General features: G+C 52.1%; 15 protein-coding genes across 17 annotated transcripts; 6 read left to right on the top strand and 9 right to left on the bottom strand.

Annotated features, from left to right (window-relative positions):
• Positions 1 to 8937: 8937 nt before the first annotated feature.
• On the bottom strand, positions 8938 to 36323 carry LOC131216571 (LIM/homeobox protein Lhx1). The gene is made up of 6 exons (XM_058211098.1): positions 35801 to 36323; positions 33685 to 33880; positions 30101 to 30315; positions 20276 to 20688; positions 9479 to 9746; positions 8938 to 9382 (listed from the first exon to the last, which is right to left on the bottom strand). The coding sequence occupies exons 1-6, from the start codon at positions 35841 to 35843 to the stop codon at positions 9006 to 9008; spliced, it is 1512 nt and encodes a 503-aa protein (XP_058067081.1). The 5' UTR covers positions 35844 to 36323; the 3' UTR covers positions 8938 to 9005.
• A 5002-nt stretch (positions 36324 to 41325) lies between these two features.
• On the bottom strand, positions 41326 to 44617 carry LOC131206447 (synaptosomal-associated protein 29). The gene is made up of 2 exons (XM_058199003.1): positions 44323 to 44617; positions 41326 to 44160 (listed from the first exon to the last, which is right to left on the bottom strand). Exons 1-2 carry the CDS (start codon positions 44428 to 44430, stop codon positions 43090 to 43092), a joined length of 1179 nt encoding a protein of 392 aa, XP_058054986.1. The 5' UTR covers positions 44431 to 44617; the 3' UTR covers positions 41326 to 43089.
• Positions 44618 to 44994: 377 nt separating this feature from the next.
• On the top strand, positions 44995 to 47412 carry LOC131206060 (testin). Its single transcript, XM_058198437.1, has 3 exons — positions 44995 to 45094; positions 45221 to 45489; positions 45553 to 47412. Exons 2-3 carry the CDS (start codon positions 45231 to 45233, stop codon positions 46968 to 46970), a joined length of 1677 nt encoding a protein of 558 aa, XP_058054420.1. The 5' UTR covers positions 44995 to 45094; positions 45221 to 45230; the 3' UTR covers positions 46971 to 47412.
• LOC131206061 (ketimine reductase mu-crystallin) lies at positions 47196 to 48726 on the bottom strand. The gene is made up of 3 exons (XM_058198438.1): positions 48516 to 48726; positions 47869 to 48450; positions 47196 to 47786 (listed from the first exon to the last, which is right to left on the bottom strand). Exons 1-3 carry the CDS (start codon positions 48724 to 48726, stop codon positions 47500 to 47502), a joined length of 1080 nt encoding a protein of 359 aa, XP_058054421.1. The 3' UTR covers positions 47196 to 47499.
• A 3043-nt stretch (positions 48727 to 51769) lies between these two features.
• On the bottom strand, positions 51770 to 71142 carry LOC131215802 (unconventional myosin-XVIIIa). Its single transcript, XM_058210202.1, has 7 exons — positions 70831 to 71142; positions 66722 to 70189; positions 66390 to 66650; positions 61843 to 62205; positions 52910 to 54948; positions 52650 to 52844; positions 51770 to 52394 (listed from the first exon to the last, which is right to left on the bottom strand). The coding sequence occupies exons 1-7, from the start codon at positions 71140 to 71142 to the stop codon at positions 51770 to 51772; spliced, it is 7263 nt and encodes a 2420-aa protein (XP_058066185.1).
• A 2513-nt stretch (positions 71143 to 73655) lies between these two features.
• Positions 73656 to 82040, bottom strand: LOC131215695 (plexin-B). Its single transcript, XM_058210090.1, has 10 exons — positions 81099 to 82040; positions 80783 to 81014; positions 80314 to 80708; positions 79424 to 80230; positions 77582 to 79334; positions 76983 to 77508; positions 75441 to 76899; positions 75190 to 75369; positions 75045 to 75129; positions 73656 to 74966 (listed from the first exon to the last, which is right to left on the bottom strand). The coding sequence occupies exons 1-10, from the start codon at positions 82038 to 82040 to the stop codon at positions 74932 to 74934; spliced, it is 6414 nt and encodes a 2137-aa protein (XP_058066073.1). The 3' UTR covers positions 73656 to 74931.
• Positions 82041 to 83952: 1912 nt separating this feature from the next.
• On the bottom strand, positions 83953 to 85061 carry LOC131216080 (protein canopy 4). Its single transcript, XM_058210482.1, has 2 exons — positions 84742 to 85061; positions 83953 to 84672 (listed from the first exon to the last, which is right to left on the bottom strand). The coding sequence occupies exons 1-2, from the start codon at positions 84921 to 84923 to the stop codon at positions 84219 to 84221; spliced, it is 636 nt and encodes a 211-aa protein (XP_058066465.1). The 5' UTR covers positions 84924 to 85061; the 3' UTR covers positions 83953 to 84218.
• Positions 85062 to 85888: 827 nt separating this feature from the next.
• On the top strand, positions 85889 to 91872 carry LOC131206058 (tubulin-specific chaperone cofactor E-like protein). 2 transcript variants are annotated; one of them, XM_058198436.1, is made up of 8 exons: positions 85901 to 85945; positions 86242 to 86541; positions 88203 to 88433; positions 88862 to 89482; positions 90446 to 90508; positions 90576 to 90675; positions 90747 to 91066; positions 91135 to 91872. In XM_058198436.1, exons 3-8 carry the CDS (start codon positions 88312 to 88314, stop codon positions 91328 to 91330), a joined length of 1422 nt encoding a protein of 473 aa, XP_058054419.1. In that variant the 5' UTR covers positions 85901 to 85945; positions 86242 to 86541; positions 88203 to 88311; the 3' UTR covers positions 91331 to 91872. The 2 variants fall into 2 exon arrangements, with proteins under 2 accessions (XP_058054418.1, XP_058054419.1); XM_058198435.1 differs by having other exon boundaries at positions 85889 to 86541.
• Positions 91873 to 92190: 318 nt separating this feature from the next.
• On the bottom strand, positions 92191 to 92679 carry LOC131216081 (histone H2A). The gene has a single exon (XM_058210483.1). The coding sequence runs from the start codon at positions 92677 to 92679 to the stop codon at positions 92305 to 92307; it is 375 nt and encodes a 124-aa protein (XP_058066466.1). The 3' UTR covers positions 92191 to 92304.
• A 229-nt stretch (positions 92680 to 92908) lies between these two features.
• LOC131205978 (histone H2B) lies at positions 92909 to 93841 on the top strand. The gene has a single exon (XM_058198310.1). It carries the CDS (start codon positions 93021 to 93023, stop codon positions 93393 to 93395), a length of 375 nt encoding a protein of 124 aa, XP_058054293.1. The 5' UTR covers positions 92909 to 93020; the 3' UTR covers positions 93396 to 93841.
• A 217-nt stretch (positions 93842 to 94058) lies between these two features.
• LOC131215673 (membrane-bound transcription factor site-1 protease) lies at positions 94059 to 99331 on the bottom strand. The gene is made up of 5 exons (XM_058210068.1): positions 99325 to 99331; positions 98358 to 98701; positions 95346 to 98292; positions 94963 to 95283; positions 94059 to 94874 (listed from the first exon to the last, which is right to left on the bottom strand). Exons 1-5 carry the CDS (start codon positions 99329 to 99331, stop codon positions 94459 to 94461), a joined length of 4035 nt encoding a protein of 1344 aa, XP_058066051.1. The 3' UTR covers positions 94059 to 94458.
• A 620-nt stretch (positions 99332 to 99951) lies between these two features.
• LOC131206712 (H/ACA ribonucleoprotein complex subunit 2-like protein) lies at positions 99952 to 101389 on the top strand. Its single transcript, XM_058199382.1, has 3 exons — positions 99952 to 100197; positions 100263 to 100335; positions 100399 to 101389. The coding sequence occupies exons 1-3, from the start codon at positions 100035 to 100037 to the stop codon at positions 100628 to 100630; spliced, it is 468 nt and encodes a 155-aa protein (XP_058055365.1). The 5' UTR covers positions 99952 to 100034; the 3' UTR covers positions 100631 to 101389.
• LOC131206711 (uncharacterized) lies at positions 101185 to 103845 on the bottom strand. The gene is made up of 2 exons (XM_058199380.1): positions 102158 to 103845; positions 101185 to 102082 (listed from the first exon to the last, which is right to left on the bottom strand). The coding sequence occupies exons 1-2, from the start codon at positions 103592 to 103594 to the stop codon at positions 101891 to 101893; spliced, it is 1629 nt and encodes a 542-aa protein (XP_058055363.1). The 5' UTR covers positions 103595 to 103845; the 3' UTR covers positions 101185 to 101890.
• A 371-nt stretch (positions 103846 to 104216) lies between these two features.
• On the top strand, positions 104217 to 105135 carry LOC131216618 (uncharacterized protein C16orf52 homolog A). The gene is made up of 3 exons (XM_058211154.1): positions 104217 to 104402; positions 104462 to 104674; positions 104762 to 105135. The coding sequence occupies exons 1-3, from the start codon at positions 104300 to 104302 to the stop codon at positions 104947 to 104949; spliced, it is 504 nt and encodes a 167-aa protein (XP_058067137.1). The 5' UTR covers positions 104217 to 104299; the 3' UTR covers positions 104950 to 105135.
• Positions 105136 to 105581: 446 nt separating this feature from the next.
• Positions 105582 to 107989, top strand: LOC131215250 (glycosyltransferase 25 family member). Of its 2 annotated transcripts, XM_058209638.1 has the most exons (6): positions 105582 to 105920; positions 105981 to 106209; positions 106273 to 106805; positions 106875 to 107078; positions 107140 to 107660; positions 107736 to 107989. In XM_058209638.1, exons 1-6 carry the CDS (start codon positions 105700 to 105702, stop codon positions 107843 to 107845), a joined length of 1818 nt encoding a protein of 605 aa, XP_058065621.1. In that variant the 5' UTR covers positions 105582 to 105699; the 3' UTR covers positions 107846 to 107989. The 2 variants fall into 2 exon arrangements, with proteins under 2 accessions (XP_058065621.1, XP_058065620.1); XM_058209637.1 differs by having other exon boundaries at positions 107140 to 107989.
• The last annotated feature ends 21602 nt before the right edge of the window (positions 107990 to 129591 follow it).

Raw genomic sequence — 129591 nt, 5'->3', positions numbered from 1 at the left:
CGGCTGACCCCGTGTCAGCCTACTTCCTTCTCATCCGAACCCCACCACCAGGCTCGACCGGGACAGAATCCTTCGACCGCTCGGACATTACACGCATCCGGAAACGCATCCTTTCCCCCTTAAAGGGCGATAAGGGGTCTCGGGAATTTTCACGCCCTCGGTCGGTCGGAAATTGATTCGCGGCGGCATCTGCTACTTTCGATCCGGTTTCGGTACGGTCCGGAATTCGGTGCAACTAGTCGTCGTCGTCGAGCTCGAACGCAATTCACGGGCCAATGGGCGGACGGTTTCCAGCGGAACGCCTCGGCATTCCACGGCCACGGTCGATCGGTTCTCGGCGTGTGTCCGCTGAAACTGCAACTTTAGAGAGGGCCGGCCAGCAAACCGAAAAAAACAAACCGAAAGGAAAATGCTCGAGATGATCCGGAACCGGAGAAAATGGGGGAAATCCACACCTGAGGCCACCGAACGGAGTGTGGGGGATTTTTAAATCGTCGTAGAAGTCAGTGGACTTTTTTATAAAATAAACAATCCGCGGTTCCCAAAGAGGTCCTGTGTCCCTGTGTTATGGAAATTAATTAAAAAATCCTGCACAATGAGCCAACGTTTCAAATGCAGGCCTCAACACTCCGAATGCAATCCGAAAGCCCCCCGGTGTGCAGTGAGAAAACAAAACTCCTGTCCGGTCCCTCCAGTCGGGAGTCGGGAAAGCGTGAAATCCTGCACCGAGTAATGCACATGGGCACCTCCACCTATCAATCAACCGTAATTACTTATCAATCATGCTCGGAACCGTGCGCCGAGTCCTGCCACTGATCGCTGTCGATGGACCAACGGTTCCGCTCGCGTCCGTGCTCCTGGCGATTGAGTTTGTTGTTTTACGCCGTCTAACCACAAGAGCTGCGTTTGTAGAAAACCCTTTGCCGACGATTCCTTGCGACTTCTCGGGGCTAGTTTTGCCCAAGTCGGAGCAAACAAGAGCGAACTAATTGCACGCCATTAACTTGTCGTCGGTGTCATTTCGACCACCGGGGCAGCGTGGTTCCGGGAACGCAGGGCCTCTGATCGCTGCTCGGGACAGACAGTAAAAAAACAGGGCCATTTCGATCTATAAAACAGAGGCATAAAAGTGAAAAACCCAGAATTACGTTGCTTTGACATGCAGGTGAGCATACGCCGTGGCGGTGCACCGCTTCTTGGAGGGTTCGGTGGGTTCTTCGGGACCACCCCACCCGGGTACATGCGGGTTTATCGCAAGAACCATAAAGTACCGTAAAGGGACACAGAGCACCGCACGCACGGACTGGATGATGGACGACGCTGGATAACGATAGCGGCGACGACAACGGGGCTGACTGATGGCCGGGGTCGGCTCGATTGAATGGTTGGTCCGCCTTGCTTCGTGGAGGTCGGTCGCTGGCCGTGCGTTTTGCTACCGTGCGCTCGCCGGTTTTCCGGCCGGAGTTTTCACCGCAAAACCGCCCGGATGCTCGATATCTCGCTCGAGGTTCGCTACCGGTTTGCCAGTTTGCACAACGGTCGATCGGTGACATCCCGAATGTGAGCAGCCATCAGACAGTGAAGGCCGCACCATCCGCAGTTCAATGAGATGCTAACATGAAACACAAACGTAAAGCGGTGTAATATTTAGTAACAAACTCTAAGAAGGTATAAAAATGATCTAAAAAAGGATTAAATTAGAGAAAGAGAAAGAGAAAGAGGAGAATAAGAGAAAGAGAAAGAGAAAGAGAAAGAGAAAGAGAAAGAGAAAGAGAAAGAGAAAGAGAAAGAGAAAGAAAGAGAAAATGGAAAAAAAGGAAAAAAGGAAAAGAAAAAGAAAATGAAAAAAAGAAAAAGAAAAAGAAAAAGATAGGAAGAGCAGAAGAAAGAGAAAGAACGAGAAAACGAGTAAAACAAAGCTCGGGGAGCAGTTTAGCGAATTGATTGACTATCGAAGTCGGTCATCGGAGCGCTGTTTGTCATTTGTCACCCATTGAAAGAGAAAAATGATCCACCATTCGACAGGAATCGGCTACCGTGTGCGCCACGGTGCCACGCTGATTGTGTGACGGACTGTTTTCAGGCCTCTCGGCGGAAGGGCTCACGCGTACGGACGGCCATTCTGGCCATCAGTCATCCTGCTGCCCCCTGGCCCCCTCTCTCGGAGTCCGCCTCCGGTCGACAGGTGCCGTTCGTTGCTGCTGCGTTTGCTGCTGCGTTCGTCATCATCGTCGTCCCGATGAGAAATGGCCGCTGGAACTGCACTTGCAGGCAAGGCGAGCGAGCGAACGATCCCGGCTTCTGGTGTTCCGGCTCCGACCACCAAGGATGTGTGGTCCACGCTTGGATGGTTTATTGCAATCGTGGCAACCACAGCCACCGCCGATAACCACGCGTGCGGCAAATCGCCATCTGTCTTTCACATAACGTCGCCATCGACAATGGCAGCTGGACACACCGTGGAGAGGACGGAGGGAACCCGGCCAGGACATGGGCGACGACGAACGACGGGCATATGTTTTTATTTTTCCATCGTGGAGAAAATGATTGATTTTCTTCTGCGTGGGTTTCATGTGGCCCCCTGAAGGACCGGGGCCCGGAACTGAGCCACTGAGTCCCGTCCCAGGATTGTGGAAGCAGGAACTCCACCGTGGAGACGTGGACACCCAGGGCCCCAGGGCAAGTGGTGCATGAATGATGGACCCGTGTCACGCCATGCTGCCGAAGATTGGAACGCGGCCAACGCAAGTGTGAAAAGTAAACCTCAAAAGAATGCCCATCATTAACTCATCTTCTGCGCTACAAAGTAGAGTGGTGCAGGGGACCGAGCAACAATAAAACAAATACACTCCACTCTGTGAAGGGGCCGCGTGACACGAACACGTGGGGCCAGCGAAGACACGGCACGCAATCAACACCTCCGAGGGACACCCAACGGAAGGCCCGCTGAATGGGGGTTTGTTGTGATTGTCATCAAAATGTTTGGACAGGACACGATGGTAGGTCATCGTTCGGCAAAGGGAATTAATGTTTCCTTTTTAAACGATTTAACAAAACAAAAGGAAATCCACTTCCGCTCGCGGCGCGAACGATGAGCTGCCGCGACGCATCCTTCGCATGTTTCAGCTGCAGACAGGTGGCCATTCTGCGATGGATGGTTGCTGATAAGGTGTTCCACCGAAAAAAGTAATGAAAAATGCTCATATAAATAGTGTAACATACGAAATAAGTTCCTTAAAATCCGACACCAGCGACTTAATTTTAAGTTTCATTTGACGATGTTTTGCCCACTTTCAATCGATGTTTTTATTTCAATCCCATCTAAGGGTCTACGGGTTGTCTGGGGTCCCTACAACGTTATTCTATCGCTTTTGCTACGATTTTACGTGCTTTGAACTCACGGCAATATCGTGTTAGTCGAACGTAAAGTATCGGCTATCGGATTGGAAGCGTGCGACATAAAATCCTGTCCCTTAATTGCCCATCGCCGAGCCTTCGGTTCAAATCGATCGAAAGTTCGCTGAATCCCCAGGCCAAGATCACGTTCCGAGAGAAACGAATTAAAGTTGTAACAAACTTACAACTTTGCGTCGTCCGTCGTCCATCCGGCCACATCCACGCCAAAAGGTCACTCGCAGCTGTAGAGGGCAGCGGGGGCCTTATGCAACACGCTTATGCGATTTACGATTCGCCGGTCCGAGGCTCAACAGGTCATCTCGGGGGCCGTTAGAGGGTGACCTTTTCAACAACCTGGGAAAACCTGGGTATGTTTTGCATGCATGCCTAAATGGCCGCTGACAGTCGGCAGGAGGTTGATTTGATGGTTAGTAAGTTGTGGGTGACATAATATTTATCTCTATTTATGGCGGTGGCCACTCGCAAGAAATCGGAGCACTGGAGCACTGGTTCCTCCCACACGAGCCACCGGCGACCGTAATTAATGTGTGGGAGGCTATAACATACTCCGTAATCGAAGGCCGGCCCCGGGAGCCTAATCAATTGCCCTACACGGCCGCTGGAGCCGCTTATTCTTGATCAACATAACTAATCCTTTAACTGTCACAACACAGACCGATGGCCGATCGGGTCGTAAATTAATGGCCAAAACACTCGAATCAACATGTTGCACTCTGATTGGAGTGCCTGAAGGTCTTACCACGGAGTGAAATAATTTGCTTGATGAAATAATTTTATCATGATTAGCTTTTTCTTAAACAATAACTCAATTACCCGGTACCCCGGAAGAATTCATCAATCCATCCGGATGGACCCAGGCGGTACCTTCTTTAATGTGGAGCTTTCATGCCACGGTGCCGTATCCATCGTTGCACCACATCCGCATGCAATTTGAGCGAATAATTCAAGACGTTTACTGATTGCATTAATTATTTAACCAAACAGCCTCGCCAAATATTACAGACAGCACCGGGACCCGGGGCGGATCGGTTGCGGGGCACCTCTAATGAACCGATGCGCCCATTCCGGCGTGTTCAACATAAATGCGCATAGTTTTGCAGGCTAATTAAGCGTGTTATGATGCGTATCAGGCAAAAATCGCACGGACCAGTTCCTGGGAGTCCCGTATCAGGGTGCCGGCCGGGCTACGCTGCCACACGTCACGTCCCTGTGACTAAATTATGTGGCACGAGACACGAGGCCTCGGGAACCGACCATTCGAGCGTAAAAGAATTCCGTCCAGCACCGAGCACCGATTCACCAAGAATGCCCATAAAAACCGGGGAAGCCTGGCGAATCGGGTTCGCTTCCCGGGGGAATCGCATCCTGCACCGGAACGGAACCCGCCCGCCACCAGCCACCTGCCCCCCCAAGGGGCTTTGCTTCTCCCCCGGGAGGGTTATTTCTTTGGAGTTTCGAAAAGGATTTGGCGGCGTCGCCGGATGGCGGACCAGATAGCATTCAAATACGGCGCATCTGTCATCATTTAAACGACACTAAACAAACACCGACGACCGAAGTTCTGCGCGAGGGCAACCATCTCCGGTGTCCTATGTGGTGTCCCTCGGCCACCTCGCCAATGATTGATACGCCAACACGGCGGCTTCGGGGCTTGCTGCTTGGCTGATAAGTTTCTTATCGGACTCTGACGTGCCGCACGGTCTCCGGTTCCGGTTCGCAGCAGGCAGGACCGGTCTTCGTCAAGTGCGCCACCAGCGTCCCGACTGCAACTTTAATCGTTTTTGCACCCAACCCAACACGGGTTCGGGAAGGAGTTCCTCAAAACTCAAGTCCCCTCGCACGCTCGCACGGGTCACGAGTCCTGCGTCCTTCACCGGCAGCTCCGACCGGCAGTAACCGATGCGTGGATAACTTTTTACCGACGTCAACAACAGCAATCGACAGCACGGCCACGCTCTAGGGCTTACGCTCGAAGGGTCGCACACACGAGGGATCAGGATGCTGGCTGGCCCAGGATGCTCAGGTTGAGCCTGGTACAGTGCTGGGCACGAGATGAAGTGTGCGTGGTCGGAATTGAGTCTCATTTATAAGACATTCAGATCAATGCACAAACGATCAAAAACCAAAAGTTAAAGGATAGACTGATTGATGAAAATAAAGAAAACCTTGGAAAATAAAGTGAAAGTTTGATTTCTATTACAAAAAAAAGCAAAAAATAACGAGTCAGAAAAAAACTAGAAACAACATTAAAATATGATCGATATTAATGAAATTTTGAACGAAAGAATACTCAAGAAAAGGATTCAGCTAAAATTACCACAAAAGAAGAACAGTTAACCAAAATAGTATAAAAAACGTGTCAAGTTGAACCGTTCCCTATACGCCACTCCACTGTGCCGGGTCCTCACCCCACCATCGCCGGGGGAAAACAACGATTTTGACGTGGAAAAACATACACAATCGGCCTGACCGCCTTATCGGTACAACTGCAGCCCTGCGGAGGGGCCACTCGCCCGGAAGCGATAAAAATGGCACACGGGCGAGAAAGGCCCCTCTCGCACGCCCGTCCCTAGCCACCGCGGAAAAATGGTAAATCTGTTTTCGTCCCCTCGAGTTTTCTCCCCTCCACAGTTTCCAGTAAACGGTATCCAGGCACGGACGGACACAGGCAGGCGAGGGTCCGGCCCGCTTCACAGCGGGGAAACCCAGAAACGGTCTCCCTGCTCCGGAAGGGAACGAAGAAAACCCGCCCGGACCGACCGCCCGACACAGCCCCTTTTCCTGATTCGATTATCCCACCAGAAATTGCGGAAAAATTAGCGGCTGATTTAGTTTTAGTTTCTGCCCGGCCGAGGGCCCGTACTCTGCAGGAAGCGAAAGAGGAGCGCGACACCAGGCCACCCGGGCACCCGGCCACATCCCGGGTTGATGATTTTCCAATTTTTATTATTAACATTATTAGCTCCGTCTCTCTCGCCGCGAGTCGGAATGCCTGTGAACCTGTAAAACATCTCCTAATTGATCATGTAATGTGCGTGTCGCGCCTATGTTTTGAGTCCCAATTTGAATAATAAAACTCCGGGTGGGCAACGGCAAGGACCCTACCGATCGCGGCGGAAGGAGCAAGGAAACGCGGAGAAACCATGAAATAACGACAAACGGTGCTGCTAATTACCTTGCGGCATGCAAAGTGGAATTCTTAGAGGCTCCTTACTGGCGTCCGATCCGATCCTGACATATGAAGACATAACCCACCGCGGAACCCTTCCGTTCCGCTCCGCTCCGCATCATGTTCACAGGTGATCACGGCTAAATTCCGAAACACGCTCCCAGTTTTTGCATATGTTTTCGCTCTCTCTCTCTCTCTCGTCTGATCTGGTTGCTGCTGTTTCTTTCCCTTTGATCGCCCTCTGGTAATGGATGTCATCAAATTCAGGCCTTAATGAGCCTCGAAGGAAGGGGAGCCCCGGGCGTTGGAGCATTCCCACGGGCGGGGATGCTAATTGAGCCCAAAACGGCGCAAAAAGGGAATGGCTTCATCTGGCTGCCGTTGGTTGGGTTTCTTTCGTTTTGTTTTCAACTTTCGGTTCGTTTTTTGTTTTCCTTGGGCTGGGTCATTGTTGATTGTGCGACACAATGGATCAAACCTGCGTCCAAGCGAGGTCCGCGAGGCTTAGGACATAATTTGTCCGGAATTATTAGAAGCGCTTTACCAACTTGTCGTGTTTTTTTTTTGTTTGTTCGGTTCCAAATCTTACCCCGACAATAAAAGCATTGTGTGAGACTGTTTGTTTGTTTGTTTTTTGTTTCACCTTTCACAAGTATTTATTGTTTGTGTTTGTTCGTTTTTTTGTTTGTTTTGTTTTATTTTGCCATTTGTTGAATGTTGCCCTTTCCTGTTGCCGCTTGTTGTTTGATTTCTTCCATTAACTTTACGACGTCCTTAAACAAATAATAACACAATCGAGTTTCGCCTCCCCCCACTCACACTGTTGGGGAGATGGGAGTTTACTCTTTTCTACTTTCTACCTTTTCCTTTTGCTCGCTCTACCCACTCCTTCTATTGTTTTGCCACACCGTTCCATTTTCTCTTTCGCTTTTCTCTTCTGCTGCGCTTTTGCCTCAGGAAAATGGAATTAATTCTGCTCACTGTAGCTTTCTGTTTTGTTGCTCTTGTTCTGCCGTGTGCGTCTATTGTGTGGCCACATCATCCTGTTTTTGTTTCTAAATTTCACCGCCCATCACCGGCGCTCTCTAAAAATGTTAATTTTACAACTGGCTAAGCACATAAAGGGGATTTCGTCACTCGATCCAATCGATCTCCGGCGTGTTATGGGTTCAGCGTGTTTTAATGTAGTTTTTTTAGGCTCTGTTTTCCAATTTTCGTGCCCCATTCCCGGTTAAATCTGGTTTATATTTACACGCACCACCAAGCCAGCCACCGGTTCATGATTTTTCGTCTTCCTCTTAGCGGCCAGCTTCCAGTTTGCTCTATATACACTCATTCACACTGATTTTATCCACATACAAGTTCCTCTCGTGCGATCGCATTTTTTTGTTTTCTGTCTCTCTCTCTCTGATAGTGTTCGTTTATTTGCCCGTTGGCGGGCGCTGCTAGTAGGTAGTAGTTTGCCGGAACTTACGTTTTGGTGGGGTTTCCTATTTTGGGAGGTTAAATTAAATTAAACCGCACGCACGGATCGCAGTTGTTGCTGGTTCCTAATAACATCCGCCACCAACGAACCCCCTCGCGGGTCTGTTAATTGATTCACTATGCGTTTAGTACACTTTTTGCCGAAAAAACCAACCTCGAATCCCAGTTCCCGCCAGGTAATAGTAACGTAAAGCCGCCGGCCTAACGCGAACAATAATTTAACACGTTTCACTTGCGGCTTACGCAGAAACAAACGCGCAATAATTAATAGTAAAATAAAACAACAAACTTCACTGCGGCCGTCTGTGCCGCCGCCCGGTGGTTACTACAAATAAATACACCCCCGGCCGGGTTTGTATGTGTGATTCCTGTCCGTGTGTCTTCAGGGGGATGAAAAGAGCTGTGATTGCCGCGCTTTAATACTGATCAGTTGTTAGTCTGTTGCTGCCTGTAGTTTTGTGGGGACGAATAACGAACAGAACACTGGCCTGAACTCTATTGTTTTTTTTGTTTTTTATGAACCAAAACCCTCACCCAGCGCCACTGTTTACTGTCACGATCACGCACGATCGATCGATCGATTTATTGCCGCGCGCAGCGAGCCTTACGTCATCTCGAGACCCAGGTCCTTTGGCCAAACCCGAACGGAATGGAGCAAGCGTGACCAAAACAGTAGCCGGACCGTAGAGTAGATGTTTGTCACCCGTCGGCGTGCGTGCCCCTTCCGGCGCCAACGGGCAATTAAAATCAATGTCCGCCACTCCGCCTCGGCAGAGGGCGCCACAGGGCGCCGTGCGTGCCTTTTGCGCTCGTTTAACAAACATTCCGGTCCCTCAGCCGTGTTCCGGGGTAACCGTTCTGACAGTTTGTGATAGTTTCTTGCCGAGGAAATAAATGTAAACTCACCAACGCACCGCGCAACCCCGGCGCACGCTTACCACACCAGGCCCTCGTTCTGCATGTTTTGCGATTCGGCAAAGTTCGACGACAGGAACTCGACCGGACTGCCGCTGCCGGGACCACCGTTGCCACCGCCACCACCACCACCGCCGGGACCACCGCCGCCAGCGCCTCCTCCGGGTCGGTTCACTCCCCCGGTCAGCATGCCACCGTCCGGTCCGTGCGGTCCGGCATTCGGTTGGCCCATGAAGCCGCCCGGTCCCATCAGGCCGCCGGGTCCTCCGGGGCCCCCGGGGCCACCAGGGCCACCGCCAGGGCCGCCGCCACCGCCATCCGGTCCAGCCATCCCACCGACGGCGCCGACAAAGTCCCCTACCATTGGGATCGGTCCCGGGTGGTCCATGGGTCCTCCTGCATCGGTGAAAAGCCTGACATTAACACCGCACTGTTAAATTCGCTAAACGGTCTGCCGCGGTTCCGGGACGGGGAGGGGGTGGGTCCACTTACCAGGGCCACCGAAGGGCATGCCGGGCCCCGCGCCCGGATGCCCACCGAAGAACGGGCCGTCGTGCGGGTGAAACGGGGGGCCACCGTAGCCGAAGTCGAACTTGCCGTCGGTCGCGAAGTACGGGAAGCCGGGTTCGTCGAGCCCGCCGGGCGACAGGTTCATCGGGAAGCCGCGCATCTTCCGGGCCCCGCCGAAGAACGGCCCCCGGCCCATGCTCGTCAGCTGCTTCAGTCGCCGTTCCTTCGAGCGCTTGTTCTGAAACCAAACCTGCGGAGAAAGGAATGGAACGTTGGTTAGAGGCGAAAGTGTACCGCAATCGAACCCTTCACCCGATAGAGTAATTCGAGCCTCCTCGGAGAGAGCACGTCCAATTGATCAATAGTAAAACACGGAGCCACAATTGCCATTGTGGTCCCGTCCATCCCGGCATGGGATCCCGTGTCGGTGCGCTGCGCTATTAATATTTGCAACGGTGTGGTGACCATTAGCACATCATGTGGAACGGCGGCCCCCAAAGGCGGGTCTTCCAGCAGCAGCCAGCTCTCCAGATTAGCCGCCAGAGTCTTCGCCGGGCGCGCAGCAGTTGTCATCGCAGAGAATAAAATTTACATAACAACACAGTGTAACCCCCGGACGGACCCGGGGTCCTTCTCCTCGGACGTTGGTGGACGCTGGAACTAATTTTTACGACTCTCTCTCGCGCGCGCGCGCGCACTCCCATCTGAGACCTGCTACGGATCTTCGGAGCCGACTTTGTGCCGGTGCCGCACCGAATGTCCCTAACCTGGGCGATCAATAAAAATCTTCAAAGAGTCAATAAAAATATGGAAAATGTCTCCGGTCGACCGGCGAGACGAAACCCGGCCGGTTGTTGCCGGGTTGACCGGTGTCATAATGAGCCCGCCGGCCCTGATGACGGTGCTGACGCTCGCGATGATCGTCGCGGGGAATAAAATCAGTGAATGGATGAGCCGGCCAGCCACTCTCCACTCACGCGCGACGCAAACGATCGATCGGCGATCGGTCGGCGCGTTTCATTTGCCGGCCAAAGGCCGACCCAGGCCACCAGGCTGCCGTCGGGCGGTTATTATTGAGCATCATCGGAACCATAACCGCACCGCAAAACGGAACATAAACGACGGGCGAGCCGCGGAACTGGCGCGTTTTGTGACAGAGAGATTTCTTCCCTTCGTTTTATTATCCGTCCGGCTGCGGCTGTGTCTGTAGATCGATAAATTTTAACTCCAAAACTGGGGTTCCACCGGTTCCACCGTGGGGTCCGTGGGTTCTACGTCGAACATTATTTACGACCCTCGGAGTCGCCGCCGGAGTCGTCTAGCCGGCAAGACGATGTTGCAAAAACACCCGACCCGCGCGAGAATTGGGGAACGGACGAGGATCGACACAGACGTTGCACGGTTTTTGGGACCCTTGTCGAGGACCCATAGACCACATATTGATCACTTGCGCCATAAAGCCGAGCTGGCGAGCTAAGGACGCGCTCAGAAGGCTCAGGCATCGAGCGCAAGACAAATTATGACTAATTGGCCTAACGGTTCCCGCGGTGAGGGCCGTGGCCAAAAAGTTTCTGGAAGGTCCGGCCATCATCAAAGCGCCCGGCGCCCGGCTTAAGGAGCTGGAGAGCTTCTTTCGGGGTAGATTTATTGCCCCGTCTGTCCGGGGAGTGTTTTATCTTTTATCGGCCCCGGACAACACATTGTGACATTGTGTGGCCAACAGTCCAGGGACTTCCGGACACCGTCGGGAACGGTGACCATTTCGTCACGGACATCCCGCGAGCGATGTCTTTTCGCGGTGATCGTTCGTGGATCACCCCGCGAACTCACGCTGTCAGGGCCGGACTCTGGCCGGGAGGTGCGAACGCTAGCGAGCTGAGCCACCGCAGGGAGCTACAACAACAACTGGTGGCCAAAACACGGGACATGCTGAGCCGCAAGAAGCGCGACCAGAAACGCAAAACACCGCCCGGCCGTGGCCACAAATCGCCCGTCATCATCGGCCGGGCATTTTATAGCCCTCACAGTCTCCGGGCGTGGAGGTGCCGATTCCATCACACATCATCAGCCTGGAGCCGCGGACCGCGATCGACGAAGAGCCCTCGCCGGAGGTGGTCCGCGCGCGTTTGAATGAAGGATTGGTTCCGCCGCAAGCCGTCTTGCTACGGTGCCCCTCTCTCGCTCCCTCTCTCGTGGGTTCTTCAGGCCCCCAGGTGATCCTCTGGAAGTTCCTGGCCAATGTTACAGTTTTCCCGCCGGCGAGCGCTGAGAAGTCGGGACTTTCGATGCGCTTCAGCCTTCGCTCGGTGGCCACCGTTTTCGGAGCGTGAGGTTGCAGAACGACCCGACTCTGCTGCTGTGACTGTGACTTGCGCACTTCAGAACCGACCTTATCCGAGAGGAGCGATCCGTTCCGCTAGCCGCCGGGGCCGCCGGGGCCGCCAGGGCTTCTATCTGGTGCGCGTGATCTTCGGACGGTCTCGGACCTAGTCGACACCTTTCAATCGGCTGATTGTGACAGGGCTCCTTCAAAACAAACCCCGACCCCCGGCAATGACCCCGGCGGGCGATCGGTCCACCACGATAATACGCCTTATAGCCATTCGTGGGAGCCCCGAAGAAGAAGCGTCTCGGCCGCGTTTAATGCTCAATTAGTTGGCAGACCGCGCGGCCAAAGTGCGCACACAGTTATGGTTAACTAATTATACGTCCGAAGGACCGAAGTGTTGGGCTCCCACCAGCCCGCCGTGTTCTATCGTCCGTGGCCGCGTGGAAATTAGTATCGCCGCCAGCGCGAATGGATGGTTGTTTGTATGGTAATTCGATCGTTTATCGCATTAGCTATCGCACGGCACGACGTATATGATTTACATTTAATTCGCCTCTTTTTATTGTGGCGCCAGTGGGTCTCGAGTAGCGTCACTACTAGTTGGTCCGAAAAGCGGTCCGAAAGGTGGGTAATTTGATTGATTCGGGCGCGGTGCAGTTAATGCCGGTGCTTAAACCGATTTATTGGCCCATTTAGTGATAGCGCGTCAGTCACCTATCGCTCGTATCGCTCGTGGTCTCGTAAATATTTCATAAAACCGATTTAAATTCAAGCGAATGATAAAGCCATCATTGGGTGCTGTGTAAAAAAAATACAAAAATGGGCTGTAAAATATTGATACATCGATCAATTAAAGCTCCCGTTGCAATCAAATGTCGTCCAAGTTTTTTTTAAGTCCAATCACGACGTATGGCTTTTCGGAGCCGACAATACGACAATTCTGCTTTGAATTGAAAACTCTCGCCTGAGGAAATAATTTTCTAACATTTCCCAACTATCTGCAATCGCATAGCGTCCTATTTCTTTAATGTAAGAGTTTTTACTAAAAGTCCAAACACTTGATCCAAACACTTTAAAATCCAAATCCACTTGATCCAAACACTTGTTCGATCATCGTCGGCAAACAGCAATCCTGTCCTTAAATGACATGAAAAGCTTCAAGTGAAGTATTGAAGTATCTTGCAGATTTAAGACCCACAAACAATACGCTGCCCGATCGATCTTCAGAAACAAACGGAGCAGAGCAAAACTGGAGCATAAAGCGAGGGAAAGCATTACGCTTTCCAACTTTGACCCCCCAGACTCCGTTGGGGCAATCCGGAGCCGCATAAGTGGTACAGAGTTGTGCTGAACTTGCTAACCTTCAACGCCGAGTCCCATGTTCACACTTTTATGCGTTCCTTCGGGCCACGGCATGATGGTTCCATTTTTATTAACGAACCCCCATAAAACGAGGTGACCATCAAACGAGATTTACCAATGTCTTGGCCGACGGCTCCGGGAGTCTGGGTCTGAGCGGCCGGTACGTGTTTTTCGCGTTGGACATTTATTGCCCAGGATCGGCGGGCGCGCCCCACCGACGAGAGCGAGCGAGAGTTATTGGCACCGCCACCGCCACAGAAATCCTTGACATATTTTAGGACCCCGGTCCGGAAACCGGGACGCGGCTTCGGTACACACATTTTTGCATGTCTAATGATGATTTAAAGCTCAACCGCGTGCGTTCTTCCCGGAACGTCAGCCCGGGAACGGAGGACCTCTCTCTCTCTCTCGGATGCGGTTCCAATTTTGATGGCTTTCCCCCTCAGCTTCCCCCCCTTTCGTACGCAAGTGTAAAACTCACATTATTTTGACAGCCTATAATAACGATCAATAAATTATGTGTCGTTCTGCGTTCCATTCCCCCGTTCGCCCGCTCGCCCCGGGGTTATGTCGTCCGGCCACAAGGATGGCCACTTATTGGACGGCATGTTTTTTTTTCGTCCCTTTGTCGTCAGCCTTGTTTGTCGTTTTTTTTACGTAGAACGCTCTCGCGCTCCTGGAATCTCGTGGTCTGGCAATCGCTGGGACGAATCCCTGGTCGGGAAGGCTCACTTTCAATTTCACAGTCCACTTACCCCCTTCGGGAAGAGCCGTAGCCAACGCAGAATAGTGACATGTGTCGGGCACGCCCTTTGTGACCTCCCCCGGCCCGGCCCGGGCCAGCCAGCCAGCAGGATATCGATGGTCGGATGGCGCATTAGGTGCGCAAGCATAAGGTACGCGCCGGGAGAGAGCGCGCGCACCGGGCCCGACTCCTCTATTTGTCTACCAGGGCCCCGCTGCCCCCCGTTAGCCTGTCACCGCCGCGCGGCCACCCGTCCCGTCCCGAACGGCCGTCTGTCCGCGGGCGACGGGAGATCGTTTGTAACACCTGTCAGAAATGTTAACTACGAAACTGACACGAGCGCGTTCGCGACCTCCCGACTCGCGTCCGTCCACAGAGCCAGATGGATGAGGTGATGAGGCGCAGAGATTCGGCCGCCGCGGTCGTGACTGACCACACCGCGGACCCCTGGTCCGTGGTCCCTGGTCCCGGGTTTCCTAACCTCACGCTCTTTCTCTCTGCGGTGCGGTCACCGGGCGGAGGGCGGGGTGGCAGCCAACCAAATTCCGAATTCCGAAAAACCCTTCCTCAACGGGCCAAAGTGTCCGGAATGTCAAAATTTATGACAACAAATCTGCAGCCAACGAGCATCAAACGGACCGCACTGGGCCGTTATGGGGGAATCTTTATTGCGGACGGATTTGTTGGGCGTTTTTTTCCCTGCTGGATTCCTGCTGGGGTTGCCGTGGTTAAAACCGTTGGCCATCGGAAGCCATGGGCTACATAGTTACCGCAGATTAACAATATTGTTACATTGTCGAGCAACTCGTAAAGTGTTCGACTATCTCAGTAGCCTTTGAGTCACTCTAATTTTGTGGAGCTGTTTAGCATTTGAAATTGAATTCTGGAAAGGACAAAGAAGGCTCTGACTCGGATTTGAGGAAAACTTAAACTCGAAAACCTTCTCAGAGGCATCCCTTTCTGCGCCCTTTGGATACGCCACTTTTGGGCAGAAACAATCATTGGCCGTTCGGCAAGTCCCGAAAAGGAATGAAAAATGGCTCTCGGAGTTCCCGGCTTCTTTCGTCAGCTTTTCGCGATTATGATGTAAGGCATTGGCCAGCATTGGCCAGCACTGTGCAGCATGTGAACCGGTAGAAGCCCTGCCCGCCATTGCAGCGCAACTTCTATATAATTATTGCCTTCCGTGCAAATCGGACGGCCTGGCTGCTGCTGCTGCTGCTGCTGCCAACTTTCGGTCGGAAAAGGAAGGCGTACACACCGCGGGCAACATAATTTCACCAACCCCACGGCCCGCCACCCAACTGGGCAATGGAACCGCAACCCGAAAGCGAATCGGTTATGTTCTGTTCCTCGCTTATGCACTCGGCCACCTTTGTGCCACCTTTTTTTGGATGTTGGAGCCCCTCGTGAGCTGCACGGCAGGACATCAGCGTCTTCGCGCCGGAACAACCCTCGGTTCGTACAACGCAGCGGTTCACTCAAGCGTGAAATTATACGGCAAAACGGATTCCACAAGACTGGCCGAAGGTTGCGGCCGAAGAAGAAGACCCGGTGGCGGCGGCCGTCGGGCCGGTGCATCGAAAGCAAATTTGGTGGAAAGCATAAAATGGAAGTACCTTTTAATGTTTTGCCAAAAAAGGGCCCTGCACACGACGAGGGCTGAATGGAGCCCCTGCTCGGAACACAAAATGGACGCGCAACTCTAACGGAAAAGGCAGGGCCAGGGTGTATGTCGGAGGCCAGTCGGTCCCGGGAACCACTTGACTCGCGGAAAGATGAATGAAAAACCGGTCCCGCAGCCAATCTGGAGGCTCCTTCCACCGGCGTTCGCTTCACCTCCTTCATTGAGGCCATTCCCGGCCCGGCATCGGGAACATGTGGCCGGCCGGCGACGGTGGTCGGACCGGCCACGGTTTTGGGTAATAAATAACCAATTACGGCCAAACACTGTGTAGAACCGTGTAGAACCCTAACTACGCTCCATTCGCGGAAGCGATCGGCGGTGACAGTTCTGTGGCGAACCGGCCCAAAAAGAGGGTCTCTGGTGACATACACAGTGGTGACCGCAGCTATACGAGACCGTCTCGGGCGCTACTTCAAACAACTTGCCCGACCGAAAGTGAGACTTCTCGGGCGGGGACAGAAAATGACACTCGAAATTGACCGGGCTACCGTGGCCCTTTTCGGTCGGTCGGGTGTCATGTAGTCGGGATCGCCGGTGACAAGTCAAGATCCGCAGTTCAAGTCCACTGGCTCATGCCTCACGATCCGAGTCGGGCGGTCGGACGATCATATTTCAATCCAACACTTCCCCCGACTCGGCGGGAACTCGGCCACGTGATCATCATTCTTGCGCTCGGTCCCAGTGCCGATCTGGTGACTGTGACTTTATAGAGACATTAGGCGCGGGGTTCTATCGAGGAAGGACGGTCCAAAACAAAGGACACAATAAAGCGGGTCTTTGGGATCACCGTCGGAATGGGATTACAATTTGAATTGTGTTGTCGGATCGGAGTGTGAAAAATGTGAGTTGTGAGCGATCGCTCTCGTGCGTCCTCCAGGATGCTGTTCTTCCAACCACCAGAGTAGTCGCCGAATCGACAGCAGGAAGTACCGAAAAACCCGCGACACAACGCCACGCCATTCAGTTCAGTTCCATTCCGGACCCCAGAGATCGAGATTCCTGACAACCGATAAACGGACAGGTTATTGTCCGCCCGGCGCTGCTACTGTGGCCCCGCTGAGCCCATCCTGAGACTCCGGAGTCCGGATCCGTCACGTTGTCTGCTAGCCGGGAACACTGGACTTTCGGGGTGAACCGGGAAAAACCGGGACGAGACGGGAAGATAATCGACGCCGCGTGATGGACGATTTAGTTCTCCCGGGCCGTGGGTTTCCCACAGACAAATCCGACAAGCCCTCCGGATGGTGGCGACGAAATCACGTTCCGTTCGGGGCCATGAATGACTTTACGTCAAAATCGGCGCGCGCCCAGCATTTTTTTTTTTTGGGGGCTGCAATTTATCAAATAAATGATGATGAAAGCAACCAAGCGAGCTAGCCGAGTCTGCCCAGAGTGGCCGCCGCTGGGCTGCCGCCAGCATCCCTGACCCCCAGGCCCCGTAACCGCCGTCAGTCGGTAATGGTCCGCGGTTCGGGTTCGTTATGAGTTATGATTTCGGGTGCCCCCCGGCCGAATGAATGCGTGCCCATTCTGGGGCCTTTGCGCGCCATTAGTTGCTGTGCTGCGTGTGTTGGGTACCACGATGATGAGGTTTTCGGTTGTGGTTTTATGCTTTTTTCACCCGGCACCCGGTGTGCTTCTTCCATGCGCCATGCCATTGTTTTTGGCGGTTTCGCGTCTCGTGGTTTTGTTCACCAACCTGGTGGCGTTTTTCCATGACCACAAGGGATTTTTTCGTTAGGGTGGTGTTTGTGGACACTGTACGCGGAATCAGTGTTCCTAGACGCTCTTGTCAGTGGGCTAGGGATTTGGGCTATTTGTACAGGGTTTTTTTTTGAAGCCCATTCGTAGCCGATCGACCCAAATGATCACTGCAGGGTTATGCCACTTTAACAGCAGTTTCAAACACTTGGTTCACCCAAAGTCGTTGAGACCATGAGGGGCCACATGAAGCATAAAAACTCGATTTTACATTAATTATGTCCTCGATATTTTGGAATGTGCGTGGCGCGTAATATTCATCGATTATGTTGAGAAAGGAATTACCATCAACAGCGAATATTGTATTTCGCTCGAATGAAGAGAATGTTGCTAAAATCGGTTTCGGTTTTCCATCGGGGCTTTTTCGAAGCAAAAGATAAGTCGTTCCACAAAAAAACGTATTGGAAGGCGATTACGTTGATGAATGAGTCCAACTTTGACCATAAAACGATACCTTAGGCCCGGCACTTTTCAGCCCATGTGTACGAAAAACGTATCGCCAAGAGCCGGTTTTGTCAACGATTACTGTGACACAGCGAGCGATTCGAATTTACAACAAACGAGTACCAGTTGAACTATAACATATTAATTTATACCTGGAATTGGAGTGAACAGTGAGGAGAATTCTCCCATGGTCTCATTTAACTAAATTAGAAGAACCATCAGTGGATGAGCGACATAAAAGCAGCAGAAAATAACGACGTAAATGCTATCAACTGCAACATTCTGCAAAGAACACCCGGACGAGGTATGACTTTCGATCGATGCTGCGGTAAATCCGGATCGAGCTGTAAATTATCCGACATATTGCAGTAACTCGCTTGATTCAAGCGGGACTTTACATATTTTGAAGTTGAAGGTCGGGGTTATGATTATTGTTTTGAGAAATACTACGCCGCCGAAAGTTTTTTTATGGAGAAAATTCATTGAATCGATTTTGCGATCAATTTCATTCCCTCTTCTGGAGGAGTTGTCAATTCAATCGTGTTGTGGTCTGGGTCTATATGAAGCATTTGTTGACGGACACATTTTGTTTACGCGCCACAAGTTTTTTTCGAAGAAACACCTCTTTGCGGCGTCTTCACCTCGACGGTATTTACCTATCTAAACCGTTAGTTCAAGACATTACGAAACACACTGAAAAGTTGACGTATTTAGAAATCATAGGCCTTGATAATGATTACGACTCTAACGGTGAGCTAGGATCGTTGGAATCTCTGGGGCAACTGACTGAACTAAAGGTAAGCATGTAATGTATGACTGTTCCAACGTAATAATATTCAATATGGATTTTTCTTGCAGCATCTTAGATTGGAACGTCTGAACACATACATTTTACACGGATGTGAAGCGTTTACATCGCTGTAATCTTTGTGTATTAACCGTAGCGGATTTCACGAAGGACGGCTCGGTTTCCTCAAGGATCTTTTCGAGATTGCCCCACAATGGAGATGTTTGGAAATAAGGAGCTTCCGCTTGAGAGAGATGGACGTTCAGTTCATCACAGCTCACAGCTCAGAAAAGCGACAACATATTCTCAGAAAACCTGCATGGGAAAAAAGGTTCACATAGTATCCACGTCTAAAACTGTAAACTGTAACAGAAATGCAGAAACTTGGAAAAAAATGATGCGACTTTCAAATGTTCACGCCAAACCTGCAAAGTACCGGTTCTAACCTATAAATGGCGCTAGTCTTATTGCGTTTATCGCTTTTGCAGTTAGTGCTAACCTTCAAAAGAAAGCTGTTCAAATTTCATCAATCGTGAATCTGAATCTAAAACGCCTATGGCTGCGGTATTTTGGGATGTGCGTAGTGTAATATTCATCGACTATCTTTAAAAAAGGATATACCATCGTCAGCGAATATTACGTAGCCTTGTTGGAGCGTTTGCAGCCCGAAATTGCAAAGAATTGGCCGCAAATGGCAATGGAACACCAACCAACCAACCTTTGTCACCAAGACAACGCAACGACAAAGGCAATTTCAAACAAACAAAACGCGATTTCTGTTTTAGGCTCAGGACTTTTCAGTCCATGTGTTTGCTGGTGTTGGCCTACTGGGACGATTGCTATCAGAGTGTCATGGCTACTTGAACATCGATAATCTGCATTGATCTAGCAGCCAACTTAAGAATTGAAACGTTCGGTGTTCCTTAAAGGCATGAGGCCACATCTGGAGTAAAGGAACGGAAACTCCATAATTTATTCCTTCCACGTGTACTTCCCCACCTTTTAAATTCAAATCCACGGATGTTGTAGAGGCTTTACCAGCAGAAACTTCCGCCGATTGGAAGCCTATGAACCTAGGTCCAGGAGTGGGCTTTCTAAAGGATTTTCATGCGAATTACCTCCCAAATGCACGGGGCCTCAGCATTGAGTCACTAGCATTCTACTCCAGATCTGTGGCCAATCGAACCGTACTCTCTACCTATCACATCCGCCAGCCATCCATTGCCCAAAACCGCTTTTCAGCCCCGGACCCATATGGCCCAGATCTGTTCTCCAACTGCTCCGTTGGTCACTGTAGGTCAACATCAAACGGAGAGAGAGAAGGAGCGAAAACGGGCACCGAGAAACCCGTCCCGCGCTAATCCACTGCGTCATCTTCATCATAATTATCATTATTCAAAGCCGGGCTCGACGGCACGAGGTTTTGATGGGTTTCGAAAGCACCACCACAACAGACCACCGCCAAACGCCATGCCACACTCTATGATTTATTGCTATTTTGTTCCGCGCCGCGCCTTATGACCCCAGGTTCCAGTTCGGACCTCCGACCAGCAAGCAACGGGCGGGTCAAAGCTAGGCGATGAGAAGCCACAAAAAATGCACGCCGGCAAAGGATTCAGAACCCCGAACCCCCGGAGGTGTCCTTCGACCACGGTTGTCCTTACCTGTATCACCCGCATCGGCAATCCCGTCTCCTTGGCCAGCTGTTCCCTTATGTGTCTAGTGGGTTTTGGTGTTTGACTAAATGCGTTCTTCAGCACCTCGAGCTGCTTGGCCTTGATCGTCGTCCGGGGGCCCCTCCGCTTCGAGCCGGCCCCATCGTCCGGGCTCTTGTTCTCCGCCTGCGAGTCCCCCCGGCAGTCCGGGTCACCGTCGAGCGAACCCTGATCGGAGTCGTCGTGTCCGGTCTTGCTGTCGGTGCTCATGCTCTGGACGGACAGGTCCGACGCACCGAGTGGCCCATCGCCATGGTGCAGCCCGGCAGCGCCGGCCCCGGTCCCGACCAGCCCCGCCAGCACGCCGGGCCTCATCTGGTCCTCCTCGTCCTCGTCTTCCGACGCCGAGCCCATCAGGGAGTCTGCAAGAAAGAAAGAACACAAACGCTTAGAAACGCACCACTCCTATAGTCTGCACCTGAATTGCCACAAGGACAACAGCACCCTTCCGGAAACCCCCGGGAAATCGATTTACCCCCGCGGCCTCAGGAGCCCTTCTCGGGCGAGTGGAGGAAATATCAAACAGACTGACTGCTTTTGTCAGCGATATCCTGGCGCCCCCGGACAACACGCACTCCGTATTTATTTGTGTACTTTGGCCGCCCCTCCTGGGAGTTGTTGAGCTCGAAATTTCGATTTGTTTCGAGCACCCTCTCCCCCGAGTGGCCGTGGAAACAGCGGGAGGGTGCGTGAGGAGCGGGAACAGCAGGTCCAAGCATCGGAGGGGTTGGGAGTGGAATCCGTTTAAAATCTCTTTATCAACAGCAGCGACGGAGAGTTCCACGAGGCACTTGATCGGAACCCGCGAGGGAAGTTTTCTTTGGGCCGCGGGCCGCGGGGCAAAAGGAAATCCCACGGCACACACCCTCGCCGGGTGCGGGGAGGTATGTATTGTTACAGTAAATTGAGTGGGGCCGGGTCGGTGCCGCGGGGCTGTAGCCGATTCACCGAGCGCCCCTCGGAGGCGCGCGCGTATCCTTGTTTATCGTGTTGTTGCTGTTTGTTGTTGTGTTTTCCTGTTCCTTTCCGTTCCACACCTTCCGCTACTTCGTCGGGCCACCGCCGACCAACTGGCAGACGGACGGGGACAATACCGCACGCTTGAACACCTCTCCCGAGCTGGAAGGCCGCCGGTCCGCCGATGTTGTAAGGATCGCCCCGTCGAGTTCCGCACGAACTGAGCTGGGAGAACGTCAGGAGGAGGAGGCAGGTTAAACCCCTCCACATGAGCGGCCCCAGCGACTGTCTGTCATTCGACACTAGACAACGGCCCCCCTCCGACCGACCGCCCGAAGACCGGACAGGATTGACAATTGGCGCGCCACCCAGTGGGAACCGACCGGGATCGGGTTCGCGTGTGCAGAACTCCGGTCCTCCGGAGCTCCGAGCCACGGCGTCGCGTCCTGCAATTGACAGCAGCAGGCAACCAAGTAAGCCCGGTTTGACAGCTGCCTCGGAGGCCGGACGGAACACCAGACCTGGGCCCTATCGAGACCCGGGCCCATATCAAAGACCTCGGTAGGTCGCGGGCCTACCGATAACTGACAGGTTGGCTCTCGCTGGGGTTGGCAGCCTGTCTGTCAGGCCGGGTTCGGGTTCGCTTCCTGTTTGAAGGTGTTCCCCCCCCAGGAAGCCCCGGAGAGAGCGCCTGCACGTGATCGTGAGCCATCAAAAACCGGCGTGCGTGCGTATCAAGTTTTATTCCTTTTCTGCTCAACCCTCGCACATCAGGACAGAGGGTGGCCCCGCGGATAGAGTACGAAGCAGGAGGACACCTACTGTTCGGTGACCTTGGAACACAGCCTAGAACGCGCCCTCCCCCCCCAGTCTGCACTTGCTTAGGCACCGATTCTGCGAGTTTTTATTGTTTAATGTCTTAAGCTGGAAGCGCACATCGCACCCTCGCTGGCCAACTGGCCACCGAGGTTGACGTGCTGCTTCCGCAATGTACCTTCATTTATTGCCAACACACGATCGTTACTCTGCAGACGGATCGAATCGTAGAAATGGCCATCCCAAGGTCAGCCACAGCAGCAGTGGGCTCGCGATCCACGAATTCGACCCGGATCATGCCGTGGCCAGCCAGCCAAGTCGATGTTTGCGATGATTGATGAAGTGGAATGGTAAAATCTTCATTTCAACCCCATCAAGCGAGCGAGAGAGAGAGAGAGAGTGAGATCGGTGGGTCAGTTGTCTTGTCTGACGTTAAAAGTGAGGTTGTTCGCCGATCGCCGAGGTTAACGCAGCGATCGAGGAATCTGTTCCAGTGCCCCTGGTGTGGCGTGCTGTTGAAATCGATGCCAACAGGTGGCGAAAGCTAATCCAAACAGGCTCTGGGCCTAGGGGCCGGAGCACCCGGAAGATTAATTACTTAACTGCATCTTCGCACAGCGGATCACCGATGGGCACACCGATGGGCTGGAGTTTGGAGTTTGATCTTGCAAATCGAAAGGTTTTGTACATTCGTTTCCATTTGCCACTGTTCTGGTTACGAGCGTTTACTTTAAGTGATTAAATCAAAATTTCATTCACTGGAAATGTCGTTGGGTTTTCATGTTTTTCACAAAACATACTCTTTGAGTCTTTTCTCACTATTTGACTTTTACTTCTGCTGTCGTCATGCACCTCTCATTTCTGGTTGGTGTTTGGTCTTTTCTACATTTGTTTCAACGTTTCAATCTCAACATTGACTATTGCGCTACATTTATCATTTATTTTAAATACATACACCCATTTACTGTTTATTTTACATCTTCGGTAGGCATTTCATATGCAATCTACTGTCCTCCACGGCAGACCAATCGAACCGTCGATAATCCAATTCGACGGAGTCGTTTCCCCCGATGGCCCCGATGGACACCTTGGGAGCTCCCTCTCGCTTTGTTGTCAATCAAAAACATATAATCCCAACATTTCATGCATGGCCGATAGGGCCCCGGTTGCAACGACCATGAAATGAGGACGATTGCAGTAATGCGCTTAGAAGAGGCCACAGCATTAGCACCACTGCTGCTGCTGCTGGCCTCGGTAGCATTTTTCAGTACCTTCCCTTCGAGTGGCCCTTTCCCGGAAATCCCCGAAGTCAAAGCCGTCGCCCCAAACACCCTTCTGCCTGGGTTCTGGTCATTGGCGATAAAGCAAATTCGATTCCAACCCTCCACCCATGTTTCGCATGACCGACTCCCGGCTCTGTGGAACTCCTTCTGGACGTGGTAGCGAAACCAGATAAGAGATCGCCCGCCACGCATTAGGATTTCGTGTGTTCCCGAGCCCTGGAGCCCGATGGGATATGAAGATCGCTTATCGCCCGGTGCGGACCAACTTATGCGGAGTTCGTACTCCGAGAACCGGTTGTTGCCGGTGGAGGAGGCCGTTTTATGACCAATCTTCGCACCCGCACGGGGCTGTCTCCAGCAGAAGCCCTGGGGACCGAGCATCACCCCCCCAGGCCGTAAACGTGACTCGGGTGGACTCTGGCGGGCGGGCGGAGAGTGAAGTTCTTGGGTGGCTACTTTTATCTTTCCCGCCTGGCCGAACCCGCCGCAGTCGCGCGATAAAATGGCGTGGAAAATTGTTGCTGCATGAGAAATGTGCCGGGCCGGAAAAGTGGCCACGGGAGGAGACGGTGCGCCCGTGAAATTTGTGTTAGCGGGGCACTCCGGCCGTAGCCGGGCATTCGGAATACGGATCGAATGGTGTTTAAAGCGTTTTTCCGTTTCGTTTCGATTTTTTCGTTTCGGTAACGGTACCGGAATGCTGCTGCACCGTGGTGCATGCCGTCCGATTCCATCGCTTTCGGAATGGCCTTCTTGGGCTGGGGTGCCGGGCAACACAAATCATGTTTGACGTTTGACGACCCAACGAACCGATAACACCGGGCGGAACCGCTCTCTGGAACTGCTCAGACCGGAACACGATTTTAAGAAAATTTAACGTAAAGCGTGTCGCGCGTCGAAGCATTGCGAATTGTACAAGAAACACAACAAACAGATCTTTATCGAGTTCTCTCGAGGTGGCGCAATGTTTATAGTTTTAATTAAAACATTGATAACAACAGCCGTTTAATCTGGGTCTTGGAAACATTGTAAATGTTGAGTTGTTCCTTGACTTGCTTTACTGCGCGACACATGTTGTAACATTAATGGCCCAGAACCTTCATGGTTAGAAATCGATTGCAGCAAATCGAATCGGTTTAAACCGTTTCATAGAAGTTTGAACCGCTACACTGGTAAACATTATTACTTTTCGTAGTAGTCTTTGCAAGTAAGAGGCTTTGACGCTACAAGGGAGGCTTTGTATGGAAAAGTTTGAGGTTATGTTAATATCCAAGATGGGCCCCTTTACTCAAGGCTTAGCAAACCTTTACGTACATTGAATTTTAAACCCTTTACTAGGCAATAGCTTTCCGAACGCTTTGGATAGATAAGACTTTAGGCTTCTAAACATTATTTTAAAGACAATCTTGAGCTGGCACTTAGTTTTTAAAAAGGAGGCTTTTGAATCAAGCTAATATTAAACTCATGGTTTCGGTTTTAGCACCTTCTTGGGATAAATATACTGCACGAACCATTGCAAACAGTTTGCTTCAATCGATCACCTTTTGAGACCATGAATTTTCCTTGAATGCTTGCATTAAACTTTAAACGCGAATACTTGCCCTAAATAATGATGAAATTAACATTAACAACCATAACGAATCGTGAGCGGGCGCGTTTGGCGAATGAAATCATTTGCCCAAAATATCACCCAAACCGCGTCAGCACAGGAGCAAGCGGGAGATTTCGTGAGGCAAGGACAAGGCAGGGACAGCACAGTTTATGCTTAAACGGTGGGCTTAAAATTTCACGCCAATCAGCCTGCCGCAGGCGCAGGTGACCCCCGGAAGGCGGAGAGTCGCAGGAATTTCATTGAGTCTCGCGCGCTCGCTCGTAGGTGGGAAACGTGGGATCGGTTGACAACCGCGCACCGCGCCCCGCAGTAATCGGATCACTAAAAGGATCGCGACAGCTAAAAGCCACCGCCCGGACTATTCGGCTTATCGACTTTCCCGGTGGTTGCTGCGTCGTGCGTGCGTCGTGCGTACCTGACGCGTGCGGCTCACCGGGAGACCACCGGGATATCCATGGCCCGGAATGGGATGATCCTTTTTGCGAAATGCCAAATCTCGGGGGCAGCCTTTTCACTCGAACAGGATTCGGCTTCGACGGAACAAATGAATGGGCCCCGAAAGAGAAGCGGACAAAAGGCGCGCCAACGAACTGCTAATGCTAATGCGTTTAAAGGTGCCGAGCCGAGGTAGTGGGATCGCGACCAGCGGTGGCCAACGGAAAAGCGCAGCGAGAGGATCGGATTACGGAGCGGATCGTCGCATTTTCGGTGGGCGAAAGGACCCGTCCTAAACAAGGATCCTTCGGGGGCTTCGATCGTTGGTCGGACAGCAAGGGGATTAGGCGGTAGAGTGAGGGATGGCGTGAAGTTCGGGTTGTCACCCGAACACGTACGTGCACCGATTCCTTGCCAAATGGGTTTCGTCCCTTTTCGTCGGGCTTACGCCATGTAAATCTGGTTAGTCAAACCGACGAAACCGGTGATCAAAAGAAGGACACCGATCGGTAGATGTTTACTTTTCATCTCGAAAGGACCAGAGCTAGGTAGAGTACAAAGCAGACTGGTCAGCTGATTGCAGCCCGGCAAATCCGACAACTGGTCGAAAGCGCATTACCGGACTACAAAGCAATGGGATTGGCGGGCAGTTGTAACCGCCTCTGGATGCTGCCGGTGGCCTGTGTCCATTGCACAGGGCCGGTAGGGCCTAAAACAACAGTCCGGCCCGGCCGGTTCGAAACAGTTTGTTTGATCAGCAAGATTTCTGCAGCCAAGCGGAAGTAACGACGGCGAAAGCGCGCGCCACGGATGAAGGATGATCGCATTCAGCCGGCATTAGCCGCCGCATATCCAATATGCAAATTGGTGCTCCGTAGCCTAAGCTAATAAATCGATGATACCTTTCCTTTGGTTTCGGCACATGAGATCCGCCGGACCGTATGGTGCCTTCCATAATCCCGTGACACCTGTCCTCAATTGGAAAATTTAATTTAGAAAAGGAAACCCGAACACGAAACCAGTACCGAATGTTTGTCCACGGTAATTACATTTCCCGCGTACGGTGCTACAAAAATCGTTCCGCTTCCCAAAAAAGGACGTCGCAAACATATGCACACGAGCGCAAGTGACGCGCGGTTCCGGCTGCGGTTCATTATCACCGGGCCAAACTCGCGTCTCGGTTTAGGTTTAGTTTTAGGGCCACTAAAATCTTCAATCCTCCCGGAGCCGTGGACAAGACCAAAAAAACAAAAATGGCGCTGCCTTTCGCCAGCCCCAAAGGAAGGCCGTTAAAATGCCATAAATTCCTCGAATGCATTCGTAACACTCTTTCGGGTTTGGGCTCCTCGGTAATGATTTCCGCGATGGACGTGGACGAGCCGCGGCTGATGATTTTCGGCTCCGATCGGGTCCCGGCAAGCGCAGTTACGATCATTAACAATGTATAAACAAAACTAATCACCAAATCCACGACGCCGCGCGATCCACGATGCGCGCGCCTCCTGCTGTGCGGCTTCGGTTTGCGATCCTTCGGACGCTTCCCTGTTCCGAACCGCCGTAAGGATGCGCGCGCCGTGCGCTTAAAATAAATGTTTGTGCCACGCCGAATCCCGGCCGCATTCGTTAATTTCACAAAACTGGCCTTCAGAAAAGAGGTTCGCAGAGGAGAGGACAGCGAGAAAAAAAAAACGACCGTAAAAAAGTAAGACGGAACATATTCATTAATGCAAAAATGAGAACTGCTTTCCCAGAAACAGGGGAGCCCAACAAACCGGGCGTCACGCGCGTTTAGGAAACCCACGGACTGACGAACCCGACCCAAAACCCGCCGCGAACTGCACCTTTTCGGACGCCACAAAACCTATCAACCCGTCGGAGCACACACGGGGAACCAGTAATAAAAATATGAAACCAATGCCAAGGCAAAGTGCAGTTTTTAGAATCCGAAACGAATCCGCCGAAGCAGGTCAACATTAAAACACACTCTCCACAGTGTACGATGGGCGATGTTTTATGTTCCAACAATAAATCCCCACCGTTTTCGGCTGAATTCGGTTGCTACAATCAGGGCTGGATTTACGAGGCCCCACCAAGAAGAGTGTACCGCAAACGGCCATCACACATCAGCTCATTTGTCGCAGCTCGTGAATGGCCTGAATTGAATCGGCTCTCGGATCGGAATAAAAGAAAATGGCCCCAGACAAACAGCGGCCCGGACAGGACAGACCAGGCCAAAAGGGCCCCTCCGGTGCACCGAGCGGACACGGGAAAAAAATAAAACATGAGGCCGGCCGTAAGCCTTCACGGCGACAACAACAGACGCGGGAAAATGACAAGCGCGACAACAACAAGCCTCGGCTGGCCCCCCTTCTTCGGCGGCCACAGTGATTCGGATGACCACTCCGTTGAAAACGGAGCATAAATTATGCTTTAAATATGCTAATCCCCGTGCTCGGCGCACCCGGCACTTGGGGTTCCCGACGCATCGTTAGTTCGCTCTCTCTCTCACTGACGCTTTCCACAGTGACCACCTTTGGCCGCGGCATTTTCCACACGTTTGCCACGAGCCTGTCGACCGGTGAAACAGAAACTGCCGACGACAGTGCAGATTGGCTCCATCTTTTTAGGACAGCGAAAGTGGCAAAAGCACAAGAACAATAGTTACGGATGGCCAACTAGGCACAACCCAGGAGCAGCAACAGCAGTGGACAAGAGACCTCGTGCCTCGGGCTCGACATCAACATATGCACATTTTAAAGCGCAAAACCCGTATAAAAATCGAACCCCCATCTGGGGGGCTGGGGAAAAGCCAGCAGGACATACGCCCCGTACGGAGATGGTGCCGCGGCCGGACGGCGCGGACTATGAAGTCTGGAAAAGGAAGAAAAACGACGGGCGAAAAGCATGACATAAAACATTGGAGCTAAAATATGGGCAATTTCAGCGAGCATAACCTCACACGCCCGGTTTATGCTCCGCTCGGCTTGGCTCGTGAAAAATTCATGAACCCGCGCCCGCGGAAGGATACCCCGGCCACGGAGACTGGCGAAGGACTCGCGGGCCTCGCGGTGATGTCGGTGGCAGTCTCGGTCTCCGGCCCCGGGATGATGTTGTACATCGATTTATTGCAAACGAAGCATCGGCAGAATCTGCGCCGCGCAGACCCCCGGTCCCCGCGTGTTTTGGCAGAACCATTCGCACATTTGCGTACCTTCGCTCCTCCGGGCACCGAGTGGCCATCGGTTCCATAATTTATCGCACAAAAACCTGGCCGGCCCGGCTCACCCGGGGTTCTCGGCTCGCCAGTCGGCCAGTTTTTGCGTCTGCCGGGCTTATGCTTATGTTGCTGCCGTAACGATGGGCCGCGAAGCCGGAGCGTTGTTTATTGGACGAATTTCCATTACGGCACCCACCGGGGTCGGTGCTGTAAAATGCCTGCAACACCCGTTTGACGATGCAACCGACGGACGGCCTGGATTTTCCATTTCCCAGCCCGAGCCCGAGCCCGGAGAAGCCTCACCGAGGGCTCTCACGTAAACAGGTATTCGACTGCGAATGTGTACGATAACTCAAAAGTAATACCGCAATGAAACTGTAATAATATTGGCAATGGGACGGCGAACGAATGGACGACCACGGTACTGCGGTGAAGTGTGTCCTTCACACGAAACTTATCGGTTGTAGAAATTATAGTTTACCACTTCGGGTAATGTGTGAACGTCACAAGAGCGCGGTACATGATGTCTATCAAATTAGCAAAATGGCCAGTGATGGTTCAGCTTAATAAGCCTTTCCAATTATCCTTTGCGACATTAGTTCTTTCAGCTGTACCCTTTACAAAATAATCGTGCTTTGTTTCAATATTTTGCCAAACATGTCCTTCAGTAAGTTAAAATGTAGCATAATTCGTACACTGACCCTGATCTTTTCTGATAAGCAGAACCGCCAAAAGAGAATGCAATTTTAAAAGGCTGCAATGAAACTAACATCAAACGGACGGATGAAAGTGGTTCCAGTGGCTCATCGTTTCCCAGTGCCATTGCGCCACAACCCGAAAGGAGTGTTCGATCCATCCCTCCCCGGCGCAGACAGGAAAAAGAAAAACGGCCCGAAAATGTCTCCGAAGCACGAAAAAACCCCCCCAAAAACCGTATTATGTATGTATTCGTCGACCCTCCGTGGATTTGGCACGGTCCAAAAAGATGCCACAAAAATGTGGCAAAACTGGGAAATTCGGGTCCGTAAAAATTGGGGAGGAAAATGAGTGGCACACACAGGCACAGGCACAGGGACAGGCTTCCGAGGAATGGAATTCCGTTTCTCTCGCTCGCTCGACACCAACCAGGAGTGAAGCAATTCGGTCGATGATTCCAATACACCGTGACTGTTGGCCTAGTGCGCATGTGTGCGCCCCGCCGGAGAGGGAAAGAGAGCTTGGCTATGTGTTTTGTGTGTTCCAAGTGGAAAATCGGAAAACCCGCCCGGCCGCGGCGCAACGGCGCGCGCGTTCGCAAGATGGAGTCGCCATCGCACCGCCGCCGCCGCCAGCGGCGACAACGAAATGGAGTTCACGAGTTTTCCCTTTTTGCCAGGGGGCGGGAAAATCGATTTTTCCCTCCCAACTTTCCGGCTGCTGTTTTCCGGCGCGAGACCACGAGGCGAATGGCGTACCTGTCATCGGGTGGGGTCCTTTGCCGAGGATGTAGTCGTCCTTGCAGATGAACTTATTGTCGTCCAGCACGTACAGCTGCTCCCCGGTGCTGATCTGCTTCCGGCAGATGCAGCACGTGAAGCAGTTGAGGTGGAACACCTTGTCGCGCGGTTTCCGCACCAGGTCCGACGGCGCAATGCCCTGTCCGCAGCCGCTGCACTTGGTACCGTAGCGCCTGTCGGAAGAGAAAGGATTCAGGGGGGGTTGCGTGAGAAATGTGGCTGTCCTGGAGATGCGCGTGACAAGAATTTTAAGATATGTTTGCGGTTACTAAAGCAGCTTTATCGGAATAGTGGAATTCTTTGTTCAACATAATAAAGGTCCCCTCTTGAACCGTCGCTAGCGGAGAGTGCATGGAACGTATCGTTGTACCGACCGGAATGGACAGTGGACTTCTAACTCTATTTCTTGAATTTCTTGGAGGTGGTTGCTCTATAAATGTTGCGAAAGCGTAATTTTATCATTCTAATAAACAACAAAGTAAGTAGAGAGTCATATCATTCGTTAACTACAAAACCCATAATGACATTCAATATTCCAAATAGATTTTCCCATCCATCAAAGTATTTTTTTAATATTTTATATTACTAGGTTTCTTATGAGTCTATTTTAACAGATTACACGCTAAACATCCGGTGAAATTTGGAAAGGAAAATTGGGGACCAGAATCACGTCCTCCTAAGACTTTAAATGCTCAACTGAATCATTATAATCCTCCTTTAACTTGATAAAATACAGAGCTAGCCATTTTGTAGTTTCAACATTACACGGCAGCAAGCCATTTTGACCAACGAATCGCTTAGCAACAGGACAACATGTTACAATTATTAAAACTTACCACAAAAGTGGGGATTCAAACGTTATTACATTTCGAGCCATTAGAAGTGACTTTGGTCGTCATAATCGTACGTAAAATTGTGCGAAAATTTGCAGAAACGGACACAGCAATAGACTTGTACATCAGCATCGAAATATCGCCACTGTAAGTGTGGTCGAAAACTGAAACTTGCCAATAGCACGTCGTCCTTAAAAACTTGACTTACGGGTTGTTGTGGCAAATTTTGCATCTGAATTTGCAAATTCCCGCTAACGCAACACTTTGAAGCCTACGCGTCCGTCAACAACGACGACTTGAGCAATAGGCCGAAAACGCTAATTTTTCCAGCAAAATTTTCTTCAACGACTTCAAGGTACATTTTTCACTTGGCAGCTACGTAAACAAGCTAAAATTTCGCACCCGGGGCACTGAAAACCCTCTAGTTCTTTTTTGAAACTAGAAAATAAGTAACCCTGTATTATTTACGACTAAGAGTAACTACAAATAATGAGGTTTATTTGGAACCCCACAAATTCGTATCATGAGGGTTTCGCAATAAGAAATCCCTTTATGCAAAAACAAATCAATTTAAGCCATATTTTGCTAGCTTATGTAAGGTTTGAAAATTACAACTCTACCATTTTTACCAATGCCAACATTACCCAAAGAGATGCCTAAGGCTTCAACTAAACCACTTTCAGTCACTCGACGATTTTCCAATGAGATATTTCTTTCTCTTTCCTTTCTTCTGTATTAATTGATGGCGAAAAGGCCGTATGGACTTTCAACATTCGTTCACAAACTTCCTGTGTGGATTTTCTAATAATCAAACATTCGATCACTGCACAATACTTGACTTTTTACATTGTAAAAAAGCACTCTGATTCGTCGATACCAAATGGTAAATGGCTTGTAAAGAGTGTACCAACTTAACAAAATTAATTCATCGTCCTCTTTTAATGTGCGGCAAAACGTATTGAAACCAGTAGTTTGATGCTTTGACTTTTACGGATGAGCCTACTACGATGGAGCAATTGTACTTGAAACTTCATCTGTCAATCGCGAAGAAAACCTTAAGCCGATCTGCTTACATTTTTACCTAAACAGAGTTTCAAAGAAAAATCGGAAAAGCATTAACCAAAAAGAGGTTTGTAAAAATCATCGCGCCATGCGAACCGTTCTTCATTCAACAGGCTTAGAAGATGATGCCAATCACCGCCAATAATTATATGGTTGATATTTCAACCGGAAAAAAGGGCCATTGTTCCGGCCACGGCTCAATTACCCAAACCCCGGTTGCGTGTTCCTCGAGGCGGCTGATCTACATTAAATCGTGCCCCCAACGCCCCCGTTAAACAAACACCCAAAGGGTGGCGCATCTCCAAGTGGGCAGCATAAAACTCGAATCGCTCGAAGCTCAAATCACTCGACACCTACTCGAAGTTCTGTCCGTCCTTGCGCATTTTCGGGAGGGCGGTTGCCGGAAGAAAACAAACCCGTAACAATCGATCCTTAATCAGCTTTATTGACACACATATCCCAGTGGTTCCCCGGGGGGCCCGTGGGCTTGGGAATTAAAGCGCAACAAAACGGAAAAAGATCAAATCATCATACGCCACCAAACGCGAGGCCAAAGCATCGGAAGGATCGCATTGACTGTGGCTTCTTCTCCAGCGTCACAGCCGCCGGAGTCTGTTCCTTCCGCCGAGACGAACCCGGGCCATGGAGTCTCTGTCGTCCATCAAAAACCCAAACGACGACGAGGCGTACCGATCGATCAACCGTTACGCTGGGCTGGCCCCCGGCTTGGGGAAAAAAGGTGGCCGATGATTGAATGTGACCTCCGGGCTCATCACCGGGACTGCCGCTGATGCCCGGGGGTTGTAGTAATGTTACTTCTGCTGCTACCTCGAAGACGGCTACAATGATCGCTCCGAGACGCCCCAACTTCGGAGCCTACGGATCGTCCGGAAGAAAAATTGACTTCAATGAATCTTCCACCCGCTTTGCCACCCCGCGACCGGACCCCAATCAATGAGCTTCAGGCCTCCGTCTGCCGAAAAAAAAACAAAAACAATCAGCCAGCGGCCAAGTAACGAGAGCCGCCCAGCAGACGATCAATCTCGGGAAGCGAGCGTGGATCAATTTAAGACAATTTGAAGTCGCCCCAGCAAGACAACGCCGAACGCAGCAAAGAAGCAAGGAAGGACCTGCGCCAGAATTAAGGCGTTACCGTGGGCTCCGGATTTTTCGGAGGTGCACTTTCGTGGTTTGGGGCGCTTTTCGCAACCCCAAACCCCCCGCCCGCGATTCCTTATCTTGTTTGAACCACCCCGCGGGCTCTCTTCCTTCCCTGCGGCCGCCAAATGACGTGATCGTGATCCTCCCCCAGCGCGGACCGAGGACGCAAGATAAATGGGTGAGATCGGCCCCGAAAAACGACGCAACCCGTTGATAATTATAATTTGGCTGCACCCAACGAAACCCGGGGCATTCCGGCCTCCGGACGGGGCAGATTACCGCCGAGGCCTGTTTCAGCGGGGCCTACCGTTTAAATGGCGGTTATTGTATGTAAATCATAGTCTCGGATTGTTTTATTCCACCTCTTTTCCCCGGACGGCTTCCGGATGCCGCCGATCGCCCCGAGCGGACTTTTGCGTCGAAAAGCGAGAAAACGGGATGTCACGGCCCTGGGGATGGATCAGTGGAGCGGTGCTCTGGGCTCACCTGAAGAAGTCGTTCCGGCAGTAGAGCTTCGACTCGCGGCTGAAACATTTGTCCGCCAGCGGCTGGTGGCACTCGCAGCATCGCACGCAGGCCGCGTGCCATCCGCGTTCCAGCACGTTCAGTAGAAATTTGTCCAGAATCGGTTTGTTGCAGCCGGCACACGGATCGCCCAGCCCGGACGGTGGTTCTCCCCGACCTGGAACGAGAACGGAAAGAAATGGGTGTTGAGTTGTTGCGTTGCTCTTTGATAATTAGTTAACTTTTTATATTTTGATTCTGAGTTACACGAGGACCTCCGATAAATGGGAACCGTTTGCCATCCTCACGAAACATTGGAACCAGATTTAACACAAATCAAATTGAGGGGGGGCTAACATGCGGCCTCGAAGGTGGGTTGAAAATTAAGGCATTAGCTTACAAATGACTACAAATCACCGGAAAACATGAACTAATTAGTTATCCGCTTATTACCGATTAACGCCGTGAATGGGCCGTTGATTCTATTAAAGCAGAATCGCTGAGAAGGAGTGAAAGCCAACGGAGTGCCGATTAGTTATGGGGTTTAAAACACTTCATTATTACCGGCGCCGTTTGGGCGATTAAAAGTGTCCCAATATTTGATCGATCAATTTCAATCAATCATCGATAAATATTCTGCTGGAGATTGTTGTTTAAATAATGTTATCTAATTGAAGTATCGGAAATTTCTTATTCAGTTTAAAAACATATTTCGCCGATTAGTGCCCTGTTTATCCTGCGGCCACCAAACCGAACGCCTTTACATTGACTTCTCTGTGTTGTGACGTGAAAACCACAAAACTCGGCTACAAACACTCGCAGCCACTGGCTTCCGACCGCGGCCGGGCGAATTTCCGTTTTTCCGACGCGCTTCGCACCTTAATCGTTATCCCGCCCGATGCTAATCCGAAGGACCCTCCACGAGAAGGATCATGTTTCCGGTGTCAATTTCAGCCACCAAAAAAGGAAGGATCGCGCTCCCTTCCGTGGCCGAAAAACCCAGCCCGGCGCGGAAAACGGGAGTTTTCACACATGCGTTACGGATTTGCGCACATCGTGAGGGACACGACGGGCGGGGAGGGCGCCATCACTCTGCGGCCACACGGGGTGTCAGTTACACAGAACAAACAATTGGTTGGAAGCTGTTGTTGTTGTTTCAGCCAGCCTCCATCGGCAAGGACATCGGGCCGGGCCGGCAAGGATCGGTTCCAGTGTTTCCTTTTTTTGCTATTTTCCACCCGGATCAATGTCGGACGGGCTGCCGGGATGTCTGGTTTGAGCTGGTGTGTTGATAGGTTTTGTGGTTTATTTTGTTAAACACCACGAATCCTGGCGGTCCGGGAACACAAAGCGGTGACGCAAAACACCGGGTGGAAAGTGGCTCTACTGTTTTTTTTGTTGGCAATCGTTTTTTGATCCTCGCCGGAACCAACAGCTTGGTGCAGTTATTGCGGAGTGAAAGCAGGGGACACGCGGGAAAACTTCGACCGATCGTTTTGATCTGAGTTTTGCAACAAAAGGATACCTTTCCGCTGGGAATTGTTTAAATTTATACGAAAGTTCTGGCTCAACAGCGGCCCAAAATACTGTTCAAATAATCCAGACATTTTCTGACATGGTCGAACTATCGAAAGGCTGGAATCCTTCGACGGTTCAAATTAAACGATCATCCTCCCGGTCGACTAACGCCTTCAGTCATCTCAATGACACACCAGCGGCACTATGCAAATCTCCGCTTTCGCTTCATTAGCTTTCGTTTACTTAGGACTCTAGTTCAACAGTAACCCGGCGGACACAGTCCCGGGAGCTATCCGACGTCCGGGGAATCCTTATCGTCATTATCTGGACGATTAAAACCAAACACTGTCGGGGCTGGCCGTCTGTTTGTCTTACAGAAGATGCTGTTGGCAATAAGTCGAGTGTTCCAGGTGGCTTGCGGGTCCTTATTATCGGTAGGAAGTGAAGTGTCTGGTGCTAAGTTTCCTGTTTTCCCTGATAAGTGCAAAGTTTGCTACCTATTGTACAACCGGTCGAATTCGATGGAGATCAGAACGTTTGTTAGCTTAATGAAATACCAGAAACCGGGTACGGAACGCACCGATATTATGCTGATTGTGCTGCAGTACCGAACCGAACGCCATCAGATCCTTCGCCGGTGGGGCGCGGGCACCGATTGCTGCGAAACTGTCCCCCAGAAAGGACGCCAGCGCGACTGCCCGTGGGGGCGTTTTGGTAGCTTCCGTTAAAATTTTGAAGTCCGTTTCCTGCCGATCCGTAGAGGAGGACGCTCCGGGACCCGGCGGACTCCGACCTCCCTTCCGCTGCCGGTGGCCCACTATCCTGACTGCCTCTGGGCCACACCTGTGCCCACCACCTGAGCCCCACACACTGTCGCACACACACGGGCACAACCGTAGATCCGTCACCTTTTTTGGCGGTCTGCACGATCGTTAGCAGATTTAGATATTTCTTTCCAGCGGTCACTTGCCGACGCAATAATTATTAGCACACACTCGCCGCTGGGTAGTACATTTTCCACCGGGTTCCCCCGCGCCGTTATCCCTCTGGCTTGCGATTTGGCGTTAAATTTTGCGCAAAACCTTTGTCACATTTTACTTGGACGCCCGCGTCAACACCGTTGCATATTACTTCGCGCGGCGGATTTCCTTTGGCACACGTATTCCTTTGGAATGTTTCACCGAAGAACCGACCGATCACGTTCCTTGAGCAATTTTATGATTTTTTCATCCGCTTTCTTTAGATTTCTTTACGGATTTTGGGGCCTTTTGCCCCGAAAAGAAATACCTTCACGCACTCCGGGAACCCGCTCACGATTCGTGTCACGCGGCACAGCTCAGCACTCGACCGTCTCTTTCGCAGAATAACCCTGAACAACCTGAACAGAAAAATATCGGGTTGTGCTGGGTTAAATGGCCGACGTAACGTTTGCTAACTTTGAATTTTCGAACCTGACTCTGCCTTCCCGAACTTCGAGAAATTGGAACTCAGGAACTCAGAGGAACTCAGGAACTCGGGAACGCCTACTTTTTTCGTTAAGTTTTACGAATTTTAACGAATCCTTACGAACTTAACGAAGAATTCTTCGTTAAAATGGCGGAAAAATGTGTTATACTGTTATACAAACTGTTATACAAGGGAAGCAAAAATTTATTCTCTAAACTTACAAATATGCCCCTTTTATGGTATTATTGAATAAATTATTCAATGAAACATTTGTTAGAAATATAATTATCCATACAATATCGTCATTAAGTCGCAGGGAGTTAAAACAGAAGTTGTTGTGAAATCATTTAAAAAATATGACATCAGCAACACTATGGATGGATCTGAAGATGTCGCAATTTTTGAGGACACTTCAGAGAGTGACAATGAGGAGTGCATTGAACAGCAATTGGAGAATATCAATTTGTCAGACAGCAGTGAATCTGAGTTTGAAGATTATTCCGAAATATAAAATACTAGTATGTCTTTTGCAATGTATACGCATTTTATCTTTAGTCTACTTTAGAAATATGGAAAAATACGGTATATTAAAAATGTAATATTATTTGTAATCCTTAGAACTTAAAAAATATATATAATAATTAAAAAACAATTCACATATTTCTCTTTCTATATGTTATATTAAACAGATACTAGTATTTATAATTATCAAGATCATTAATATTATAAGGCTCTTTATGATATTTTAGAGGTTAGTCTATAAATTTAATGGACGAAACGACGAATCATCGAGAACTCGAGAACGAACTACCAGATATTGTGAGCTGTGACCTAGTGACATTCTTTTTAGATCAAACAGTAAAAGAGTTCTTCACATTCCAGCAGCATTGTTTTTTCGTTGTTGCTGGCCAATTTTTTAAACTTACGATTTATGCTATTCCATAAAAGGCAGGAGTTGTACATAAGGCAAGGTCATGCAGATGGAAAATGATAATAGCAAAACTAATTAAGCTTTTAACTTACTTGCTAGGTGACTAACATACTAACTAGCTAAAAATCCAAAATCAAAATCGTTTCACTCTTTTTTTCTTGATGATCCTTTATCATCAGATGATCTTTAATCATCTTTCTTTCTTTTCTTTTTTGCGCCCCAAACCCGATCGATTCCTTTTCCTGCGCCGCTTGATCCACTGAACTTTGATTCACTCCACAAAACTTGGGCGCGACGGAAAAAGTTGGGCGGCAAAGTTTTCCCAGCTCGATCCCTGCCACCGGTGGCCGTGGCCGCCATGCCCTGGGTTCGGGTTGAAATTTGATGATGATGCATTAATTATTACGTATTTTCGATTATTTATGGCCCGTCGACGGTCTCCGAAAACTCGGGCAGACAGGGCAGCATCGCTCTCTTTCGCGCTCTTGGCACATTTTCCGGACCCCCCCGGATTCAGATTGTTCTTCGGCCGTTTTTTTATAGTGGTGTCCTTCAACAACCGGAAAAAGGAACAACAATCACAACTTTAGCGAAACGTGCGCGCGCGGAATGGGCTTTTGGGAAAATCGGAAAATCGATACATCCCGGCGGCGGATTTACTTTGGCCATTTGTTTTCACTACGGGACATTCTGGCTAACGTTAATTGTGTGTTTAATTTCCTGCGGAAGCCAGAAGCTTTAAGCTACGCCGAACGACGTGGTTTAAAGCTATCGTTTTGAAATCACGAAAATGCTGTTTTTGTAATTTGAATCATCAGGCCTCCACACATCAGGTGCATTAGATAAGGAATAATCCGCAAACATAGGATATTCTGAAACACTACAATTTTATGATCAACCATTGGCTCATCCTTCATCTAAAGCTCTTAGAGGTCCTGCTCAAATACACCCCTCAAGCAGCATAATCCAATTTGAATCGGGCATTTAAAGATACCCGATTGAAGTGCCAGATGAGGCCACGACCTCTCCGTCAATGTTCTAATTTTACCCCGACGACGAGCAGAGCGATGGGCGATCCGATGGCGATGGCGATCCACCACAATTTGCCAGTTAATTTAATTGGCCGCACGCTCAAGCTCATTAAAGCTGCACCGAAAATGTGACAACACTTAAAGTTTTGTTCCACTAAACGGTTCGACAACGAGCCCAGACAGTGGGCATTAAACCAGGGAGCACCCTTTTTGGCCCCCGTTTAAATACCAATTAATAATCGCTAATGTGTGCGCGTCCGTGGTCCGTTGTGGCTTTGGCCGTTGGCCACAGGCTCTGTCATCACCACAGGATACGGGCAACAAAACGGAAAGGATGAAGGAAGCCCCCTTTCCTGTCGTCCCTTACAGCACATTATTTGCATAATTCACTTTCACGGGCAAAAAAACCGGAAAAGCGGAAAATAAAAGGGAAGACCGAATGCCACTTTCGTCACCCGGTAAGACCGCGGTAATGATTTGTACAACGTACAATTATTTATTTATTTCGGCCGGGCCGGCCAGAGAGACCTAGGCTTTTGAAGGGGCCTCTGCGTAATGTGCGTTTAACACATGTTTCTATAATTGTTAAAAGTGGGCTCCAGAGCGTCGCAATCGATTCTTTTTCGCCGTGTTCGCCTCATTAATGCACTTGTTCTTGGCTCGTTTGGTTTTATGTTTGGCGCCCCAAAGGTGTCAAGCCAAACGGATGATTGAAAAAAGGTTTATGTCCCAACAGCTTCTCACCTTGTTTGACCGCATTTGCAGGCAAGGTGTTTTCCCCCTGAAGGTTCGGGTGGTGCGTCTTCCGTGGCCAATCCGGATCTCCTCTGGAAGGCAAATACCCAGGGCAGGGAGCTGCAATAAGTGCGTGAAATTAATTTGCATCGCCCGCAGGCACTGATTAGATGCTTATCATCAAGTGGGGGCTATAAATTAACCAACCGAAGGAACCGAAGCAGGGTGCATTAAGGGTGCATCTTTTTGCTCCCGTTTAAATTGCTCAGGTATTTCAATATTCATAACCGTTTGGCCAAGCGCCCCAAGAGAGAACAAAGGGATCTTTTTGCAAAGTGCCAATCATTTCACCAATTACTCAAAACGTCACTTACAACTGTTAAATGTTATCCGGTTAGTGAATTAACATTTATAAGTGGTTGATTCAACTCAGACCTGTAGCAGATACTTCCAAGGAGCTTGCAATTTAAATCAACAATGCAGAACTGGATAGCAGCACACTTTAAAGGCTAGCTCCCTGTCAATAACACTGACACAGGAAGTGTGTCGAAGGAAAATCCCATCACAAGGATAACGCATGCCATTGACACGTGGTGCTGATGGGCCGCCTAATCCGAAAACACACGTGTTGACACGCCAAAGATCAAAGCGAGAGTCGCGAAGGTGTCGGAGAAAATAAATCTCCTACAGGCCTGCTTCCGGCGGTTATCGACCGCGGAACTACCATCCTTCGAATCTGTGGCAACGTCGCTTCACTTTCTACTCGTTTCTTTAGCATGTCTGCCTTAAATTAAGTTGCCCTCGACGCCTGTTAATTACAGGGCCCTTCAGCGACCTTTACTCCGCAGCCCAGAATCACATATGCGTAAAATTAGGTTTCGGACAGTTTCCCCCACATTTTCCAGCGCGATCGAGCGATCGGGACCAGAAACTAGAGCAGTTAGGTGGAACAGCTCAAGACACACGTGCCGGAGTGCAGGATAAGTCATTCATTCATATGTTCCGAGTTCCGGAAGAATACCACGGGGAACCACGAACCGCGACAAATGCATTGCTAACGATACATCAGCCGAAATGCCGGTGATAATTGTGGTCAATTAATCAAAAGATCACAACCATGAAATTATTAAACAGACAGCGGCGCGGCAGATTAACAAACAAAAGTGGATACCAGACGACGGAAAGCGAAAATGAGCGCCCAAAACTTAAACACCGAAGGATAATGCGCAACGAAGGAAACAAATTGGGCAATGTGAAGGGAATGGAAACGCAAAACACGCATCGATGTTTTGATACCTTCTGATGACTTAATGCTTAAATACTTTTAATGCCTTTGCGCCTTTTAAACTGTCGCGAGCCCGATCCGGAAACGGGTTTTTCGAGCCACGGCCACGCAAATCGGGAACACAAAACAAAATCAAACTGAACCGCAATTTTCTTTTGCGGTGTGTGACATTTGCGAGTCGATTCTTGCGGCAATTATTGATCGTGTGTTGGGTCCATAATCGAGATAATACTAAACCTTAGTACTTTTGCGATTTTTTTGCTGTGAGTGAACCAAAACCCATTTAAATCCAATTTAATGTGTATCATTTATTAACATAATTAAAAATTAATTAAAGGACATTGTAAAATTACAACGACAAAAATAAAAATTTAAAATCACGAAACCCCACAATTCGCCCTTTTCTGCTTGTAGCGCCAATTGGAACTGTTTTAAAACCACCCAGCCATGACAGCAACCTCAGACGGTTTCGATCTCGGCTATCCGATAGGAGCGCTCTCTGGTTTTTCTTTTTGAATCGATCGTTAAACGAAAAACGATTAAACAAACAATAGAACAACTGAATTAATTAATTCCGCAGTTAGCTGTGGTAGAACCACCGGCAGGGCGCGTCAACACACAAAAGAACGACCATTGTTTTCCCATTTTCCGCTGACTAAATTGTAACGCTTCTCCTTTTTATTCCGATACATCATAATATCCGCGTAAACGACGTATTTTGGGGTGTGTAAGTGTACGTACGTGTTGTGTATGTGTGTGGGCAGAGTATGTGTGTTTCGGTTCTGTTCCACCGACTTGTCCTTCGCTTAGTAATAAAGATAATATAATTATTGCTAAACGATCCACTTTGAGGGATGAATGGTGCGCGTGCGCGCGCGGGAGTTGAGCGTATGTTTCGCATGCTGCTGGGCCCCCGTGGTCGTTGGACACTCCAGCCGGATGTCCGGGGCCACATTCCAGCATCCGCACCCATTACCACCGCGTCACGGCGTTAGTGCGGGGCTTGTACATTTACTCTCCCGATCAGCGCCTTGCGTTGAAGGTTACGATCATCATTCGCGCTTCTTTCTCTCTCTCGGTCTGTTTCGTCTTACAAATATATGATTTTGTATATGATTTTCTTCTTCCCCCCTTTGTATGCGGTATGTAGATGCTCCTCTTTTAAAGGTTTTTTGGTTTACTTGTTTACTTCGTGCACGTTGTCCGCTTTGCCCCTACGTTTTTGTAACCTGATTTTCTAAAGCTGATGATGCTGGCAGCCCGACGTCCCCGACCGGCTGCGTTGCGCTTCTATCTAATTCCTTTACATTGTTATCGCTTTGTTTTACTCCATTTTTATTCTCATCATCTATCATTACCATTTCAATCCGATTATCTAACAATATCATCGTGTTGCAGTTTGAGTTTCGCTTGAGTCTGAGAGTCGTTCAAATGTGTTTGAAAGAGGCTTACAATTTGATTCTGTTTACGATTCCGGGTAGTAGGAATTAGTACCGAGAGTACAGCAATGTGCCCGTGTCCTTGCGTGTTGTGAGTGTGCCGATGAGTCACGTCTATAATGAACCTTCCGAGAAAGCAAACCCCCCGTTCAGGAAGAACCGGTAAATCGGTAAATCGGACAGCAATAGAGTTTGTAGGAGTAGAAAAAAGTCGGACTAAGATCCGGAAAGAACAAACGTAACCGAAGCCACCGAACCGGGCTTCACAACAACAACGTGTGTAGTTTTACAATAATTCCTTCTTCCGCCCGCCTTTAGGGGGACTGTTCCGGTTATTTTCATAGGTCGGTTACCCTGCGCGCCGCCACTCCGTAGTCTGATTATGTACACTCATCGATAATATTTGCATTATTTTCACGCCTCTTTTCGTCTGCCTTACGCTCTGCTGGAGAGATGTGTTATCATATATTTTATATATATTTTTTGTATGTATAATTTTGCATGCATATGTATAGAGTATGTACTTTATCATCCGTTTCCATGTTTGCCGGTCGTGGTGGTCGCTCGTTGTTGGAGTAATGGTCTCTCCCGCCCGAGGAGGATACAATTTTCTTATCAGAAATCACGATTTTAACTAAAATATGAACCGCCGATGTCTTGGGACGAAAAGAACAACTTATAGCACTAAAAGTTCCGCTCCCGATTGAAGCGACAAACAGAACAGGATAGACCCACAGGAATAACAACTTCGAATTCCATGCACGAAAGGAATCCGGTCTACGCGCACGCACACAGCACCGGCTGGCTGGCAAATACTGTACACATAATATACCCAAAAAATGGCCGCACTATTGCTAGCTCCACACGCGCGCGACGTCCGATCGCTTCCGTCCGTGGTCCGCTACTAGGTGGCTAAGGTTGGCGCAAGATACTAGTACAAAAAAGGATCCACCGTCGACGTTGCAGTGGTGGTTGCTTGTGGTTTTTGGTGGGACCTTACGCTTACTTTCGCAACAATCGGTTCATGTCCTTGTTCTGCTTGACGATCTTCACGTCGACATCCTCGACGCGATCGGAGATGTCGTCGATCAGATCGTTCTGACTGTCGATTTCCTGATTCAAATCCAAGGCCAAGTTCTTCAACCGCGACAGGTTGCCCCGCATCTCGTCTAGGTTTTGGTCCAGTTGATGGCTGAAGCCCGCGCCACCACCGCTGCCTCCGTTGGCCATGTGTTGCTGCTGCTGCTGCTGCTGTTGATGCTGTTGATGGTGGTGGTGATGATGTTGCTGGGCGTGTGGATGGTGGATCGAGGGCGGCGGGATGGGCGACTGGTCCGCCCGCCAGTACGGATCGGCAATCCGGAAGTCTTGCGGGTTCGGGTACAGATCCTCTTCCTCGGTCGGCGTGGGGGATGATATGTTCTGGCGAGGTATTCCGGCACCGCCTGCGATCGACCCGCCGGCGATCGAGCCACCGCCGCTCCCGCCGCCACCACCACCGGCCACCATCCGCCCGGAGAGATAGTTTTTCAGTCCACCGAACACGCTCTTCAAGCTGTTCAGATGCTTCTGGCTGAACCGGAGCGAGTTGTTGATCTCGTCCAGCTGCTTCTTCGTCTTTTCCAGTTGCTCCCGCTGTCGGTGCAGCTCCTCGGCCGTCGCAATGCCCACCTGTTCCGTTTCCCGCAGCACCCCCAGGCAGCGTTGCGACGTGATGAGGGTGCTTTCCTCCAGCTCCCGGCGCCGCTGCTCGAACGTTTGCCGTTGGTGCGCGATTTCGTCGTCATCGCCCGGGCTGTCGTACACCACGTTGGCCGCACTGCCACCGTACACGAGCGTTTTGCCCGGAATCGCACCCCCCACCGCGTAACCACCGGGACCGTAAACCGGAGCATCCATCACGTAGCCCCCGGGGCCAACACTAACGAGGCTACCACCGACACTGGCGCCCCCGGCGTACGCCAGGCCACCGGACACGTCGAAACCGGCCGCGGGCCCCAGCACATCGGGCCGGGTGTACGTGGAACCGACCTTCGTCACACCGTACTTATCGTCGGCGGGCAGGTACGGATCCTACAAACAGACACGGAAGTGACGGGAATTGTAAATGAGACGATGAATCATCGCCGCACTAGAGTAGGCTACGACGCAGCAAACACCCTTTTTCATTGCAGACAAAGCCTACGACTGCATCATTTTTACGAGCTCTTTGTGCCCCTCGCGTCCGGTACTTACAGCACGGCCACCACCACGGGGTGCGTTTCTCAGGAACAGCTCATCGTCGATTTCGTCCTCGTCGGTGAACAGATTCGCTGGGTTCGGTACGTACTGATGGCCGGACATTGCCGCCTCAGGGTTTGTCCACCGGAGCTGCACTAAGATTCCGCTGGCGAACGAACTCCGGAGACGGACGCACTACCTTTTACTACCTTCGCGGTGCACTACCTTTATGCCGCCGTGTTGCGGTAACGTTTTTATCGTCGAAACTATACAAATTTTCCAGGCGCACCTCCCAAACACGGCCACAAGAGCTGGTAATTATTCTGGAACCTTTCCTTTCGCAAGGGTGATGTACATTATTTTCCTGTCGCTCACCTCTTTCTACTCTTTCGCTCTTTCGTTCGCGCTCGCTCTCGCTCACTCTCGTCGACTGCCAGACTGACAGCGCGTTACAGGGTGTACCAAGTTTGCAGATGACGAAGACGAGAAGTTACATTATTCAATTATTAGAAATCAATCAAAAAGCATGTGTATTTAGGAAACAGTTTTACAAAAGATCTGTCTCTTTTTACCAGTCCTCAGCTACTGTTTTGATTAGTTTAGTTGATCGAAAGTACATCGTGAGAGTAGAAGCTTTAAAGTTTTGCAGCCAGTGCTGTAAACGTAACGTAGCGTTACGCCAAGGACGATTCTCGGCAAAATTGCAAATTTGCTGTGGTGCTGTTTTAATCCGTAAATAAATACTGCCGAATTGAATGGAAGGTGGCGGCATTGTTTGATAGAAAAAGTAATGTAAAAGAAACAGCGTACAAAGCATTGATGTGCTGGCCAACAGCTTTTTTGAGGAGAAATTCCGCTTTTGAACAACACAAAGAAGTGACTCATTCTCAATCGACCTTCTGTTCTGTTTCAGTACGCACGGAATGGCCGAGTCGGAACCGCCAGATTGGCTGGTAAAGCTGGAAAGCCGTCGGGAGCAGATAAAGGCCAAGCTGAGCCATGAAAGTGGAAACGGTGCACCGTGCATTGCTTGCGGAAGCGCGTGTCCGGGGTTGGATTTACACTTCTGGCGGAAGATTTGTCGCAACTGCAAGTGCCGCAAGGAACAGCACGATTTCGACGACGATGCTAGCGGCTGGGCACAGTTCGAAATCCTTGGTGCCATTCGCTCGAAGCCAGCGTGTAAGTATCGATCGTTGGAATCAATGTTACCTTCTTTCAATGGCCCTTCTTTCGTTTCTGTAGACATTCGCATATCCGAGCTGACCGATAAGCCGGTCCAGCTGACCTGGGTGCCTCCGAACGTGACGCCCGAGTTGGCCACGGACTATATGCGCACGCTCGGGGAGCGAAACATACCGATCGTCGGTAGCGAGGCCGCGGAGAAGCGCAAACAGCAGCTCGAGTATCAGGTACCCGCGCACGATCTGGACACCACCCTGTGCCATAACCTCACGCCTTACGAAGCAGGCCAGCTGAGCGATTACGTGGAGAAAATTAAGACCCACTGCGTGGGACAGGGCACAGTGATGAGAGTCGGCGGCGAAAGTGGAGGTGCGGTCCAGTACGGCACAGTCGTCCAGCAGCAAGACCCGAATCCACCGCAGGCAGCATCGGCGGGCCAGCCGGAGAACAGGCGTCCCGATTTCATGGAGAGTCCCGCACTTTCCGATAAAATGAAGTACAAACTAAACCTGATGGGTATCGCCAGCTCGGAAATGGTCCACCAAGCGCTTCGCTACGATCCGGCCGTAGTGTTGTCTGGCAGGCAACACTTTCCGGAACCGATCATCAAGTTCCACCAGGAGTATCAGTCGAATCCAAAGTTTCGGGCGGAGATGGATCACTTCGTTGAGGAGACACCTCCACCGCTTCCAGAGTCAAGTGTACCCGAATTCCAGTCTTCCGGTGTACTCCGTTCCGATGCCGGTCCAATCGTTCCTTCCGGTAGTAACGATTCCGGGTTCGCTTCCATTCCCGTTAGTCCGGCTCGTAACGATCCGTCGGCTGCCCCGCTGCTCGGTCCGATGGAAGCGATAAAACTGACCGATGCACCACCAGCGAAACTCACGCCCGCGGTTGCCACGCAACGCTGCACCGGGTGCAGTCAACCTTTCGCACCGGGTGAGGTAGCCGTCAAGGTGGACCGAGCGAGCAGCGAGCGTTCGATATGGCATCCGCAGTGCTTCAAGTGTGAACGGTGCGGCGAACTGCTGGCCGATCTGGTGTACTTCTACCATGCCGGCGCCATCTACTGCGGCCGCGATTTGGCGGTCATTCTGAAGATTCCCCGATGCGCCGCCTGCGATGAGTTGATCTTCACGAAGGAGTACACCGCGGCCGAAGGGGCCACATACCACGTGCGCCATTTCTGCTGCTATCACTGTGATGGGCCGCTGGCCGGGCAGCAGTACGTGCTGGAGCAACGCTCGTCACAACCGCTCTGCCTTCCGTGCTACGAGGGCCATTACGCGCAAACGTGCAGCACCTGCCAGCGGAGTATTGGGCCGGCGGAGCAGGGCGTCGGTTGGGACAAGATCCACTGGCACAAGGAGTGCTTTCGGTGCACTGGAAAGCACTGCCAAAAGTCGCTCATCGGTGGGCGGTTTTGTGTGAAGGCCAATCAACCGTACTGCAGTGCGCAGTGCACGAAGGATGTGTGAAAGTTAGAACCCAGCGCCATCAGGAACCCGTGCCTTACAAAAGAACAGTATTTAATGGACATTTTGAACCATACCGCCGCCACCGGCGGCACCAACGATCAAAAGTATCAAAACGGAACGTCGCAGCAAGTCGTTCTTAGCGAACGATCGTTAGCGTATAAGTTTAGAACCGGTTTTAATCGAGCCATTTTATTCCAGCGGTCAATAGCGGTTTTTTTGCTTATCAGCATAGTTTTAGCAAACTTTTCCTCAACTTTCCAAACATGTCAACCTCTAGCTATCTCCACGAATCTTCAACTTTGAATGGTGCGTAACTGTAACGAGAGTGCCGATAGTCCACTTCCGACACATGTAAAACATGAACAAAAAGTACAACCCCTCTCTATTTTGCTACATATATTATACATTTTATATCGTAACTTGGTGCATTTAGTGTGAAATATACCGAGAAAAATATCCTGGGACTTGCTTGCATTTTTGTGCAATGATACTAAAGATTAAGACCGCTTCACCGGTTCTTGACCCCCTTTCATTGTGTGGCAGCTTCCTGCAGATACTTTTCGTACACCAATCTTCCCACGGTAACGTCCTCGGTGGCCATTCCAAGCGACTGAAACACACTGATTCCGCTGCCCTTCGGCAGCAGACTGGTGTCTGCTTCTCCGCGCAAGATCACTTCACCCACTTCGCCGACAATGGTCGACCGTAGGTTAGCCAACTCCTTCCGGGCCCCATCCCAGTGGTCAATGTACACTCGGCAATGATCGTACACGTCCTGCGCCAGCTCCGCGTGATGATATTCGCCGGCACCGATCGCTATGTTATCATCGGTAAAGGACGAAATCGAACGAAAAACAAATCTCAACCGACCAACCAATTTGTACCGTTATTTACTCACCATTGATGTGAACCGTCGGTTTCAGGAATCTTCGGTAGACCAGCGGCTCCCCGGAGCCGGTTGCCGTCACGAGCACATCACACTCCCGGCAGGCATCTTCGACCGTATCACAAACGAAAACCGAGAAGCCGGCTCTTTCCGTTTTCTTCGCTTCCTCCTCCAGAATGGCCTTCAGTTGGTGGGCCCGTGCGGGCGTACGGTTCCACAACCGAATGGAACGTATGCTGGCCAGCGGCTGCGTGCGTACGAAACCAACAGCGTGCATCGTTCCCTGAAACCCGCACCCGACTATTCCGAGCTGGATCGTGCGATCGGACCGTGGTCGAAGGAACAGGTAATCGGTTGCGACCAGCGACGCGGCAGCCGTACGCATACCGGTCAGATAATTTGCCTCGACGATCGCGTCCAGCTTGCCGGTGGTGTTGTCAAACAGAAACACTTCCCCATTAATCGACGGTAGACCGATGGCAGCGTTCCCGCGGAAGCTCGTGATCAGTTTACAGGCGAGCGTCGAATAACGATCCCCAGATCCGACCATTAGCGAATGGCGGCCAACGTAGGCGGGCATGCAGAGTAGTACTCCTACGAAGGCAATTAGTGGTGCATAAGTCAATTGTTCAATGGTGATCGCTTGTCGCGTGACTCACCGCCGTCCGCTTGGACAAAAGTGCGCGCCGGTTGGGAGCTAACGGGATGATCGTTCGATCGATTGGCTGCATCCCGCGCCTGATTGGACACGGAGACGAAAGCCGCTTCAACCGCGTACCGTGCCTGATTCCAGTCGAGCAGCCGCTTCACGTGATCTTCATCGATAAACACTGGCCGCGACCGGGCGTTCGTTGCAACGTCCTTGTTCATGCTGTGAAGCTGTTTACGCTGTCTTCGCTTCTCCAAAACTATCCCACGGACTGTGCAATTGATCTCCAGGGACTCCAGCGTCTGACGGTGGAGTGTTTACGGACCACCCTTTAATACTTACATTTTTGTTCTATCACTGATCGTAACCCCTCGATGGACTAATTTAAGGGCACTACAGCAAACCGGCCACTATCGCTCCCGAAAGGTACACACATCGCAGATCGTGCTGTGGAGAGAATGCTTATCTCTCGCTATTATGAGGTCATTATCCTGCGGTGTGTGGTGAGCATAATCTTATCAAACGGCCATACTCCTATTGTGTTTGATAGCTCGTCACACGTGCTCACAACCGCCTTACTGTCCGTTCTTTGCATGTCATCATGGGTTGCAGACAAGACAGTAGAGAGGTATTTTTCGAGTAATTTTATTATAACAATTCGATAAATAATAATCGCAGTAAAATATAATGATAAAAATTGCCTTGTTTTGACTACGATCGGCTAAAGGAGAGGATGGTAGGATAGTATTACTATTCGGGGTGTGCTCTCTGTCCCCGTATGGTGTTTTGTGTTGTTTCATCCCAATTCCCTCTTGGGGCTATGAAGAAAAGTACTTTACTTGTGTTCCTTTATCTGTCTATCACGTTCACTAAGAGTCACGTTTATCAATTCTCGCCTTTTGCCTTAAGATACTTTTTGGAACGATTTCTCGCAACCGCGAAAGGGTCACGTAAAAACCGGAAAGCCATTCGACCATTTCGGCAGCAACTAATAACAATGTGGTGGGAAGAATTGTCGAAGATATCGGGAAAAAGATATAGTTTATAACCTAACTTTAAGTAACGCCGTGTGATACAACAATTCTGCACTTCCACCTCACCGGTTAGTTGGTTCGTAGAGAGGAAATGGCATTGTCGTCCTTCTGTCTGTACCTTGCTCTCCGTGGTTCGCAGCAGAATTCAACTATTTATTAAGAACAAAACACGTTTTGATTCTATTTCATCTGCATTACACGCTGCGCTGCGATTGCGATCATTCTTCTACTCTCATAATCTAATTATTCGTTCGGACCCTTTCGGAGCACCGGGGCCTGGCCACCGGGCTCGTTTCCTTACGTAAGAGAAAACACGACGTAGACATAAATACACATTAAAAAGTAAAATACAAAACGAAAAAACGAAAGCATACAAATATTACCTACGATATGCTTTTGATGGAAGAAATTGGTAAGAGAAATGGATAAGGAAAAGTCGCCAAACGGAAATAAAAGCACGGAATTCGGTAGTGAGTGGGGTCGATTATGCGCTTAATTGGATCAGGTTCGTCAGTTCGATCCGATCCAAGATTTGTCTGGCCGTCCGCCCGTCCGTCGGGTGCCGACTGAAGCAGTAATAAATACGGACAGTTTATCGATTTGTTTATCATATATATCTTTGTAAGCATATAGGGAGGGTATTGGTATATATAAATATGCAGGCGCGGTTTCTATTTGCATTAAAAAACCGCGTATTCGCCGCTTATTTGTTCGACTACATTAAATGGTGGCGTTGGTGGTTGTTCGAATGGAGTAATAGGTTTGGTTTTGTTCGATTAAAAATTCAATGAAAACCACGCCACCGACGCCACCCCAGAGAATGGGAGCGTGCGTGCCGTGTGTGCGGAGGTTCCATTCCATATGGCAAAAAGGGACTTTAGAAAAGGGACGATATTATTGGTACGAGGTGCCGTTGTGCCACGCCCGGGGACACCGGGGAACGTCCGGTCTCCCGGGGCCTCAAGCGAAAGAGGAATCGTCTAGTGCCGCGGCATCGCTTCCACCGTTGGTTAACCTTGCTCCTGGTGCCGCCGTCGTCGCTGCGTGGCTGTCGGAACCAGCAACCATCGTTAGGGTGATTCTGTTGGGAACGAGAAAACATAACGGATTAAACAAACTTGCACCGGGACACGATGGAATAGCAAAACACGACCGAACACAGAATTAGCAAGCCCCCCAAGAGAGGAAATCTATCGTATCTAAAGTTGGCTGCTGAAACGGAAGGCATTTTGTCAACTACGAGGAGATCCACCACTCATCGGGGAACATCCGGAAGCACAGTTATGTACGGCAACAGTCGTTAGCGCTAAACACGCCACAATCAAACCGGATTAGTTACATCGGGTGCGTTTGGCTACCTCTAGGGATGTTGCCACCAGTAATAGAACGGTCTCTGGCGTTGTTTACTGCCACCAACACTCGGGCACGAACGTTCCTTCGGGGCGATCACGCGATTTGCGCCACCGAGAACCGGTGTTACCGGAGGCGGCTGTGGTTTACTCTGTAATCGGCGATCACTGCTCAACGCCCGGCGGTACTCGGTCAATAAGCTGGTGTATGAGGGGGCGGGCGAGGAAGCGACTGACGACGGTAGGAACCGAGCGAATTCCGGATAAAGGCTTACAATGGGCGCAGGGGAACAACTTATCGGACCGCTGATAGTTTAAGTACCAGAAACCGGGAAACCGGTAAAATCGGGAAGAGAAAGAAAAAGAGGCCACAACATTTCATTGTTTGTCGAATGAACAGGGGACGGAACAAACGACACACGATGCACACACGATGGCGAAAGAGTTAATGCGAATGCAAATCGTGATCAAGTGAAAACGTTAGAAAAACAATGAACGAAGTGCAACGGAAAATGGAGCAATGTGAAACGGGAAAGCAGCACCCGTCGTATTGATCGTGGCAGCAGCGAAAGGGTCGGGAAGCGGAATCCACACGCAGGAGCGGTTCTATGGTCCTTGGCCGTGTGGACGTGATCTAACTCTGGCGCGCCGCAGCCATTCGGTTAAAGCGAAGCGGCGCAAACGGGCGGGGCAAACATAACATTCCACACACTTCCTTACACATCTCTCAAGACTTGTTGCTTACATAGTTTAGAAAACGTTTGGCATGATCGACTTGAGCAGTACTGCCGGGTGGCTCCCGGTTGTGTCAAAATGCATCTCCGATTCCTCGCTTTGGCGGTAGCAAAATGCGTGGCGAGGAGCTTTGTCCCTTTCAAAGCTTAGCAGGATTTGGTTGTGTCGGTGCCACCGGCTGGGGCCGACCCGGTCGAGGCTGATGTCGTTATCACAGCGGCAGCTAGCGCCCCACCACCAGTGGCGATCTTGTCCATTGACCGTGATCGGCTGCATTCGATCGCCTTCTTGAACTCGTGTATCTGATTCTTGAGGTTCTTCAGATCCACCAGATCGATCTCCGCCCCGGAATCGTGCGATTCGTCGCGAATGATCTGATTGAGCGAGTGGATTTTCTCCTTGATCGATTTCAATGTGTTGATATCGAACGGAAATTCTCTCGACTCGGCACTACCGCCCGTTCCATCAGAGTTCTGCTGCTGCTCCTGCTGGTCAGTTGACAGTCTAGCTCCGGAGGTAATGTCGCCCGCACTAGGGAGCGATCGGTCGGTTGGCTTTTGGCCGCTTTCACCAACCACAGGCTGGTGGTCCGTAGGCCGATCGTCGCTTGTGTCCGAACCAGCCACTGATACCATTGAGCTTGGTTCACTCTCTTGGGGAGACGATTTTCCCGTCGCGTGGTCGTCCGTTTCGAAACCTTCGTCCTCCTCCGTGATGGTGGGGTGTAAGCGTTTCTTGCGGCGCACACTTCCGATCAGACATGGGCGTATCCTGGTTTTGTGATTTCGTGCGCAATGTGAATGATGGCGAAAACGATTAAACAGGAATGGGACATGATTTGGGAATCTACTTTGCCGTTTTCAAGAGACTAGAATAGCGACTGGTGATTTTACAAAATGATGATCAAGATCGTTAACTATGGCGTGTACGATCCCACAGATGGACTCTTCAACCCGAACCGGTTCTCGTTGGGGAAATGTTTCTCTGTTCGAATAAAAACCTACACCACGAAGGGTGCCAACATACCTAGGATTATTGCTTTCCTTGCGAGCATCTCGCGCACCACCGCCGCTGAGGCTTGCGCTTCCGCGGCTACCGCCGAGACTGCCGTTCGTTGCACCGAAAGGATCACCGCCTCCGCCGCTGCCCGTGCTCGTTGATTTGCGAGTTACGGTCGACTCGTGGAACGAATCCATCGACGACGAACTGTCGCTTGCATCGCTACAATGAAACAAAGCAGTCAATGGGACGGTTCGGGGACGATCGCAATCGCGTGCTGCCCTTACCTGTCCGAGTGGTACGAATCGCCCTCTTCTTCCATCGCCTGCTGCAGATCGGCTATTCGCTGCAGCGCCAGACGAAGGTCCGCTCGCGCTGACGTCGTTTCGGATTCGGCCGTTTCGATGCGCTTCTCCAACTCCTTGCGCTTGGTGAGGTTCTCCTGGTCGCGGTTTCCGAGCGCCGACAGTTCCTCGCGCAGCTCGCGTATCGTTTTCTGCGATTTCTTCACCGAATCCTGGGCCTGCGCTTCGCGACTGCGCGCTTGCATTAGATCGCCCTGCAGCTTCTCGAGCGAGTCCTTGTGGCGGTTGAGCTGAATCTCGATCCGGGCCCGTGTCGCCTGCTCGAACTCGAGCCTCGATTCGAGCTCTTTGGTTCGCAGCTCCAACCGCTTGAACTGCATGGTGCTCGACGAGTCACCGATCGTTTCCACGTTCTCGAGCCGGGCCGCCAGCTCCACCAGCTGTTCCTTCAGCGACCGCTTCTCGCCCTCGAGCTCCGACAGCCGCAGTTCGTACTCGGCGATCAGCGTCTGCTCGCTGGACAGTTGCTTCACCGTGGCACTGTACTTCTTCATCAGTTCCGCCAGCTCCTCCTCGTTCTCGTCCAGCTGACCCTGTAGCTCGGCCCGATCGCGCAACGCCACCGAAGCCTTGTCTTCCGCCTCGTTCCGGGCCCGACCCGTTTCTTCGATCAACATCTGCGCGTCCTGCAGTTCCACTTCGAGTGTCTGGCGTGACTTGACGGCCACGGCGCGCGCAGATTCCGCATCCTCGAGCTGGTTCCGTAGCTGGCGCACCAGTGCTTTCCCGGCCGAGTCTCCCTTCGCCCGCTCGAGCTGACTTTGGGCGTCACGCAGCAGCGCCCGGTACTTGCGGTTGTCGCGCTTCATCTTCTGCATCATCGCTTCCTCGGCCGCACGCTCCGCCCGGTCCTGATCCTCCAGGCTGCTCAGGCGCCGCTCGAGTTCGTGCTTTTCGCGCAACAGCAGCGTTCGCTCTTCGTGTTCCTGCTCGAGCTGACACTCGAGTGACTTCACCTTCTTGTACGAAGCACCACGCACCTCCTCCATCTCGTCGTCACGCTGCTGCGCTTCCTTGCGTGCCTCCTTGCGTGACGTTTCCAGTGACATCTCGAGCCGCAACTTGGCCTGCTCGAGCAGCTGTATCTGGCCGGCCATTTCGTCCAATTCCTCGTCCTGCTCCTTGCAGCGCCGATCGAGCTCGAGCTTCTGGCGCTTCAGCTGCGCAATCTCTTCCTCGGTGCCGCCACCGAACATCATCTCGTCGAGCTCGTTCTGCAGGGCCGTGTTCTTTTCCTCCTTCAGCTCCAGCTCCAGCTTCACGTCCGACAGATTCTGCTCAAGCTTACACTTTTCCGCCATCAGCACGTCCTTCTCGCGCGCCAACCGCTCCTTCGCCTGCCGCTCCTGGCGCGCCGAGTCCTGCAGCGTTTGGCACTCGGCATCGAACTTTCGTTGCCGCTTCTCGAGCAGATTGTTGCGGCTGCTCTGCTCCTCATACAGCAACCGCAGATCGTTCATCTCGTTGGTCATCTTCTGGGCCTTTCGCTTCCACTGCGCCACGACACCGCGCTGCTCCTCGACCTGTTCGTACGCATCGGCGAGCTTCTTCTCGAGCTGCTTCTTCAGACCCACCAGCTGCTCCAGATCGTGTTCGTGTTGCGTCTGCAGGCGCTTCTTCGTAAACTCGAGCTCCCGGGCGACCCGCTCGTACCGCAGTCGGTAACTCTTCGCTACCTCCCCGTCGGCCAATCCTCCGTCGCGCTCGAGCCCGCCTTCCAGCCCGTCGTACTCGCCCCCGACGGTGCTGCAGTCGTCAAAGTCATAGTTTAGCTCCGATTTGGCGCACAGCAGCTCCATCTCCATCTTCTCCGAGGACTCCTGCAGATTGCGGTACTTTGATTCGTATTCCTTGACCTCCTTCTCCAGCCGCAACCGTTCGGACGTTTCCGAGGCGAGCCGCTCGGTGATGAGGTTCGAAGAGGAGTGTTCCTCCGTCAGCTCGGAAGTTAGGTCGCTTAGCTAAAAGAGAGCCACAAAACAAAGCCGTGTTAGTAGAATTCGCTCCTTCCATTTACGTTATGTTTTTGGATTGGTTAACCAAATGCGATCGATCAAAGAACCACCCATTGGCCTATGTTGTAATAAAATGCCCATTATCATATTATTATGTAACGCTTTAGATTATCCGACATTAGAACCGCCGAGCGGCATTAACCTGTAATAGAACATCAAGATCAAGAGCCTTCGTCTTTTAATCTATTATCCCGGCCACCGCACGGCATTGCCGTCGATGCAGTCTCGCCGTAACAGGCGAGACCTATTACGTCCCTCAGTCCCCAAGAAGACATGACCAGCCCACCGGAGATTAAAAATACTTCAACGGAGTCATCTTTTGCCTGTCAACTTTGGTAGTCGGCCCATTTTTTGACAGTCACACTTTGCGTTTGTCCCCTTTGCGCTGCATTACCTCTTCGCTGTTGTCCACCACGGTACTGCAATCATCGTCATCGTTATCGTCACACGACCCTCTGCTGCCCAGTCCACTCAACCGCCGGCGTTGACGTATCGCACGCCTGGCCGCCGGAAGCTCACAGTAGAACGACGAGCGGGAGCTCGATCGCGAAACACTCGACCCGCGACCGGACAGCGAGCGCGGCGACTGCTCCTTCAGCAGCTGCAGGCCGCGGGTAATGATGTTGGAGACGCTGCGCGATCGCACCGCCGTCCCGAGGCCGGTAACGTCTCCCATCGACCCGATCCCCAGATCGTCCGGCCGACGCAGCGTGCGGCCGAGATTGCGCCAGTCTTGCATAACGTGATCGGTGCGTCGCAGAAAATCGTGAATTTTGCTACTCAGGTACTGCGACGCAGAGCGGGCCAGCGAGCGGTTGGCCCCGTACTTGGGCAGCGGTACCGCCATCTCCGGCAGCTCGACGGCAATCTCTTGCGGAAGCGTGGCCAGCGAGAGGAGAAAGTTTTCCAACAGATCGGCCGGTAGCCCCACGATGTTCGTACGATCACCCTCCAGCGGCCCGCAGGACATTGCCCGATCGGCCGTCGCGCGTCTCTTGATCGCCCAATACTTCCGTTCGCCCACCGTCGTTTCACCGTTGGCCAAGCCGCCCTCCTCCTGTCCAACCGCCACGGGCCCATCCTTACGCTGCTCCTCAGTCTCGCTTTTCTTCTCCGCCGTGCCTTTGGGCACCTTTTTCGATTTTTCCTGCTTCGGGTCGGGAAGTTTGGAAATTTCCACCATACCCCGCACCATTGCGGTATCGGCCGTTTCGTGCGTAATCGTTGTCTCCACCGTTCCCATCAGCTCGAGAACCTCCTGCGTCGTCTCGCCCTTCGCCGTCACAGTATCGTCGGTCTTTGGCGAATCCACCGCTGGTGGTTCTGGGGCTTTCGGTTTCTTTTTGATAATTTTCTTGATCACCTTGCGCACCTTCACAACCGGTCGGCTGGAGGAGGAAGAAGTCGGTGACGGGGGTGGTAATGCCGCGGAAGCGTCACTTTCATCACCCTTCATCAGCCCGGCGTTCTTCGAGGAGGCGGATGCTGCTCGGAGTGGAGTTTTCTCTCGGACCATCGTTGACGGTTCCAGCGTCAGCGACGGTTTCCTGCTCTCGGGCGGGGATTTATCGATCTGCGGAGGGTCGGCCAGCGACCGTACTGGGGAGGCCCGTGCTTTCGCGAGCTTCGGATCGACCCGATCGGGCGTAACGGACCTTGAGGGTTTCAGCGATAGTCTAACCCCGATCGGAGCTCCCATTATCGAAGCGCCTTTCGCACTGCTGCCATTGACCGCCGGCTTAGACTGTCCCTTGGTGTCCACCGTTTCCCCGTCGTTCATGATGCAGGACGACTTGACCTTATCCGTGCCGTTCGAAGAGGCAACGATCTTATCCCCATTCTCCAGTTTCGCCGTCGCAAGACGGTTCCCACTGGCGGATCGAATCAATTTGGGCACCGAATCCTTACGAAGCGTACCGGAAGCTGTTGCTGCTGCTGGGCCACCGACGGCCGGCGGTGTTCCACTGGCCTTCCGCTCCACGCTGTTCCGGCGCCCCAACCCGCTTAGAAGCTGACCCAAACTTTTGCTTTCCTTTTCACCACGCCCACCGGTCGCCACCATTTCTTCATTTTCACCCACCCCGTTGACCATTTTCGTTGCCTCGGCACCAATTTCCTTTTCCACCGGTTGACCGTTGGACATCGTGGTGGCCGATTTCTTCGGTTCGTGCATTTCGTTGTTGTTTTCGTCGATCGCAGTTTGCGTCGGTTTCGCTTCCTTCGTTGCGCTGGCCGACACCTTACTTCCGGTGCTGGTGACAGCAGCACCACCCCCAGCAGGGGTTGCCTTGCCACCAACGCCATTGGGGAGAAAATTTTTCCACGACAGCTTTCCCCCGACCGACGACGTGGAGGGCGATTTGGTCGGTTTGGGCGGAAGGCCGGCGGCTGCGGCCGCTGACGTCGGTGTTTGTTTCTTGGCCGCCCTCTTTACGGCCGGCCCATTATCATCATCTTCCCGGGGGAGTTGGACACCGTTGGTGGCAATGCTGGCGGCGGCGCTACCGCTGTTTTGCAACGTATCTTCCGCCGGTTGCTGCGGCTGCTGGCACTTGGCCACGGTTGGTGGCGCCGGCGAGGTGGCCACCGATGATGGTGCGGCGCTCGGCGAAGTTATTGCTGTTGATGTTGGGGCTGCCGCCGTCGGTGGTGGTTGCGTTATGCGCGACGATGATGGCGATTGCGCCACGGACTGGGGCTGGGCGGGCGCCGATATAATTGGTCGCATTTTTCGGGAGCAAGAGGATTAGCCCCGGCGCTGCCGGGACTAAAACCGAAACACAGCCGGATCAGGCGAAGCGCGCTGAGATGCAGTTTAATTTATGCGCCGTGCGCCGTTGTTCTTTCCGCTTCACTTGCGCCGCTCAGTGGCCACTACAACCAAAAAAAAAATAACAACAACACCGCGCAACCGTTGCAACACACAGTCCATTTTTTCTGTTCGCGAGGACTTTGGCCTCTTAATTGTTTTTTTCTTCTCCTTCTTCTTCACGCAATCGAGTCAACGATCCTCGAACCCGGGGGGGGGGCCGGCGACCGGCGGTGGGACGATTTTCTGCTTCACGCCCGAATCGCGGTTGACTCTCGTGGCTGGCGGCTCGCGCATTGAACACACTTAATCCGCGCCGTTAGAAATCACATTCCCGGTCCCGGCGGCGGTTACCGCGCGGAAGTGGAACCGGTGAACCGAACGAAGAAGGAAAAAAAACGCCGCACACAATTCGTTCGTTTGGCAATTTGGAGCAAATCACTTTAAATTTAAAATTTCGTCATCACCGACCGAGCATCCGTCCACCGAGCTGCCGGGCCGAGAGACCGGCCCGGATCCGGGTTTCACAAGCTTGCCCTTTTCTCCGCTGCCTCGAGTGGCCCCGATGTGGGCCGGCGGGCCGTGGTCCCGGTGGTGGCGGGTGATCGATGGCGATTGCAATCGCACGGTCGGATTAATTTCGGCTTCAATTTAACTCTCGCGTCACCGCGAACGTTCCGTCGTCGTTCACCCCACCTGTGTCGGGTGCGCGCGTGTTTCTTTTAAGATTAATTTCGAGCGAGGGTTTTCGCGAATCGGGTCGGGTTTTTCTGTGCGTTTCTGTGTGCTGGCCCGGATGCATCCGCACGCAAACGCAACCAGCACCGGACTGACGGAGTGCGCACAGTCGGCTAGCTGCAGAACCCGTCCGTCGGTCACAGGATTTTCGAGCCGAGCCAGTTCACGGTTCCGTCGGGGGGGAGGGGGGAGGAAGGCACGGCACGGCGCAGTTCTATTTAAACACCGTTGGGTGTTGCGTGCCGTGCCGAGTGGGCAACTTTTATTAAAGCCCTAAAACTTGTACAAACAAACCGGGGCACGGCGTCGATCGATCGATCGAAGGAAGGAAACGCCGTAAAAAAATGGTTGATCGTTTTGCAACTGTTTTAAAGAATTCCATTAATCTGACAGCTCAACATGAAAGAAATTAAAATTTGGTGAAGGACACTCGTTTCGGTAAATTTAGTATCTCTCCCCCAGCAACTTGAAACTTGTTCTTCTGGCCTACCATTTTGTCCCTGTTGCGAAGGCCCACCGTGATCCCCGCCCTGGGCGGCCAACGCACTAGGTCGCGTTACACCCAATCCTTTTCCCATCCTCCATCCGGGCTGCCCACCACCAGCTGCTGTTGTGACAAACTGTTGTGGGGTAAACCAGAGCAGACCCCATGGAGTTCTTCGGTCGGAGAGAGGCCGTGGAGGTGCCGCGGGCGACAAATCACGGTGACACAAGTGAACGGAGCGACAAATGTAACATCGGGTGTCAGGGATGGCCACCGACAACGAGACGTCGACTCCGGTGGTTAGAAGATGCTGCTGGCAACCGTAGAAGACAACGTATTTTTAGACACGGCCAAGCGGGTCGGCCACCGAGTGTGGCCCCGTCGTGATCGCTCGCGGGCTGTACACGATGTGTGTGATGCGACACGATGATGAACGGCCAATTGGCAGACGGAAGCCAGCTGGCCACGGGACGGGACCCGACCGTGCCCCGGTTGGGCTTCCGTGTCGTGTCTGGCATTCTGACTGCGGCCAAACCAATGGAGTTGGCCGAACGTGAGACGTTTGGCAACCTCGTCGTCCACAGCCAGCAATGTTCGAGAATGCCCTTAATGCCCGAGCTGGATTCGAGTGACTTCGTATCTATCGATGGAAACAGCTCTGATAATGCTTTTGGGATATTGACGAAAAATGCTAATAAATTAAATTTAAAAAAAAATCCCCAAACGATCGACCAAAACAACGCAGTCGCAGTGCGCCACCGTCTTCGCCGGTCAGTACACAAATAACCAAACGCCGAAAGGCGAAAAACAAAATGAAACAGAGAGATCACCCCCCAAATGATACTCTCCGCGATGGTGTCCTGTCTGAGACGACCGTCTTCGTGAAGCCGGCAACCGGCCAGTGCACGGGTGCGAACGATGAACGGCTTCGCGTAATTATCGAAGCCAATCGACGGCAACGGCGGGAGGACGACGAAGACACGTTCTACAGGGCGCCGTCACACGCAGCAGCAGATCATTCCCGTGTTTAGCGACGAACCGGGAGTCAGCTGTTTAGATCGGGCAGGAAAAGAATCGGTGCCCCTTAAACCGCAAGGCGGTAAGACTTTCACTCGTCCGTCTGCCCGTGCGCGAAAAGATGTTTGGGAAAGAGTTTCCCCACGGGGCTTGTCACTCAGCCCCTGCTGGCGGTGGAAAATGTAGAACACGAGCAGGCGGACGGGGCGTGAAACGGACCAGAGTTAAACAACCGTTCCGAGAACCGAGGCGGCCACGGCATGCATGTGAGGCCGAGCGCACGAAAACCTGGCAACGACCTCACAGGCAGGCAGGCGCGCTGCACCCGGGACAACCAGAGCTAATGAGCTGAGTTGGGCAGCAGAAACCGGAACAGATTGGGCCCCACAAATGTTTGTGCATAGCGAACATTGTTAGCATCCTTCGCCTTCCGTGTCTTCGTCGTCGCCGTCGCGGGGTTTAACTAATCGCAGTTTTGATCCGCCAGATGTTTGACAATGCAGTCCGCCGGTCATCTGTTTTCTGCTTTAAACATCCGTTTGCTATTTTTGACACAACCTCTAGCCCCTACAAGCACCTGGTGCTGAATTTAAATGAGCCTACTTTGGTCCTGTAAATCGCAGTTTCCCACCGTTTACAACAGCGCCAGCGTGTTTCAATGCCGCTTTCGAACTCCACAACCCCATCCCGGAACTTTCGGTCATAAATCTGTTTCGGGGCGCAGAAAGCGTGGCGATCGATATCCGATCTCCCTGCGGTCTCCACCATCAGATTTACCACTACCGATCCGAACCGATCGATCAACGCGGGCCGGTGTTAAACGGTTCGAGCGGAAGCGAAAGCATGTTTGTTATGACCAAAGGTTGTCGCGCGGGCGATCGATCGAAGGGTGGAATTTATGCGATCAACGCATTGCGCTCTCGCTCTCTCCCTCTTCACGCTCTCGATCGTGTGTGGGGTGCGAAAAAAATGGGGCACACACAGAATATGTTTTGTAAGATGTTTTCTTGTGCGCCACAAAAAAAACCGATATTCTACACTTACATGCTTTGCGGGTGATCAGGCTGGGGGGGTGCTAAGATCCTACGTTGTCGGACACAACATTTTCTAATGCGTTTCACGCCCGATCGGAGCGCCGGTTATGGATTTACGAGGCACACAACGAAACGAAACCACTGCTCCATAACGCAACACAACAACAACGGTTCGCAGGACAACAGTTTTCACCGAAAACCCGCGCACCCAGACACAAGCGGCGTACACTAGACTAACCGTGAGCGATCGTGTTGTTAATGGCAAAACAACAGACTGCGACGCGTTTTTTTTTGCGCCCTTTCATCGCCCCAATCACCACAACCGTACACGATCGCGAGATCGCGACACGCGGCGGAGTGACTTGAGTCGCGCGCGCGGGCGATAATAAATTTTCCACCTACATTCGCGAAGACCATAACAGAGTGACGAAGTTGCATCTCGCCCGACAGATCCACATCCGGTGTGCGTGGAAGGTGTCGGTGATCGGTGATCGCGCCGAACCCTCTCACACCTATAGACCGACACGACACTCCCACGTGTGAGGCCCACCCCGACGACCCTCGACCTTCTGTGGTTCACTTGAATGAGTTGGCAGCGGTTGGCTGGAGAAAATGTAGCAAAGTTTAGCAAAAACGTTCAAATCGATTGGTAAACTGAAGGTTTGCTGAGTGATCGCTTAATGTGACCCCCGATCGATCCGATGCATTTGGTTAACGGACACCCGAAAAGGACACACTCCACGGCGGACGGTACTTACCCGTGCCTCCAGCTTGTGGTTGGCCGTTTTCAGCTCGTTCCGTTCGGCTTCGATCCGCTCCAGCTTGGCGCGCACCTGCTGCAGCTCGGCGGTGGCCGCCACGAGCTGCTCCTCCGTCCGGTGGACGGCCAGCAGCGGCATCACGCGGACCAGCAACCGCCACCAGGGCCAGTCGCGCACCTTCAGAAAGGCGCGCACATTCCGCTGAATGCACCGGACCGCCAACTCCTGCAGCCGGCGACGGGCGAGACGCCTTCGGGCCAGGTAACCGCGGCAGTGGGCCTGCAACTGGATCACCCGATCCGACAGCAGCTCGTCGCGTTTCGCCTCGAGCGCACCCAACACACCGGAACGGAAGAAAACCTTCGCGGGTGGGAGGCAGATTAAAGGTTGCGTTGCGTTGCGTGGACACACGTGGCGCGACGAGGAGCGTGTAAAGGGGGAGAGAGATAGAGAGAAAATTAGTGCACATCGTTAATCGGAGGGTGCGAGGGTCGAAAAGATAAAGTTAACCCGCCCTCCTTCCGGCCAGCAACCTTCAGCGGAGCTGGTGAGGGTGAACCGGATAATTTTTCGAACCACGTTCCGACGACGACGACGACGATCGGCTTCCGTTGATGGCTTCATGTTTTCGTGGGCCCAGCCGCGGGTTGCACATTTCCGCGTTTTTTATTCGAAAAAGCCAAGGACACGAAAGAAAATCCACCATTGAGACACTCTCCGCAACCTCCGCTTGCTTCCGGAAGTCGGATTCCGATTTTTTCACAGCGCGATTGGAATTTCCATAGCTCCCCGCCGCATCTGTTTAAACGTTCACCTTTTTTGGGGCGAAGCAACAAAACAACAATGGAAACGGGGAGAGGCGATTCCAATTGCACCCTCGCACCGATCACGGAACACGTGTTCCGGACGATCGCCGTGCGCGCGAATCCAAAGGAAAGTCGCATAATTTGTGGCGTGTTTTTGGCCATTTTCCTTTGGCCGTGCGTTTTGCAACGCGAAACGGTTGAATGTTGCCAAAGCGGGCAACGCCACGGCCGGCCATCACGGTGACCAACATAAACCTACCCTACCCCACCCCTCTCGGGAGGGGGTCAAACTTTCTCGCCCATGGTAGAGACTTTTTCCGCAGCCACGTTCGAGGTGGTTTCGGTTTTCGATTTTTCGTTACCTTCTCACTGTCATCGTTGATCGTAATAATTGGCTGTTTAATCACTGCGACTGCGATCGGTGGCGACGACTTCGGTCCTTTCTTCCACGGCGGGGCCACACCACCACCAGCAGCCGAGATGGCCGGCGCCCCCACTGTACGGTTCCACCGGCCACCACCAGCGAACCCATCGGCGGCGGAATGTTCGAATATTCCCAGCAAACTTTCGTCCAACTTGCCCACCGATGGGGGTGGCGGCGGCACCGATGGTGACGGGTCCTTTTCCTGCTCCGAGCCACCGTTGCCGAGAAGGTCCAAATTTTCGTTCGACATTCGGCCGGAATCTTCGCTCCAGTCGCTCTCGTGGTACGAGTCTTTGCTCGACACACCCCCGGCAGTGGCGTGTCGGGCCGCGGTGGCTTCCGGGGGCGTTTGATTGGCCATTATGGAAGGTATGATCGGCGGGTTGGTTATTAGTAGCGTCGTTGTTTTCTCTTTGCCCGCACCTTCATCACCACTATCGAGGCCGATGCCGGTGGTCGTTGCTGAAGAGCAACTGAAGCTGCTCAGCGAAGACGTCGACGTGATGGACGATGTGGACGAGGACGATCCGCTGTGGGCCTTGGGGATGGTGTGCGGTTTATTTTGCTTCACCAGAGCGGGTGACTTAAGGGGCGGCGGTGCCACTACCGGGATCAATGGGGCCACCGATCTCGTCCACGGTTTGCTCGCGGTCGCGGCTGCTCGCGCGCCTCGCGAGCTCAACCTTCCACTGGCGGGCGTCGAGCGTCTACTACTGTCCAGTGTTGCCGCCGCTGCCAGTCTGCTACTACTGATCACTGAGGCGGCCACCGCTGCCGTGCTTCGTGCGGCTCCAGCGGCCTTCGCTGGAGTTGATTTCTTTTCGACCCCCGTGGTGGCAATTGATGCACCGCCACCGCTTTTTTGCTGCTTCTGCTGATTGACCGCCGCACCGTCACCTGACTGGTGGTGCATCGTTTGGGTCATCACGGTCCCGGACGTTGCACTTTTGGGTGGCGCCCCGCGCGGTGCGTAGTGCGCGGTCGAAAGACGCGAAACCGTGGCCCGGATCCGGAGCGGACTAACGACGGTGAGCTCTTCCACCTTGCGCAGTATTTCGTGGCCCTTCTCGAGACATTTGCACAGCAGCTGATCCCCGAGGGTGCCGGCCGTTTGCGGGCGTCTCACGTTTCCACCGGTGGCCGTGGTCGTGAGATTGCGCTGCCTGCCGTGAACGCTCATCTCCGGCACATTGCCACAGAGCGGTGGTGGGGTAACTTACGGAGGGCCGTGTGCCTTTTGGAAGTTTCGCTCACTTTCGCGTGTTTTGAGATGTGGGGAGATAGTTCGTAGAATTAATTAACACTTAACACGACCACAAAACACTGCTGTGCTGTAGGAATGTGAAGATAGGTTAACCGTCAACTGCGGAGGTTGCGCACTCATTCGCCGTTTGCTTCGATCAACTCTAATCTCTCTCCCATCGAACTGTACCGGGCGAAACTGTGCATCGCATCACTCTGCCGCTTACAATCTGACTCAGCTTCGTCCAGCTTCTCTACGGTCCATCGACTAATGGCCACAGCGGACGAAACAAATGAACGTTTTATGATCGAGCTTCTTCGTTCCTGCTACACCCACCATTATTATAACCATCATCGCAGCGGCATCGGCATCATCATCATCACATCCGCCCTAAGAAGCGCAACGGGCCCCTTTTTGCCGCGCGTTATTGCTTGATCATCGCCCGGCTCATCTTCAACCATCATAAAACACACAACATTAATGTTGGCCCATCATTCTGTATCGCTCTTCACATTCTCCGCACTCCGATCGGGAGGTGGTGATCGGTTTTCTTTTCGCGAAGGGAAACCCACACGCTCAGCATTTGGAAAATAGGGCCAACAATGGAGAGAGAGAGAGAAGGGATCTATAAAACAAAAAAACAAACGGTTGGCGCAACATAAAAACAAGGCTAAGCAATAGATTCAACTCGATTTCCATACGAGAGCAGAGCACATCACAACACCGTTTTCCCTTCTTCGGTTGCATTCGCCCCACGAGTGTGCGGGCGCCGTCCGATAGGAAAGGAAAATGCACCCGCGCACGCTTTCACGCTTTTCTCTTTCCGTTTTGTTTTTTGCTCGGCCACCAAACCAACTCTCGGTGGTGGAAGTTTTCACTGCCCGCAGCACGGATCCAGCTCCTTATTTTCTCGCCTGCACTTTGCACGCCGTTGCTAGGCGATGTTAAGGCAACGGTGGCTTCGGTAACACTCAGCAACACGCTGGCTGTGACTGGCGCATCCGGAGACTGATCTGACCGACGACTTTGGCAACTGTGTGCGGTGCACTTCCTGGTGGGCACTGCACTATCGGCTTGGCCGCGGTTCCGTTAACTTCACACGATCGAGGTAATCGACATCCCTTAAAAAGCTATCCCAATGCACCCAGGTGCTAGTTCTCCTCGAAAGGATTGTACAGCAGTGGCGCCGGTGCAAGTGATGTCGGCGGAGAACTGGACGGCCTTCTTCTTCCTTCACACACCTTCATCCCGGTCCGCCGGGATCACTTATTCCTATGCTAAAGCTCCTAGGGACACCCGGTGCAAAAACCACCGACCGGACCGGACGTGTGCGAACGCGGCGAACGGATAGCGCTGAATAGGTTTAAATTCGAGCGGTACACGACGCGCCGATGGCCACTTGCTGTCTGCCGACGACGTTCTCGGCGAGCCACCTCCGACGACGACGACGGGGACGGAAGGCGGAAGAAGAAGAAAGCCAGCGATCCGGGCCAATCTCCGGCGCACGGGATCTGTGTTTGTGCTGCATCGGTTTGCTATCTTTCTTTATCTACCCTGCCGATCCAGAGCCACGGGGCCACGCACACCACGCCACGAGCATCGATCGGGTCCGCGGCTCCGGATGACGTTGCGTTCCAGCGCGAAGTGCGTTCGCGGACACACGGAGCGCACACATTCTCAAGCTTCCGCCCGCGGCCGGCTTGCTGCTGCCCGGAGAAGCTTCGCCCAGTCCGTGGGTGTGCATGTGTGCGTGTTTGTCGCGGGAGTGAAAGCGTCAGATCAGCAAAAAACAAAAAAACACCCATTCCAATCGAGCAGCGGCCGAGCAAAGACCGTTTCGAGCAGCAGCAAGAGCGAGAGCACGAGATCGCGAGATGTAAGTGCTCGAAAACACGGCACGGCCTCGATGATGATCGAGATCCTCCCCCCGGGGTGCAGACCATTACACTTTCGATTGGAAGTCCCGGAAGCCGCAGCGCGTCGGTCGGTGGTGGAAAACTTTCTCGCCAAATAAAGACCCCTTCTTTTTAATTAAAATTCAATAAAACTTTTCGTGCACTTTTCCGCTCACCTGGCTGGTTCCGATGCGGTACACGGACGAATCGACCTCGCAGTTGCTGAGAATGCTGTCCACCGTGGCGGGCTCGTCGCCGCCACCACTGCCACTACCCACCGCCAGTGCTCCGGGTCCGGATCCGACGCTACCACCGGTACTTCCGCCAGCTCCATCCGCTAGCAGTCCGAAACGGATCACAAACTCGCCGAGTGGCACATTGATCGGGAAACCCAAACGGTATAGCCGGGCAAAGTCGAGCATCTGCGAGCCCCGCAGCTAGAGAGCGCAAAGGGAACACGGGAAGGTCAGAACCCATCAATCTGGGGCCACGTAGACCGCTAACGTACCTGACTTCGCAACAGTGGAATGTTGATGAGGTCCTCCTCGCCGGTCCGCCTGATCACTTCGGACCCCGCCGGTGGCTCACCGACCCCCGGCAGTGCCGTGCCACCATTGTGCTGCGGTAGGTAGCAGTACACAAAGTGGGTCCCGGTGCGGCGCAACGTATCGATCAGGCAGTCGACGGTGTACTTCACCTGCACCACCACCCCGTTGCGCTTGGGGAACCCGCTGCCCGCGGTGTAGGCGTTCGTCCGCCGTATGCTGCTCATACGTCGCAAGGACTGTTGGTGCAGCTGCTGCGACGATCCCCCGAAGGCGTACGATGATTCCATCGCACCTCCCAGCGTGCCCACAAACAATCCGCTCACTTCCGCCTTGGTGCTGTCACGCAGACAGTTCAGGGCGCGCTGGGGCAGGTAGTGTGCCTGGGCGGCCGCTTCCTTGAGCCAGCTTGACACGGAATAGAGCACCGGGTTGGTACCGAGCAGATGCTGCAGCACGACGTCACATGCCCCGCTCGGGACACTGGCCCGCAGTAGCAGCGTCTCACGCGCTTCTCGATCGCCGTACGCCGCGAACAGACGCTCCATAAACCGCGCATCACGATCGCCGGCTGGATCATCGTCGAACTCATCGACCGCACCACCGTTGCCGTTTGCTGCCGCCGTGTGGTGCAGGTGCGCCGGGTTCAGCAGTTGCTCCTCGTCCAGCATCCACAGCAATCCTTTGCGTGGCTCGTGACTCTGCGGTATCTTGTCGAGCAGTGCGACCATCGGAGCGGGCCCACCCGATGTTATGCCAGCACCATCGGGCGCCGCCAATGGATCCGCGTCGACGGTCACCATCTCCTGGGCGTATCGATGGCGCGGTTGCACCAACATCGCGTTGTGAAACAGAAGCTGGAGCCGCTCGTGAAGATAGTTAAACCGCAGCTCGGCCAGCGTGCTGATACCGCCAACGTCACCAGCACTGGCGACACTGGCCACGTTCTGGAAGCCGGGCACATCGACCAGCAGCACCGAGCCGATCGTCTGATGCGGAGTGGCGGCCATGATCGATTTATTGATCAGCCCCACGATCGTGTAGAACAGTTCGGTGTAGAGGGCTTCGCTGAACGCGTTCAGTGCTTCCGTTGCCACCGCGGACGATGAAGCGGTGGTGGTCGCTTTCGGGGCTCCCGTTCCACCGCCACCTCCGCCGTTGGCCACCTCGGGAAACACGTACGTCAGCAGTTCGTCCATCGGAATTCCGAGCAGTGCTGCGGCTTTCTGGGCTGCGCGTGGATTAACGAACTGCACCCGACCGGCCACCGTCACGGCTCCAGACTGGGTGAGATGATAGATGGCCGCCAGCACGTGCCACACACCGCGCACCGCCAGCGGGTCGACATTCAGCACACGGAACGCTTGACACAAACGTTGATAATCGATCGTTTCCTGCTGTACGCTAGCGCCCCTGCCCGCCGTCGCACCGGCGAGCGGTTCCAGCAACAGTTCCTTTCGCAGGGCCCCCACATCCACGCCGGACAGGAAGCTCCACCGAGGGGCACCGACTGCCCCGGAAGGTCTCATGCGGTCGATGGGCAGCACCTGAATCGAACCCGCCACCAACTGACCGGCGTGATCGAAGTCGAGGGCAAAGATTTGCGCAAACTTTGTCGCATTCGCACACAGTGCCGTCCGCTCGTTGCCAAACGCATCCAAGATCGCTCCGATGGCGCTGACTTTCTCCACCGTCAGAGCGCGACCAGCGACCCCACCTGCCGCGCCGCCCGTGGCCAGCGTCAGATAGTACAGGGCGTGTTTGAAGTTGGTCGTTTTGCCCGCACCGGATCGACCCATAAAGATGATGCTCTGATCGCGGCGCGTCTCGAGTGCAGCCCGGTACGCGGTTTGCGCCTGCGAAAAAATGTGCGGCGGCATATCGTCCTCCGCTTTGCACCCGCGAAACATCGAAGCCACCTTCTCCGAGTAGAGCGCCAGCGGTGCCATCGGATTGAGGATCAACAGGACCGGGCCGGCTCGGGTGTGTATTAGATTGTTGGCGTACCGCTGCCGTAGCACGTGCAGGGCGGACGATTCGTTCAGGTGCGGCAAGTGGCACAGATCCTCGACCAGATCGTACGCGGCCGCGTTCGCCACCTCGAGATCGTCCTCGTCGATCAGCAGCTCCTCACCGCCACCGGCACCGTTGGGTGCCTCGAGTCGTACCCACACTTTGCCCGCCTGCTGCTGATGGTGGTGCGAGGGCATCGGAACCGTCGACGGGGACAGCTGTTGCCGCCGAGCGGCCGTAAAGCCACCGCGATGAAGCAACCACACACGTCCCACCGAGCCACCTCCCTCCCCGAACGGTGCCCCCGTCGGTCCGAGGTGTGGTCGGTGCGAGTGAAGGAACCGTCTGCTTGCGCTACGCTTCAGGGTGCTACAATCCGTGGCCGTCGTGGCCGCGGTAACGAAGCGGCGGGAAAGTTCTATCAACTCCGCGATCGGTTGCACCTTCACCGTGACCGAGTCTCCGCTGCTCCGGATCATCTCGATGATCGTTTCGCGGCTCAGCTCCTCGACTGGCTGCCCGTTCACCTCCAGCAATCGATCACCGGGCAGCAGGCCCGTCTGAACGGTGCCGGATGAGCTGGGTTCCGCAAAGATGATCGCCCGCAGTCGGCGGGCAGGCGGTGGCGTTCGCTCACCGTTGACCGGTGGTGGCCGATCGAGAACGAATGCTTTCCGGAGACTGAAACCGAAATCGTTCCGTGGGCTTTTCTGGCGCTGAATCGTTAGAATGCGAGCCGCCGGTAGGGGCTGCACGGTAATGGGAGGTAACGACAGCATGATGCCTCCGTTGACGGGTAGGATGCGCTCGTCGAACGGGAAGACGCGTCCAATGCGACCGTCGTATCCCTGTGACTCCCCGACCGGGCTGAGTGAAAAGGGGGGCGTTGCGAACGAAGAGTTCGTCGTCGTCGTCGTAGTGTCCGTCAGGCTGTCGGCACTGGGCGACGGTGAGGCCAGTAGCTGCAGGAGTGCCGCCGATCCTGGCAACCCATGATGATGGTTCGATGGCGAAGTTGCACTCGAATTGAGACCGTCGGCTGCCAGGTTCGCTCGCGATCCCTTCAGTATCCCGCGCTTCGGTGGCCGTGGAGGAACCGGCGGCTGGGTCTTACTGCCACCACCCGGATGCAGTAGCTGCGGCTGATGATCCGACGAGTAGCCGGTCTCGCTGTGCGGCGAAGTAGGCTGTAGGGTGGTTGTGGTGCTGCTAAACGACACCCGCTCCACCATTTCTCCGTTGCGGTCGATGTAGGTCGTTGTATTGGCCACGGCCAGCACTTCCTCCGTACCGCGGTCCAACTCCCGGTGGTCAACGTCCAGTTGCGCAAAGAACGACGCACTGTAGTCGGCCGTGATGCCACTCGGAAGCTTTTCCTTCTCTTTCCGCCGACCACGTATCTTTAGCGACCGGCGAACCTAAGCAGGCCAAGGAGAGATAGACAGAGCATTAGTGTCTAGTTTGTGAGCTAATTTGCATTTTGGGTTTCTATTTAGCCCGCGGACCGGCCTACTTGAGCTGTTTGACGGGGAACCAATTTTCGCCAATGGAATGCGCGCTCCTCGCGTCATCTGTCAAATTTAGCTATCTCCAATCGGCCACAAACTATCGAGTATTAGAATATGTTTTGCAATAATTTACAGTCATTTTGTCCCAAATAGTCTGATCAGAATGTTTTGCATGAAATAAAAAATAACACATGGACTGAAAAGTCCCTGACAGATGAAGGGGACTCCTTATAACTCTTTTCAAGTAGCAAAAAAGCGGTGTAAATAATGAGTATGAAGGTTAGTACTAACTGAATAGGGCGTAGGATTGCAATAAGACTAGCGCTATCTATGCTTAGATACAACTTCGGAGACAACAAGAGCCGGAATGCATTTGCGTTTCCAGTTTGCAATATCTCACTCAGGCCGGTTTCAAAGGGGACCTTCAAGGGCACCAATGAGTCATACGCGCGAACCGGAACGTATTGATCGCTTGGCAGCAACACGATGCGGTTAATCCTTTCCCCCTCGAGACTCTCGAGTGAAGCACTTTCTTATCATGCCGTGCTTACCTCATCCAATCGCAACAGCTCTTCCGCACTCATGCTGCCGGAGTGGCTACCGGTCGTCCCGCCGCCACCCAGCAGCAACTGTTTACCGTCCTTGCGGGCCTTTTTTTCCTTCTTCCGGCGATCCTTGTCGTCGCCGCCATCGCCACCGACGCTACTGATGACGGAGTGTACGAACCCTGCCGGCCCGGACGAGGGCGACAGTGCGGTGCTTCCGGTGCCACCGGAGCCCCCGTGATTGTTGTTGTTACTGTTGTTACTCCCTCCGCCACTGCCCCCCACGCCAACCACACCTTTTTTCATAAAATTAAACATCTTCCCACCGGAATTCAGCCCGGAATCCAACGATCACTAATCCCCAGCACCGTTGCTTTCTTTTCCTGCCTTTTTCTGCAACTTTGCTCACTCTGCTTGCTCTCCCAACTACAGACAAGGCTTTGAAAGGCTTCGGGGACTGCAATAGAAACAAAAAACAACAACAAAACAGGTTAGGAGTTGATCCGAAATGCACCAGAAAGTAAGTATTTGGAGCGCAACCAGAACGCACTGGTTTCGCGGGGCGACATTCGATCGCAAGCAAATACGGAACATCCCGTTACACCGAGTGGTCGCTCCTTTTTCTCTCTTCACTTTATCACTTTTTATCACACAACTCTTATCTCGCCATTCAGTTTATCGTGTGCCGTCGCCGCCCTGTTTGCGTGACTCGAGATAAGGTCTCGAGGGGTCGTTCTACGTTCTACGCTGGAGCTTGGGTTTTTTATCACCGTATGCCAAGTGTCCCGAAGTTCCCGCACTGCTAAGGGAGTGGCCCGCTGCGTTCCATAAAATATGCCGCTTCAATTACACTTCGGATTACATTCCAACGTTGGGGACGCAAAAAAGGAGCAAAAACGATACGAAACTAATGAAAAATATAGAAATTGCCTCGGCGGCCTGATCGTGATGGCCACTGGTTGGCTGCGCGATAACCCACAAGTGAGGAGCTTGTTTTGAGCATCGATCTCCGATGCCGCCGCCGCCGCTGCCTCGTTAATGTATGCATCGATGGTTGCTTTCTTTTGCGCGTTGTTCGCTCTCGAGACCACTTTCTTATCCGCCCCTGGGACGCGGATCCACCACCCGACCAGCAGCAGCAGCCGCAGCGGGAACGGCCGCCGCCAAGCATTTCTTGATTAAGAAAGAGTGAGAAAAAATAAAAGTCTAATAAACGGTACCACCATTCTCGCCCAGCACTCCGTGTCGACACGGTCCCCGGCCAGCCCCCGGGCCCGTTTTCGCACCGGGTGTTCTTCTCAGGGGGCGACTGACCGCAAAAGTGTCTGCTTCGCACACGGTACTCCACAAACGAAGCCGAGTTCCCTCCACGCCAACGGTGGGCTCCGGTCCTAATGTGCCGCGTCCAAAGGGTGTGGAATTTGGTGTGGCTTTTTCACAAGCACCCGAGCCCGAAATGGGGGGGCCATTTCTGGCGAAACGGTGAACGGTCCCTAATACTTTAACTCGCCGTTCGCAATTTTCGGTGCAATTGCCGTAGAACCTTATGCTTATGCTTAGAAAATATTGACGGAATGTTTGAGGCACTGCGGCAGACAGACACACCAGACTTCCACCAACCTTCCGCCCTGGCTAGACACGGATAACGCTGCGCCCGTGTAACTGTAAACAGACGAAAAGGTGCTAAAAAGGGTTTTTTCTAGCACACCCTTTTGACACTAGAAAGTGAACACAGACACACACAACGGCAATCGAAGCACGCCTTGCCACAGGGACCGCACACAAAACAGTTCCTCGAGCCGCAGCCCGGAAACCCGCAAAAGTGTTTGCGGGAACTTTCCTGGCCAGTTTGACGACGTTGACAAACATCGTTTGTGGCCAAAGCACAAACCTCCGCACAAACACACCCACAGGCGGGGGACACAGCACGGGATAGAAAAGTAGTTCACCAAACGCACCTCCGTCGTGTTCCTTCTACGCTGGCTGGGTTTCACGGGTTCACGCCTACAAAACGGGCCTCGTGATAGAATCACATTTAACGCGCTGAACTAAAACCTGCTGCCAAACGCCAGCCAAATCGTAGTGGGCGCCGAACGGAGTAACGGGCGACCGCAGAAAGTGCGCTACGAAAAACCACGACACGCCAACTAACAAGCCTAGAGCCAGCCCGGAGAGCCAGACACCCGTTCCCGTCCGTTCTGGTCTGTGACAAACATCCCGCCGCAGCTTGGTCGCTCGCACTTGCGCCCTCTCGCTCGCTCGCTCTCACTCCAGAGCGCCTCCATCTAGTGCACGCACACCAGCCCGTGCCCGTGCGTGCAACAGCAACAGCAGCAGCAGGCTGGGGTGTGTCGGTGTGCGTGCGTGCTCCGTTCTGGCCGTTTGTAGAAATGTTTACCTTTCGTTTCGCGCACACTAGCGCAGCCCTGCGCAGCTGTCACACACTGCCACGCGCTACGCTGTGCGTAGCTTGCACAAATTCCACAGCCAGATGGGAGCGACAAGGTAGGCTAGCCCTCGCTAGCGCTCTCTGTCTTCCACCTCTAACAGTCGTCGCACACAACACAACCCGCTCTTGTCTACAATTGATCGTAAAATTTTACGCCGATTTTTTTATTGCCGAGAATGCCGATGGGTAACGCAACGTGTAACGCGCGTGGCGTAACGCGACGGTGGGGTAATTGAAAAGAATGAGGCCCCCATATTCATCATCAGACGGAATTGATTTATTTACAACACAGTGTACTTTTGTTTTGTTTTTCACCACGCAAACACACCGGATGTGGCCGGCTCGCTTCACCGCACCCGCACAAACCCGCCCTCTAACCCGTTCCTTTCTTTCCCAGTTCTCTACCATCTCAGCTCGCCCACTCTCTCCGTTTCTGCCCTTTTTGTTTTGTTGTATATTAATTCAATCAGTCGCATTTTCTCTTGTCTTTCCAAGTTGTCATTGATTTTACGGCTCTCCCAGTTTGCCCGGCTTGTTCCACGCTTGACTCCATCGCTGTTCTGTTTTGTATGTGTTTGAATTTTTGTGTTTGTTTCCTTATCACTGTTTTCATTAACTTTTGTTTTTTTTGTTGTTGTTTTAAATTAACTTTCATCCTACTGCTGACTATAAGTCGTCTTTTTACGTCATGTTTCTTCGCTATTTCCACCTCCGATCAGATCAGCGTTGAGTATATAAGTAGAGTATCGTCCGCGAACGCGGCTTTGTTTCTGTTTTCGCTTCCTTCTTTGTTGCTTTAAATCTGTATGTTAAAAAATAACTCCAGTCAGAGATAATTACGAGTGTTGTTTTGCGGGGGAAAAAACTTAGAATCTATATCCATTTTAAAATGCAACCGTACGCGCCACGGCTATACCAGCTTCGTTTCTAGTATGTGGCTGACGACTCCCCACCGCTGCTCCGTTCGCGGTATAGCTTAGTCCCAGTTTAGCTGGCAGCTTGAACTGTGTTCCCCCCAAAAGACCCACAGGCCTCGGGTTGAGTCAGGCAACAATGATCGCGTATTTGAGTTGACAGAGAGCGCGCATCCCTCTCCGAGGGATGCGTCAGTATGCCCAATATTTTTTGTATCGGCTTCGGGTTTTGAACACTATAAATAAATGGACATATTGCGTCCCATCATCCACACCACGCGCAACTCGGTCGCGGCCGCGTACACTACACTCTCTGCGGCGATCGCAGATTAGTTTTCGTTTTTGTTTCTTTTCACTAGGCTTAAACATCTCCCATTGTTCCCGACGGGGCGGACGGGACACGTCGGAAGATTAAGTAATGTTACTGCTATTTAAACTAGTAAATGCTTCCTTCGGATCACCCGGAGCACTTGTTGCATGTAATACACCCGCACACCCGCTGCCGTGTCTGCTGGGGCGACGAAAGAAAAAGGTCCGGATCCCAGGCTTGGAGGTGGACCCTCATGGACCCTCTCATAGATCGCCCTCCGATCGCCCTACTACCGCTCCTATTCGCGCTATTCAATCTGCTACGTTTTGCTGTCTCTCGTTTAAAATATGGCCATTCTTTAAAAAGTGCCGCTTCTTCCGCGTTCTGCCACCGGACATCGTCGTCGCCGTCGCTGTCGGTGGCGCCATTTGTTGCTATTCGTAATAGTCAATTGTTTTGCATTCATCGTCTGTGGGGGGAAAAGGGCATGGGGTTAATGGTTGATGAGCACACTTTCGTACATTGACGGGATTACGGAACTACAAACCCTCTAACGTGGCCGCGACAAGATCGAGCTTATGTGCTAAATGGCACTTGCTTGCCGCCAGGTCCATTTCTAATACTTCCTTAATCTGCGAAATAATGACAAATGTTAAACCATTGGTCTCACAAACCACCGTTTGCGACCTTACCTGTAAACGATACTTGCTAACGTAGATGTAGAGCTCCTTCAGTGCTGCGAGCGTGTCGAACTGCTGCTGGTGGATCGATAGCCTTTGCATGGCGCTTCGCATCTCCTGATCACTGATCTGAGGCATCATGGCAATGTCGGCGTAGAAATTAGAAACCATCTCCCGGTACTGAGGTAGATCCTAGAGGGGTAGGAAAATACGGTCGGTCACGAAAAGTGCACAAACGTGTGGTTAACACAAACGCGACGTACCTTCGCGAACAGCAGCTTGTTCGAGGGCGAATCCTTCCCCAGCCGGTACTCGGTCGTCGAGCACGCGTCCATGAACGTTTGTGCGATCACGCTCAGGCACACGTCGACCGAGGGCGTCTTGTGGATGTCGAAGATGAAGTCGGGGTTTTTGATAAAGTTCACCCAAAAGCGCAGCGGCAAACCGTTCGACTTCCACGCGTGCAGCACCTCCGGATCGTGTATGCCGTGGTGCCGGGCGGCCGCATCGAGCAGATCGTACAGCCACTTCACGGCCGGCGGTAGCGCCTCGTTCACGGTCAGTATCGTGGCGAACAGGTCGTCGACGAACTTCTGGATCGTGCCCTTCGTCGCCAGCAGGCGGGTGAGGAAGATTTCCGGTATTGCTTTATGATGGCTTCCGCCGCCCGGACCCGTGCCGTACAGCACGGCGTGAGCCCCGCCAGCGCTCGATGAAGACGATCCGTGCTGCTCATACGACGACAGCGTCGAAAAGCGATCGTCCATCGGTTTCACTAGGTGGAACACGCCAACAGACGATTGTTGCTGCTGTTGCTGCTGCTGCTGCTGCTGCTGGGCGTGCTGCTGATGATGATGATGATGGTGCGGATGGTGATGATGGCTGGCACTTCCGGCAAGCAGCGTGTCGGTGTTGTGGGCCGACATCATCGTACCGCTGCTTCCGCACCCGAACCCCGGGGGCGCCGATGGGGACGAGCTGGACGAAAGGTGCGGATGATGATTGGAGGACGGTGGATTGTTGATGTAATAACAGTACGGGAAGATGTGCCGCCCGGGCGTGTTGTAGCCGTCGTGTGGTCGCGCCACCAGCGACATCACGGCCGACTCCTTCACACCGTAGTGGGCGAGCGTGTTGAGGCGCTTCCAGCCGTGCACCGTTTTCGAGGTGACATCTTCGTCCCGCAGCACAAGGTGGCCACCACGCCCGTGGCGCCACTCGAGATCGAGATCGTGGACGGCGGGGCGCAGCGAGAAGGGTGTGTTCTTGAACAGCGCGTCCAGGATCTTGTCCTTCACCTGGCTAATCGTATCACAGTCCAGCACCTTGCACTGCACCTTCTCATCCAGATCGTCCTGGATGATGTGCAGCGACACGATGCTGTGGGCGATCTGTTCGCGCAGCAGCCGCTCCTCGCTCAGCGAGTAGCGGGCATCGTGCGTGACCGCGTCCACCAGCCCCTTCTCGATCTGGTGCTTGATCGCCTTGTACAGCAGGAAGAGCGAGTTGCCGGCGTAGTTGCGCAGATAGTCGTACATGCAAAGCGCCATGTAGTTGGTCAGCATCTTCTCCACCACACTCTCCGTCCGGCGGAGCATCAGCTGCGGGTGCTTCGTCATCACCGACTTCTCGATCAGACGCAGCAGCAAGCTTTTCAGTATGTCGGTCACGTAGTCCATCTGATTCATCAGCACAATCATCAGCAGCGAGGCCACGTTCACTCTGGGTCGGGGGAGAAGAAACGGGTTATTCGTTAGAAATCGGCCCACGGGCGAACAGTCAATCCCTCTTCGAAAGCCACTCACTTATCTCGTATGCTGAACGTCTTCTGTGCCTCAAGCGTATCGATAAAGAGCAGCAAAAACACGCGATTGTTGATCAGCTGCTCGAACATCACCATCGCCTGATCGTAGTTCGTGCGCTGGTGCGGGTGCACGTGATGGCCGTGATGGTGGCTCCCGCCGGTACCCTGCAGCTTCGCCCCATTCACCAGCAGCACCGGGTGGTCGGATACGCCCGGAAAGAACACCTTCATCACGTAATTGACTAAATCGAGCGTCGGCGTGCCGGAACTCTCGAGATCGGCCGTCAGGTCGGTCATGTCGGTCTGCAGCTCGGCGAACGCTTGCTTGCACTCCATCCGCACGTTGCTCTCGAGCGTGTCCATCTGGATCTGGATCCGCTTGTACTCCCGCTCCGCCTGCGTGCTCTTGCGCCGATAGATCAGCAGAATGATGAGCAACGAAAACACGAAAAAGATGCCACTAACGATCACGCCGAAAAGAACGTGCGAGAACGCATACGGCTTGATCAGATCGTACTTGATGAAACCTACACACGACGGAAAGATGATGGAATGGAGATTAAATTTCGTAACCGGTCCCCCAGAGAGATGGTGGCTTACCGATGGGGAAACGCAGATTGCGCCCAACGCGCACCACCACAAGCGGCAGATCGTTCGCCGTCGGAACGCCATTCTCGTCCGTCGGGGCTGGCTGCTCGAGCGGTGGCGTGCAGACGAGCTGCGTCGGGGCCAGGCTTGTCACGTTGCACTGTGCCATCCCGATCGTCACGTTTACATCCGTCTCGTCGCTGGCCGCGTTCAGGTGTTCGCCCTCGATCACCAGCGTGTCACCCTTGTACATTTTCACCGCGTTCGGGAACGGTTGGTAGACCGGATCCTCGACGTAGACGATCGATGAGCGAAGGTTCTGAAAGTGCTTCGGGAGATTGCGCACGGACAGCACACTGTCCATGAGAAAGTTGATCTGCAGCAACAGCTGCAGCTGCTGATCGGACGGAAGAAACGGCGAGGCCGTTGGCGAGCCACCGGAGCCACCGGTTGGCGGGGCCAGCGAATACTGCTGTTGCTGCATTGGCATTGCCGACGGTGCGGCGGCCAGTGCCGCCTGCAATGGACGTCCGTCGGCCGATACGAAGCTGGAGAGTAGTTGTTGCGCGAACTCGCTACTGCCACCACCGTGGCCGGTAGTGGATAGGTTGCGCAGCAGTAGCTGCTGCTGTTGCACCGCCAGCCACGCTTCACGGACGGAGGGCGATGGACACTCCATCTGGTTCGAGTTGAGCACCACACAGGTGGACCGGTTCAAGCGCTCCTCATTGAGGTACACCTCAATCTCGGGCATCTGTATCGCGTCGAGGTTTGTGCCGTGCACCGTCATCATGCGGCCACCGCTCAGAAAGCTCTTCAGTGGCTTGATTTGCATTATTTTCGGATCCACCGTGTAGTTGTACACGCTGCACGTTTCGTACCGACTGTGATAGGTGCCGGCTGCGCCACCGTACAGTCCGCCGCGTCCCATCGAATTACTACCACCACCAACACCACCGCCGCTGCAAGCCAGCGTACGATTGGCACCATCGATGCGCAACGTCAGGATGCGAATGTGTTCCGGGGATCGTGCTGCCGACGTCACGCACGTCAGCCGGCTCGATGAGGCCTGCGTACGGTTGATGCGACACTCGTAGTCGTCCAGATAGGCCACAGCCGACGTGCCCACGTTCAGGTGGCGCCCAATGATGGCCAACTTTGTGCCCCCCGACTGCGGGCCCATGGTGGGGCTCAAGCCTTCGAGCTGCACATCCCGGAAGCGGAACTCCACGCTCGACATTGTGAAGCCCGCCTCGTTGCCGACTTTCACCGGCGCCGACATTTCGCTTCCCACCACACCCGTGCGGCACTCGATGCGGACGGAAATTTCGTATCTCTCCAGCTCGCACGGTACGTTCCCGATGTGGATTCGACCGCGAACATCTTCCTCGCGAATGCCCAGATTGCTGCCTTCGATCGTCACCAGCGTTCCGCCCTCGATCGGCCCACTAAGCGGTTTGATCAGATCGATCCTTGGCCGGGGACAACCGCCTTCCTCACCGGGCAACCGACCACCGCCCCGTACCATTCCCACCATGGCCGCGGCATCGGAACACGTTTCGTTGAAGCTGCACTGCTGGCCACACCAGGTGCACTGGTACTTGGGATCGCGCGTCACGCACAGACTGCAGTCGGCGTGGTCACGGTGCGAACCGAGTATTTCACACTTGTACAGCACCACGGTCACCGTGTCGATGTAGTGATTCCGGTTCCAGTTCACATCCACCGTCGCCTCGTACTCGTTGGTGGCCGCCTCGTAGGAATACTGTGGGGAGGGAAAAGAACGCAAACTTCGCTTAACACACACCTTTCGCTTGGAACATACACCGACGGCCGGGGCCCCGGACAACTTACGAGTGTTTTTTCGCACACAATGTACTTGTTTCCTTCCACCCGGGCCGGCAACACCATGTGCGCTCCCTCGATGTTGACCGTGCACAGGAATCCGGTGTGGGCGCTCTGCGGTCGGGGCAGATTCTCGATCTCCAGCCGGATCTCCTTCGGCACCTTGTTGGGCAGCAGGATCGGCACCGAGCGTTGCTTCAACCGCGGACAGGCGGCTTCACTTTGCACGATGTTTGCCGAGTTGCGGCACGAGCTCGTATTGAAGGCGCACCGATTATCGTAAATGCACCAGTGGCAACCCCAGTTACTGACCAGGCACTGCCGGCACGTCTCGTGCCGCGTGCAGTCGTAGAACGCGAAACTGCGCGATACGAAGTCCTTGTTCGTCTCCGAACTGCGCACGCTCAGCGGCACCAGGACGTGATCCTGCCCATCGCCGATCGAGGGCCGCTCGTTGACCGGTGGTGACGCACACACCAGGCCCTCCTTCGTGACGTTCGCATCGATCGGCGTGGCATTACCGAACACGCACCGATACTGGGCGTTGTGCGGCAGTTCGGGCAACGTTTTGATCACCAAACGCACGACGGACTGCTGACCGATTGGCAGCCGGTCGGGGGCAACCATTTCAAAATCGATACACTGCTGACCGGTACCGATCGACAGCCAGCGGGCCGCGCTAGTGTCCTTCTGGCACGCCGTCCGCACGGTGCACCGCTTCTCGAGCGAACACCAACCACAGTACGGATCGCGCGATTCCAGACAGTCGGAGCAGTTCCCGAACGTGCCGCAGTGTTCCACCTTCATCTTGATGATCTGCGGGAAAAAGGAATCCCTTTTAGTTTCAGCTCAGCGCTCAGCGGGAAGAAAAGGAGGAAAAACGCGCTCTGCGCACTTACGCTACGCTCGGACAGCACGTAAAGATGATCGTTGCTCGGTGCAAACATCGTGTCGGGCAGGATGGCCAAGCCCTCCTCATCGATCGCCATCCGCTCGTACTCACCGGCCTCTCGCCCGGACAGCAGCACCTTCCGCACCCAGCCATCGTTCGTACCCACGAAGGCCACCGTGTGCGGCCCGATCGTCGTGACGGCGATCGACGTCAGAGCGATCCCTTCACCAAACCCAAACCGAGCCGTGGCCGTGATCGGTGTAACGCCACTAATTTTCAGTCCCACATTGCAGAAGCTGTACACATTGCCGGCCTGTGAGCCAGCCTCCGGACACTTGCCGTCGTCGATCGTGCCCGAAATGTAGCCGAGGTTCCGATCCTTGATCGTACCGTTGAAGCAGGCTGGAAGAAAAAGGGGGGGGGGACCATTATCGAACGTTCCGAGGATCGCACGGATGAAAGGACGGATACGTTACAGTGAATGTTTTCGTTAAACACCTCTTCGATGTCCTTCAGGCTGTACATGCAAATGGCGGACCGGTTTTGCGGCTCATCCGTGATCTCCTTCGAGGGCGAGAAGACGGCCACCAGCAGGAAGTCGTCCCGCTTGATGCCCATATCGTTGCTGAGCTTCTGGCCCGCCTGGGCCAGCTTGGCATCGCGCAGAATGTTGTAGTCCGTCCCGTTGACCATGCACGTGATCGTCACCTACAGTCCGGGAGAGACCGGCCGATTAGAATCCCGCCCATCCCGCGATTGTATTTCGCGCCCCGCCCCGCCTGCCCCCCTTACCTCCGTGTAGCTATCGTAGTTTTGATCGTTGACGCAGATCCGCGCCAACCGCGTCACGTAGCCGGCCTCGTCGGCGAGGTGCGATTTTTTCTGCACCAACACAAAGTACGCATACTCGGTACTGTTGAACCCGTACACGTAGTTCACCAGAAAGTGGTCCCGGTACTTGACGTCGATGTTGATGTTCGACTGCTGGATCGAAAACTCGGCGTACGTGAGGTCATCCAGCCGCCGGGACGATATGGCCGGCACATCGTGCCGATAGTCGCCCACGTTCGTGAACGTGGTGCCGACGTACATGATGTCCTCGCGCTCCCGGTACCGGCTCGGGCCAATGAACGCAAACGTCGACGAGTGTTCATCGTTGGCCGCCAGTGCCACCTCGATCGGCTTGACCGAGTCCGGGAACCGGCGCTCGGACAGGGAGTAGATTTCGCATGCCCCCTGGTGGACACTGCCGCACGCTATCAGCGTGTCACCGTCCCGGTTGTACAGCAGCACCTTGTTGTGGTTATCCGTTTCCACCCCGTCCACCACATCCGGCGGGCAGCCCGCGGCATGGCACTGGGCCGAGTCCAGCTTCGGGCCCGTCACGGCTTCGCGCAGCAGTGTCAGGTTTTCGCTCAACTGCAGTATCCGGTTCGTGGCGCCGGCATAGAACGTGCGCCTACTCGCATCGTACGTGAGGTGCGTGAAGCGATGATGATAGTGATGATGATGATGGTTGGCCGCCGTTCCGTTCGCTAGCCGGTACCGGGCGACGATATCGTCTAGCAGGCGGTGCTGCTGCTGGTGGTGTTGGTACGCGTCGCCGGCTGCTGCGATCGAGGTGACGGATGATGATGTTTGCTGTTTCGCCTTCAGCACAGCATCCAGCGGCAGCATTCCACCGACCAACCGGAGCAATAGTAGCCGAATTAGCAGGTGGCCGCTGCTCCTCATCGTGACTCCCGTTCGGTGCCTATTTTGTTGCCGTTTCGGTACCACCACCGCGCCGCTGCTACTGCTGGCAGCTACTTATCCTCACAACACAAAGGCGCGCAGACACGGCACCGTCGCTCCCGTCGCTTCCGGACGGGCGCGCACGGGACAGATTTTTTTTTTGCTTCGTTCTCTATTTACGACACAACGCCGCCGCCGCCGTAAATATCGTCGTTCCGGAGGGGGCGCCCGTCGTCCGTGTGGAGACCGCCGCACGCTCGCTCTCTGAAAGGATATCGCGTATCGGATATACACATACGCAAGCGCACGTACGCGGCAACACGCACACGCATTCACACACGCGCGCACGAAGAAAAATCGAAACAGCACATTAGCAAACCCCTCTGGATAATGAATGAACGGTGCGGGCGGTCGCGGGGGAGAGCCAGAAGATTTAACGCGTGGCGGGGAGGGGGCGAGGGTGGTAGGGAAAAAATTGCCCGTGGGTGGAGTGGTGGGGCGGGCGGGCGGGGTGAAAAATTCGTGCTTTGTGGCCAACCCTTGACACAACACAACGCACACACGCAGCCAGGCGAGGGAAGGGAAAAACAGCGAACAGCGAAAGAAATGAAGCGAAATGACTCGATTGGGCTCCTCGACGGGCTCGTTTGAAGAGGCCACCGCGACCGCCGCCGTCGCCGCCGACGCTAGGAGGGGGCGAAGAAGAATGGGCACATACCTAGCGTAGCTTCTTCTTCTTCCTCCTCCGCTGCTTCTGGTGCTGCTTCTGCTTGACGCTTTTGTGTTGTGTTCGCGGTGAGGAGCACTTTTTTCAGCTAATTCTTTCGTAAATGCAGCACCAGCGTCGTCGCTGGTGCACCGCCGCCGTAAGTGGCTCCTTCTCCCGTCGCCTTCCCGGACTGCCGCCGCGAGCACTGCTGCCCGTCGCTGCCGTTCTCCCTGGTAGTCCTCGTCGTCGAGTGGCCGCCGTGTTGTTGTGTTCTAGCGTTAATTATCCAACAGCCACCCCCGCTCGACGCATCCATTACGATTCACACAGTTCCATCCTTTTTTCACTTTGCACTTATGGATTTATAATTTTTTTTATCTCCACTCACGGACCCTCCTTTCACTTGGCACCGGGGGGAACGGATTGCTTTTTGTGTGCTTCTGCAAACTGCCAGCCTATCGGGCGAGCGCCACTGGCCACGGCCAGGACGGCGGCCGTGGAAAAATGCACCCCAAAACGCGGAACGAACACCGGATTGAACACTTTTCCGTGAACCTTTTTTTGGGTTTCGGTCAACCCGACACCGAACCGAAAACCGTGCAGCCCGACGGACTCCCCTTCTTAACTTCTGTGGTTGCCGTCTTCTTAGTAGGCGGCCGCCATCTTGCTGCCCCTTTGCTGTGTGTGGCGTTGTGCCTGTGTGTCCGCTCTGTGCCGTGCTGTGCCGAGTTACAAGCCTTCGGGCTCGGAATTTTCGGCCACCGTTTCACAATTTCACGCACGCCACTCGGACCGTCTCGCTGTGTGCGAATCCGTGCGTGCACCGTCTTTAGGGGACCGATTCGTCGTGCATGAAAACAGCGAGAAAAACACGCTCGCTGCTCGCTCGCGTACAACGCACACTCGCTTCGCACACCGACACCACAAGCGCGCTGGTTCTTGGTGTGTATCGCCGCGAGAGGTTCTTTCTTTTTCTCCCATTTGTTTATGGGCCAAACTTGTTTTATGACAAGATTAATAGATTCTTTCTTTCGGTCCCTCCTTGGCCGCTCGGTGCGGCGTCGTTTCCTTTCTTTCTCTCGTTTCTGTCGCCCGAACTGTCAGAATCCGATGCGAGTGGGGCACTCAGCACGATGAGTGCCCGCCACTATATGGGATATTTTCAAAGCAAAAGCGGAATTTGGATCGTTGCATTTTGGGACGATTAAAACAAATTTATTTCTTTTATTACTTAGCGCCGTGTGACAGTCGGTCGGCGTGGGGCCACGGGCCGAATGGGTAATTGAGGTGAAACAGTGGCCTCGAACGCAAATAAATTGTTTTAAAATTAGTTGGCCCAACAGCACCGGTGGGAAGAACCGAACGGAACTGATTACATTTTGATGAGTCTTCGTCGAATCAGCCGGCCACGTTGCGGTTACGGTGGAGTGTGCTCATGTATCTGATGCAACGAATCCATCCGGATCGGCTCATAGTTCTTCCTTCTTGCCCTTCTTTTTGGCACCGGTTTCTAGTTTTTCGCTCAAACACTGCGCATTGCCATCCTTTAGCACATGGTCCACGCACAGGTACTCGATCAGGGGCTTTGCGTCCTGCTTTTCGAAGTACCACTTTTCGATCACATCCTCGTAGCCCTCGACCAGCGTTTCGCATTGCGTCTTCATCTGCGTGATCTCGGCCGACGGTTTGTCCCACAGCTCGAACGGAATGCCCAGATCCACCTTCACGCCCTTGTCCACCAGGCCGTGCAGCGTTTGAAACGTTTGTGACATTCCTTTGGCGAACCGCGTACTATCCTTGCGCTCCTTGTGGATGTTGTACTGAAGGATTCGTTCGCAAACGTTCTCCAGTGTGTCCAGCAGGCGCAGCTCGCTACGCCGATACTCGGTGCGCTTTTTTGGCTTCACATCGTCCACCGAGTACCTGTACGGAGGAGCATCGAGAAGGTGTTAGTCAACCGGTGTCCGTTTTTTGGTCAAAACTTGTACGTACCCCAACTCGATTACATCGTGCGACCGGCCGGTTTCGGTTAGCCGTGCTTGCAGTTCCGTCGCAAGTATTTTGCAAGCTTCACAACGATCCGCATACTTTACGCCCTCGTTCTCTTCTGGGCCACCGTGGATCGGGAGGACGAGGACCGATAGGGCACAGAGCAAAACCAGTGCTTCCGGCATGTTTTCGATACGATCTGCTAGCGTCGACGGAAGCCTTTTTCACTCACAGCATGGAACACGTCGTCGGCCGGAAAGCCTTATCAGTGAAACTATTCGCTACCAAACAGTTCGGCCGTGTTGTGCCAAACCCGAAACTCCGCTTGCACTTTACAGAGTATTCGACGAGCAGCTGTATACGCGAGGACTGATTCACGGTTTGTTTTTGTTTCGCTGTCAAAATGAGTGTTCACTGTTCGGTTCTCGACAGCAATCGGAAATGGAATAGCGAAATAATCCATTTGTCTAAAAGAAGCGAAATAAGAAATAAGAAAGTGCAATCTATGGCCGTAAAAATATGCACCGGAAAGAGCGTCAGTAAGAAAATGTTGCAGAACTTTACGTTCATGTTAGCGTTCACCACTACGATGGATGAACCCCCTTTGTTGTCAAGCCAAACCACGAACCCTTTCGGGAGACTGTAAACAAAAGAACGCATACATACACGGGCCGTACCTTTTACCCTGGCGCTAAAATTGTAAATTAAGATGAGAGATTCTATTCACGATTAAAGTAGTGCTCGTTTCGGAACAGAAGAAAAATGGCAAACGCAATCCAGCTAGAGAAATATGAACTGAGCAAAATTCGGTGGTTCGCAGGAATTCCCATACGGAGTCATAAATCCTGCGGCCTGCTAATTGCGCATCAGGATTTCGGGAATCCGTACACACCAAAAACCTAATCCCAACAACGCACACCCCCATCGGAAAGAAGCGTTCTAAACACGCAGCTGACGCCGTGGGGAGAATGTGTGCGTGTCCTCCGAGCGCGATGTTTGGGTTCATCGGAACATATTGTGCAACGCTCCGTACCCCCAACCCTTCCCGAGCCAAAGATTGCCGGCCGCCTCCCTAGCGGTGGGGCTGCTGCTGCGGCGATGGCGAATTCCGTACGCGAAGTGCGGATCGGTCAGTCAGAAATGAACCGCTGCTCTGTTCGGTACTTACGCTTTCGCGACTATTCGCGACGCTGTGTGTCCCTTTCAAGTCCGTGAGTGCGCAGTTTGTGGCCACTGACTGACAAAGAACAGTGGCACGGGCGGCGGAATTCGGAAGCTGTGACGGAAAGCCCTTCTAATGTGCCAAAAGAGAAAGCTCCCAGAACGGGTTTTAGCGAAGAAAAATCCATTAAGCAAATGAATGCACCGTCGCGAGAGAGCGAGCGAGAAACACGAGTGTGACAGTGACAGGCGCTGCCTGCTGTGGTGTGTGACATTGAACGCAGTTGCTTAGTTTTTCGTTGTTTATTTTTGGCCCCATCGCACAAACACATCGTTCGTCAGTTTCGGTTTCTAGGGCATCCGAAATAGCTTCAAATTCGACCACCCTTTAAGCAAAAAACACACGTTCGGGGGTGCGTAACGATCGTGGTCCTTTAAATCCTCGTGATCAATGATTGTTGGTCGTGCTACGAAGTGAGTGAGTGAGCGAGTGCGCCGTGTTCAAAATTCATCGTAAAAAATCGACGCGAGTTGGCGACACTACCAAATCCCTATTGTGTCTGGCGTATCGAGCGAGGACAATTCCTGTAGACAATCGGCAGAAAGCAGGAGGGGGACGTGCAAAAACTGGAAACACATCGGGTAAGGCTTGTCGTTTGTGCTGATTGTTTAAATTCTAAGCTCACTTCGATCCCAAGTTCGTCGCCTTGTGTCTGGAGGCAACACGACAATAGGAAGGACGCTGGTTCCGTCCCGTCGGTGGAGGCATGGTTTAGATTTCGATCCGTGAGCCTCCGGTGGTTGGTTCGGGGGTGCCGCAACAATGATTGCGCCGTGCGCCGCCGTTTCTTTGTTACGTGATTCACCTTCGCGAGGTGCACAGTGGCACGAACCACACGGGCGTTTCGTCAGAAGCGCGGCGCGTGGTTGTTGCAGAAGATCAAGCGAAGCGGGAGAAGAAAAGCAGGAAGGAGCGAGTGAGCGAGACAGCACGTGCCAGCGCGCGAAGGGAGCGAAACCTTCAGCGGTAACAACAGCAGCAACAACAACGCACGGTCTCAACTCACGGTGTCTTGAGCCTCGTTCTCTCTGCACGAACGGTGGTTATTGGTCGGTGACCTGCGGCGTGTTTGTCTACAGAAATGGCAAAAACAGGAACATTCTGGTCATCAATTACACCCTCCAGCGGGCACCATGGCTACTGGATGCAAACCTTTGCTCTTCGCCGTTCAGGAGTAACGAGAAAAACTAGACACCCTCGGGAGCCATTCCCCCTTTGATTGGTCATTTGAGTCAATAGTCAATTCTTCAATCATTTCAGATTTTTTCAGTAAGGACATGAAGCTAAATTCCCAGTTCCAAGCAGAGCCAGCGGTTGAATGATGGCCCATTTCGTCATCTGCTTCACGAACGGAGGCCCCCCCAATCCTTTGGCAGGCTTCGCGGAAGTTTCGAGCTACCCCCTTTTCATTTCGCCCTTTTACTCTCCTATTGCTCCACGGCTCCGGCCACGATTCTGCGGTGCAAACGCAGGGCCTTTTAACTCGTTAGTATATCCACCGGTCGCGGGCGGCCCATAATCAGCTGTTTCACCCATTGAACCTTTGCCATAGCAACCCTTCGCAACCGCCTGTCTGAGCCTACCGCGGTTCGCGCGTGCCAATTTGCGTGTGTGCACGTTCCGCCGTCGTCGTAGTGGTGGTAGTAGCAATAAAAAGGTGTTAGAGGCCCCGTTGAGTTGTGTTCGGCGCGGTAGACCTTTGAAATGCACGCTCGCTCGGTACACTATTATTGTTATTCCCCATTAGAGTCGTTTGTTTCGTTTCGCGGCTTGCTCTGCTTTTTTGTACAGAGCCTGCTTGTTTTTACTTCTCGCTCCGATGGCCTACTCACGGCCTGTATTGTATAATAGTGGTTCAGAGTAGTAAATACGAGCCCGCGCGAGTCGTGTGTTGCGGCGGCGATGAAACATCAACGCGCTAAACACGCGCGCGCCAAGCATGCACTATCCGCTGGAGAGCGAGAGGACACGATCCGACAGAGCGCAGGATTGAGCGAGTGAATGGGATAAAGTCACGGCGCGAGCCTAATATCATGTTACATGCCCCGTGATCCCCGGTGAAATCGATGGTTTTGAGAAGGAAAGTGTCCACCATTGAATGACGGTGTGGCGCGAATCGTCACCTCACGCCCTGCGGAAGCCTGCTCTTATCTCTTATCATTTTACGGCTAGTAGATTCCCATCGCCAGATGCACCCTGACAGCAGGCTGACTTCTTTTTCCGTCTTTTCTTTCTCTCACAGCAAAACGGCAAGCATTCGAATGTAGTTCCCGTCCAACGGCCATCCAGAGGTGCCACAAAGTAAATCATCCCGCAAACCAATTCGCGTTGGGCGAACGCTTTGCCTCAAAATGCCGACCTTGCTCGAGGCACTGGAAGAAAAGTATGGCCTGGAGGCGGACGAAAAGGAGGCGCACGCGGAAGAGGAGGTACTGGTGTCCATCTTTGTTCCGAAGCTGCCACCGAGACAAAGGTAAGATTGCTGTTGTGGCCCGCGCTTGTGTGCGACGCGGTTGCGCGCTGAAACAATGGGAACCGAGGCGTTAGAATTCGGTCCTGAAGTGCCTCAAAGTTAACATTTTGTCGGTCGGATCTTATGAATGATGTCGATTGAAGCAGGAACTGCGGCAGAGACCCCCCGTGATGATGATTATCTCGAGAACACTTCGTGATTTGTTGATGCAGACGCTCGAGACGCTCGTGAATTGCCTACGGCGTAGTGACCGCGATCAACCGGGGAACCGGGTCTCTTCGAACGCCTCCAGTTTTCAATTATCTTTTTGCGATGAATATCCGCGTATGGCCACGCGTTCGGGTGGAGGCGTTCGCGTCACCCGCGTCACCGACGCAAACAACAAATGGCCAATCTGTAAACCAACCTTTGGTTTTTTACCTTTCCAGCACACCACAGCTGCTTATACTGAACGATTGCAACATTGACCGGGCCGGCGAGCCGGAGGACCTGAAGAAGAAGTGTCGCATCGTGAGGGAGCTCGATCTGGCGCAGAACAAGCTGAACAATTGGAACGAGGTGTTTGTCATTCTTTCGCACATGCCACGGGTGGAGTTTGTCAATCTCAGCCTTAACCATCTGACCGGCCCCATCGAGACACCGGCGGTCACGAAGATGGACCACCTGCGCAACTTGGTGCTGAATAACACCAAGCTGGAGTGGTGCAGCGTCGAAACGCTGCTCCGATTGCTGCCCGCCCTCGAGGAGCTCCATCTTAGCCTTAACGAGTATACGCACGTGCTGATCGACACCGCCACCGGCGAGGATACGGCTTCAGTTGCAGCTTCTAGTCAAAAGCAGCGAGAAGAGGATACGGCGGGCGCCACTGCTGCTGCCCCCGAAGGGTCAACTGCCACCGAAGCATCGGCGCCCTTCCGAACCAATCCGCATGCCGGCGTCCGGAAGGTTCACCTCACTGGCAACTACATTGCCGAGTGGAACGAAGTTTGCCGCATCGGACGCGTCTTCCCGCAGCTAGAGGCCCTCGTGCTGGCGGACTGTCCCCTGAGGTGAGTAGTGCCGTCCGGCCAGCCAAATGAGAACGCCCTTCACGCGTTGATGAGCGCAATGCGCGAAAACTATTATTTATTGGACTAGATGAAAGGTGGCCACCCCGAGGGGGGAGGGGACGTGCGCAAACAGACACCGATCAGCGAGGCCTGATAACGGCCCCCGGCTTTTGCGCAGTTGCCGCAACGATAACGTTACCGCGAGAACGCAATTTGAACGTTTTTTGATAGTCATTTTATGGCAAATGGTGTCTGGGGTCATATGCTTTCCCAATCGGTAGCCACTATTTGCGAAACTGGCCCCAAAAAATATGGGAAGGCCGTGATTAGAGCAAATTGCAGTCTATTGCCGGTAAGCGTTGCTGTTACTTCACTTGCCAAAAACCGAACAATGGTAGCACCGAGGGCATCAGCTATTCAAAAACCATCGATTGGCGCAATCTGTAGCGTCCCATCTCGCGACCGGCGATCCGTTAATCGAAGTGATAAAAGCAGCGGGGGGCTCAATTTTGGGTCTTTTTCCGCGGAGAGGGCACATAAATGAGTCATTCGCGCCGCGAAATAAACGTTTCGAAGCGCGCACCGAAAGCGGGTCAACGTGTGTCCGTTCGGCTTGCGTTCGGTCCGGTTCGGAGTTACATGATGGTTCGGTTCAGCGGTGGCGGACGCGGCGACCACCATCAGCAACAACAATATGCACAACTCGCTACCGATTCCGATTGTGGCCGCCTTTTTTCACGACGAATCCGCCGCTCCATTTCGCTTTCGCTTTTTTGACATTGAATGGCCCTGTCCGGACGATGAGCATCGTCGGAATCAGCGGGCTGGAAAAGGACACGGGGTGGGGCCACACAAACTGTCTGGTGGTTTGGAAACCCTTTCCGTGGGTCATTGGAAACCGTTAACTCAAGGGGCCGCCTGCCATCTTTTTCATGAACGATCCCATTTTACACCCCTCAACAGATCACTGAAACCCACGGATGCTGAAGGCAACGAAAAACCGGAAGACAGTCATAAATACTTCCAGTAAGTAGTAACCGGGCCAAATGAACCTTCACAATGTACTAACTTGCGCGAACATCTTCCCCCGTAGGAACTTAAAGCTGCTCAACCTAAGCAACGCCAAAATCGACTCGTGGGACGATATCGACCGGTTGGCCAACTTCCCTGCCCTGTGCAACGTGCGGCTTCAGGTGAGCCTCCCCTTCCATTCAGATCGTACGGTTCGTGTTTACAACGCCCTTCTTTCAACTCCCTTCGCTAGTACTGGCCACTGTGGGCTCGAACCGATTCGACGACGGAACACGAAAGGCGCCAGCTGCTGATAGCGCGCCTTCCGAACATCAGTATTCTGAACGGGGGAGATACGATCGGTGCCGTGGAACGGGAGGACGCCGAGCGAACGTTCATACGGAACTACTTGGACACTGCCGACGCGGAGCGGCCCGCCCGGTACTACGAGCTGGTCGGGGTGCATGGCAAGCTGGACCCGCTCGTCAACATCGATCTGCGGCCGGAGCGCAAGGTGAAGGTACGGTTTACCTTCGAGGACAAGACCATCGAGCGGACGGTCGATGTTAACAGGTACGCCGCCCAAGGGGGACGCCGTCACGCGGTCACTTAGTTTGCGCTGTTTTCCCTCATCCTTCCAGAACGGTAAGCGATCTAAAATCACGCCTGGAGCGCCTGTTTGAGGTGCCCGCCGCCCGGATGCGGCTCTACTACGTCGATCAGGACTTTCGCGATCTGCAGGGCCTCGAGGAGATGAAGTATCCGACGAAGGTGCTCTACAGCTACAACATCCGCTCCGGGGATGAGATCATCATCGAGCGGAAGGTGAAAAGTTGAAAGAAGGTGGCAACTCGGTTCTTGGTAGCAGCAGATATTGTGATAGGAAGTGCATCACACAAACGATACTTGTAACCACCAGCCTTTTTACAAATAGCTCCCCTCTCTGATCCGATCATCATCCGGCCCCGACCAAAACAAATGGGTTGTTTTGTAGTTTTGTTTTACTTAAGTTAAGTGGTCACATTCAACATCTCTTGACGCGGGGCAGCAAAAGCAGCAGCAGTGTGTTTTATGATCCAGTTTTGTTTTTATTCGTGTTATTGGCGTGATTTCTGACCGGCAGCGAGACGGAGGGAATCAGAACAATCTATATAGGACGGTCTAATAAACTAACGAATTACTTTACAAAATAATCCGCCACCCGCTTTTGTGTGCTAAGAACGCTAACGGCATGGGGGGATTGGCTGCTTGGGTCCGTCTGTGTGGTAAGTAAAATGCGGCAAAGTTGCTGTCTGTTAGCTTGAACGCCCCTAGAGGCAAATGTTTTTGTTAAATATGTGCATAGATCGATAAATTAAAAGCAACCAATAAACTGTTTTTATGCTTTAAGATGTTAATTTATATCGTCGGTATGATGCGCCCGAAAACGGTCAGTTTGAAAGTGCTGTTATGTTTAGGTCAGCAGACAGCATCGTATTCCGCAGTGCTGTCAGTCGGTGAGCTGTCAAACTCACTGCAAGACGGTCAGTTGTGCAAATCTGATGATGCGCGTCTTCTACACCTTTTCTAACACCTGCCCCGAGACAAGGCTTTCGCCAGAATAAGGAACTACCCGACTCAGCGGGCCATCATGAGAATTGTTCCGCATACCTCATAGCATCGGGTCACGTAGAATGATTACGTGGCTGTAGGGGATGAGAAGCGTTGTCGGAAGTTCTCTTTTTGGTACAGATTCCGTCGCCCTGAAAAGGGCGTTTTTAATAGATTTCGGCCTGAGGTGTGTCGTCAAACGGAAGCAGTGTGAAGCGGCCTTAAGCCTTCTTCTCGGTCTTCTTCGGCAGCAGCACGGCCTGGATGTTGGGCAGCACTCCGCCCTGGGCAATGGTCACGCCCGACAGCAGCTTGTTCAGCTCCTCGTCGTTGCGGATGGCCAGCTGCAGATGGCGCGGGATGATGCGCGTCTTCTTGTTGTCGCGCGCCGCGTTTCCGGCCAACTCGAGCACTTCGGCCGCCAGGTACTCCATGACGGCGGCCAGGTAGACCGGAGCCCCCGCTCCGACGCGCTCAGCGTAGTTCCCCTTACGCAGGAGACGGTGGATTCGGCCCACCGGGAACTGCAGCCCGGCGCGGTTCGAGCGGGACTTCGCCTTGCCCTTCACCTTTCCTCCCTTGCCGCGGCCAGACATCGTTGGGCGTAGACAGATTCCGAACTTTCGCGAAAAGAATCGAGCGCGTACGTCTTCTCTGTTGGGAAATTTTTTTCGACTGATAACTTTTGGTTGCACCGCCGGGCTTATATGCTGTCGCGCGTCCTCGGTTTCCGTCGGTGGGCGTGGCCTAACGGAGCACACCATGGATGCCTCGGGAGCGAATAAAAGCGAAACGGGCTCGCCGATTCTGAGTCAAACTGAAAAAAATCCTCAACGAGAAACACGTACTCGCGGCGCACGGATTCTAGTGACAGTATTCTCTCGTGACACGCACTTCGTGAAGTTATTCCTGTGATCCGAACGAAACTCTTCTCACGATGGCACCGAAAACCAGCGGAAAGGCGGCGAAGAAGTCCGGCAAGGCGCAGAAGAACATCTCCAAGTCGGACAAGAAGAAGAAGCGCAAGACCCGCAAGGAGAGCTACGCCATCTACATCTACAAGGTCCTGAAGCAGGTCCACCCGGACACCGGCATCTCGTCGAAGGCGATGAGCATCATGAACAGCTTCGTGAACGACATCTTCGAGCGGATTGCGGCCGAGGCGTCGCGGCTGGCGCACTACAACAAGCGGTCTACGATCACGTCCCGGGAAATCCAGACGGCCGTGCGCTTGCTGCTGCCCGGTGAGCTGGCCAAGCACGCCGTGTCCGAGGGCACGAAGGCCGTCACCAAGTACACCAGCTCGAAGTAAGCTGGCGCGACATCTTCCGGAGGGCGACACAAGCGCACCGTTCGGAGCAACACCCTACGGAAAGTGTGTGAGCGCGCTTTGGACCAGATGACCACGATGCACTAGCGTCCTACGAAACGTCTGGGTGCATCAAGTGGCAGCAACAGCAACAGCAACAGTAGTAACAACAACACAATAACAACAAAACTTAACTTTAAGGACGATGATGGCGATGATGATGATGATGATGGACTGCAAAACCTGAAGATACCGTATCGGAAGCGTCAGCGGGACTACATAGATATTAAGTAAGCGAAACTTCTCCTACTTTCCCGAAGTTTTAAGTTTGCGTTTCGTTCCGGGCCGCTCGGGCGCGCTCTCGCGTGTATTAATATGTTCCTGCGAAATTACTGTTTTTTACTCTAATGAAATACATGAATCGCACTCTTGTAATTTAAACTACAAAACGCTGATGTTTGGAAATGAACGGTTGGGAAAGAAAGTTGGCAGAAACCGGCGGTCCAAAGGCTTCTCTGATCCGGAGAAGCGTCGGGTGGGTTCGGAAGAACGGTTTACGCGCCAACACGCAGAGGCTACTTTGTTGTTGCACGAAAAGGACAGCTTCATTCGGATTAGTCGGTCGGCTTTCGTTATAAAAATATACCATATTTTTATTTCGTCCGCTTGGTTTCGTCGTGTCGTCCTGCGGGAGATCTTTGTACATAATGTATGTAATCTTTGAATCACCGGGAGACCCGTCGAGTCAGTGTCCCCCTAAACCTTCCACTATTTTCCTCGATGACGACACCTTCCAATGTGTGATAGCTTCGATCATTAGCACATTTCCTACCGCTAATTGCATAAAACTAACAACTGTCTAGTGGATTCCTTCCAATTCTACTATCTAATCTAAAAGCAAACGGTGTACCATCACTAGGGAGCGCATCTCTTCCTATTCCAACACTGCCGCTGCCCTTTCCGTTCGCACATAAGTTAACAGATTGTAAAACAAAGCGAGAAATCGACCCCGAATCCCCGCACAATGATTTGGTATTTGGTCAACGGGCTCCGTAAACAGCATTGCTTAGAAGCCAATCTTTTTGAAAACGTAATTCAGCCGCCGCTTGATGGTGAGCCCTTTCGTCCGGCGGAGCCAGTTCAGCAGCGCGAACAGCACGATGCCGACGAGCACCAGGAATCCCTTCGACGTGAGCCAGTAGAACATCGTCGAAGCGCCATCCACCGGCACCGTGGCCGGCGACGGTGGTGCTACTGTGTCACGAGCGTACCCACCGCCGGCTCCCGCCGTTCGTCCCGACCCGGACATCCGCGCGTCCGTCTTGGCCCCACCGAGCATCGGCGTGGGGCTAATGGCCGTCGGGGCCACTGCCAGCCCTCCACCGATCGAGGGTGGCGCGTTGGGAGGGATTTTGTCCGTCTTCTTGTTCCGCCAGCCGGGCACATCCGGCTCATCGTTGGCACTCAGCACCGGGGACGCTGCTGCGAGAAAGAAACAGAACTAAGTTCACTCCCCGCAACTCGCCGGCTCCACGTCGCCCCAGCCTACCTTTTTGACTTTCCAACTTACGGAAAAGATTGATGGTGTCGTCTAGCTCGTTGCCAAACACGGGCATGACCGGGGCTTTGTTCGATTGCTGCAGCTGCCGTTGCTGGACGAGCAGTTGCTGCTGTTGCTGCTGGTGCTGCTGTTCCTGTTCGAGCAGCAGGAGCCGCTCGTTCGGACCGTATCCGCTGAGCGTCGACATGTTCAGCGTGATCGGTTGCTCCCAGACCAGCCGCTCGCATCGAGCCAGTGGTCGCTTCTCGTACGGTCCCGCATGGGCCAGCAGAACCTTCGAGTAGAGGTGCAGGTTGTTGTTGGGCATCCTCTGCGGAAGTTTTTGATTATCTGCGAATGGCAAGAAAAACGGTTCACCATTGGTTCGAACTGCGTCGTTGACATCGACTTACCCTCCAGCTGTTCCGCTCGCCGACTGCTGTTGAGCTCGCGCAGCAAACTCGTCACGTGACCGGTCATCGTGTACTCGAGCAGCGAATCCAGCAACCAGAAGCACGGCTTCTCCAGGTGCGTCGAATCGAGACAGTTCGAGTCGCCGTAGACCGCAATCCGTCCACCGACCGCATCCCCGACCCCGTTACCAGGCTTTTTAGAGCGTGTATCGGAAGTCAAGTTGTTTTGCTTCGAGCGTTCCCTCAGCAGCGGGCCGAGTTCTTCCTCGAGCGGTTCACCACCGAGCTCCTGCACTTCCACCGCGTCGATGGACACCGGAGGCGGTGGCGGCGGAGGGCCCCCGTCTTCGCGGAACTCTCCGCCTTCGTTCGGCACATCGTCCTCCTCATCCGGAAGCGATCGCAGGTTGAGCAGAATGCGCTTATTGATGATCGAATCCCGGTCGATCGTGGCCCCATCTTCGACTTCTCCTCCTCCGTCGTCCACGATCTCGCCGGCCTCGCCCGGATTCGGTGTGGCCGCTTGTAGCCTTGCGCCCGCCCCTCCGCTCGCTCGCCGATCCGTCTGCAGCATGCCGAGAATGGCCGTTCTCGAGCGCGTTTTGGGCCGTGCCTCGTCCGGCACCGTAATACTCAGCCCTTCGTCGAGCAGGTCCCTCTCGACCACGATCGTGCCGTTCCCGGTCGGAAAGCGTACGATGTTTGCACCCGACGCGTAGTACATCCGGTGATCGCGCATATCAAAGTACCCATCGGCCACGCGATCCCCGAGCGCGATCCCGAACCCAGCGAGCAGCTCGTTCAACGCCGGCACATTGGCACCGCCCGTATCCGGCATCCACCATTGCCGCGTGTTTTCATCGTAGAACTTGATCTTTCGCATCACGGTCGTGTTGTACCAGTCGGCGAACACGATCACGCTCAGCTCGTGCTCGAGCACATCCCGGCGCAGTTTCACGATCTCCTCGGCAAAGTATTCCTCTTCCGGATCGACCAGCAACAGTGTCCCGTAAAGCGAAGCGTTGAAACAGGTGTACGGGGCCCCGAGGACCTCCACGTAGTATCCCGCGTTGCGCAGGTGCGTGTACATGTCCTTGAAATTGGTGTGCACGTGATCGGCCCGCCAATCGAGTGGGTCCGACTTGATCTTCAGATTGTCCCGCGGTAGGTAGCCGGGCGGGTACCGCAAACTATGGTACTGATCCCACAGGATACGCTTCCGACGCGGTGGCTGAGGAATGATGCGCACCTTGATCGCAAAGCTAACCGTTCCGTTCCGTGGTTCACTTTCGCCGGTACCCTGCGGTGGGCTCTGTACCGTGAGCGTAATGTGGCCCTGGGCGATGCCTTCGAAGGTGCGCCCTGCCTCGTTCACCCCGATGTGCACCGCCATCCAGCCGGACCATGGCCACAGTTGCTCGGAGTAGCTGATCGACACGTTTAGCAGGGCACCGTGCTCGTTGCTGTACGGGTGCCAGGTGGGACGGTCGATCACCCGACCGCTCACACCCATCCCGTTGAGGATGGTCACGTTGGCAATCACCGGAACCGCGCTGAAGTACAGACTTTGCGTCGTGTACGGCCACTGGTAGTCCTCGGTGAAGTCGAGATAGGCCGGTGACAGCGTCACCTTCGGTTTGTACGTCGACAGGAGCTTCATGCTGCGCAGAATGTTCAGCTTGCCGTGACCTTGCTCAAACATGTTATTGTCCTGCAGGCGCTGCGCACCTTCGATGAGCGCTTGCTTCATCGAAGCCGGATTCAGGTCCTCCAATCGATCGATCACTCCGCTCGCTATCAGCGTTACCGCTCCGGCTACCATCGGCGAGGCGACCGACGTCCCGGACAGCGACTTACAGCCGCCATTCAGATTGCTGCCCTTCACCTGGCTGCCGTACGTGACGATGTCCGGCTTGAGTCGCCCGTAACCGTCCGGGAGCTCCCACGTGGTCATACCGCGAGAGCTAAACTTGGCAATGTTGTCCGCGTAGTCCATTCCGCCCACCCCGATCACGTCCATCTGGTCGCCCGGGTTGTTGAGCGTTCCGTACAGCGGACCATCGTTGCCGATCGCCGACACCATGATCACCCGGTTGGCCGACAGTTCCAGCACCTTGTCGACAAATGGTTGATCAAGAAAATCGGGACCTCCGATGCTGAGGTTCAGTACGTTGATTTTCCGCAAAATGGCATAATTGAATGCGTCCAGGAACCAGGACGTGTACGACACTTGGTTGTTGGTGAACACACGGAAGATGTGCAGCTCGGCGTCGGGCGCAAAGCCGAGACACTCTTTGGCCGACGAGATAATACCGGCCACGAACGTACCGTGGCTAACGCCATCGTCGAGCGTTTTCTCGTTCGTCCAATTGGTACGCTCCTTGATGCGCTTAAAGTGTGGATGGGATTTTGATAAGCCGGTGTCAAACACGGCCACTTTCACGCCCTTTCCGGTGATGCCCATGTTCCAGAGCACGTCCGCTTTCAGGAGAGAAGTTATCTGACGCGGAATCGCACGCAGCAGGCGACGATTCGTGTGCCTGTTGGCCGGCGGTGGCGGAGGAGGCGCAAAGTTAGTTCCCGTGGCTGCCTCCGGCCCGAACTCTTCCGTGGCCAGTCGTCGTTTTTGAAAAAAATCAATAAACTCATTCGTTTCGTCATCATCGAGATCGAGTTCGGGTTCGTCTGCGCCAAATTCCTCCTCATCTTCTTGGGGATCATCATCATCATCAGCCGGTGGTCGCTGCCCGGGTCGTATCGGGATGTAGCTCAACGTCCGGTGCACCATCCGCTGTGGTGAAATACTCTTGATGGAAGGGTGCGCCCGGAGCAACGCAAGGCCATCGTTCTCTGACTCGCTCGACGTATCCTCCAAAGCGAGCACGTCGAAGTCGCTCGCAAAATCCTGTGCCGGATTGTTCCGTGGCAAGATACGCCATTTTTGCACCTACAACGGAAAACGAAAATGTTAGAGTCAACCGGGTCCACCCTGCGTCTTTCATCCCCAGATACCTTGGAACCGTTCAGCGCGGTTTGAATCAGTTTCTGTCGCTCGCGCTGCTTATAGTAGCCATTGAACTGCACTATGTACTCGTTCTGCACGATGTTACTGGAAAACTCAATCACGACTCGGTGTGTCCGGGAACTGTTTCCTCTCTGCGTGGTACCGTTAACACTATCACAGCAAGGTTTACCGGCCGGTCGGCCGGCGACCGCAGAATCGTTTCCCGGCCCATCGCTACCGATGGCAGGCCGGGTGTAATTATTGTAACCTAAAGTATCACTTCTACCAGTGCTATTGCCGATCCTGTCGCCATCGTAATGCGACGGTGTGTTGCTAGGCGACACAAGACTGGCTGCGGTGAGAAAGAAGAGCAAAACCCAAGGCAACACCCCATCTGCGAACGGCGTTGTTGTTGCTGTTCGTGGCGTGAGGCGGATTCTCATCTTTCTCCACAGGTCGGAGGACGGTTCGTCCGAACCGGATAACCTTAGCGCACAAGTTGTTCGGTTCGGTCGTCAATCGATTGTCGTTCAACACTTTCCGCACACGATTTCACCGTTCTCCGGACGTTTAGATATTGGTCCAAAGCTTCCACTTCACCATGGTCACCAGCGGCTGTTCCTCGCGGCCGTCGTAGCCTTCTGTGGCTTTCAGTCCGTCGCTAGCCCAGCGACTTTTCCCACGACGACATTCGCCGTCCGACGGAGAGTTAAATAAGGCAGCCCATTCGGTGCCATTCCTCGAGCTCGTCCAGTAAAAAAGAAGCGGTCCCGAACTGGAACCGTTTGAAGGAGGGCACGCAACTTTCACCTCCCTCACTGCGGGCGCGAAAACTGTTTCCGCACTCTGTTATTTTGGGACTCTTCCGTTCGAGATTTTTTCTGTTTACTTGATGCGCCCGACTTATCTTCCGGTGGACAATAGACCGCGAAGATGCCGCGCAATACACGTATCCTTATCACTTCGCCCAGTTACGTCGCATGGTGAGAAGCGATTTTTTTGCCCTGGTTTCTTCCTCCAATCGTTGCGCACTCACAACACTTCCGTGCCCATATTCGAACTACGCACTGTCCCTTTGCAAACGTTGCAGGTTGGGCGTTTGTTTTATGTTTTTCATTACCACTACCGCCCCACTCATTTGATCGGGGTTTCACATCTGTTTTCTTTATCGCTGGTCGATGTTGACGACGTTTTGCTCTTTTTCTTGTCTGCCCAAAGTCTACCTGGGCGGGTTTGCGATGTGTGTGCTTTTTTGGTGCAAAAACAAGACGAAAACTTCAGCAGCACTGGGAAGGTGACATTTGCGGTAAACTAACCCTTAAAGTTTAAGTTACGTTAGGCTGCGCTCACATTTTACATGGCTTTTAGGAGTTTGCGGTGGTTGATGGAACCCTTCACTTACATGGGGAATGTGATAGATTAACAATTTTCAAACCAAAATACCAATCGGCGGTAAAATCAATGAAATTGGAATTTAAACTATTGTAGCGGAACCATACAAATGCCAACGGCTGCCAAGGCTGCCAACATGACGGGCGCGAGTTAGTCTGTCGGAATGAACTGTCAGATCGCCATATTTATTTTGGTTGATACCCTTTCAAACCTCAAGCTCCATTTCGGCAAGCACGTGCATTTGCCGGTTGCAATCGGGTTTTCGTGAAATTACTGCACAAACTCAGTAAAACATGGGCAAGATAAAGGTAGAGAAGGTGGAAGAAGGCGAGGCGATGGACGTTTCGGTGAAGGAGGAAGACAATTACGAAGATAAGCTACGAAACGCGAACGCGATCTCCCAACCGATGGCGTCGAAGAAGCTGACCAAAAAAATTCACAAACTCATCGAGAAAGGTAAACCGATTAAGGGCGCGTAATCGCAAGCACGACAACTAACTCACCAATCCGTTGGTTTTCAGCTTCGAAGCAGAAAAAGTTCCTCCGTAACGGGCTGAAAGACGTTCAGGTTCACCTTCGCAAGGGAGAGACGGGGTAAGAACTGCTCAACGGGTCCAACGGGGATTCACTGATGAGTTTCACATCGACCATTTACAGACTAGTTATCTTTGCCGCGGATGTAACGCCGATCGAAATCATGTGCCACTTGCCGGCCGTGTGCGAGGAAAAGAGCATTCCCTACTGCTACACACCGAGCCGGAAAGACCTCGGCAAGGCGATGGGAGTGAAGCGTGGCACGGTGGCGATGATGATCCGCGAACACCCCGACTATCAAGAGCTGTACGATAAGCTAAAGACGGAGATGTCGACGCTTCCGGTGCCGTCGTAAACGGTGGAGAGAAATTTTTTAATCATTTCATTTCCGGACCAGGTGCTCCAGAGGGGGGCATTTTATTTTTTTGCCCAAGAATGTTACATTTTCGTTTGTATTGGAAAATACTTAAGCCTCTATCGCACGGGAGTATGCTGGAAACATTATTAGAATTACCATCCCAGAATGGCGCTGAATGGGAGAGAACCAGGTGAGGCCTTAGTTCCGCATTAGTATGAGAAAATGAAATTATGATAGACGACACGACGGAAGAGAAGAACGGGTACCCGCTATCCGTGTTTTAGTTTTCGTTATTCCGGCGGTTTGCAAACCAAATACCCGCTTCAGTTAAGCGATCGTCAGCCTATTGGCCTTGTTGGTCGTACTACTCAACACGCCATCCGCAATCATTCGAGCTTGTACTGATGCTATTCATGCTTTTGCTCCACCGTTTCTGTGCACATGAACTTCCAAATTTGGACGGTTTTCGTTTGACCCATGCGATCTATGCGCACTTTTCTCATTCGCAACATCAGCCTCGGTTGTGTACGATGCTGCTACTCCAGGGACCACCGCGAGAAGGTGTCTAGTCGGTACGTGCGGGACCGCTTCGGTCATTGGAGAACTGATGAGTAGATAGTGGTTTTTACGTGAGACAGCCAAGGGGGTTTCTTTTATTTTATTAAGTAACAGTAGTATCGAAGAAGATGCGGCGGGATCTGGATTACATTCAAATTGTTCCATCGAAATATCAATAAACACTTTATCTTAGCAAAAACAAAAGAACAACGTAGTTTCTTGTTTGTCGCGCCAGACGGTGCTTGTCCTATACATCAAATACGACACTTATAACGGTTCGTGCAATATGAGCATTGAGCAAGGATATTCACGGTTTCGGTTGGAACTCAATATAAACAGAGATTCACTTTTGGACACCTAACATTTAATGTTTTTGCTTAAAATGGAATTTCCTTGCTTCACATTTAAACGGCTCACTCGGGCCAAGTGGGGAACATGACACTAAACTAAAAATCAATGCGTAAACAGCGAGAGTATTTCCTAGCGAAGCGTGTAAACCCTAACGACACTATGTAGACTGAGCATGGGATGAAATATCAATGTTGCAGTATTATAAAATCGGTTCCAAAATGGCCTTCCCCTAATATCGGATGTAGACTGCTACTGCCCTTCCTACGCTACGTTCGTGTTTGGTATGCTTTGGTTCAGATGCGACTATCTACAGCTATGAGATGATAATGGGTTTGTAGATCCAGGGCTCTACGGTGGCGCCTGCTCGTCGATCGACGGGTCCTGCTCGCTGATGTAGTTCATCGATGGCGGCGGAACCATACGATCTTGGATCGATTGCTGGCGCAGGATGGCACTGGGAGGATTTTGCTGCGTCCAGATTCCATACAGACCGGACGGATTGCCCGTAACACTGTGGTGCTGAGGTTCCATTTGATGTTGCTACCGGAAAAGTGTACAGAAAAGGTTTAAGTAATGTTCCACTCTGGAGCACCAAAAGCATCTCATTTTGCTCACCATTCCGGATGGCTCTTCCACGAACGGTGGGCCAATGGTTGGCGGAGCCATCATTATTGGTGCTTGCAGCCGGTGAATCGGGCGACAGGAGAGCAACTGGATCGCTTCCACCAACCCGTCCTGGCTTGTGATCGACGAGTGCCAGGTGGAATCGGGTGTCGTGCTCTGGCTGCGGTCACCGTGCGATGACTTTGACCCACCACCAACCACGCTCGCCCCCGCTGGGACTGCCAACTTTGAGATTGGCATCAGCCGCGTCTGGTTCCAGTGAACGGTGGTTTTGTCGGCCTTGGCTTCCCATGGCATCGACCAGCGTCGCATCTGGCTCTCGGGATCGAGGGCCGCTTCCGAGTTTACTTCGCCTGCGGCCGCTTCCGACCAGCGCCGCTGTCCGTTGAGCGTGAAGAGAGGAAAGTTGAGCGGTGAGCGCGAGCCCCGGTAAAACGGTGCTTTCATCCCCGACAGGTGGCCCGGATTAGGAAGCGGACCACGGATGTTGTCCAGATAGCCCTGGATTGGGCTCGGCCCACGAATATCGTGCGGCGATGGGCCACGCGTCTGCTCGTAGGCCGTTGTGCCGTGATCGGAAGACGATCCTTGCGTCGAGGTGGATCCGGTGCGATCGTACAGCCGTGCGCTTTCCGCCGTTCCCATCTTGGGACCGAAGTGTGGCGATGGCGTTTGTGAGCGCTGCTGATCGCTGCCGGTTCGTGCGATTGCCGACATCGGGTGCTGTACCATAGGACACTCGGGATCGTGCGGAAAGCCAACCTGCGTTTGGCACTGGTAGCAGCACATTAGCTGCGCGAATGCGTCGCACGATGCTACACAAAACTGGTGCTGCAGGTTGATCATCGTCTGAGCGTTATCCTGCAGGATCGTTTGATTGTACTCCTTGATATGTAGTATTTCGCTTTCCTGCTCCACCGTTGCCAGCGGTTGGGTTTTAAAGTCCTGAAGCACGCTGACAATGTGTGATTTAACGGTGCTCGTAGCCATCACGGATGCACGAGCCAACTCGTCCCAGGCCGTTATGAACTGGAACGCCATGTGCGAGGGAATGCCCTGACTAGCGAACGGAAGCTGCTGCTGCGACCCGCTCCCGGTGCTTCCGGTGGGCAGCATTGTAGCACCACCGCCAATCAGCGGAGTAGATTGACTAGCGGCCGACTGCTGGTCAAAGTAGGCCCACGGTTCGAGCGCGGCTATGGTTTGCGCCAAACGGTAACCGGCCGCACACAGATTGTTCATAATCTGCAAATAGTTAAGCCACGCTCCAAGGCACTCGCTGACGGCCGATTTGGCCGATCCTTGCGAGCCGCTCGAACTCGTCGACGGTGAGATAGAGGAGTTGCTGTACGACAATGCGCCCGATCCGAGCGAACTGCGAGGCGTCGTTTGGGGTTGGCCCGATAGCGGATCATCCTGATCGCTCATGATTATGATGCTGATGATCGATTGCGAACGAACGCGACAGACAATTAGGTTGGTGATGCAGGTCCACTGAGGTGAAAAATCACTAAAACAAGAGAACACTAACCGCCCTAAGTAGAAAGAGAGCACCACTGTCTGTTTGCGGGAGGGACGAAACTTAAAATCGATTGTCGAATGGCTGCCGGACCGGCCAAAAGGCCATCTTCAATCCCAAAAAAGGATTTATCACGGACGTACGCGGAGTGTAAACTATCCCGGCCATTCCGCAGCGTCCGTGAAGGGGGAGATGGGGGTAGAAAATTCCGATGGACGATTGACAGTTTGTTTAGGGGTTTGCGCAAGGGCGCCGAACGGGGCACTGTTCTGGGCAGCGGACAGATAGGATTTTCGCTTTGGATTGATCGATAAGGTGTTGTATTTTGTTTGTGTTTTGTAATTTTGAAATTTGTGTTGTAAAAGTACGCAAAAACAAAAGGTATTTGTATTATCTTTCCTGCTCAATTCTGTTGAACCGGTCGCAGAACCTTACAACAGTTAGAATTTGTGATTTTTTACGTGATTTTGACAGCTCCACGGACAGGAACGTAAACATAAACACAACATCCTCCCATCGCGTAGCGGAAAGAGGTTAAACATAAATCGGAAAGATGCTTCCTTAACGACCTCCCCCCAGTTGTACCAATAAAATCATATCCGATCGTCGTCGTTATGGATAAACTCACTACAATCAGTGCTGCCCTGTTCGTGGCTGCCGATGTGTGCGCGGTAGTGAGTCTCGCAATGCCGGATTGGATTGTGACCAGCGTAGGAGGTACGGACCGATTATTGAAACATTCCGCTTAGATTAACAACAATGTGCTTCGATTGTAGGAGAAACGCGACTGGGATTGATGTGGACGTGCATGACGCTGTACAATCGGCCCCAAATATGTTTCACGCCGGAACTGCAACCCGAGTGGCTCATCGCGCTGATATGTATCTTTGTGGGTTGCATCTGCATTACAACCACCATCATTCTGCTGATCTTGAGCAATTGGGATCGGAACGTGATCCCGTACGCACGATGGGTTGGCTTTACTGCCAGTAAGCACAAGCACAGTTCCCCCGATAACTTGCCGGACAACCAACCAGAACTGTAACCGTGTATCCTCTCTCTTATCTTCACTCCAGTGGTTCTGTTTTGCCTAGCGGCGGTCATATTTCCGCTCGGATTTCATGTCGACGAAATTGGTGGCCAACCGTACCATCTGCCCCACTCGCACCAGGTCGGAATCTCGTACATCCTTTTCGTCTTATCCCTCTGGATCACCGTGGTTTCAGAGCTGTTTGCCGAAAAGGTTTGCTTGCCGCAGTTTTAGGTGCGCCCGCACATTGTCCAGTATTCACACACATACGCCCTGCAAATGTACTCTAAACAGAGGAATCGATTGACAGTAATTCTTCATTTCCTAGTGACGGAATTGAGCGATAGGGTTAAAAGAATGAAGTGAAACTCCGTATTACCAACCAAAAGATATAAGGTACTTTTAGTGTGTGTAGGTGGATAAGTTATTATTTCTATATTAGCGAGAAATAAATCTATTGTGTGATATTTCTTTTATCATCTTGTATACGTCGTCTATCTGTTTTATGCACCGTGAAGCAATCACGGTGAAATCGGAACATAATTGAATGCCTCTCTCTAAGCACACCATTACCATTGCATTCAAAGTTATTCTTATCGGCATTTTCCTTTACCAATGTGTGTATCTCACAATGACATTAAAGCCAATTCCGATTTGTATGCTGAACTCGTAAACCGGAAGCAAAACATAAACAAAACAGCTGGCTGCGAGAGATACGAGGAACGAAAGAAGACTATACAAACACCGCAAGAAGCAGTGCGATTAAGCGTCGTTTGACATTTGCGTATGCTGTACATCGAGGGATGCTGTGATTCTAATTGCTTCCATTCGGAGCTGGCCTCCGGGTTCCGTTCTGTGTGCCAACGTCACAGTCGCTACACAGTTATGCTGCGTCATACGGAAAGTGAAGTGAAGTGAATGGTTTCGGGTTTCGAGGGAGATTTTTGTTAGGACTTGGTCCCAGTTTTGTTGTGTTGATCCACCATGTGTTCTAGCCTGCGATATTGTTTCGGATCGTTGATCTGTACGCTGATGGTGATCGCGGCCCTATTCATCGCCAGTCTCCGTTGTGATAATGTTGAGCTGACGGTAAAACTGCCAACCGTGATGATTGCGGTTCTGGTGCGCAACAAGGAACATACGCTGCCGTACTTTTTCTCTTACTTGGAAGATTTAGACTACCCGAAGGATCGTGTATCGCTCTGGTAAGAATGGAAATGTAGGACTAATACCTGGCGAATCCTAAAACATTCTGCTGGTTCCAGGATACGATCGGACCACAATGAAGATCGCAGCATTGACATCACGAAAACGTGGCTGAAGCGATGCAGCTCCCTTTACCATAGCGTGGACTTTAAGTATCGCAGTGAGGGCGGCAAGCGGGAGAGCGAAAAATCCTACACCCACTGGAACGAGGATCGTTTTGCGGATGTCATTCGGTTGAAGGAAGAAGCCCTGCAAACGGGACGCAGGATATGGGCCGACTATATTTTTGTAAGTCGTTTGCAGGTCGGCATTCCTTGCTTCTGAATAATCGCTATGTTTAATCCATACCAGTTCCTGGATGCGGACGTGTTCTTGACGAATGCGAAAACACTCCAATCGCTGGTTGACCTCAAGATGCCCATCGTCGCACCGATGCTCGTATCCGATGGGCTTTACTCGAACTTTTGGTGTGGCATGACCGCAGACTATTACTACCAGCGGACGGAGGACTACAAGAAGATCCTTAACTACGAGCTAACGGGTCAGTGGCCGGTACCGATGGTGCATAGTGCGGTTCTGATCGACTTAAATGTTGCTCAAACGCGTCAGCTAACGTTCGAACGCCGTAATTTACCATCCGACCGGTACCACGGCCCGATGGATGATATTATCATTTTTGCGATGTCGGCCAACTACTCCGGGATTCCGATGCGGATTTGCAATGCGGTACAGTATGGCTACATTATGGTTCCGCTGGAGGCCGGCGAAACGATTCCCGGGAAGGACTGGGAGCAGCTCACGAACGTCCTGGGCTACATCGTGAACGAGTACGGTGAAGTGAAGCTGAAGGATGATTTACAGAAATATGTTCCAGTCGTTTCGAAGTAATGAACAGCGGATAGTGACAGTGGTTCTAGATATTACAGAAATTTACTCTTTTTGCATGGTTGCAGGGACAAGCTTTCACTTTCGCGTATCATCATGATAAACCTCGAGCGGCGAGTGGAGCGAAGGACAAACATGCTGAAACACTTCGATCTCCTCGGGCTACAGGTGGACCACTTTCCGGCAGTCGATGGGAAGCAGTTGACCGACGAAAAGCTACAACAAATGGGCATCCGTTTCCTACCCGGTTATGCGGATCCGTTCCACAAACGGTATGTAGACCGTCAGGCAGTTGAATTTATTGTCAAAATAATGCTACTGTTCTCGTTACAGCCCAATGACGATGGGAGAAATTGGTTGCTTTCTAAGCCATTACTACATTTGGGAGGAAATGGTTCGCTTAGAGCAGAAAGAAGTGCTCATCCTAGAGGACGACATTCGATTTGAGCCGTTCTTCCGACGACGCGCCTATCGTGTACTACAGGATGCCCGCCGTATCGGAGGTTGGGATTTGATTTACTTCGGCCGAAAGCGTTTGCAGGAGGAGGACGAAAAGTGGATCGACGGTTCGGAGTATCTCGTAAAGGCGGGATATTCCTACTGGACGCTGGGGTACGTCATTACGTTGGAAGGCGCCAAAAAGCTGTTGCGAGAGAAACCCCTGGAAAAACTAGTTCCCGTCGACGAGTACATCCCGATTATGTTCGATAACCATCCGAACGATAGTTGGGCTGAACACTTTCACGAGCGGACGTTGAATGCGTGGAGTGCGGCTCCGCTGTTGCTCTACCCCACACACTACACCGGCGACGAGGGATACATTTCCGACACGGAAGATTCTGCTCGCATCGACGGTACGCTGCCGGGGGCTGCTGGAAAGGGTAGTGGTACTATGGCCGCCACAAATGAAACGGTCCGCGATGGCAAAGCGGCTGAGCCGAAGAAAGGTGACAAGGAACAGCTTCCGAATGCGCCCAACTTACTGGTGGCGGATTCGGGACTCGGCAAGAGCGAGGTCAATCGTCGCAGTGAGCTATAGTTTGTTCCTAGGGCACCAATGATAGAGCACAAATACCCAAAGAATCTTAAAGAACGGATCTACTAGCGTCATAATTACAATAATATGCCCCGTGCCTTATAGAGTAAGGAACCAGCGAATCGCAGGCGTATAATCGCCTGCGCATTTTATCTGCCAGTTAGGCCGCAATAAAGAGTTTTAATGTAATATTTTCTAACACGTCGTGTTACAATATTTTTGAGGCCGAAAATCGTACCGTACTGATTGAGAATTTAAATCGACGACGGCGTTACGAAGTGTTACGAGGCGTTACTTTGGTATTTTTGACATTTGACGCAGTAAGAAGAGTTCAGCAGGCCGGCCACTATCGTCATCCTGCTCGCACCAACACTTGGCCAATGGGCAACCCGTTACTTTCAGCGTTACTGTCCACTTCCAAATTCAGTTTCAAGCCAAAAGTCGTTCTGTTTCCATCGTCGTTCCTTGCCGTCGTCGTTTATTGTCAAACGCGAACGAAAAACATCACAAACCCTGTGTCCAGAGTGAACCAAAGTGTCCGGAGCGCCAAGGGCAGCATCCCGTGTCCCATCTTTTCGCCCGCATTTGTGTCGTATCCGGTATCCGCGGGAAAGCGTAATCAAATTTTGTGAACCCCTTGCTCTCGCTCCAACCAACCAGTTCGTGTGTTGTGAATGGGTTTCGCGGTGCGTGTTTTCTTGGCCACTTTTTCTTTGCCCACAATCTTCCGAGTGTTCCGTGGGCTTGTGTCTCTGGTGGCGTAAAACGCACGCACGGGACGGAAAAAATCCCATCAATCGCATCGCAGTCGCCGTAACAACAAAACCAAATGTCAAAGCACACACTGCACTCTGTGCACCGCGACCACCATTGCTGCACCGTCTCTTTCCGGCCTTCGCGCTGGGTGTGGGTGCGCGAGTGAATGCGCCGTTTTATTTAACAATATAAATAAATATTACGGCAAAGTTCTGTGACTCCGCCGCGGATTACCGTGTTTAGTACTACGATTGGTCTACGATGCAGCGAGAGTGACATAAAAACCGTGGTGCGACTGTTTCGACGCCTGCCGTGCCGTGTGAATCGTGAAATCCTTCCCGAACGCCCCGAGTCGAATTAGTGAAAAAGGCAGTCAGAGTCACATAGTGTGAATACCAATTATTGCCCATTGACCGCACCGAGTTCAGTGAACACGTCTTCTCACGTTTTCGTGCCTTAATTTGTCGTGAATCCGTCACAGAAACCTAAAGCAACGTAGTAGCCTTGCTGCTATGTCTCCATGGCATTATGTCGTTCGCACAAGCAGCATAGATCTGTGCCAATAGAAGCTTCGGGCAGTTCGCGTTCAGCTTCTGAAGCTCTTCATCTCGAACGTTATTACCGAAGGTAAGTGCTTATCTTAAATACTGAACTAAGTAAATTTTATTTTAGACGTGGTCGCGTGCCACTGCCCGGGGGTGTGTTTCCGCTCCAAAAATCTCGCTGGAGAACACCATGGAGTGCAGTTCTGGGTTTTCCCATTTCTCGGAAAAGCTGCAATCCGCTGCGTACCACGCGCCAGGATTGGGTGGTGCTATATTTAACACTCACCCAAAGTACAAGCCCTCGTCTGCATCGGAACAGTTTGTAAACAAACGCAGAGTGTGCGCCTGTGTGTGATGGTTCCGAAATGCACCTTTCGAGTGACGTTTCGACGGCCGCTGGCCGTCACGCGTGTGGCCGGCGGCCAAACGTGTGGTTAGAAGAAGCGATAAGCGCGATAGGCAAATAATTCGATAATGATGTAAACAAAGCTCCCCGGGCCTCCCCGTTGCCGGTGCGGGTCTTCGTTCTGCGGTGCCCTCATTCCGTCACCGGTGCTTAGGTGATTAGATAACGGAGGAGCGTCCGAAGCTGTCACTACGCAGACAACGCGTGACGCATCGCAAACCGAGCGGTAAACGGCCGGCTCCTTGTAACTCCTTGTAACCATCGTAACGCTCGTCTAGTCGTTCAAGAGCGTCACCGTAGCATCCTTCGGAGTTTTCGTTTTTCGACCATCGAATCCTTCCCATCCGGAAATGGGTGTGCACTTCTGCACCATTTGCATACTGCGTTGTAGCTTCCCTCCTTGTCTCTCTCTCTCTCTCTCTCTCTCTCTCTCTCTCGTTCTCTGTCTCTCTATTTCGAGTGGTGCAGCTCATTGGCCAGTGCATCTGTGTGGCAGATGGGATTGTGTGCGCGCCGGCGCGCCTTCCACTGTGTGTTCGATCGCGGAAAGGGGCCGAAGGATGCACATTTTCCGTTTCTATTTCCATCCAGCGAAAGGCAATGAACTTGAATCCTGGCCCGTAATGGATCGATTTCTCTGCCCCCCTTCGGCCTGGGTACCTGTTCCTCGTGGTGTAGAGTGGTGCAAATCGGAATTTTCTGCTGTATGTATGAGCGGAGGCCACTAATACCACTGGAGGCGATGGTGGAGGCACATTTTTCGCGAAAAACTACATAGTTCTCCAACTTGGGGCCATTTTCTATCGCGGTTGCTTCAGCTTGTGCAGTGCAGTTGTGTGGAATGTTACTGCGCTGTTTGTGTGTGGGTCAGGTGCAGGTTGCATAAGGAGTACACAGTGTGCTGCATGGCACACGGGACATTCACTTTCCATTTCCCGTCCTGTGGTTGGTGGGATTGTTTGGGCCCTCTTCTAGGGTGTGACAGGGAAAAATTCAGCAAATTTCGTGCCTTGGCCAGAAGAGGGTCCCGATATCTTCTTCCAGATGGGAAGATGCGAAGTTCGCTTCCCATCTTTGCAATGTACATAAACGCGCCCATGTCTATGGTTTAGGAGCGTTGTCCTGCCCTTTGAAGTGGTGTTGCCCAGCATTCTGAGTATGTAAAGACGTTTGCCACCGTCACACCCGTCGGATCGAAAGTTCGGACGACCCCAACCCGACCTAGGGCAATGCCAGGCGCCCAAGTTCATTCGCATGCAGCGAAAGATCGTTGAATATACACACTGCACACTCTCGGAGGTGGTCTGATAGGCTGATTGTATACTTTCAACATCAGGTTTCCATGTTTTTGGGTGTCTTATCGTCTTGTTTTTAAGCGAACCAATTTTTTTGTTTTGATTTTGGGCCATGAACTATGCGAGCAACATACAATTATTGTTTTTTAGAATTCGTTTGACGATTTGCATCTTTTAGCAAAATGATGCCAATTTAAAAACGTTGTCTTTGATAAATGAAGCCGAACCAACGTCAAAATGACCCATCAATGAACGATGCTCCCTACGCTCCGTCAGTCAGCCAACGTTCCCGTAAACGTGGATTCCGAGAATCCCACCTGGTCGTTATCCTTCGCCCAGGGTACTGCACTCATAACGGTGTGCGCGTAAGCAACGTAAAAGAATGCAGCAAAACATAGGTCACGTTTTATCGCGCCGTTCACCTTTCCCGGTCGCCTGCCTCTATTGTGACTCGCGCACCGGGAGCAGCGGTTTGTGTGGCGGCAGGTCCTTGCGCAATCCTTGGACCGCGTGGGCGGCACAAAAAGGTGGAAAGTCGCAAGGTCGTTCGCTGCGCAGCTATCCTTGTCTGGCGGTCGGATGTTGTCGTTCGCCGCGTGTTGCTAGTGTTGGCCGAGTGTTGACCCTATGTTGTGTTGAGTGATGCAAACAACTTTGAGTAATAATGCGAAACAAAAAAAAACATGACAAAGGCTGGCAACGAACTCGGGAGTGCTCGTGTTGTTCGTACATATCACATGCATATGAACTCCCAACTTCTAATGCCTTGCTCGAGAGCAGGATGTCCTCTGGTCATGATACCATTAGGGGCATCTAAGACTATCGCCCTTTTGTTTGTTCTCACCCGATGAACTGTGATCACCTTTGACCATGATGCTAATGGTAGATCCCCGGACCTGCCTCAACGGGATTAGAGTCCCTTGAAGGTGAAGATGAAAGGGATTGGACTACTCCATTCCCCAGTTTTGGTTCGGTCTTAGGATATTGCTTGGTTATGCAATTTGAACAAGAATCGAGGGCACCACTTTCTAGTGAAAAACTTTTGCAACAACTGGTATTGCAATATTTAAAAAAGATTCGAAAGGGGAGAAATATTTCTCGTGTCTGGGACAAGTTTTTCAAGCAAATTTAAAATTAGTTAAACCACCTGATGAAGTATTAAGCACATGTTTTTGGGTTCATGTACACAAACTTTTTGTTCAAAAGGCGTGAGAAAGCATCAGACGATGTTCCAGGACGAAAATAATACGGATTTATGTGGTCTTTGAACATACGCTCGGAGGTCATTAACAGTGCCTATGCCGGAAAATCGGCTTACGGTGCAACGGTTTGGCTCTTATATAGGCATTCGCTCGCCGTTGTATTTTCGTGCACATAGCGGGCGGACAATGATGCTGGGTTCTTGCACTTGCCACAATGTTCAAGTACATCTTGTGAACATGGATATTTCTTCCCATTGGAATTCGTTCCTCTCTTTGATGTACATATTTTAGTCATTGACTATACAGGCACAATTTTGTAGCATTTGTTGTGCAGCAAATCTATGCGTATTTAACGTTCAAGAATGTGGATTTCTATTATTTGGCAAGACGCTGCATAGAGGTCGCCTCAACATTTTTGTCATCGATCGATTGTGTCGTTCGCTTCAGCTCTCCCGGCAGCTTGAAAGGCCCACGGTGTTGGTTCTGTAGTGCTACTTCATCACATATTCACCTTTCGCTTACGCTGCTGCCGCCGGTTCACCCTTTGGATGTCTTTTACTGACCTTTGACGCGGTAAGCCCTTCGGCCAGCGATCGGTCCCTGTCCCTTTATGCTTGATGTTGCAGCTGTGTTGCCGCTCTCGGCTATGTTGGCCGTTGGCCGTGTGCGGTCAGGCGTTGTTAGCTTTAGAGTAGCGTAACGACGCACAAGCCCGTGGGGGGTTGTTTGCCATTAACGGCCCCGAGAAGCCGAAGCCACAGAGCCGTTTCGGGGCAAAAATCTAATCACCCGGCTAGCGGCGGCTCGGCTGGGTCGAAAGTTTCGTGTGCCCCCCAGAGGTCACACGTGAGTGAAGGATTCGACGAGAAAAAGAAAAGTAAACCAAAGTGCAATAATCAGCGTATGTTTGTGTATGTGTGGCAAAGACCCTCGGCGGGTGTCGTGGTTTGCGCAGGAATGCAGCATAACATAATAATCCAACGCCCCATCGCCGGCGAAGGCGCTGTGGTGCGCGAATGAACCCGAGCGAGAAGCAGCGAACGAATGAAGCGATGAACGGGACGAATAATAAACAATATGAATGTTAAGAAGAAAATAAAAAACACGCACGGAATGCGTGTTGCGATAGGTCAGGAAAGTTCGCCACCGGCGTCTCTTGTCTTTGCTGGTTTCTTCTTTCCCGTTCGCTTTTCTCGGTCGCACATTTTATTACTTCTTTCCTTTGCGTTTACTGGCCCGGCCAGTCTTTACTATTTCAGTTCTTCTCCATCTTCTTGTTTCCATGAACTTTGTTTGAAATCCAACATATGTTAACAGTTTTAGACTTTTTTTCATGATTAAGCTGCAGGTCAATAGTTTTTGTCGGTCATGGTCATTCATTTGTATCTATGAAGATTTACAAATAAAATAGGAAAAGATATAGGACGTACACTAGGAACCTTCCGCGGACCTTCAACTGATTTTTTTCTCGAAAATGATAAATTGTTCAGAAGACCTTCTTGGCCCTTCTTCAGGGCAAAACTAGAAATCAGCAGAGATGTGAAGCAAAAGGCCCCATATTTAAGTGACAAGTATCCAAACGAAGTGTCTTCCTTCTCGCCAAGGAGTCCTTCCGTCCACGGCTTGCGGCGAGAGAGGAGCTATTCTCAAGGACCTTTTTTCGTGGGAAATTTGTTGGTTCACTTTCGCTGCGCTTTGTCGCGCGAGTGAGAATACGGACTTGAAATTCGCGAGTGGTGAACTTGAGGTGAATTTGTTTTTTTAGTATTCATCTTCGAGTTGGTGAGCACTTAGCGGGCGCTCTCTCACAGGATGCTTGGCCGAAGAAGCTTCGTATCCTTTGGTGCGGCCGTAGAGCAGGGAACTCATTCCGTCTGCGTCGGCGTCTGTTATTCAAACGTCCTTGACCCCTTGCATTATGTCAGATGAACCTCATCCGCGCCGCAGTCGCACCAGTGAGCGGCGAGGGTCCTTTTTGGCGTGCTCGACGTGTTGGTGAGTGGCACGGGGGTTGATTGTCTGGAAGAGCGGAGAGCACCGCCAACGAGTTGCCAAAAACTGGTACCCCTTGCCTTGTCCGCCCCCCTTTCCTGGTTGAAAGAAAGAGCTTTTCGGTGATCCATCACCCGTCACAACAAACGGAGCTCACATTCTCTCTCGCGACTCACGGGGAAAAGCGTCCTTCCTTTCGTCCTTGGCACAGTGCCAGCAGCATCAGACTGCGGTTAGTTTGTGGAAAAAATCGAGCTGAATGAAAATGTTGACATCTTTTCATAAAACCGACTTCTCGGGTTTCAAATAAAAGCCTTCGGTTTTTGGGGGGCCCACAATTTACATCAAATTTTTTACTTAGCGAAGGACCCGGTTTTTTGCCACTCTATGAAGAGGGTCCTCCCTCAGTGACGGGCAACGGTTTTCATTTATCTTTTCGAGACAACACCTGACAGGGATGCCCCGAGCGCCCCGAATGGTTCTCCGGAGTCAGAATATCCTTTTTCTTGCGTTTCGTCCTTCCCTGGGGTCTTGCGGCATGCGAGACGGAGGGTGGCGGCGGTTATGCTGCGTGAGTGCCAAAAAGAGCGAAAGTAACGGCAGACGAAAGGAAATGGTACGTCGCTGTTGGTATTGCTGTTGGTTCGAGGCAGAGGTTTTGTCTGGCCTGGTTGGCCGGTTCGCGAGACGTCCTTGACTAGAGGTCGCCGGTTCATTGGACCAATTTGGAGCCAGACGTAGTCGACACTTCCTTCCACACCGACACCGACCGGCACCCCATCAGTGATGTTTGTCGTTTTTTCGTCCTTCCGCCGGTGAATAATATCTTCCGAATTTCGCAAAACTCCTACGGTTCTTCCTTGACTGTCGATTTCCGCAGACCATTTCTGTCCTGAACCGAAGTGAGAAGTTTAGTCTAGGGTTTTTATGGGAGACCATTTGTTCATTCAATTATTATGGACCTTGCGAATGAATTATTTATTGTATTACTTTGCTACTTTATTGTGCCGAGTGTCCTTCTTTAAAATATTTTTTAAGTTATTTTTTATCGTAAAACGTTTGGCAAAAGGAAAACTTGATGAAAATAATTTATAAGATAAGAACGTTTGTTCAACATTAGCGTCTGCAGATAAAAAAGGTTGTCTTTATCGCAACAAAAAGTTAATGGAGGAGTAACTTCCGTAATTTCCGCTTTTCCCACGCATATCTCTCGTTTCATATCTCCTTCTCCTTTTCCCGCAATCACCTGTTTCTTCCTGTTTTTCTTCCGCCGGTCCCGCACCCGGTAGAGGGCAATGGCCTGTCTGCGATGTCGTCATCCTTGTCTTGAAAAAGGATAAATAAGCAGCAAGCAGCGTTGGGGTTGGCATTAGGACGATCAGGGAAGTTAACGTTCTGCGGGGGGTCGTATGAGCCGGGGAGCGAGGTAAGCTTGTCTGGAATTCGGTTGAGCCTTCTTCGTCTTCACCTCCGTTGCGGGCGCGGAGAGGATATTTCATTTCGGGTGCGTGCTTCGACGAAATAACTGAATCCGCAGCTTCTTCTGAATTCTGAGTTCCTTCGGGGCCGACGTCGTCGTCATCGTACTCACGAAGTTGGGGTTTGTCCATCGGGCAAAATATTTCTTCCGCTCCGTGATTACTCAGCCACTCGTTTTTGGTCACCTTTTTTTGGGGAGGTTTTGATATTTATTAACCATCCCTACAATTTGTGCTGGGCGAGAAACGAGACACGTTTGTAATTTCGATTGGCGAGACCGTTATTTGACAGGAAAGATATGGCAAGGGCGCGAAATAAATGTCGTTGATTAGGGCTTTCGGCACACCAATTAGGAGTTTGAACATTTTCAACAACAACGATTATGTGTCTGGCGTGTCAATTGATAATTGCGAACGAATCTCTGTCGTGTTTTTTTATAAATCTCTGTGTAATTATTTTATGTTTTGTGGAAAGCGGAACGATTCCTCAAACTTAAATAATTGCATGTAGAATTTAATCGAAATAATTTATGAAATATGTTTCGAAACCTGCATGTGAAAAGTGCATCTGAAGGACATTTCACATGTACTCGCTGTGTTAATCCTTACTAAACAGCTAACGCTATGTACGGATCTTTAGAGGCAACTTTTCCACAACACCCCAACATGAATGTTGTCCTGGATGTGGAAAGTTTGTCAAAACGTGCCTGCCGTCAAACTAAGTTAATAGTCCTACATGTGCTTAGTCCATTCCAGTCCACCGAAGCCAATCCAGGAAGCCAATTTTCCGGTGCCATTAATGCTTCCACTCAAATCGGGCTTCAAACTAGACACGTGATTATGTGTCAACACTCACTCTAATAACTCGATCGCAGAGTTCCGACCGCTTCCGGCGACTGCGGGAAGAATGTCCTCTGTCCTCCCGACTGTTAATGGTTTGCCCTTCAAAGTTTGCAACATTAGGACACTTTGTAAGATGCATCGCTCGCTCGCAGTGTTTAGGACTTCTGTCGTAATAGGCACCTCCCCAGTCCCAGCTTAACGGTGTTACGATTTCCAGTTTCGTTCCTATGCAGCCCGTGGACGTCGAGGTCTTGCCGTGTCCTGATCTCGATCGTAATCAGTGCACAGTAAACGGGCCATTTATTCCGGTTCCGATTGCGATTGGAAGCGAAACGGCCCCGATCCCCGGTCGGTATCCTTCATCCTTCGTGGTTCGGTGGCTTAAAGTTTGATGATATTTTATGGCGTTAGTTGGATTGTGCGCTCGCCTGCCCGGCCGCGGGGATGCGTTGCGTTTCCGGATGCAGTCGCCTTTTTGTCGTCGGTGCCGTAGTACTATTATGGCCAGTGGAGAGAAAGTGGACGTTAACGGCTAGTTAGCTAACAGGAACAAGGCTAATGGCGTTGGTTGGGTGCTACCGAATGGCAAAAGTTGCTCCTTTGCAAAGTGTTCGATCGTGGGTTTTTGCGCCCGAAGCTGGCGCGTCCCTCAGCGACAACAAACAACTAGCCCCGAGACCCAGCGGGCAAGGACGACTTCGGACCGCGACGTGACGGAAAGTGCATACCGTTGTAATTTCAACTTGTCAACGAGCGAGAGAGATCGGAGATTAGGGCAAGTTTAATTTGATGCACTTGCTAACAATGCAACTCTCCGGGCAACCGGGGCAGTTTTTATCACCTTAAATAGAGTGCTCTTTGACAGCCCTCGGCTTGTGTGGCAACAGAAGCTTAGTAGATGACCTAATTGAGAGAGGGGTACATCATTTGCCCCGCCGGCAACCGATGGTTATTGAAATTCGAAGTGCAGGGTAGTTCGAAATTTAATCAGAACACTAATTTGGTCCTGAATTCGCTCTGTGAGCTTCGGTTAATCTGATGCTGTTCTTCGACTTAATTTAGTGTTTCGCGCTCGCCGGATGCCGTTTAAAGCGTGTAATCGAATTGTCCTGGCTGCTGCACGCCCTTGAAACACCCCTTTCGGTCACCGAGCCAAAGGTGCTGGTTCCATCGGGTGACGTGCAATCACGCGGCAAACATAAAGTTGAACTTCATGTTGCCACGGTTATTCGTAAAGCGCTGTATCCTTCGGAGAGGGCACAGCTTCGTGCTGCGTCGTCCCACACAAAGGAAACGCCAACCCGCTCCCGTGAAGTTGTTTTTTCGCTGTGGCGCGGTTTGGTGTTGGGGTTTTTAGATTTTACATTGTTTAGCATTGTGCTCCCACGGTGCAAAGGATACGCTGGACTGGGCTGGTGGGTGTGCGAAAAGAGCGCACGAAATGGTGTTGGAATGTGCTCCATAGGATCGCCGCTGGCCATCCAAGGGCGGCGAAGGACGCGCCGTGCCCGGTCTCTCTCGGGGGTAACCTTGGGGTATAACGTAGTGTTTTCCTATCTGGGGCAGGTTCCCGCCCCAGAGCCGATGCTGCCCATTGATGGAGGTGACCTATTTATGATGTCTTCCGCAACGGTTCTTTGCATCGCCCTTAAGTGCAGTATAATATCGTGCACTGGGAAGTTTTTGCTTAATATTTTGAAAGGAACTCCGGCTGGGTGTTTTAGGGACGAAAACAGGATGCTTGGGGCGTGTTTAGTGATTATTATAATCACTACTTTGTGCATGAAAAACAAAGCAATAATTCCGTGTCCCACTTACTGAAGGACAAAGTTTGTTAAACTTTTGATAGATTTTTCTGAAGCTTTCAAAATTGTTAATGATTTTACATCGCAACGGTTCGATTATCAATCCATTAAATTCAAATATTAAACGGCGAATAAACGTGTAACACAAATTGTCTTGGGCCACATAAATACCCTGTTAAAAAGGATATTGTAATAATGCTACGTTTTACAAATCAGCCGCCAAAACACGCCACTGAAACAACCGTTCCAACCGGCTGCCAGTACCGTAGAAGTTGAGGTTGTGTTTCCTACAAAACTTTGCTATGGAGTCACAGGATCGTTCGTTGCTCACAAAACCCTCCTGTTGCGTGCTGTCGATGATTCTCAACATGTTGCTTCATAAAAAGAAAAACTTTGCACGCTGCACGCTGAAACACAGCAGCACCCCAGAGGCCACAAACTCGGCACAAAAAACCTTAAGACCCACCTAATGAACTGAAAGCCGAGAGCTAAGCAGCGAGCGTTAAAACTGCATCCTTGGGCGCCGGGGAGCGCCCAGTTTCGGGGGGCAAAGGTGGGTGACGAATCCAGAAGGCGGCACGGTTCCGGCAACATAAAGCTCTTAATTTATTGCACTTTTCGTGTTGTTTGTTTCCATTACGACGTACACGCGGTAGGTGGGTGCCTCTCCTGGGTGGATGGGTTCTACTGTTACGCTAACCCTCGCCTCTCTGTAGCCGGTCCCCGTTGCCCTTCAACCCGATTTGTCCCACCGAGAGCCCTTGATTTTAGTGGCCAGAGTCTCGCATTCGTTTCGATCGGTTGCACTTTTGCTTAATCTGCTTTCTGGTGCTGTTTTTTTTATTTTCTTCTAAATTGCTGCCCCTTTGGCCGGGGATAGGGGCGGAAAAGCGCACGGGGAGTGCAGAGAGTGATTGCCATAATGTCCCCGAGCTTTGTGCAATCGTGATTGGCTTTTCGTATTATCACATCGTTACGGGACCGGAAGAACGGTTAAGCAGCTTCTGGCGTTCGCTGCTAATGGTCCAGTGGGGGGTCCATAAAGTGCTTCCGAAGATTGTGGAGATGTCGTTAGACTGTTGATGTTTCAAGGTTCCTATCCCATTACGTTTCAGGAACGCTCAAGAGACAATCGCTGCGAATTTCGAGTGAAATTTGAGGCAAAATGTTCGAAAAAAAAAATTGATTTGAAGTGTTTCGAAAACAGGCTAATAATTATAAAGTAGCTATAAATTCGTCACCATCTCTCTCTTTCTCTCTTTGACATTGGTTCGTTGAAGGATAATTAAAATCTACTCAAAACATTTCAAAACGATACTTTCTACGAAACAGAAAGGGTCAGTCCGCGGAAGGCTCAAAGACGGGGAATAATTCACCGTCACAAAACACACCGTCCGGAGGACGAGGCGATGACGTTTTACGACTTCATCGTAAAATTCAAATCGAATTCTGAAGCTCCCTTTACACGTCTCCCTGCAGCTGAAGCTGTGACGGGCGGCCAAAGGGAATCGATCAATCGTGTGGAATCCGTGGTCGCAACCGGATTGAGGACAAAAAAATCGTTGTTGGAATTTATGCTCCTTCACCTTATTGCTCACTTTCCAGCAGGAGAAGATGATGGGGTCCCGTAGTCCCACCGGGAACTTTACAACGCGATATCTCGGTTTCCTCCGGATTGCCCTCAAGAGCTTCATTCCTTCCGGGCGGGAAGATGCCCGGTGTTGGTGTAGCGTGGAAAATATTTCAATAATTGATTAGGTATTAATACCTTTTCCTATCGATTCGCGAAAAAATGTATGCGGATCGTAAGGAAAACATATTTTCTTGTTTAATTTTTGCCATACCGTGTGCTGCCGTTTAAGAGCAGCACTCTGGCTCAATCTCGGGCTCACAGGGTTACGATCCTTCACTTCACCTGCAACCCCTCGGTCGCCCCTCGGATGATGAGCTGCTGGCCTGCCTGACGAGAACACGGGTTTGCAGCGTTTTTATGTGGCCATAATCCCGCTGCACTTGCACCGCGGGGAATGCACCGCTTCGAGGGCTGGTTCGATGGGAAAAAGGCTGCAGCATTTCCTTCTTGCAGCACGCGGGAGATGGTACTTGTTACTGTGCGCGTTTTAATTAAAAGTTTTAACAGCAGCAGCAGGGTACAGCGGCAGCACCCCGTGGCCGCGAAGGAGCTCTGGAATGTGTGTTGTTTGATTAGTTGAACTCACCGAAGACGCGGTTCCGTGTGTGCTAACAAGGGAATCTCTTTCCATCAATCGGTGCATTGCAGCGCGTCATCGAGCTTCTGTTAGGCTCCTTCTTTCATTTTTAAATCCTTTTCGTTTTTCAATATCTTATTTCCATAACTGTAGCTCCAGGAACTGCGTCAAAAGCATCAATAATTGTGGATTTAAATTCGCTATTTCAAATAACTTATGAACAGTCCCGCGTTGCGTTAGTGATCATTATACCAGGACTAAAAGTTGAAAATAAGATTGTGACAAACGGCTCTTGCTGTCAATTTGGTCCCTGTTAATATTACCTTGTTTTGGATTTCAACGGATTCTCAAGAATTAGAATTAGAAAGAGACGAATGCTAGACAGCTCAAAGTCTCTATAATACAAAAGAAAAAAAAAAACGGATTTGCAAAGGATTTGCAAAGGATTTCAACTTAAAACGAAACTTGTTTTTACGTTTGAGGGCGCTCAAAAAAGCTAGGGGACGCTGAACTACAAGCACTTTTGGACGAAAATGACACGCAACCGCAACAACAATTCGCGATCGTGGTTGAGGATGGAAAGAGGATTCATTTTGAGAATCCACAAAAAAGAAAAAATCATAGGTCAGTCCAGAGCAACCATCAACTTCGACTACAAAACCAGATTGATTCGACAAAAAGACAATACTGTGCAATGGGGGATCAGATAGGTGTGGTTTATCACAAGCTTCTAAAAGGGGTGTAGATCTTTCAATGTAGCCGTGTGGGGCTGTTGGACGTCTTGGGGAAACGGATTGCCTTTACGAGGCCTTTAAGTGTAGGAAATCCATTAGTTTCGTGAGCACTCTTGCAGCGTTTTCGTTTTGTATTATTTTTCCCACAGTTTTGGGTAAAAAAAAATTTTGGTATGTTTTTCAATTCAAATCGAAATTCAAAAAACAAATGCTGATGATGTCACTTGTCACTTGCTGTACAGGGACACGATCGTCGCCCGATCGTCTGATATCCCCTTCCCCACAGACGACAACGGCACCGCACCGGCTTATCTAAACGGCAAATATTCATGCTTGGCATACTAAAACCCACATCGCCTCGGTTGCGATCGTGATCGCGAACGTGCTCGATGTGTGCTTTGACCGGTTGCTTAGGTTGTGGCGGTGCTTGATCTTGGCCACGATCTTTGAACGTTGCTTTTCGCGAATGTCACCAACGCGCACGAAGCAAATCACCATCGTCGTCGTGACCGCGGCTGGCATTTGGCCGAAGATGCGCACGCTACCCAGTCGTCGTCACAAGAAGCTCCCAGCTCTCTAACTAATGCTAAACACTGACTTATGCGACGACCACCGCAAACCGCAACCCTACCACCATTCCGTCCGTCGACCATGAACCGGTTTGTGTTCGGTTCATTCGGTGTGTTTATGCTATTGCTTTCGCGTTCGTCGCGCTTTTGTTTGCTTTGGGTTTGCTGTTTTATCTGTCCGTCCGTTTCTGCGGCTTTTGCGTCCGAGGATCGTGTGGAGAGCGGCTGAGTACTGATCGCTCGACTCGATCGCACTCTCACTCTCGTTCTCACGCTCACCTCACGCGGTCTCGAACAGGTGGGTAGGCATCGCGCATTGGTTTGACGTTTATTTTTACCTACGAAAGCGGCACAATTCGCTCGATCTCTTGAGGATTCCATCACTGCTTAATATTCTTGATTCTGGTGAACTCGCCAGCTTTAAAAAGCTGTAATCGGAGGAAAAAACCGATCCGTCTCACCGAGAACTCACACTCACGCGCTGCACTCGTTGGCTCTCTCCCAAAACTGCATTCCTCTTGCATCGGGGTTAGGCGAGAGAGCGAAACGGATGAGGTGAGAGAGCCCGATTTTCGGACGCAGCGTGCTCCACGGCTTCCGTTGGGGCCGCGTAGCGTGAGCTTTTTGCGTTCGCTCGCGCATAATGTTGGTTCCCCATTTTCTTCTCCCCATGATGGTGAACCCGTGAACACGCAATAATGCCGAAAGCGTGGCCACGCGAGTCAGTTACTCACCATCCACCGATGCGTTCGGTTCGACCGCCGATGACGGTTTTGCGTTCCGTGTGTTGCGTACGTATCCCCCCTTGTAAGTGTGTCCGTCCGATTGTTTGCCGATTCGTGCCCCGGGGTCCGGGGGTTTGTTGCGATTTTGGCACCGTGGACCCCGTTACTTTGGCATTCGTCTCGCGCGGAACATTGGGCGATGATAAGAGAACACAACACCCAATCGGTGCCAGGCTCCGCCGGCCAGCATCGAATGATGCGCAGCTCCCAAGAGATGCATCTCGTTCTGTCGGAAGTGTGCCACTTGCAGTTCTCGCAGCAGCTGTGTACGTGTTTGTGTGCAAGCTCGCCGACCAATGGTGTGTCCGTTTATGCTTCCCGATTTCTGCTGCATCTCCGGCGTGTGAACGGCGCCGTTTTGTTTGTTTTCAGGCCGCGCGATGAGAACGTTGTTTCTTGCGCTTTCAAGCTGTGCAGTGTGCATCCAGTCTGTGTATGTGTGAGTGAGAGATGAATGGCGTATGAATCCGTTTCGCCGTTGGCTATTTGTTTGCTAAATTCTATGCAGCACCGGAGCATCCCGGAGATTCGCGATCCCGTGCTGGTTTTGATATTGTTCACCGCTTTGACTGTGTGAGTCTCCGTGCTGTCCGACCGAGTGAAGTGCATTCGATCGGGTCGGGCTGAGACAACGGCCAGCGTTGTTTATTTATTGTTTAATGCTTATGTGTTGCTGGAAGTGGGGATGATAAGTAATGGATGGAACGGAATATTTTCACGAAATTAACAGGCAAGTTCAAGAAGCAAGTGACGTCACCAGACGCCAATCGCACGATCCAGCAGCTTATTGTGGCAGCCGCTTCCGGTGGTGCTGCCAATTCGCGGAATGCTAGAATCCACCACTTGCGCGAGGTACGTGTATGTCGAAAGAGAGCTTACCGGGTGGAAAGTAACAGTGAACGGATCGGATTCGGGAGTAGCGTGTTCCAATCAGCGATCTCCACCATCCTCCACCATCATCTGGGTGGGGATGTTGGGTGGATGGCGGCCCCCCTTTCGTTTGGACACACGCCGAAGAAATCGGAACGATCATTAACGGGGTATTTTTGGGGTATTTTATTCGCTCCCCTCGTGCACGACAACGGCCCACAACGACTACTGGTTGTGTCCGTGCCTGAGAACCGATAGAGTGAGATGCGTGTAGATGCGGTGGCCATAGACGAGAGTGGAAAATAGGTAAGCGGATGAAAGCTGCTGCCCTCGCGCCGGGTGGGGAAATGGAAAGGCGGGCGCCGTCGCCGGGGTTCGGTGGTTGTGTGATTGGGATCGTTTGTTTCCTTCATTTCCTTCCTGTCCGTGTTTTGCTCTTTTTTTGCCGCTTCGCTACGAAACTAGAAAAACAAGCGTCACTCTGTTGCTCACTCACTGTTCACTCGCGTTTCTCACTCGCGCGTCATGCGGTGAGAACGATCACGGTGAACGGAGTGAATATTTTGGGTCAGAAGTTTTTGAAAGACAAATCACCAAATCATCGTTTAAAATTGTTGACTAAACATACAATAATGTTTGCGTAAAGGTTAGTGAGTTACTTCATTACTTTTTGGCCACTTTTGAGCATAAACCTCGGGTTAATGCTGCTGCTGCTTTCTCGTTCTACGTTGTGATCATCAAGACGACTTTTAGTGGCTCGCAGTAGCGGCAATGGTGAAAAAGAGCGAGCGATCGCCATCGGATGCTAATTCATGTGGCCCCCCCTTGACGCGTCTCTTCCTGTCGACGAACACCCCGTTGGCTCATACCGGAAGCTCGATTCGTTCGGTGAGGAGAAAAAAACATGAAACGAATGCTGGAAACATGTTCACTTGTTTCGCTGCCGAGTGCGCTTTTTGCTTCTTCTCTATTTTTGCCGCTACGTTCTTTCTAAGTCACAGTCCGGTGGAGCTAGACCCGCGGCGCGGCATAGTAAAAGGCGTGTCCCGTTTGCTTTATGCTCTGTGCTGCTATGGCCATGCTCTCTGTTGTGTCGCCCGCCCTGTCCGTGTTCATGGTGCAACGAGCTCTGGCACAATGTAGCTAAAACGACCCTCTCGAAGAGGGGTTAGCGTTAGGGACGTAAATTTTTCTTCACTCCGTGTAGATGATTATGGTTTGTTTTATGACAATGATCACAACATTTTTGGGGCTCTCTCGGTAGATCTCTGTCAGTTTTGCATCACTGGCTTACATTTGGATTATTATTTGCGCAACACTCTGGAGCGAGTGGAAGACTTTTACTTTCATAGCAGGTAACTGTAAAACTCATCACAACATCTGCCCCTTCCGGCCATTCTAATCGGAGCGAAATAGTGAGCTCGATTCTCGATCGCGATGGTTTCGCATATTCATCCGCAAGATGTGTGTGCTGTCTTTTAACATAAACTCAATATGCATTACACGACGGCGTTACGCAAATGCGCGGGCCCATGGTTACGACGAACCCGGCGCGTATCTAATGTCCGGGCGCGCGTGAAACATTATACGCGATGGAAAATGCATTTTGCGAGGAATATTTATGAGAGCGCAGAGAGAGAGAGAGCCAGTCAGCCAGCTAGTATTTAGCGATATTTTAGATGACAAATAATCGCAATACAAAAATGGCGTCCCCGAGCCTTGTTCCCGATCGTAAGCGATCGAGCTTTTTTTTACCTATGTGGCATACATTAAATGGCCCTGTAGCCGGTGCGAAGTGATGACGATGATTTGTGGGATGATAAATTGTTCAATTAAGTGGGGATTTATTTTTCACCTCACCACTCTTATTGCGCACGGCGCACGATCCCCCCTGGGCAATGGCGAAGGCGATTGCAAAAAGATGTCCGATCCGATATTTGTTCAAGCGCCCAGGCCGTGCGCGGTCTTGGGCCTCGACGAGTAGTCGAGGAGGTAATGCGTTTGCATAAAATAAATTCCGCCACCCCGATGAAGATGTTTTATTAATGGGTCCCTTCGGTGCAGGGAAGGTTAGCTGAGCCGTTTTCGTTGTTCTGCACGTTGTTCCAACTCGTCTCGTTCGGTTCTTTTGCTTTGTTACTGTCGATGGTCAATAATTTTTCATTCATTATGAATGCAACCGTGTTGCGTGTGCATGTTGCGCCCAAGACGTGGCTCGGGTCCGCCTGAAAAATAATACCCTAGAAGGTCCTTTGGCGAGAGGCGATTGTTTGTCCCCGTTCTTCGCCGCGGTCGCCAAGGATTGAGCCAGCCGGCAAGGCACACTGTTTGCGTCCCGTCTACTGGCGGCGGCCTCCAAGTAATGGTGCAGTACGCATTGCATCGCTCGGTCATTGCTTCGCCTCTGCGCCTTGAGAGTGAGAGCCTTTTCCTATGCGTGCTGAATGCATGTTAAGAAGCTTCCTGTTTGGCGTCTCAACGTCATTTTTCATTTTTATTATTTCGCCCCCCCCCCCTGCGCCCGCGATACGCGATCAGCCATGCAGGGCACACATTCCGCGCTGGGACGCGGTTTTAAATTCTGTCGCTTGATTTGCCCTCTGTCCGGGAACTACTGTTTCAACCAAAACGAAGCTCCTAAGCTAATGCTCGAAGAAGGTCCTCAGGGAGAAGGTGTAAAAATTTTTGCCGAAGTCCTTGCCATGCCCGGTCAGCAACTGCAACCTAAGCGAATCAGGATTGAAGGATATTCATGTGGGTCGGGTTTGGGGAGCCGTTTGAAACGTCACAGGGACACCGTCACGGGCCGGTACGGGTTAGCGCGGGGAATATGCAAATCTGACGCTGTCCTTGAAACCAACCGCTGGTCGGTTTGTTCCCTCTTCCCGTTCTGTGACTCTGTTCTCTTCGTCCATGCCGTCTGCTGGGTTTGGTTTTTGCACTTCCGTTAAATTCTACGGTGGTGTTTGTGTGGAAAGGAAAGAGTGAATCGGCGGGGATACTTTTCCTTGAAACGGTAATGTTTTTTGGACGGACACAACATTTTTATTTAAAGTATCAGTCATCGTTCAATTATTGATGGAATTTAAAAACGAGAGAAAACAATTTTAAGGCTCGTCAGTGACGTCCGAAGGCGTCCAACCAATACGTCATTGTGCGAAGCATCTAGCATCTGAAAGTTTTCCCTTTGGCTAGCAGCTCAATTGGCAAGCGATCTGCAGTCCATTTTCGATCCCTCTAGGTTCCTGCCAACTAAACCGTGAGGGACGATTAAAATGGGCCATAGTTACCACAGCCCTATTTAGCAGTCGCCTCAACCATTATGCTGTTGAAGAACGTAAATGATCTTGCTTCGGCCTGATGCAAAAAGAAGGCTAATTAAGATGTTTCCACCAACCCTAGAGGCCCTAGAGGCGAGCGACATTAGCGACGTGCGCAAATCGAACGAAACATTGACACTGCCGGCAGGCGGGCTGTGGCTGACTGGCGGGCTTTAATGTGACGGACGGAAAAGGTTAAATGCGTTTAGAGAAGCAAATTTTACACTATTTAACCATTACCATTGCGACCATTTGTCGTCGTGGCCGCCGATGAGAAAACTGCTTCGTTTAACTAAAACACTCTTGTGGGGGACTCTTTAGACTGCGTCTTGGCGCTTTGTCTTGTCTACTGCAGGGGGGGGGCCTTATGCTGCGCGGTGCTCGAGACGCTTTCAAATAATTAACTCCGGCCGCTGACCAATAGGCTTGGTGCTTGTTGTTGGGGGCTTTAGTTGCAAAAGCTGCAGCGCGCAAAAAAAATGGCGAACCGCGCAACGGTCAGGGTTTGTTTTCTTTAGAAAATCCTCCCAGTCGGGGTCTGAGAACCACCACCCCTCAGCCAGCCGCCCAGACACGCGGCCGCGGCTTACGTTTGTTGGCGCACGCCGTACATTGCGTCCAGTGTCCGGCAGCGACGGCGGCACACAACACTGTGTTGCACAAAGTGTGCGGCAATCGACGACCACCGACGAACCAAGCGGACAGCAGCTTCCCCACCCGGACCCATCCGACCCCAAAGTGTCCTTCAAAAAAAAAAAGAAAAAAAAAGAAAAAGCGAAAAGCGCTTTCGGGGCCACAACGCGTGCAACTTCAAACCGTCGTGGGCCACCCGCCGCCCATGGTCGTAAATGGTTGCCGTAATCGTTGGGCTTTTGGGAAGCGCCGAGAAAGAAATATGGCTTTTCGCGGATTTGGCACGGCGCGCATACGTCTGCGATGCTGCGGATTCGGTGTGCGTGTGGGTGTGTGCGGTGTGAGCCAAAGAGGAACATAATTTGATTTGCTGTTTTTGCCGACGAACAACTTCATTATTTTGTTTCCTTTGTTCGTGTTTACCATCTCCGTTGTTTAATGCTTATCAACCAACAGCTTCGTAATGGGTTCGATTTGTAAACTGCTTCATAAATGCTATACGTTTATCGTTATCGTGTTATTTATTGGCAAGGTTTTGTTTATTAACAGTCCAGCATGTCAAGCATAGGAATTGCGAATTGTTTTTTGGCATTTAGTGCTATCGAATGAGTAGTGTTTGAGAGTCATGCTTTTTCAATTCTTTCGCTGGCTTTTTGGTCTGTTTAACTGTAATAAACGGAAATCAATATTGCTACCTTAACAATCTTTTTTCTATAATTTTATTGCCCATTGTAGAGTATGTTTGTGTGCTGAAGTGCTGCAGAATGCAATCAAATTAACGTTGCAGTCCTGGCGTTTCATTAAACACTTCACAGAGAATACATTTTGTTGTTGTTGTTATTTTTCCGCTCCGTGTGCCAGTGTTTAAAATAATTTATTTAGCTGGAAAATAATGTTGCTTGCTGATCGGTGTAACGCCCGAGGCTGAATTTTGCTCCGCGACCGTGAACGGAAATGGTTTTCCCTTTTTTGTGTAAGCATACACCTCACACATACACGCATACAAACTGCGAAAAAAAACCAATAGACTGCGCTGCACTCCGAGCTGGTGGTTGTCGGTCGATAACCCGCACTGCTGCGCGGGTGGGGCCGATGGCGGCTTTTGACAGCTTTTCCACGCCGGAGTGACATCTGTTTGGGCGAGTTTTGTTGGGCGTGTTTTACCCCACCCCGGTTGGCCACAGGAGTCACCGATTGACCACACACCACCACCACCACCATCGGCACACTCAGACACACGGCCGCTAACCTTGACCCAAAACGTTGCTCTCGGCGAGCGCGGCGGGTTCGCACGATAAATGAACGGTTTTCCTTCGGCTGCGCATGGTGCATTTTCCACAATTTTCGCGCCACGCGATGAAGCCTCGCCAGTGGGCGCAATTGTAGTTGCTCGAAGAAATCCACTTCTTATGTGGCGATGAGTAAGAATCGTGTAACCGCACCGTCCACCGTGTACTTGCGTGTCGTGTCTGGCGTAATGGAAACTCCGACTGTGGACAGAAAGGCTTCCAATAACTGGAACGGCTGAAATGTGGGGGTTAAGTTTTTTTTTTACAGAGCAGAACCTGGCCAAAAAAATAATAAACAAGTTCAACGAACCGAGCGCGCGAGACCATTTGGCGTAAAACCAGCTTGCGCAGCACCAGGCGCGCGGCGCGCGATGATAGTGAATTAGTTTGGAGCGTGCTTTGCTGGTGGTGGTTGTTTCGCTTTTTAATTCGTGAATGTCAGCATGTTAATGAAACTCATTTGTATGCGGTGCAAAGCTATGCTCGTTGCTAATTTGCGCGTGGATCGGGTTGACACCGGAATGGCCACCGATTTTTACACAGTGCGATCGATGTTTGTTTTCATTTTAATTCTTCTCACAGAAGTCTTGGCTGGGCTACAGGATTCACGGTCGTGTCGGGGTTCGAACCATCGCTGCTACCCTTCGAGACGATGCAAACGATGGGTCCTAAACACCCAACAGCATTACCAGTTCTGGCGCAGAAGGAGCTAAAATGACGATGGCTAGGTTTTTGCCCGTGTATCATGCACGCAGGCGATCTTTCGGATGTTCCTTGAGACGAGACGAGCGAGTGACGCTGCGCCAGTGTTTAGTAAAAACGAGTTTTACGAGAAGGAAGCAACACAAAAACGAGGTCCCCGTAGTGAGGGTGATTAGCTTTGTCACCTTTGCCCGGGGTGGAAACGATCTGTCACATAAATTTAGTTTTTCCCGTCCTTGTGTCCCGGACACTTCAAACGTCGTCGTGCGGTTAATGTTTCCGGGTCCCCAAACGGGCCGGGCACGATGACGACGG

Source organism: Anopheles bellator, chromosome 1 (genome assembly GCF_943735745.2).
Source record: "Anopheles bellator chromosome 1, idAnoBellAS_SP24_06.2, whole genome shotgun sequence".
Lineage (NCBI taxonomy): Eukaryota > Metazoa > Arthropoda > Insecta > Diptera > Culicidae > Anopheles > Anopheles bellator.
The sequence above is the reverse complement of the archived record's forward strand: the minus strand, read 5'-3'. Positions and strand labels throughout refer to the sequence as shown.

Bases quoted from the DNA above. Each gene is read 5' to 3' on its own strand.
- LOC131215250 (XM_058209637.1), top strand. From the start codon at position 105,700: ATGTGTTCTAGCCTGCGATATTGTTTCGGATCGTTGATCTGTACGCTG. The intron at 106,210-106,272 runs GTAAGTCGTTTG...AATCCATACCAG, and splicing joins TATGGGCCGACTATATTTTT to TTCCTGGATGCGGACGTGTT. The intron at 107,079-107,139 runs GTATGTAGACCG...TTCTCGTTACAG, and splicing joins GCGGATCCGTTCCACAAACG to CCCAATGACGATGGGAGAAA.
- LOC131216618 (XM_058211154.1), top strand. From the start codon at position 104,300: ATGGATAAACTCACTACAATCAGTGCTGCCCTGTTCGTGGCTGCCGAT. The intron at 104,403-104,461 runs GTACGGACCGAT...CTTCGATTGTAG, and splicing joins GATTGTGACCAGCGTAGGAG to GAGAAACGCGACTGGGATTG. The intron at 104,675-104,761 runs GTAAGCACAAGC...TCTTCACTCCAG, and splicing joins ATGGGTTGGCTTTACTGCCA to TGGTTCTGTTTTGCCTAGCG.
- LOC131215695 (XM_058210090.1), bottom strand. From the start codon at position 82,040: ATGAGGAGCAGCGGCCACCTGCTAATTCGGCTACTATTGCTCCGGTTG. The intron at 76,900-76,982 runs GTGAGTGGCTTT...CCCCCGACCCAG, and splicing joins ACGTTCAGCATACGAGATAA to AGTGAACGTGGCCTCGCTGC. The intron at 74,967-75,044 runs GTTTGTAGTTCC...TTCCCCCCACAG, and splicing joins TGTCGCGGCCACGTTAGAGG to ACGATGAATGCAAAACAATT.
- LOC131206058 (XM_058198435.1), top strand. From the start codon at position 88,312: ATGCCGACCTTGCTCGAGGCACTGGAAGAAAAGTATGGCCTGGAGGCG. The intron at 90,676-90,746 runs GTGAGCCTCCCC...TCCCTTCGCTAG, and splicing joins TGTGCAACGTGCGGCTTCAG to TACTGGCCACTGTGGGCTCG. The intron at 91,067-91,134 runs GTACGCCGCCCA...TCATCCTTCCAG, and splicing joins CGGACGGTCGATGTTAACAG to AACGGTAAGCGATCTAAAAT.
- LOC131206711 (XM_058199380.1), bottom strand. From the start codon at position 103,594: ATGAGCGATCAGGATGATCCGCTATCGGGCCAACCCCAAACGACGCCT. The intron at 102,083-102,157 runs GTGAGCAAAATG...CTTTTCCGGTAG, and splicing joins TGGAAGAGCCATCCGGAATG to CAACATCAAATGGAACCTCA.
- LOC131206060 (XM_058198437.1), top strand. From the start codon at position 45,231: ATGGCCGAGTCGGAACCGCCAGATTGGCTGGTAAAGCTGGAAAGCCGT. The intron at 45,490-45,552 runs GTAAGTATCGAT...TCGTTTCTGTAG, and splicing joins CATTCGCTCGAAGCCAGCGT to ACATTCGCATATCCGAGCTG.
- LOC131216081 (XM_058210483.1), bottom strand. From the start codon at position 92,679: ATGTCTGGCCGCGGCAAGGGAGGAAAGGTGAAGGGCAAGGCGAAGTCC.
- LOC131206061 (XM_058198438.1), bottom strand. From the start codon at position 48,726: ATGAACAAGGACGTTGCAACGAACGCCCGGTCGCGGCCAGTGTTTATC. The intron at 48,451-48,515 runs GTGAGTCACGCG...TTGCCTTCGTAG, and splicing joins TTTTGTCCAAGCGGACGGCG to GAGTACTACTCTGCATGCCC. The intron at 47,787-47,868 runs GTGAGTAAATAA...ATGATAACATAG, and splicing joins ACCGACGGTTCACATCAATG to CGATCGGTGCCGGCGAATAT.
- LOC131206447 (XM_058199003.1), bottom strand. From the start codon at position 44,430: ATGTCCGGCCATCAGTACGTACCGAACCCAGCGAATCTGTTCACCGAC. The intron at 44,161-44,322 runs GTAAGTACCGGA...GTCTGTTTGTAG, and splicing joins CCCGTGGTGGTGGCCGTGCT to GATCCGTACCTGCCCGCCGA.
- LOC131216080 (XM_058210482.1), bottom strand. From the start codon at position 84,923: ATGCCGGAAGCACTGGTTTTGCTCTGTGCCCTATCGGTCCTCGTCCTC. The intron at 84,673-84,741 runs GTACGTACAAGT...TCCTCCGTACAG, and splicing joins CACGATGTAATCGAGTTGGG to GTACTCGGTGGACGATGTGA.
- LOC131215802 (XM_058210202.1), bottom strand. From the start codon at position 71,142: ATGTTTAATTTTATGAAAAAAGGTGTGGTTGGCGTGGGGGGCAGTGGC. The intron at 70,190-70,830 runs GTAAGCACGGCA...TGGCCTGCTTAG, and splicing joins AGCTGTTGCGATTGGATGAG to GTTCGCCGGTCGCTAAAGAT. The intron at 52,845-52,909 runs GTAAGGGCAGCA...GTTTCATTGTAG, and splicing joins GATTCGTACCACTCGGACAG to CGATGCAAGCGACAGTTCGT.
- LOC131205978 (XM_058198310.1), top strand. From the start codon at position 93,021: ATGGCACCGAAAACCAGCGGAAAGGCGGCGAAGAAGTCCGGCAAGGCG.
- LOC131206712 (XM_058199382.1), top strand. From the start codon at position 100,035: ATGGGCAAGATAAAGGTAGAGAAGGTGGAAGAAGGCGAGGCGATGGAC. The intron at 100,198-100,262 runs GTAAACCGATTA...GTTGGTTTTCAG, and splicing joins TCACAAACTCATCGAGAAAG to CTTCGAAGCAGAAAAAGTTC. The intron at 100,336-100,398 runs GTAAGAACTGCT...GACCATTTACAG, and splicing joins CTTCGCAAGGGAGAGACGGG to ACTAGTTATCTTTGCCGCGG.
- LOC131215673 (XM_058210068.1), bottom strand. The intron at 98,293-98,357 runs GTATCTGGGGAT...TTTCCGTTGTAG, and splicing joins CCGCGCTGAACGGTTCCAAG to GTGCAAAAATGGCGTATCTT. The intron at 94,875-94,962 runs GTAAGTTGGAAA...TCTTTCTCGCAG, and splicing joins CGACACCATCAATCTTTTCC to CAGCGTCCCCGGTGCTGAGT.
- LOC131216571 (XM_058211098.1), bottom strand. From the start codon at position 35,843: ATGGCGTTCGGTTCGGTACTGCAGCACAATCAGCATAATATCG. The intron at 30,316-33,684 runs GTGAGCCCAGAG...CTCTTCCGACAG, and splicing joins TGCCGGAACGACTTCTTCAG to GCGCTACGGTACCAAGTGCA. The intron at 9,747-20,275 runs GTAAGGACAACC...CTTTCTCCGCAG, and splicing joins TGCCGATGCGGGTGATACAG to GTTTGGTTTCAGAACAAGCG.